The sequence below is a fragment of the Apteryx mantelli genome, chromosome 4, assembly GCF_036417845.1.
Source record: "Apteryx mantelli isolate bAptMan1 chromosome 4, bAptMan1.hap1, whole genome shotgun sequence".
Lineage (NCBI taxonomy): Eukaryota > Metazoa > Chordata > Aves > Apterygiformes > Apterygidae > Apteryx > Apteryx mantelli.
The window spans coordinates 21,266,578-21,410,756 of record NC_089981.1 but is presented as its reverse complement, the minus strand read 5'-3'; the positions used below and the strand labels follow the sequence as shown (position 1 = coordinate 21,410,756).

At 43.5% G+C, this 144,179-nt stretch overlaps 2 protein-coding genes across 7 annotated transcripts; both read right to left on the bottom strand.

The window, feature by feature from the left end:
• Positions 1 to 19,176: 19,176 nt before the first annotated feature.
• CHKA (choline kinase alpha) lies at positions 19,177 to 43,191 on the bottom strand. 2 transcript variants are annotated; one of them, XM_067295942.1, is made up of 12 exons: positions 42,756 to 43,190; positions 37,722 to 37,833; positions 30,561 to 30,614; positions 26,181 to 26,294; positions 25,475 to 25,608; positions 25,078 to 25,182; positions 24,653 to 24,711; positions 23,362 to 23,449; positions 22,321 to 22,429; positions 21,732 to 21,838; positions 21,356 to 21,437; positions 19,177 to 20,608 (listed from the first exon to the last, which is right to left on the bottom strand). In XM_067295942.1, the coding sequence occupies exons 1-12, from the start codon at positions 43,094 to 43,096 to the stop codon at positions 20,549 to 20,551; spliced, it is 1,365 nt and encodes a 454-aa protein (XP_067152043.1). In that variant the 5' UTR covers positions 43,097 to 43,190; the 3' UTR covers positions 19,177 to 20,548. The 2 variants fall into 2 exon arrangements, with proteins under 2 accessions (XP_067152043.1, XP_067152045.1); XM_067295944.1 differs by lacking the exon at positions 26,181 to 26,294 and having other exon boundaries at positions 42,756 to 43,191.
• A 36,911-nt stretch (positions 43,192 to 80,102) lies between these two features.
• Positions 80,103 to 110,520, bottom strand: KMT5B (lysine methyltransferase 5B). 5 transcript variants are annotated; one of them, XM_067295938.1, is made up of 10 exons: positions 109,451 to 110,520; positions 101,497 to 101,742; positions 100,544 to 100,691; positions 90,181 to 90,346; positions 88,765 to 88,874; positions 87,152 to 87,318; positions 86,428 to 86,447; positions 86,123 to 86,259; positions 83,294 to 83,490; positions 80,103 to 82,788 (listed from the first exon to the last, which is right to left on the bottom strand). In XM_067295938.1, exons 2-10 carry the CDS (start codon positions 101,654 to 101,656, stop codon positions 81,320 to 81,322), a joined length of 2,574 nt encoding a protein of 857 aa, XP_067152039.1. In that variant the 5' UTR covers positions 101,657 to 101,742; positions 109,451 to 110,520; the 3' UTR covers positions 80,103 to 81,319. The 5 variants fall into 5 exon arrangements, with proteins under 5 accessions (XP_067152039.1, XP_067152040.1, XP_067152041.1 ...); XM_067295939.1 differs by having other exon boundaries at positions 101,497 to 101,739; XM_067295940.1 differs by lacking the exons at positions 100,544 to 100,691; positions 101,497 to 101,742; positions 109,451 to 110,520 and adding an exon at positions 100,345 to 100,534.
• Positions 110,521 to 144,179: the final 33,659 nt, after the last annotated feature.

Below are 144,179 nucleotides of genomic sequence, written 5' to 3'. Positions count from 1 at the left end.
GGGAAACGGCCTGAGCTTAACCGGTTTTGTGAACTGAATGACAACGGAGTTTCTCGCCCCGGCGCAGATTCCCGTTGCGTTGGCAGCTCCTCCGAGGGTAGCTTGCGCTTTGCCCGCAGGCGCCGTACGCCGCTGGGCACGAGGATCTCACCGCGCTCGCGCTGTTTTCTGAGCGACTCAGCAGCCTTCATGCATTTTGAGTTTCTCTCATTTGCAGTCCAAAGAAGCCTGAAAATGTTTCTGGGAACATTTTCTCCAAGCAATCTGACACTTTTTTTTTTTTTAAGTTAAGTCAGATTGACAGCTGGAAAATACACTTAAGCCCGCATTAAAAGGTATTGATAAGGAGAGCCCTGGAACAAATTCAACTGGTGTAGACTGCGGCATGGCTCACATGCACACGGGTTTGCCCCGCACAAACAGCTGAGAGACAGCGGCCGGGACTTGGGCACATCCCGTCCCGGGCTGCCGGAGCAGGAAGGGGAGGAGATGATCCCCTCCAGCCCCCGAGGGGGAAGATTTGGGGAGCAGTCAGCCAGAACAACGGATCCCTGCTGCTCAGAGACCGACTAGCCAGCGGGACCTACTCCAGAGGATTCACTTAACAGAGGATCTGAAACTAGAATTAGTATTTGCTTGTAAATACAAAAATTAAAAAAAAGATGACTTCTAGCTGGTGAAGCAGAGATAAATGACATCAGACATGTGGGGGAGCCGATGAAGCAAAAGATCGATCCCTTGGAGGAAGGTGGGATTATGAATATTCAGCCTCCTAAAGACAGTCTGCAGAAGTTTGCTGCCTTCCCTAATATTTTGGGGGGTTTATGTTTGTGCTGCCAGACATCAGTACAGCAAGCGGTCCAGAGCCTGGGAGGCAGAGAGCCTTCAAGGAAACAGAGCAATGTCGTTTCTTCTGGACTTCCCCGGCCAACATATCTGGCCTAGGAAGCCCTCTTTGGAAAGGAAGAGCTTGGTCTCTAACTCCATTCTGGCCTTCCCAGCTCCCGTTTTGACAATGTTGCTCCAAGATCAGTGCTAAAGGCACCCTCTAATTTCCCGCAGGCTGCCAATGAAGCCAGTAGAGGATGGCTTCAGCTCCCTACCGGTCAGGGCCAGACCCTCATGCAGTAGTGAAGAAATGAAATACGGACTTTACTTTCAGAAGTGCTCGATATCTCAGAGAGAGGAGTGAAGACACTTTACAATATTTTATAAAATCAGAGCATCTGTCCTATTGTCACAACTCTCAGTTTTAGAAATAAGGGGAGAGGCTTCATCCATTCCTCCTAACCAGGCACGAAGTGGGGAAACATGCTTCCCAGAAGACGCCACTGAAACAGCTCTGGATATTGTTTTCCTGAAGCACTCAGATGATGGATAGCTTCAAAAGCCCTCCAACGCCTAAGCAGTTTCTACAGCACAAAACAAAATAAAACACAACTGACCAACTGCCAAATTCAGACCGTGCAGTAGCCTGCACAAATCATCACCGATTGTAAAGCATCCTTTGGTAAAATACATTTTTTCTTCCAGAAGAAACACTTTGAGCTTATCCTCGCATGATTGAAAGCCTCCGCTCAAGAGCCAAGTGTTTTAGAACTGCCCAAGATCCAGCTCTGAGACCTCAGCTCAGCCTAAAGCCCGTCTGCGAAGCGTTTCCAGCTCCCCCATTGCTCAAGCGGTGTGATGCCTGGGATTCTGGCTGAACTTGTTTCCAGTTAAAATGCCAGCCCCAGCTACATCACAGTCAGTGTCATGCTCCCAGCTATATAAAGACCTTTGCTTGCAGTTACAGTTTTAGAAATAACTCCACCTCTGGTGCCCCAGACTGTTTGTTGCCCAATTCAGATTACAGGTAATACTTTTACCTTGTTTACTTAAGATTAGGCTCTCTTTTATCTGAGTCTCCAGGCTGTTTAAAGGGGAAATGCTACATGTGTTTTTTAAGGCTGCCCGCACAGGGACGCAGCAGCGCTCAGGGCTGACATTTCAGAGGGACAGAGTGACCGATCCTTCCTGACTGATCCGGTCTGTTCCAGAGCCTGGAGCTGTACAAACTTGTTCTTAATGGGTGTATTTGAAGCCAGTGCATCTATTTTCCTCTCTAAGGAATGTAAAAGGTTTTGAGAGTGCACCTTCAGCAAGCAGTCTGCAAATGCGCTATTCTCCCTCATGGGAAGTGAACCAATTCCCTTCCAAAGCGAGGGAGAGACTTGTAGATTTGGGTCAAAAAACCATGCTAACGGGGGCCTATGGGTGTCCTTCCATGGGTGTCCTTGACATCTGATTTTAAACATGTGTTAATGAGCAAGCCTATGCCTCCAAGCAGGGTCAGGGCTCCCAGGAGAAGTCTTAATCATTAACCATAAAATATGCAATTTCCCAGCAATTTAGAAAGCCTAGGTTTAGATCTAGATAACATGAAAGGCTATCAGGATACGCACACAAATCCCAGACAGGGCCAGAGGAGAGCGTGGCGAGAGACAGCAAAGGGCCCTGGGAAACCTGCCGGTTTGAAAAGGGAACGAGGGCTGAAACGGAGGGGCAGCTTCAGCTGCAGAGGCGAAGGGAGAAAACGCACGTGGCAGAGCCGATCCCTGAGAGGGCCTCTTATCCGTACCAGGTTACCGGCCGAAAACGCAGAGGCTTCCCCGGCCTCCACAAGGCAGCCTTGTCTGCGTGCGCAGGGCCGACACAGAGCGCTCTGTTACAGAGCGGCGGGAACACAAGCCCGTTTGTACTGGCAGGCAAATCAAACGTTACCAAGCCTTGGGAAGGCCCAAGATCGGGGTCTCCCCTGCGGAGACACCCCCCTTGCTTTCTAGCCCTCTCAAGGACAAGGTACTGGCAGCCGGGAGCGCTCACAGCCCATCGGGTACTTCTTTCATCACCTGGAGGTGTCGTTCCCCAGTCTGGCCCATCTCCGGGCCTGCTGCAAGAGAACAGGACCGTGCTCAGACCATATTCATCCCTCAGGGGCTTGGTTTTGTCTCTTTACTACCTGAAAAAAAAAGGTTTCTCACAACAGATTCTTCCTACTATCCAAATTATTTTAACCAAAAGCATCAAGAGATTGCTGAGCAAGTCTCGAGTTCGCGTGGTTTTCAGATCTGCCCTCCCTCACTGCATACAGGAGGGAGTCTTCAGGTCCTTCAGGGTACCACAACACGGAGCATTTAAAATGAGGAACCGGGCTCACAAAATTACAGGAAGTTTTTAATCAAGAAAACCCCAAGCTAACTTATTTCTGGTTTTACGTATTCAAAACTTTCAGACGGCCCTGTGCCCATGCAGACTGAAACATTTTGTTAAGCAAATGAAACTGAGATTCCCAGGTGACTCTGGAAGGCAGGGCTTTATTTGATTTTCTTAAACTATGGGAAGACTGAGGGCAAAGGAGCCAGTAAGAGCCGGAAACACAGCAGTTACGCAGTTGGTTTTCACTGCCAGGGCACTGACCTGGGGGCTGATTCTCTCCTATTTTCAGCCCAGCATCCGTCACAGCTGCCCCACAAACATCCTGCCCTCCGGTCACTCGCACCACGGGCAGTCTGTCAGCCACAGAATATTTATTTTCAAATAGCGAAGCCAAGATCAGTCACTGAGGAGAGCATCCAGGGCCCAGGTGACCTGGAACAAGAGATCGTGTGTGCGCGTGTGTGCACACGTGCAAGCAGGGTGCATCGAGCAGGACACACAAACAAACCGGTGGCCCTGACCGAAAGCTCCCAGGGCCTCCAAAGGCAGGAGAGCAAAACTGGCACCGAACAGAGGCAAAGGCAGCGGCCATTACTAGGCAAACAGGAGCTGAATGATGACCTTTTTTCGGTTACTAGGGCAAAACCACTCTGTCTTTTCCGATCTGTTTGCGGCGCTTGTGTGCTCCTTTGGGTGCACCTTCCAAAGTGCACCATTCTAATAACTTTCTCCTAGAAATAGGAGGCAGCGTTGAACAGCAGCTCACAGAGACAAACCAGTGCCTGCAGCCTACCTAGAAACCTTGCTGTAATAAACCAGCAAGTGTCTCACCCAGCAACCACGAGGAGTGTCCAAACCAGTCAGTCACGGCACAAGCCAATAGCCAGTTTTGCTTCCCATGTTATGAACATACACGATGACAGTCTAAGGTCTCCATCTTTACCGTAGTACCTTGCTAGCATAAGTGGACGACAGCAAGACAAATGCATATCGTGTCATGTGCCTCTTACCCCTACGAGCACCCTTTTTTCATTTAGTGTTTTTCCAAAGCTAAAGGATCAGATTTGAGAAGGGCTGTCACAGAAAAATTAAAACTGAAGAGGAAAAAAACAGCAAAGTAAACAGTTGCAAAAATAAATGGTTGCGCCAGCAGGCAGGTGAGGCCAGAAAGCACGTGGAAAAGACAGATACATTAATCAAACAGGCAGCAATTCATTCTTCTCATGTGCATTAGTGGGAGGTAAAGGTTAAGCTGAGACAAGCTGTAATTTAGCCAGGGCATGGGGCGAGAGCACTACAGAAATAGCTTTTCCCCTTTTCGGTGACATCCTGTTCTTCCGCGATGGGGTTAGAAATCCTACACAAAGGGCAGCTGGCCTTCAAGTAAGCCGTCTGCTCCCGTGGGTCTGCCCTTAATTCTTTAGGAAGAGCACACGGAAAGCCACTGAATTTGCTCCCAGCCATCGGAGAGAAGCTGGGAGCCGTATGGCTGAGGTTAAGCGCAAAGGTGCCCCTGGGGCAGGAACGGGTTAAGCAGAATCAGAAGGAGCAAAGCTGTGTTGCAATTTCTGGGACAAAAAAAAGTGCAAATAAGCCATTGACCCACTGCCCTCCAGCTACACTGGGGGATAAACCAAGCAGTCGCACTGAGCTTCCCCAGAGCCTGAGCCCAGCTCTCGCAGGCCAGGTTCTGGTGAGCGCCAGGAAAGCTGTTAAAATACCTCCCTTCAGCTGTATCGCCTACCGCTGCTTCAGCTGGAAGCACAGCAGGCTTGGCAGGACCAGCTCCAGGGTCAGGCTCCAGCGAGTCGCTGGAGACAGGCTCTCAAAGCCCGCGCTTCCTCCATCGCCCGCCCAACGCCTTGGCAACTTTACACGCATATCTTGGCACGTCAGCAACACGTTATCCTTCTGGAAAGGTCAGCAAGCTTGCACCTCGGTTTTGCCAGGGATGATACGGTGATGAAATGCTAGCAGCTCTCCAAAATAAAGCTAGCTCTGCGTGTGCACTTAAAACTCACATCACCCGATTTACACTGTTCTGCCACTGACTGTGCACAGATACACTCGAGTTAAGGTTACTCTAAGAACAAAATAATCAGCGTGAACGGCGAGTAATTACCTTACGTATTTGGTCAAATCCATGCCAAGATTTCCAGTGCGTTGCGGAGTTCGGAGATGACTTGTAACTGGCACGGGAAGAGCGCAGGGTCCTAAGGGCAGGGCGAACCCGCTCGTCGCGCACCTGGTGCCGCAGGTAACGTTGCTCGAATCCGCGGGCTGTGCAAACACAAAGCTGGGTATTGCAAGCGGCTGTGAGCCCAAATGAAAAAAAATATACGGCCGGAGACGTAAACTCAAGAGTTGAACTCTGCAAGCTGAAGTCTCTCCAAAGTTCAAAGACAAAAAAGGTGCATTACCAGCAAGTCTGAGATCAGAAATATAAACCCTTTGCAACTCTAAGGGTGAGAGGAGATGGGTTGTTTTTTTTTTTAGTTCCTCTGGATCCTGTATTCCCACCTCCAGCGGCAAGTGAAAGGGAGACGCCTGCCCCGGGCGCTTGAAGGCAGCGAGGACGCCGGGGCCCTCTCCTCAGGGCAGCCTTGTCCGGGCGATCCCTGCTTGAGGTCCCTGCTGCAGTATCAGGCTGAAATGGCCCCTTTCAGCGCCCGCTCTTGTACCCTGGGTTCACAGCGCCGAGGCCCCTGAGGCCCTTGCAACCAGGAGCAACGTTCCCGCTCTGCCAAGAAGGAAATCCAGTTTTCTGGTCCTTCTGTAGGGGAAGAGGCTGAAAGTTCAAGCTGTGGCACCGCAGAGCAAAGACTTGCCCTTATTAGAAAGGGAAAAGAAACCCACAGCAACAAAACACAGGTGGCATTACAAACACATGCCCCAGAAATCATCTTCTGAGAGGAAGCGACAGCCGTGCTGTGGCCCTTTTGAGAGGCGTCATGGCGGCAAGAAATGGAGAGTTCCTGACAAGAGCAGAGCGCTGGGGACGCACCCAAGGAGGACAGCCGATTCCCGAAACCATCCTCCGCCGCCGTCCGAACCTGCAAAGGGGAGAAGCCTGATCCGCCCAGCAGGGTCCTTCCCGGGGGCTTCGTTCCTGTCACAGAGCTGTGGCTTCGCACTGACAAAATGGCGGCCACCCCCCCCCCCCACCCGAGGAAGGGAGGCCATCTTGGCAGTTGGGGCAGGGAGGCCATTTTGGCAGCTGGCGCAGGAAGGACGCCTCAGCACCTCTCCCCTTTGCCTTCACTCACCAGTGTGAGGAAAGGCCTTTTGGGCCCCTCCACGGCAGCAGCGGGGCCGGAGATGAGGGAACCACGCCACAGCGTCAGCACAGCGAGCAGAAGAATGAGATGGCGGCGGCGTGCTTCACTCCCTGCCACACAGCTCAGGTACAAACCAGTTACTGGACATGGTTTATGCTCAGAAAAATGACTTGTGCAAGAGGCATTTGTTTAACTGCTGCTTACAGTGCTCCAATTCTGTCTCCCCCCCCCCCCCTTGCTCCTTTTGGGTCATCTCAGCTTTCTTGGGAAATAAGAACCCAAACTGTGACACTAACAGTGGTTGAATGTATAAGTAAGTTGAAGCATGTGGTCACCCAAACTGCTGCTTAGCTCCAACTATTGATATTTGTTATTTTTTCTTCCTTTGATTAAACTGAACAGTAGAAAGGGCTGTGGCCGTGTGATCCACCTGCTCATCAAGAAACTCCATTAACTATCAGTAAACCTGTACATTTATAGATACACAAACACCTATGTATATAAATATTCCATACATTTTATAAAAAACCCTGCATATTTATAAACCTGTTAAAAAAATCAAAATTATCTGTGAAAGAGAAGCAAATGAAGATTTTACGGAAAGCTTTCATTTCACTTCAGGCTGTTCACCCTTCCAAACTGGAATGAAAAACAAACCCTCAAAGTGGATTTCGAAAACTTGGAGGTTGCATCTTGGGTTTTCATCCAAAACATAATCGAATGTGAATAAATTGCTCAGGTTATTTTATTCCTAAAGAGCAACCAGTATTTTTCCAAACAACACTACTAAGGGATTTATGAAATTACCATTTTCCTTTGCAGCTGTAGCCTTCTAATTAGACTTTCATTCTAAGGTGAGTTTTTAAACCATTCAGGCCTTAGACATCACACACAATCCTCTATAATCTCTTCCTGAGGAAATTATTGTATTATTTAATACTATTCCTGTTTGGTAATTATACCAGGCTAGCTTGCTTCCTTCTTTCCATGCGTTGTTCTCTATTTATATTTGCAACAGCATCATATGGCCAAGGTCTCTGCTGATTCCCGGTTCCCACAGTTCAAGGTGATTCAGTGAGATGCAGCTATTTAAATTAGAGAAGAACATGGGCTCAGGGGAATTATTCAGCACATAAGATTTTGGCTTTTAACACAGAAGTTGCAATGCCCTTTCCTTCAGTAAAAGTGGTGGAGACGAATAGTACGTGGTAGCTTCCTCACAAGAGCAGGTCCTAGGAGGAAGTGCAGTGGCAGGGAGAAAAACCCCCAGGCAGAGGAAACTCCGAGTTTCCAGATGGCAAACATCAGAGCAGACACCATTTCAAGATTATTCCAGATAGTGCTTTTTTTTACCCATCCTGGCTAGAGGTAGGAGTGTCTCTTTCTCCAGAGCAGGACCCAGGCAGCCAGTCACATTTTGTCCTTCTTCCAGGCCGTAGCTCTTGGCTCGGCTGTTTTCCAGACGCAGTGGGAATTAGGAGGTGGAAGCCACTGCTTCTCACCAATACGCTCTCAGGATGCTGATGTGCCTAAGCTCTGCTGTGTGCCATCTTAAACAGGAGCTGCCAGCTCTCACTTTACTGCACCTCAGAAATTATAGGCTTTGGAAATTAGGAAGGATGGCTGATTCCCAAGTCATGTTTTACTTTTGTAAGAAGGGAACAGTGAAAATAAAAGTAACATTTCTCTAACACAGGCAGCAGAGACACCACTTATAAGACTTTCTGAGAGGATATTTAGTCCAGTGCACAGCATGCTGGGCTGAAACTCAACTGCTGTGCACGGTTCCTGGCTCTGTCACAGGCTGCCTGTGACCTGCAGCAAGTCACAGCACCTCTGTTTACCCTTTTTTTCAGTACCATTCTTCACATGCATGGAATTAGGCAAGTACTTCAGTGCTACACCTGTCTGGGACTCAAACTGACACCTGGCCACAAAGCTTTCTCCTAAGGCACTGTTCAAAGAGGGAAATGCATTCAGAGTTTATTGGCTGATCCCTATTTGCTGAAACTGGTGGATACAAATCATATATATTCCTTTGTTTGCACATTATAATGCAATCACACTTAATGCTGAGTTAGTAGGAGCACTGTGTACTTTGAAAATCAAAGTCATAAAAAGCCAGTTTCACCTTAGGAAAAAACAAGTAGCCTGTTTGCTAGAGATCAGCTTTGTTGCCTGAGTACTGAATACAGTAGCTCCTTTTTGCTGTCTGCCAGGGCCCTGTAAGTGCATGCTGTATTTTATTTCAGTCCAGAACCATTATGGCTTTTGATTCATCTCCAGTGAAATGGCTCCATTTGCTGCTTCGCCTGGACCCAGGCTGCTATAAGAGACAACCCAGGCTGCAAGCTGAGGGAAGCTTGCGCAAGGCTGCCTCAACGATCTTTCAGGGAGGATTTGAATCCTTAAAAGCCTTATTGTCTTTGTAAGGCACAGCAAAGAGTGCCTCTTCCCCCTACCTGCTTTCCTCTAAGCCACAGGAACAATACAGGGCTGTGCTGTGCTGCCTGGCTGCGGCTGTCAGCTTCCAGCACCAGCTGTATCGCACTGCTATAGCCAAATTGCGGTTGAGAAACAGCAGCAGGTAAGTTGACTTTTAGCTGCTGGACTTGTGGTTTTACCAATCCTGAAAAGCTGTGAGCACTTTCTGGGGATCCTGTCTGTAGAGAAGACAAACTGGTATCTTGAGGCATCAGCACATTCAGGCAATGTGATTTAACACTGCATCGCTCATCAGCTGAATCTCAGTAACCCCGCAGCATTGCAGTTGTAAAGCGGAACACATCAGCTCAGAGGTGCTGGCACTTAGGCTAAAGGCAGTCAATTTTCTTCATTCTGGGAATTTATTTGCTCTCTCTCCTTCATTCTGTGCCCCGATAACTAGATTCCTGGATGGTGTTAAGGAAGCATTGCAGGAAGCATCTAGCCGCTATCTTTATTTATAGCCATATTCCAGAATTACTGTTGTACTTATAGCTTTCCTCCATTGAGTAATTTTCAGATTACACTCTATTTACAAGTCTTTAATTCCCAGTTTTACAGACTCTTCCAGAACTAAGCTGGGTTCTTTCCATCCCATGATCATCTGTAATAAGGGGTCTGCAGGATAAATTAGGTCCCTGAACAACACTTCTGCAAGCTCCAGTGCCCTTCAGGGGTTTCCACAGCCACAATCAGCTAGAACATAATTACATCCATCTTAAGGAGTGAAACCCAGCTCCTTCCACTTAAGCTGTAGTGCTAGCTCAGCCAAGTTAACAGGAGGAAAACAGCAGAAATCCTTACTGGTGTTAGTAGATCTGATTCCGGGACACACACACAAAGATGGGGAGTGGATCTGCAAAGTGCTGTTTCTAGATAATTGCTTTTCAAAATGCTGCTCACACCTCAGAGCAGTTTCGAAGAGGACTGCCACACAGCCATGTTCGATTTTTGCTGTTACCACCTTCAGTACTGGGTAACAGATTTGCCAAGGTAGCTTCTGCCCATTAAGTGAGGAAGCCTGGCAGGGGAAAACTAAAATAATTCAAGTAACTTGTAAAAACATTGCCATGGGGGGAAGAAGCTGAGAGTACCAAACAGCTCAGGGTGGGTGGTGGAAAGACCCCCAAGCGCTGCACTGCACTGACAGAAAGGGCTGCTCCCGCTTTCTGCCACTGTCGTTCCTTGCAGATGTGCTCCCTGGCTGTCACGCTGTCATGCTATGAAGGTTCGATAGCAACGACTGAGACAGTAATATAATAATAATAAAAAAGATGTTTATTTCCTCACACAAGTTCTTGGATTAGTAACATCCATTAAAATAATGCGATTACTAATTTAGGAAGGATAACACAAAACCATCAGTTACTAATTTAGAAAGGATAACCTGAAACCGTCGATTACTGCGTTATTAATTGGAAGGACTGCTTATCCCTACTTGAAAGCTTTCTTGTTCACTCTCCTAGTGAGAGGGCTCTCAACCTCGAGGAGTTACCTTAACCCAGCGTCCCAGGAAAAGGGGAGGGGGGGGAATACTCACGGTCCAGCCGGAGAGGATGATCAGGTCACGTTCCCGTCCCTGCTCAAACTCTCCTAGCTCCCAAGTCTCTTTTTATACGGCTGGGGCTCTGGGCAAACACTGCTTTTGCTGACTTTTGCGAGTTTCACAATCACAGGACTGTCTGTTTGTCTGCTTGGGGGGGGGGACCCTGCTAGCGAAGCAAGACCACAACACCTCCGTATTGTTTCTTCCCTCCCCGGGGGTCCGTGCAGATTCCAGGTGGCAGACTTCACTTCTCCAGTCTTGTTAATCATTCCGCAGCCTTGCGCATATCAGTCCTTGCGCATATCGGTTGGTAGACTTCTTTAGTCCTGTTAAGTCCTCTGTTCAGCAGCTTTGTGCACGTCAGCTCTTGTGCTATCAGTTCTTCTGCGTATCAACTGACAAACTTCAGTCCTGTTAACTCTTCACTCGCCCGTCAGTCCACCCCGTGACCAGAGTCACAGCCGTACACCCCCCCCTTTTTTGCCCCTCAAGGACAATCATGGGTTTGATCTTGTTGCAAAGGCAAGTAGCCTGTTTTTAAAGCATTTACCTTAGCAAAGATTGTGTGTAATATTAAAGCTTTCAAGCAGACAAAAGCAATACATATAATGATTATCATGAGTACAATTATTATGACAGTTTGTAAGCCCGACGCGAGCCAAGCTGATACAGACAGTCCGAAATTTTGGAACAATTTTTGCAGCCAATTAAACCCGTTATCATTATGCTGTTTAATGTCCAAAGCTAGGTGTTTAAGGTTTGTGATCTCCCCTTCAATCAGGGTCGAATGGTCACTCAGATTGAAGCAGCACATGCCTTTGAATTCTTCACATCCATGGTTGTGTCGTAAAAGAAGATAGTCAACTGCTGCTCTGTTTTCTAATACACCGGCATGCAAGGCTTGCACATCTCTAAGCATTGCTGATAGGGCAGCAGAAGTGGTGTTGATAGTTTTAGCTAAAGAACATGCACTCTTTTTTATAGCTTGATAGTTCATAGCAACTCCCACCCCAGGTGTAAGGAATGCTGCAGCTGAGATTTGTGATGCTGAGAATAAGATTACTTCTGAATTACATTCAGGGTTGAGGGATGAGGCCTCCCTCCTCTTTCGTGTTTGATTCCCAGCTATTTCCTCAATCTCTTGTTTGCTTGGCATATAGATGCTCAAGCGACCTATGGTACAGGGGCCACCAGTAGCATTGGCTGGAATGTAGGAGTAAGCTTTTACCCCGCATAGCCAAAACATTCCTGTAGGGAGCACAATATGTGCATAGTTAAAGGTTACATTGGTTGTTTGATTACATTTAAGAGGAGGCCCATCTTCCGTAAAATTGTGGCACGGTCGGGTTTTGCTGGTACAATTTACCATCATAGCACACTCAACTGCAGGAAACATTCCTTTCACCTTAATTTCTATCATTGCTTTGTTATACTGTGTTGTGGCAGAACCCCATCGAGACATCTGATTAAACGTATTAGTTACTTTGAAATTTGCTAGTATTGCCTTGTTTTGCACTGTCTCTAGGGGTATAGGGAACCCAATATTGCATGTGGTGTAAATTTGGGCCGCCGAAGTTCCTCCTTCTAGACAAAAGTGAGTGGTATTTAGTATTTCTCTAGCTAACTTTTCCCAAATATTGACATTGCTGCCCCATGGGTTTGAGATCAATGTTGTCACCAGGGCTGTCTGGAGTAGGAACACAAGTCTCCACATGGTATCCTGTAAGAGAACACATTTAGGTTTTCCTCGAGGCAGGGTGCCTCGGAATAAGTGGTTAATAATCAGGAATTATCCACCGAGAACTGATTCGATGAGTTTTTTCTGTGGCATCAAGTGCTTCCCATGCAAGGGGTCCTCGGGGTTTAGACAATGTTAACGGGACTACTCCAATTTGTGGTAGTTTTACCATCACAGGCTGTCCTGGTTTACCACGTGCAGGATCAATGTCAGGGTTATCCTTAACGATGCCCGTATCGATAGGGCAAAAGGCCAGGGTTCTGGGACTACCGAATGTTCCCCATCGATTATTAAGTAGACGCACAGCATGGTTAATGCGTAGGTCCCAACTCGCTTTTTCTACTTGAGCATATCTTTTAAGTAAGCCATTGGCCCTTTCCACCATCCCGTTTGCTTGGGGATAGTAGGGGGTGTGGAATGTCCAACTAATCCCTTCTTGTGTCGCCCAGTCCTGTACTACATGGGCTGTAAAGCGAGTCCCATTATCGCTTTGTATTTCCTTTGGTACCGGTAATACACTGAACCATTCTTGTAATACCTTATGGCCTCTGCTTATTTCTAAGGCAACTGCTTTGTATTGCCACCCCGTGGCTATCCTATGTGAAGAGGCATCGGTGAACCATACCCCATTTAGGTCAGACTTTTCAGTGAGCGGTTCGGCTACTGCAATGGGAGATCTTGGGTAGCTTGGTACTGTTTCTGGTACAAGGCTAGTTAGGGGTAATTGGTATTTGGTTATCTTTACTGGTCCCTCCTCTATTTCCAGGCTATCTTGGACTCCTGATAGATACGCATACCATTTACGAACTGTTTGTCTCTGGGCTATACCTTCAGGGGGTGGTGTTTGTATCCCTGGGGCAGCCGAGTGAAGGTATATTGAATGCCTTCCCAGGTGAAAGCAAATTTGTCTTTATCTTCTTTTATTAGCAGGACCATGAAGAACATATCTTTTACATCTAGTGTGGCCATCCAGGGGTGGGCTGCAGTCCTAAGCTGACTCACCAGTTCCGCTATATTGGGGACCGCAGCCGTGAGGGGAGCGGTATTAGCATTCAATCGGTGATAATCTACTGTTAATCGCCATTCCCCATTTGGTTTTTTGACAGGCCACACCGGAGAGTTATAGGGGGAGTGGGTGCGTTCTATAATCCCTTGCTCTTCTAGGTCTCTAATGACTTTGCTTATCCCGGATCGTGCAGCAGATGCTAAAGGGTACTGTTTAACATTAGTTATCTTACTAGGCGGCAGCACGGGGGAGGTTTGCAAAAGCTTGATGTTAGCTGTTCCAAAGCTCCACCGGGTACCGTTTGGGAGTATCCAGTTTCTTCCTCGTAAAACATCAAACCCTAAAATGTTGTCATTTCCCTTTGGGTTTATTACTACCTCAAATCTGGTAAGACGTTTGTCTCCCAGGAGCCAGGCACAAAGTTTTGCCAAAGGACAAGATTCAGCAATTCCTGTAACTCCCTTTATAAAAATTGATCGTCTAGATGGTTTGATATTTAACCTATTGGCTGTCTGTTTGTCCAAAACACTTATCTGTGCACCAGTATCAATTAAAAAAGAAACTTTGTGTTTTCTAGGTCCTACCGGAATCACAATCCGGGGTTCTAAACTTTCAGGCCGCTGCGCTATTGATAGTACTCGGGTCGGTTGGCCTGATTTTCGACCAGCGCTACCTAGTTTTTTAGATCATGCAACTCTTCTCGTAACTCCGAGAAAGGGTTACTAGGTTTAGATTCTTGTTTACTATCTTGTGAGCCAGGTGGGGTGGATGGCAGAGTCACCCCTTTCGCTTGTTCCAGCTTGCTCACTATCTGTTCTATGTCCTCTGTTTTCTGGTTATGTAGCATGGATCGTGGAACACCTAATGCCAGGGCATGTCGCCACAATCTATTTCGTTTCTCCCTGTCTTCTTGTTTAGTTCCCATTTCCTTGTTGTGCCGCCTGGGGGGGGAATGTCCTCTCCTCGGGGCATATGAGGCAGTAGCCTGTCTAATGCGCTTTTCCCGTGGTTTGGTATCCATCCCCATCTCTTGCGCAGTTCGATGCACTTCTAACAAGGTATCCGCCCATGTCGGTATTGGCATGGGGGGGGCATTGAGGTTATTATGATTGTGTGCCTCTGCAGCTACAATGCGATCTCGTATTGCTTGTAGCTTCAGCTTTAACACTGTAGGCAATCCCCGTATTAAAGGTGTTAGGCTGTTTGGGCTTACCGGGGCTTGCATGGGGACGTCATAGGCTCCCCTTTCATATATCTGCTGTACGCAAGCTGCCTTTTGTATGGCTTCTGTAAGCTCACTGTGGGTATTTATACCTATTCTCAAAGGTTCTCCTCTGTTCCTCGGGTCCTGTCCCCCTGCCCAGTAGGCTACTCGGGAGGTGAGGGAGCGATTCCCAACTCTACCCGTCAGGAAAACTCCTGGTCCCCAATATCCTGATGCCTCCTCTTCACTTAGTATTATGCGATCACCTCCTGTTAAGGATACCCGCCACAAATACTCAGTTTCTGTTTCTGTAGGTTGCCTGCAGTATTTCTCTTGCAGTTTTCCCATCTCGTCTCCTGAGTAAGGGGTAGTTCTAACTGTGGTTCTAGCATTACCCCCATGGGGTCCTGTTGCGGTTTCGGTTTTTACAACTGGCCGCACATCCAGAGGTGAGGGTTCTGGAGGGTACAAATCACCATCGTCCTCTGAACTACTGCTGTTTCCCCATATATCTCCGTCCCATTCGTCCGGGTCCTCCACCAACATTTTTCTAATCTGAGCTGCTGTGGGGGGCTTCCTTGCTGTTGAAAGGACGAGTTCTAACTTGTTTTGTAATTTCTGATTTCGCTCTTTCTCTAATTTCAATTTTCTTTCAAGATCTACACACTCCTGCACCTTTTCTTGTAACTGTTCCTTAGTTTTTTGATGGGTCCGATTGGCTTGTTGGGCTGCCAGTAAACAGGCCCCTAAGATGGCACATATACCACCTTTTCCTTTCCCATCTCTTTGGTTACCTCTGACTTCCTCTATCCTACACACAACAGAGGCTTCATTTTCCCAATTATCATTTGCCCAGTCAATCCCAGGGCTTGAGGGTCCGCTTCCGTGCCTTCTCAATAACTCACGCAGTGACATAGTTCAAAAATATTTCTATCCGGTTACCCCAGCTTATGTATCCACTAAGTCTGTATCCTATCCTATCCTTATCCTATCCTGCCGACTACGCCAAAAACTGTCACGCTGTCATGCTATGAAGGTTCGATAGCAACGACTGAGACAGTAATATAATAATAATAAAAAAGATGTTTATTTCCTCACACAAGTTCTTGGATTAGTAACATCCATTAAAATAATGCGATTACTAATTTAGGAAGGATAACACAAAACCATCAGTTACTAATTTAGAAAGGATAACCTGAAACCGTCGATTACTGCGTTATTAATTGGAAGGACTGCTTATCCCTACTTGAAAGCTTTCTTGTTCACTCTCCTAGTGAGAGGGCTCTCAACCTCGAGGAGTTACCTTAACCCAGCGTCCCAGGAAAAGGGGAGGGGGGGGAATACTCACGGTCCAGCCGGAGAGGATGATCAGGTCACGTTCCCGTCCCTGCTCAAACTCTCCTAGCTCCCAAGTCTCTTTTTATACGGCTGGGGCTCTGGGCAAACACTGCTTTTGCTGACTTTTGCGAGTTTCACAATCACAGGACTGTCTGTTTGTCTGCTTGGGGGGGGGGACCCTGCTAGCGAAGCAAGACCACAACACCTCCGTATTGTTTCTTCCCTCCCCGGGGGTCCGTGCAGATTCCAGGTGGCAGACTTCACTTCTCCAGTCTTGTTAATCATTCCGCAGCCTTGCGCATATCAGTCCTTGCGCATATCGGTTGGTAGACTTCTTTAGTCCTGTTAAGTCCTCTGTTCAGCAGCTTTGTGCACGTCAGCTCTTGTGCTATCAGTTCTTCTGCGTATCAACTGACAAACTTCAGTCCTGTTAACTCTTCACTCGCCCGTCACTGGCACACCCTCCACCTAGATGATGAGCGCCAAGGGTGTATGGGGAGGGAAGAGTCTTTGCCCAGCTCCTGCAAGGGCAATGCCTGCACACATGCACCCTACCTGTCCTTCAGCTGTGGGTCAAGAGTGCATAGCAGATGAGCTGCCAGGCTCTTTTTTTTTTTTAATCTTGCATTGGATCCATATAGAATTAGTCTACCCAAGCAGATAAAAGCATGTGCATCTGGCTCATCTATCCATTGCCATAACCGTTTCACACAAAGGGAAGTGTTTGATGCTCAGTCTCTTGCACTGGAATCACATCTGAGAAAATACCCGCAGCTATAAAGTCAACTACCCCCCATTCTTTCCTTCTGAAACACTTCTCAAAATGGCTAATTAGGCAAGCCAATACATTTCATAGTAAGGATTACTGAGCTACAAGGACCTTCAGACAAAACTGTTGGCTTCTCACTTGGCATGAGCAAGATCTGAGGAAGGCCACAGCAGATTTGTTTTCTTTGTGACCTCGCATAGGCCACAGAAGACAAGAACAAAGTCTGTTACAGCACTAGAAACCACCGCCAAAAGCTTTTAACTTCCCTTTGTATACACATACGGCTAGATGAGAAGCTTACAGGCGCACACGTTTCTGAATGACAACTTACATATCTTGTCATAGCACTCAACTGGAATTGTATTAGCCTTTAGCATATATTTATGATATCAATATTGCAAGTCTACCCATGCAATACCAAATAAGTAGACCATTAAGACAGACATCATACCCATGATACTAATTTGGATGCTGTATCCTAACCTGCACCTCCAGGACTAGCTGCATCTCTGCTTTTTCTTGCTGGGCCTCTCCCTGAGGCTGAGGTGTTGCTACCTCACAGCATGTCCCCTCTAGCAGGGCAGGGCTGGCAATAACCCCCCACCAATTATCAGAGCAGAGCAATCCCAAGGGCATAACAGTCATTCTGTTTAATGGCATCATCACTACTAAAGATCCTAAGCGGCAGCACTCATTAATTCACACAATAACATTTTTCTAAAAGTTTGCATCCTGTTCACACCAGAAAAAAACATAAAAAAATTCACTTTTAGAGAGACAGAAGACATTGGATCTGATATGGTGCTAAGACTATGCAGACTGAATTTTGCAGGCTTAAATCCTTAAAAAAAAGTCACTCTACAGCTCATTAAATCTTCAAGTGTGAGCATTCAGATTTCATCTTACAGAAGTGACTGTAGAAGCTATGGGGTAGACCCTGCACTATGCTGTTTATCCACTGGACCACCTGCAAATGGCAGCTAAGATTCCTGGATCTTAACCATCTGGCTAGACAAGTGATAATCTCCTTTAAAAGTAGCCTGTAAGTTTCTGTACCCTTACACAAGAATTCTCATTTTCACCGGTTAAGAGCAGGTCCTTTCACCACAGTAGTCAGTGTCCACATCACCTTGCTAGGCCAGACACAAAGACAAATTCATGAAGTGGAAGTATAAAACCCATTAGTGATCAAGAAAAAGCTCAAGTACAAATTGCATTTGCAAGTCAACTGAAAGGAGAATTAATCAGCAGTCTAAAACTGCCTTTATTAAAAGCAAATCAGATTAACCACAGCTATTTTTAAGTTTAAGAAACAACCACATTTATACAAAATCCTATGGCTGTAGCTTCACAAGACAATATCCGTATTACAGAAGTGCCGATACATTTAACTGCTTGGTCAGCTTGAAAGTTAACTTCAATCATCATTACTACAAGATTGCCACAGGTTCAGTGACTATGAGTAAGACGACTATGCTGCAGTTCCTGATCATCTAGAGTAAATAAGTTTTCAAAGAAAATTTAAACAACTTGCCCTTGATAGGCTATCTACAAAAAAATTGCACTTGGAAGAACAGACTCTGCATTGGTCTCTGTTCATTTGACTTACCTGTGTCCCCAAGAGCCACTATGCCACCACAGAGCCCTTTTGAGAATCCCACCCTCTTCAAAAATTTACCTTAAAAAAAAAAAAAAAAAAAAAAGGCAGGAGTTGGAGCTGTTTTGAGGAACGGAAGCATGTTTTGCTTCTGTTAGGAGCCTTTTTTATGCAGAAAGTGACAGTAATACTTGAGCACAACTATACTTCTGGGAGTTTCCTGAAGCAGTCTTGCCAGAGAGACCTTAGTAGCTAAGTTTCCTCTGAGAATGCAGTTAGCGTACAACAGCCATCCCAACTATAAGAAAGGGCTTCACCTCTGATGCAAGTGTTACAGTTAGCACTACAGGGACTGAGCCCCCTTCCCTTTTTGCTTCCAAGAACCAAGAAATACAATGGATAAGAGCCAGACAGTCTCCATGGGATTCCTGAGAATTTAGGCTTACCATTGGAATATAAAACAAGAGGCTTCCTACAAAATCAGGACTACTATTACACATTGCAGTCCTCTAACTACACAAACAGCATCATCTTAAATGCTTTCACCCCTTCCATTCCGCCATTCCCATTGGGTTTACTGCATACAATAGTACCTGTTCAATGAAGCCTTCAGTAGCCTAGATACATCACCTGGATATTTAGATGGCAAATGCTTTATGTGATGTGCCAGTAAAACTCAGTATATACTGGTAGCCTTTACCTTTGCTTTTAGGGTAGTTAACAGGATGTAGATACAGTCAAGTGCTTAAACCTAAACCCTTGTTAGCACTAAAACACTTCAGTCTATCTTTCATCGCTTGCTTTAACTGCCTTTTTGCATCATGCTTTCTATTAGCATTCAGTTATACAATAAATGCTAAAGATACATTTAAATAGAAGGGATGTCCCATGGCACAGAGCCTAAGTTGAATTCAGGCTGCCTTTGAAGGTAAGAAAAAGTATTTCCAGCACAGATTAAGGCCAGAAACAGCATCAGTTTTATCCTTCAGTTACAATGAAGACTTAAGAATATCAACTATAATGTTTAAGTGCTTTATATTTATTATAAAGTATTAAGAATTGAGTGTATGCAAAATGATTCTCTAGACTAGAGAATAAAATGACAGCTTTTACAAGTTATGCTATACAGTACATGAAATGCTGCACGTTAACTGATTGAAACAGTATTTGCTATACAAGTGAAAAGGGGTAGACTTAAAAGTTTATTATTTATAATACAGTGTGTTAGAAAGCACAAACAAAACATTCAAAATAAACAAGTTCCCAAAAATCTAAAGAAATCTTTAGATGACATGTACACAGATTATACTCAAGTTTCAATATACATGTTATTGTTCCCCACAAGACACTCCACTTTACTGGATTGCTGGAACATGAAGGTGGGAGGTACGAGGAAAGCACCCCCCAAGCCACTTAAGCATTAGTTGGACAGAACAGCAATTTCCTGAAGTGTTCTCCGCAGTCTTTGGCTCTACTATTCCTTACAGCCATATACTGTGGCAACACAAGTCAAGAAGAGAGATGGGCTCCAATTACAAGTATTGTCAATGCCAATCCAGTTATGGGGGGAGCAGCTAGAGCAATTCAAGGCACTCTTCCTAGTGCTGCCAGCCCACAGATCCCCCTGTGCAGGACACAGCATAGTAAGAGTCAGTCAGGCCGGGCAATAAAGCATGTTCTCGGTGAAGGATGCGGAATGAACAGTTCAAGACAAACCCCTTCGGGATGTCCAAAGTTCATTCATACTTCACCTTACAGGCACGCCAGCATAAGAGACACATTCATGTATTTGCAGATAACACTTTAAAGCATGCCGCTTCAACGTGTTTAGTTGCTTTACGGTTAAAGTGGTGTTGTAACATATCAGCAGCTTTTTGAAGATAGTGTTCACGGAGCATGTTGAACCTAACCTCACAGTAAGATTTTAAGCCTACTTCACAGTTTAACAGTTGTCTCCCCTACAGTTGCTTTTCTCCTTCTCATTAAGAGGCAGTGTCTACAATGTATCATCTTTTACAACTGTTCTGCTTACAACATTTGCCATTATGTCAAACCCCAGAAAAATGTACTCACAGTAACACTGTTTCCTCTGATGCATGTGGTATTGACACTTAATTGTAAGCTTCTCCCATAATATAAAATACCTTCTAGATTAAAAGGATTTAAAGATATTGCACTGTTGTATTTTACTTTTGCCTCCCAATCTCATTCCAAATATTTATGAAACTGTAAACAAATCATTTTTATACAGTCTTCAGTATTGTACACCTGCCTTCCAAGGAACTGGAAGGCAGTGACACCTTCGTTACAGATACAGTAGCCTAAGCACAGTGAAAGTTCTGTCCAGCTGCCCTCTTCGTACAGTAACCAACAGGCCACTCCTCCTACATTCACACCTTCAGCTTCCTCTTCTGATCAAAGTACGCATCAAATCTGGACAATGCATATTCCTAGAGAAATAAGGAATGTTATGAAGTACTTAAATACATCTGTAACTGTAAATACATCCGAGTGTTTTCTCTTTTGGGATGGGGAAGCATAATAAAGGTATTAATTGTGCTACCTTCCTAATCCATCTTCTTGGTGAGTTAAATTAGCTCTTTATTTGGGAAAGATAATCTCTCCAGAGAGATTTTTGCCTCTACAATTTCCTAAAGTCTTCTATTTCAACACTAGAGCTGCTGCCAGAGTGTTAGAGAAAGACTCTTAACTAAAAGGTCAGGCTTTCACTAAAAAAAGGTAGCTTCCGCAACGTTTCCTGCAGGACATCCAGTGTACCTGAAAGTAATAACTTTGCAGTATACTCTGTCTTGATAAGAGTCTTAATACTTTTGCAGTATCAAGAGTTAAGCTGATCTATTTGAAAAGGTCAACAAGCTGCCTAGAGTAGATGTCTTGCTGCACACTGGATATCAACATGGGATACGTGCACTTTGACTATTCACTTCCCAATTTTGCACTTACTGCATGTGCTAGCTTCCCGCTTGCACAGGACCCAACTGCAAAAGGATCGCTTCAGTGCAAGGCAATCATTCCACCGCAAGGTCTGACACATAAGGCTACTCTTGCCATATAACAAAAGGGGAGAATTTTTGAAATCTTTAGGCAGCTATTTCACTTTTTCCGATAAAGTGCTACAGGTCATTTACGATTGTACGCATTTTTAATTAAATGAAACTATATGTTTAAAAACATACCAGGTAACCAAACTCAATGGATGAGATCTTTGCTTGTATAATAGACCACAGACCCCAGAAGAAGTGCGACGCAAGGGCAAACCTGAAAATTACAAAGCAACATATGACGTTATGGAAGTAATTCCATACAATAATTACATTAGCTTCCCCACATTGTAATATTTTGTTCACTCCATTAGTAGTCTATACAACACATCTAGAGCTTGCAACTGGCAGGCTTCCTTTATCACATAGACATAGCTCAAGACCTCTCTTGGCTGGAATTTCTCTGCTCAGTGAAGTATACTAGGTATCACAATAAAAGTTTCAAGCATACAGCTGTTTTCAGAATATTGTTGGTTCGCACTGCCGTCAAAAGCTGTGGAAGGTAAGTTACCTGTTAACTTCTATCAACACTTCTTCTTCTAGTTTGGACTTCTCTTCATTGCTCAGATTTTGAAAGCCATCTTGGAATGCAGATAGGTAACTGGAGATAAAATGAAGCTAGAAAGCAAATGATGAAAAGAGATTACTTTTGAGCTCAAGACATGCTTGCCTCTTTCAGAACAAGGCACATCTTTTAATAAGTTGTCATTTATTTTATCCAAACATTGACAGTACTGGAGTTAGTTAAAGTTACTGGTGATTCTACTAATTACTTGGAAGCTCAGTTTAAGCCTTTTCTTTAATATTACAGCAACAAATGACATTTTGCTATTGCCAACTAATTTCACAGCTGACCTCATTCCAAAACTATTGGACTGTTTTTTTGATAGATAGCTAGATGGCACAAATTAAGTGTTCTATGCTGAATGGCTGTGATGAAGTTTGTAAGGTTTTTAAAAGCAGAGGTAATCAGGATAAGCAGCATTATGTTCAATTAAGTTATGGAGCAACAGTTTTGGAGCAGAGTAGGTTCAAAATAAAAAGAACAGTTAAAATTTGAAGCTAGTGGATACAGGTATTAACTATTTCTACATGCCTACCTGTTGCTTCTTTGAAGGATACTTAAGAAAACTAGCTTTGAAGAATGGGTACTTCTCATATGTGTAATCATACATCCATTCACAGAAGTGATTTCCAATGTCAAATCCTCTGAAAAAAGATAAAGACTGAATTCCTCAATATTTGTGTACTAGCCATCTGTTCTTATTTAAGCAAGCCTAAAACCATCAGCTTTAATGACACAAGGCAACTTAGAACTTACCGCACCTTCTGCTAGTAGAGGTAGAAAAGCTGTAGCTGGGCTGCCACTTTTCTAAATGCATTATTAAAGCAATTACTAAACTAAAATGAGCAGCCAACAATCAAAACTTCACCAGCTACATAAAAACACTGGACTTTGCTAAGTTTTAAATCAATGCAGGCAGAATACCCAAGTATGCTTTAATGCATCTCTAACCATGTATCAGCACTGTTACAAAGAGGTCACACTGATCAGTTTAATGCATCCCACTTCTAGATTATTGGGATTCAGGCTTCATTTATGTTTCAGCTATGACAATGTTTAATCATCTCAAAGACTCCGCATGTTTAGATCATACTTAAACACAGTTATTAGATGACTGAAGTTAAGAAGAACAGATAGCATTTTTGTTAACCATGTAGTGAGAAACCTAGGATTGCTGTTAATATCTGCGCACATGAGAACTGTTTGAAAGGACTGCTCAAATAAGCGGGGAAGCAAAGATGCCCTACATACATGTATACACATGATCCACCATCCTCATCTCTACTAGAGAAAAATTGATGTGCAAACAGGAAGAGCTGTTTGTGCCTCAACAAGCCCTCCAGCCTGGAGGACCAGGGAGCCCCCAGTGCTTGGCCCTGCTGTCTCAGCTGGGTCTATGCCCACAGCCATCAGGAGCAAAACAGTTTTGATTAGTTACATCCTGTTGCCCAGCACTAATAGAGCGGAACACAACTCATCAGAATAGACAAATAATCAGCAATCCAGCACTTGCTTTCACTGTGGCTTGTAGAAAGCAATATACCTTCCTGTTGAATGGAAGACTAAAATGATTTACCGGTAATTATAGCTGCTGTATTCAAAGTCAATAAGCATCAGCTTTTGTTTTTCTGAATCCTCTCTGCCCTCCAGAAGCAAGACATTACCTAAAAGAGGTTAAGATAATACAACATATTCAATAAAGTCACAGGAAGATTGCAGAAGAGCAATACTGCATTGTAAGAAACATTGTTCAGACATCCTAGTCGCCCCTTACATCCAAGCAGGAAAGCAATAGGAAAAGTGAGGTTGCAGTTGCCTTACACCATCTCACTGGAAGTTATGAGATACACAATGTAAACCTTCTGGAGCTGAAAGCGAGAATGCTTTCACCCCTGCACAGGTTGAAAGGTGAATTTGCTCTCCCAGGTGCCCTACTTTTCCACTGCTTGTGGCTTACAGCTAAATCAGGTGACACTGCCAGCCTTAGCAGCCCTTGCTGAGCTGTTTTTCCACTGCCTGAGATTTGAATTATGCAGCACCTCCTGTACCTGCGCAGCACCACCACTGGTCATACACAACAACGGGAATGACAACCGCTCTTTAACAGCTTGAAAGCCAAGGACTGGCCGCTTTGCTATTTCAATGCGCCGCTCAACAGCGGCTCAGCTCCTCAGCCTGAGCTAACAAGGTCAGGCCCCCGACAACAGGAGAGCCCTGCACATGGTGTATCCTCCCAGCTCAGCTTACCCTCCACACAGTGAAAGGGAGCATAAACAGAGCCAAACTACAACAAACCACCGCTTTGAGCCCTGCCTACTACTTATTTCATTGGAGAACTGGCTCAGAATAAATGCTGTTCCCTCCATGACTTCCAGGGAATGAATACTGAAAAGGGTGAATAAAGCTTCCCTGATGCTTCTTGCTAGTGCAAGTTGAGAACTGCTGAGCCCGACTCCTAGTCTCCATTTTTGCCATTAACTGTACTGTTTCAGTATGGTTTTTTTTTTTTTTTTTCAAGGCTAAAGTCCATCCTATGCTCACATATGTGGCAGAAAGCTAAGGGTATGATCCAATAGGAAACACCCAAGGCTCCCTTCATCAGCTGACCTGCACTAACAGAGCCTGTGTGCATGTTTAGCTTAATCCAGTTATGATACAACACACGCTCTTCATTTGCCGGGAGGGCTGCCGAAGCCAATGCATTTTGCTTCGCAGCTGTTGCACGCTGGGAGCACACAGGCAGTTATTTCAGGTCAGCTGCCAGGGCAGTACCTTGATTATGTGATTGCCTGTCAGAAAGCGAACAAGTGATCAGAAAAGGCTTAAAATTGCTCACTGAGCAAGGCACTGAAATATTAGCAGCTTACCTTCTTGACAGTCATTGTGGCAAAATACAACTGGCGATGAAGTAGCTTCAAGCATAGCTCTAGAAAACAGCAATATAATCTCTAGTAAGTGACAAAAATCGCTACGTTCAGTTCAACTTCCAGGTAAAACATGGATTTTGTTGGAAGAATTTGAAGTGCTATTCAGTTCTAGCAAAACTGTGTTCTCAGTTATGAACACAAGATCAGGACACAGAATTTGGATTTCACTGAGCAGCAAGTCAACTGACTGTATCCATTTGTAGTCAGTATAATGAGATAGGCTCAGGGTGGTTACAGAACCCCCCAAAATCTCCAGTCTAAAGTAAAATGCATACGGGGTATTATACTGTACAGTGTTTTTAAATACACAAATTCATACCGAAACCATGCAAATTGGAAGACAGTGGTAGACAAAACAGACCTACCTTAGATTTTTCATTTCCTGGGGCAGATTGTAACTGAGGAGTTTGTTCAGTTTTCTAGTTCTGGATTCCTTGGAAAATTTAATCCTCAGCACTTGATTTAGGTATCTGTTAAAAACAAAGGCCATCATACAACATTTATGGCCATAAGTACATTAGTCTTTCCATACCAAGATACCAATAACACTAAAATGAAGAAAGCTTAAGCAAGAATGGCAAAAATGCATTTTATTTTTCAAGGCAAATTTCAAGGTCATCAAGTAACTGGAAACAGTTTTTGGGTGCAGTGAAAGCAGACTGTACTCTCAGCCGTTCTCCTGATGAATGATTTGCTTATCAAGGTTACAACAGGTCACCTCTTTCCATACTTCAGAGCAAAGAAAAGTATTGCATAACTTACTTCTCCATTGTTCCAAAAAGCCACTTAGGTTCTTTATTAAATGGCATTTTCATGCCATGAAATCTAGCCATCTTCTCAGCTATTTCAGCAGATATGTCAGGTAAACTGAGTTCTTCAGTACTTAATTTTCTGCTCTGTAACAAAATAGAGTATTCTTAAGAGACAGCTAATTGAGAAATATGAATACTAGCATGAAATAATACTCGAGCAGTAAGTTGTCATGACCTTACAAACCTTTGGTTTTGGAAAAGCTGGCTTCTCTAGCCCAGCTCTACTTATGACTCTTGGTCAATTCTATTCTATATCAAGGCCTGAGGAATTATCATATCCCACACTAAGAATATCCTCAAAGCAGATTGAGTACAAGTGTTCAAGAATATCAAAAGCATTTGCTCTTGTCACTGTTAATGGAAAGTGTTACTCTAGAGCTTCCCATGCTGTGTTTGGTATCTAACAGGCTTTTTATCTTCATTTATTAGTCTGTCCTACAGCTAGAGCTTTTAGAAATCTCCCTGGCATGAGTTTTAATTGGGCTCTCCAACACCCACTGTAACTGTATCAAATTACAGCTAGCAGTTACTACAGGCTGCCAAATATGTCATTCCCACATCCCTGCTTTTCTGGGCAGTCCAGAGACCGTCTCGTCATGATCAATTAAAGCATTCTACTTTGTGAAGCAGTAGCTGTAATCACGAGCAGGACTTACGGGAATGAACTCCTCCAGTCGCCCCTGTGGAAAGATTCCATACAGCTTTGGGCCAAGAGCTCTCTCTGCAAGAATGGCAAACATAACACTTTCCAGAACCATGGCTTCTGCCCCCTACAAAGAAAATTAAAGCATTAACTGGGGCTTGCACAGAAATCATGTTAAGTATCCCCAAGAGCTGAACTGTCTCAAAGTGAGAAAGTTAAGGGTTTAGATTTAAAAAAGACTCAGCCTTTTATTAACCAAACATTCTTGACTACTAACAATTTGTAGTTAGCATGGGAGCAATACAAATATTGAGCTTTGCAGTCTAAAACTGGGGGAGGAAATCTGTATGACTTCCGATATTGTTGCTAGGGCCAGCTGAAAGGAAGACTGCAAAGACAAACAAACAAAAAAACCCCATAACAAGCTACCCTCTCTTCCCTAACCTGTGGAAACTCTGCAGATTTTTTTCTAAAGCAGTTTATCCTAATGAAGTATAGCTCAGACACTACAAATATTCTGCTTAGCTACCTTCACACACTTTGGAACAGGACATTTCAGCTATGCAACTGAACAAAGTGAGTGACTGAACTAATCAGGTTTTTGTTCAGAGGAATTAGGATTTGTTTCAGTTAAGGACATTTTAGATCTTCCCTCTTTTTTGAGGGGGGAGAATAATTAACAGACTATTACCCTTAGGAATAAAAATAAACTCCTGCTAAGAAGGTGTGTCTGAGTAAATGTTCCTCCTTTCCCACCTGCAAACACACCACAAGCTTTAAGAAGTTGTTTTAAAATTTTCTTTACATCAGTGAATTCAGTCCATCCCAATCACTTGGCAGCTAGCCTTTTCTCTTTTAAAAAAACATGAATGATTTGAAATTAACTGCAACAATACAAAACATGTCTCATATACAGTTAAAGTTACTGAAGTGTAGCTTTCCTCATGAGTAAGATCAGCTTTATGTAAACAGAGAAGCAACAGTACAAAGATACTGCTACATCTAGCAAATATGTCAACAGCAATCCAGATGCACTTAAATCCCAGAGATTTACTAAGGGGGTAACTCTGCCCACGTCTGTACAACTCATTTCAAAAGAGCCTGACCCATGACATTTACAAGTGTAAAAAATGAGCATAGAATGAAGAACGAAAGCCGTTCTCAGGTATTTTGGATTCAAAGCCTTTTGCTTTACTCAGTGCAGTCACAGAGAGCAGATAACCCTTCATACAAATTCTACTCCTGAGCCAGCTTTGGGCAGTACCCTTGCTAGATTTTTAAGTTACTGCCCTGCACCTTGCTATTCTGCCATCTCCTTGGCCATGCCCTCATCACCACCAATGATCTGAACTTTTCAAAGCCTAATGCCAACCAGCAAAAAATCAAATTCAAGTTGTTGAATGTCTCTTCCATGATTCACAGATACTAAACTTAGCCTGTTCCACGTACAAAAATCTGGTTACAGCAATTTTGCTGGCTGTGTCCATTCAGAGGTCAATTCCTCATTTTCACATCTGAGTAATAATACAACTCTTGATACTTGGATAACAGCGATAAAGACCATACAAGTACCAAAAAAGGAACAGAATCCTACACAAGAACAAATTATTCCATTATTCTTCATCTCTGAAAATATTCTATTAATTCCTACTGATGTGGTCCATTTTCTTCAGAATAGGAGAAAATTTGTTTTTCCTCATTTAGCCCTTCTAAGTATTCCTTGGACAGACAGCTTGATAACTTTATCCTAAGTTAAAAGAAAAGTCAGAATCCATTAACAAGAATAAGGTTCAGAAAAAATTATGACCATAGTTTTCTCTAGTCCTTTGCTTACAGATGAAAACTTATTAACTCATGCTTTATTAGTAGAGATATTAGAGTAGACACAATCAACATTAAGAACATTAAAGCAGTCCATAACTACAAGCTTGCAAGTTTGTCAACTTCTGTTTCAGCAACATTAACAAGGATAGCTGCATCTCTCCTTGGGAGAGATCTGCCTCAAGTGAAAAGTACAGGCTGTCCAAAAGCAGCAGAACGATAAGAATATTCAAGTTTAAAGAGTCAGACCCAGAGCATTCAGAAGGCAAAAAAGCTTAACACAGAGCACCAAAAGGACCCCCTGTACTGTAACAGATTAGTCCACTTGAGAACAAGCCCAAGGAGAGCTCTGGAATAACACTAACCTTGACATCTCAGATGCCAAAGTTTCTGCTTCACAACAGTATCTGATGAACCTTTATCAAGTCTCCATTTCATACCCCTACTGCTAAGTGTAGGTGGGGAAATAAGGTATTAACGGTTAGGATTTTCTCATGTCATTTATCAAACATGAGTAAAAGCACTGCTATCAACATTGAGTAAAATGTACTTTGTCTCCTCCCAGATCACAGCCACAGAGACACTTAAATCCAGACATTTAACTCTTCAGTTAAAAGTTCATCTACAGTCTGATGACTTTTTTTTTTTTTTTAAAAGGACCATGCACAGCTAATTACATATCTCAGTGCCTTCAAATATTCTGAATATATTTACACTGCCAAGTCAACAGTCTTAGTTTAAGCTCTGAAGCTCTTTTAACTTTAAGCTCTATTTTAGACTAACAGATATAAATGCGAGCACTTGTACTTAATGCAAGCTTTTGGAGAGAATACGACCACTCACTTTTAAATGAATACTTCATCCCAAATGTTGCATTTCAAACTTACTAATTATAAACAGCCTTTACACAACTCTTCTAGTATGCTACTCCAATTCAGGCAAGGACAGATCAAAAGCCTTTAATACTTCAGCTAGAACTGAAGTTTTTGCTCTATTCTTTCTTTAACAAAAAACACTACAAAACACATGAAAGTAATATTTTGAGAAAAATCACCAGCTATAGTGGTCCCTACGTAAGATTTTTATAACCCTCTTTAAAAGGCCTTATGAGCTGACAGAAGACCATCCTGTCTCATCACAGCTGTACAACACCAGGCAGTACTGAATAGCTGCAGTGCTTTTGCCAGTAATCTATTATCTAGAGCATTTCTGGATTGCCCAGAGGTTATCCTTCTCCCCAAAGGATGCTATTAACCCCCCTGACCAAACCTTCCTAGAATTTTTACCCAGACTCAAGAAAGTTATCAAATCCACTGTGACAGGAATTCTTGTGTTCATTGATCCAGAAGTAGAAGCTCCAGCACTATGGGATTCACAGCAGAAAACAATCTACCAGCATTTATCAGAACTTAGAATCACTGTTTTCAGGCAAGAAACCAGGACAGTTCTGAAGTTCAAAGCCTCACTTCCTGTACTGCAAGACTTCTGAGTTGCTGGCACCGGGGTGGGGTTTGTTTGGGTTATGTTTTCTTTCACAGCTTCAGAAATTTTTTTGTTTTTAACTAAAAGATCCAGTAAAAAAGCCACCTCCATTCTTAATCTCTGAACAAAACCTAACAATCAAACCAGAACATTTTTCAGTTCGGTCTCAGTTCAACTGACTGAAGTTGTTCCAGTAAACTTGAAAGTTCAACAAAACTTCAAAAGCAGCAATTCAGCAACCAAAAAAACCAGTTTAAGCTCAGTTCAACTCCGGGGGGACACACTCACAAAAAAACCCACCCACTTGAACTGAGGAGTTTCAGATGGCATGCTCAGAGGGCAGGAAATATGAGGGGGAAAAAGCAGCACTTATCAAACTGGAGTAAAATGTACTTTGTCACCTCTCAGATCATAGCCAAAACTATTACGGAATTGAAAAATGATAGTGTATACAAGGAAAGCATCTGGCTAACATGCTGCAGCAGTACTCCTTACTTAGGAGAAAAATTGCCAGGTTAAAAATCTGAACTATCAAATTTTGTTTGGATGACGTTTTACGTTAAATTACACTAAACTAGACATTATGCTGGGTGAGCAGAAATGGTTCCAAATGCAAGAATTTTAAGATTTGCAGAGCATGGCTGATCCAAGCACTATGCTAATCAAAAACATGTTCAAAAGGAAAGTCTTTCCAGCTCCAAATACTTCATCCTGAAGAATCAAGTGATATAATATAAAATAGGCATTAGATAAAGCAGAGTATGGACCCCCCTTGACTACAGAAAGAAGCCTAGCATCAAGAAAAGCAGTAGTAATATCAGTGTTAGGACTGGTAAGAAACCGTTAGGGCAGCCTTGGCAGGGGAGGGGTTCCTGTTAACTTGGATGCTTAAGTCTTCCCAAGGCGCACACACATACCCATATAGCTATGTTACTCCTATGAACAAATAGACTTCTTTTCCCCATTACTCCTTACGGATTCTAAAAATGCAGCCCAGACACCAGGCTGAGTAACGACTAGTTTAGAACAAGCAGGACCACCACATTTCTATTTGCAAAATTCTGTAAGACAAGCAAATTCAGTTACTTACTTGCAAGTCATTTTCCTTCTGAGATTGTACAGACCCTCCTTTATTACAGGACCTCTATGAATGAGAAAAAGCAAACACAGTGAGAAGATGAAATTTAACATGATTAATTTGCAACCACCAGAACAAGGGGAGTAGAAGTGCCAGCTATAATTAACTAGATGACTCAACATTCTCTTGATCTGTGACAGCTACAACACTAGTATCCATCTGACCTCTGACCACAACACTATTTCACTGATTCCAAAACCTTTCAAAAGGATGTGCCACTGAGTCCAAGCCACTCCTATAAATAGCCCGGAAGCTGGGTTTCAGTTTTTCTTATTGTTTCCTGTTATTTCAAAACAGGATTTCAATTTATTGCAAGTTTAGAGGAACATTTTTCATTATCAGAACATTAAGTCCCTCTGCATGACATCTGGGAAGATACTCTTCCTGCAGCTAAAGCACTTTAGAGATTACAGACTAACTTTAGAAGGACTATTAGTAGAGTTGCATTTTGAAGCTTGCAAAGCACTTGCTTTTCCTATTACCTCATTTTTCCAAAATTCTATAAGCTTTTTGTGAACAGATTTTCATCACGTGTAATATGCTGTCTAGGCCATTTGTACATATACCACTAGCTGCGCAAATCCAAGTTTTCCTTCAAATAAATTACCCACGTAAACTAGAGATGTCTTGTTAAGAACTGCGCTCTACAAGCAAAACTAACCCATCCCAGGCGTAACGTATCGTGCTAGGATTGCTAACGGTCATTATAAAGCGGTTTCAGAGTATTAAGCCACACCCTCAGCAACTGAACCCTCAATGGCACATACTTTTAATAGAGCTACACATTTAAAATTCAAGATGCAATAAAAACCTTGTCCTTTAAAGGGTCTGAAGGTAAGGAGGAGAGAAAGCAAGTATCTGCTTAGTGACAGTTTGTGGCTGCTATTTATGTTGCAATTCCACCGTTGGCTGTTTAAACCAGGCAAGGTTTAGAGGCCCATAAAGGTAGCCTGCATCTCCACCTTCTAAATAAAAGCATTTGATTCATAGAACCACGTGCAGACCTTTCTGTTCCAAAGCTCTAACATGTCCAAAACAAGGGTGGAAGTATGAACTTAACAATACAATTAAGCAACACGAGCTGCCTTAAGTACCATACAACAAACTAATGATTTACACAAGCTATGCAGTTACAGTATTTCAGAAGCTATAGAAGAAGTATAGTTAACATGAATCGATGGTCTTTCAGCAAGTACTTCCCATTCCACTAGGATAGTAAGTTTAAAACAAGACAATATGAGAACTACTATTAGTTTTTATTCCTTTCAAGGAAATTAATAAAGTCAAAATACATCCACTAAGGCTAAATGTGCAACTACACAATAATATTTAAGTCATTTACAGAGGGCTTCTCTGAACAAGCATGTCCTACATCAATACCACTGTTGCATCTTACTGATTTTTCTTGAACAGTCAGAAAGTTACTCACCATCCAGGAGTCTTTCCTGATTAATGGTGCTCTCAGAATGGTTCAGTTCATCAGAAGGTAAGCGGATTAGGCTTTTCCCTAGAACCTGAACTGGCTTCCACTTTCCAAAAGTCATACTGTATAAAGAGGCTAGCCAGTTCTTTGAGTACACCTCAAATCAGCGTTGGAGATATCTTTATGGCATCTACTGTGCCATTAGAAAGAGACAGTTAGGGATGTGTACTGCAGAGTCATCAGAAAAGCAGACTTCTGCAGCATCCCTTCCTCTTTTCTGTTCCCTCAGCACAGAACATCAGTGTCAAGAGGAGAATGAACACAAAGTAATTTGTAAATAACTCGCAAATATGAATGGGAGCTTGGAGAGGATCAGTCTTCACAAGTGGCCATACACTCAGCCTAGAATTAGGTAAGTCTCCAGTAAGTGTGGTCAAGGAGAATATGAAGTAAGCAGGATGCAATTTTAAGTAATAGAAGTTTAAAAGTACACATGTTAAAGTACTGATTTGATTATTTTCTGACAACGCAATCACCTATGAGAACAGTGGTTCAAAATGAAACATCTCATACCATGAGGCAGTTGATATACACATTTAGTTCACAAGCTGTTGTCCAAAAGAATGAAAAACTCAGTATCCTATAGACTGAAGTGAGCTATTGGAGTTTAAGTCCAATTTTGGGAGCTATTTCCTTCAACACCAGCGAATAACTTTTAATTACCCCAATAAGAGAACAATCGAAAACCTCCTGGATGTTCTTATCAGTCCCTCTCTGCATGGAAATATTAACTAGAAAGGACATGTGCTCTACATCTTTGAGCATAAGCTATCGCTTTGTTTTTGTTTGTAGCATTATCGTTTCAGTGCTTTTGTTATTGTGGGAAGGTTTATTTTCAAAGCAGATTAAGAAAACTTACTAAAATTTTAGGCAAGAGGCATCACTGAGGACAGCTAGTATAGCTGATACACTGATCACTTAAAATTCATTTTAAGGCACTGTGTTTCAGGTATGAGATCAAAGTCCTAGAACTGAAAGACCTTCCACATTATCTGATCTGTCACCAAAAGATGACTAGTGTTTACACTAGCCAGATACGGCAGTTTGACAAGGCCCAACCAAGTTACTCATCATTCTCTCCCTAAGGCCCCAAATTTATTTCTCTTGTAGCTGGAAGATGAACTCTATACCACAAAACCCCAAATGAAGCTTGACAGCAGATTTTGTAAAAGGGAAGGAGGAATTTGCAATTTTTTCCAAAGTAACCATTAGCTCTGTCTGTACATTTAAATCCTGCATTATAAGTCTGTTTTCCTGAGTTTAGTCAGTAATTTTCAAATGGATCTGAAACAGAGTACTGCAGTATTTTCAAATCCCAAGGAATTATAACACTACAAGGAACTGCTTGAGAAGTTATGGAAGTAATCCATATGGTCAAATTTTTTCTTAACTCTAGAAGCTGTTGAAAGACGCTGATCTGAACTGCTAGGTATGGGAAAGCCAATAATTATAACTCAGCAAGGATTTTCTTTCTGCTACTGAGAACTTGCCTTAGAGCATTGATCTATGCCAGACCTAAAGGAACTGAGACTAGTTTACTGAAGCCCTAGGATCTAGCATAAAGAAGAATTTCCAGTGCGAGTCCTACAAAAGCCACAAGGACATCTCTAATCCTCTTCACTTCAAGTTACCATTCTCTTATGAGGGAGCAGAGGAAAGGAAGGGGCAATATTTTGATATTTTATTATTGCTCTAAACATTCAGATGCACAGACAGTAGCTGGTGCTACTTAAGCCTTATTTTTAAACAATGAAATCCAGTACTAAAGAAAATGAAAGCTGTAGAGAATGCTCCAACTTCAGAGATCTCATACTATACCGTGAATCGTGTCTGTCACCTGGAAACCAGAGTGCTCTAGGCACGATCGCATGGGCAAGCCTGCAGCAGAGAACACATGCATATACAACTAAAGTGGTACATTACCCCCAGAACACCCTTAACTCCACCCAACACAAATATATCCCCGTAAGAGGTGCTTGGTTTCTTTCAAGCCGTCTGCCAGTGCCAGGGATTTGTAGTTACTCCATGCTACAAACAAACATGGACACCAACAATCACAGAAGACGTTGATAATTACAGTAACAACAGCAGTCTGCATTTTATTTAGTTACAAAAAATAAAAGGCAGCAAGGCAGGTATGGGAAAAAAAAAAATTTTACCACAGAACTGTGGCAACCATTTATAATTATTTGTGTCTGCTCACATGGAAACTGAGACACCAGAGGGGAATATTAGATATACTGGTTTGTTTTTCCTCATTTATAAGCAAGAATTTGTTTTGGCTGTTGCAAAGTAACAGAGCCCCAAGTGAAGCAGAGTTCAAGGTTCTTTTGACATGTGTAAAAGAATGGGAATCAATCCCCAAGTTACCTTTTGATAGGTGAACTTCAAATAAATTCATCTTTTTTTTGGATAGATGCTAGCATATGTTGAAATCCTATTGGCATTTCTAACATGTGAGAAGTTTTAGTTATTCTGAATTTAAGTAGAAACACTAGTGATCCGAGTATGAAATCCAATCTTAAAGCCCAAAGATTAAATGGCATATTGTTGGAGAAGCTTTTGTTTCAGTGGTTATAACACTGACATAGCCAACAATTAAAGACACTTTGTAATGAGGAAGTTTTACTTTTAATGCTCCCCTTTAAATTTAGTTACCAAACTGGAGCAAAAATGAGAGAAGCAGAGTAAGACATTTCCCTTTTTCCAACGTATGACATATCTGCATTGTGCCTCAAACATTTGAGTTTTAATGTGGTTAGTACTTTAACCTGTCACAAGCACAAATACTTGTCTTAAAAAAAAGTTCTGCTCAAGGATATACTCAAGAGAAGTCCTTGATTTTTAAACGTCCATGCCAGTGAGACCATTCATAATAATGGCCAAGACAGTTCAGTTCCTCTCCCCCCCAACTCCCCCCAAAACATTCATGCACACAAAAAATTGGCTTAAACATATCAGCTATGACAGAGGAAGGCACAAAGCCTTTCCTGCGTGGCAGCTTTAGCCAACTGGCATGGTTTATACTGGATGAGTTTCATGTACTGACATTTGTGTCTTCCAAGATTCATAATAAGCAAACTGGGGTTATTTTCAAACTGCGAGAGTTCCTTTAAAAGGTGGCTCAAAGAAAATCACGGTGCCAGTATTATTCATTCTTAAGTTAATATCTGATATCTATTTTTCCACTTCTGTTCTATTCAAAATTTGAACTTAAACTCGTCAGGTATGTCTGTTTCAATTTGGTGCAGGTCGCTATAGTATTTACAGTAAGGAATACAAGGAGCTGATATCACTTGTTTTGTGCTCCAATTTCAACAGAAAGTAAAATGGACAAGAGTTAAAACATGCTACAAAGGCTCAAACAAACAAGTGGTAACTACTAATACCCAGTGGCAGTTAAAAATAATTGAGAATAAAGTCTCTATTTTAGGATAAGGCCTCAAAATTCAAAAGTTACTTAAGCAGTGTCCCTTAATTTCTATAGGGCTTTAAAGTTAAGTGACATTACGGAAATGGACTAATTTGCTAATCTTTTAACAAAGATTCTGCTTGTGCCACCCAGAAATTCATCAGACTCCTAAGTGAGGTTTTCAAAATACCCCAATAAAAAAAACAGTTTGCTTATGTTTTAACTTGCATTTAAGATATAGGGGCTGGAAGAGACAAATGTTTGTTGACAGAAATTGTGAACCTCAATGCAATCTGAAAGTTTTACCTTGGGACTTTCTCTGCTTACTTAACCTTTAGTGAACTGCACCAACAAGAGCAGTCATTTCACTGCCACTATGGAAATAAAGGAAGTTAGACATCTCAAAAGATCCTTCAACACCAAGAGTAGAAAGGTTAGAAAGTTATGAACACACTTTCAATTTTAAAACCGAATTAGTTCTTTGATTTTAGAGCCCAAAATTTTATTGATTTCTTCAGTGAATAGGGGCACAGAAAAGGCAAGTTAAGAAAAACCCTGAGGGAAGGAGGGCAACTAAATTCTAGTCTACTTTTCCTTAAAAAAAAAAAAAAAAAAAAAAAAAAAAATCAGGAAAAGACTACATTTCGTCACAACACTTGGGCAACAGAATTTCTAACACTACAGAAGTTTTACAGCCCATTTTTCTACTCAAGCCTTCTATGTATTATATCAACATTACAGTAAAGTCATTCATAATTATAAATAATTCTTATCAATCCCTAGGAATCATCTTGAAAACCAGTTGAGTTTCTCATCAACATTTTTTCCACTTTACTTTTGATTTCTCTTAAGCCAAAGGAAAGAGTATTTAAGCTTGAAATAATGAACTTCTACATGGCTGTCTTGTTTAAATGTTCAACTTTCCCAACACACATACAGTGAGGTAGCAAAGTGTTCCATGCTATTTCAAATCAGTGGACTCTTACATATTTCTGGTAAAGTTTGCTACCACGGGAAAGTTAATGTTGCTATTTATATAATAAAAGAACATTTTAAAGCCAGATAAGCAACAGTATCCAATGAAATTTTGAAAGTAAGTTTGGTCAAGGCAGCAGAAGCAGGAAGACTGGGCTGAAATTTCAAGAGCAGTCAATGTCCTGCAGATATTGGATCGGTTATTCAAAGCGACTGAGTACTGGCAAAATATCACAAATTAATGGACAATAAAACCAGACCCTCTAAGTCAAATAGAAACAATTGCCAACATCCAAATGTAATTTTATGAAGCTGTGATTTTTCATAAGGTTAAACACTGTTATGTTATGATGATTCATTGCAATACAGTCAAGGTCCAGCAGTGTAGGGCAAGAGAAGATCTGTTGTATAGTTGTACAGCAATAGCCCGTAAGCTTTGGAAGAGATCACCTTCACAAAATATTCTGAATATTAAAGCTTAGAATTTGAAACAGATTTGCCAACCGCTTCTCTTAAGGTTGGAGAAATTTCAATGCTATTTACATTTTACTGTTTTTTTACTGACCAAATAAAAGGAAAAGTAACATTGGAAGAGTGTTTAACAAACACATTGTTAAGATTCTATGCCAGCTACAAGGCATATCACACACTCGGGAAGACATGTTTTGGAATGAGATGGCTGTATGGTATTGGATGTTTGCACTTCATTTTAATCCAATACTGTAGATAATTTTTTCCAGAAAGTATTACACAAATATCCATGAGGTCTCTAATAAAATGCCTGAGCACTGTATGAAGTAAGTTTAACAAACGCTCCAACACTAATCTCAGAAGGATTCATAAGTGATACCAAGATTAAGATATTAAATGGTTTAATCTTGCATTCTTGCTAGTTATACCAGAGTCCTACATACTGTACAGAAGCAGATTTTAATAACTGTTCTGGAACACACAGTCCAAACTTAACACATAAACAAAACATTACTGATCAAATGGACAGCAAATGAGCCTTCAGCTGATACACGCCAGTCAGGATCTGTGTAGAAAGGAGTGTAAGTTCTAGACAACAACAAACTACAGAAAGAACTATCTTAACCTACAAGTCTACCCCACTACCGCTAAGACACATTCCCAAGTGAATAAAGCAGCACACACTTGCAGTGTGTCACAGATGAAGATCTCCAAACATATTTTGATTAAGCTACAGAAACCCTCCCACTCCCAAAGCACTCTACATACTCACCATCTGCAGGATTGCACCGTATAAGCGCAGGAGAACTTTTCGTGGTTCATCTGCAACTGTCTCAGTGGCATCAGGTAGTGAGCATTGAAACAACATGTTGCTGAGGCCACCTCTACGAAGAGAATGATAATGTTCTTCAGCTAATTTGGAAGAGCACGTTTTCTATATTAAAAATGCACCAATATATATTTCACATTCATTTATTGTGAATGACTAGTCTGCGCTAACATGAGAAACAGCACTTATTATAAGACTACCAATACCTCACAACATAAGGCTTCAACAACAAAAAATATTGAGTTGATAGCTTCATGCTTCTTAGTGATCCAGGTACAGCTCAAGCTATGACTAGATTGAAGTAAGTAAGACAGATTTAGAATTCTGTTAACTTTTGTATTTACAGGACTTCAGATCAAGACAGAACTGGCAGAAAACATTGACTACAGCAAATAATTTCTACTGAGGAAAAAGTGAGAGCAGATGCACCTGAGTAATATTTTTCTACCGCTAGCTCAGCAACAAACATCACACTTGTTTGATATCCCTTAAATGACCAAGGCAGATATCTCTGACCGATGCAAATCTTGAAACTGTTTAGGAGGCAAAGTGGACATACTGGAATTTACTTTCAAATTCGGGAACAAAGGGGGCAGCGTATAAAATTGTTTCAGCTCCGCAGGTGGTGGGAAACAGATAACTAACAAACTTGACAAAGTCCCAACTAGAAAGTGATACTGGAGTCTTGTCAAATATACTTTGTTGCACACATAAGCAGGAAAACAGCAAAACATGCTTCACACCCTTGTGCAGTGAAACTGATCTTACCTAGCAAACATGCCATCTTAGACTCACCACCATAATCTTTCATATTCCATTTTGGACTGGAGCCCCTGTGCTAATGATTAAAAAGACATGAGTAACCTAACAAATTAAGGTAGAGATCCACTTGAAATTAAGAAATGCCTCAGAGCGCCACTGGCTATTAGACATAATAAAATTAAAGCGTACCCCAAGAGTGCTTTCACGGGATACATGTTCTCAAAATATTAAGCTCTACCATATCATATTTATTCCCATTCAGTTCTCATGTTATTCCATTTACTAAGCTCTTCATAAGCTTATTAAAGCTCCCCTTATTTGGCACTGGTACCTTTCATTCACAGTCCTATCAATATTACTGCTAAAAACCTAGAAAGATTTTTTTTTTTCCCCAAGCACTGTAAAAAAAAAAACCACCCAACTGCAAGACTAATTAGATCCATTAAAAGCTCAGTGAATAAGCGAGTGTCAAAGGTACAGGTAAAGCAAGACTGAATTTAGGCATTTCTATTGATTATACACAAGATGATAAAGCCCTAAGTTTGAATTAGGATCAGGTTTCACTGGGATGGCAGCTAGAAGGACTTGCTATTTAACCATAATACATATGCTACGGCATCATTAGTGAAAGTCATACTCACACTATCATTCTTAACTCATTTTGAGAGTAGAATTAAATTTTAAAATTAGAACAGTTTAAAGAAATTGATCGTGTATTTGGTAAGACTAAAATCACCATCAAAAATCTCATCAAGACGGACACAAACTAGGGAGTCTTGTGTTTCAGTTAAGGAATTATACATGTTAGCTTTCCATTTAATTACTGTTTTAATACTGTGTCCTGACAGGAGAAAGAGTGGCAGCATTTTAGTATTCTATAGGTTAACACACTAGATAGATACTAGATTAGAGAAACTAACTTCCTTAATTTCAAGTAGCTCCATTAAGAAAACAGTCCTCTCAACTCTACATTTTCTTTGCATCTTCTACAGTTCTTCTGCATCTTCATTGCTCTTGATACATTCATTATCAAAATTTCCTATTTCCCTCCTGCAGTATAGATTTTTTTCCCCTATTACTTCTCCTTCCTCCACTGTACGAAAAAAAGTACTGAAACCTGCTTCACTTGCAAAGCAGAAATGCAAATCAGCTCTGCTGAAAAACTTGTCCCTCACCATTAAAAATAGACACCTTTCAAAAAGATATAATCCAAACATAGTAGCTAGTAGTAAAGGGATGAGGTAGTATAGATTGAAAAGCTAAGAAATGTATCTGTAGCATGCTACTTTCTCAACTTATTGCAGTAACTCTAGAATTCAAATAGTAGTACCTCTGACATTGTCATTTCCTTCACAAAATATCTAGTCCTTCATAATGCCCAGAGCGCTGAAGTGTAGGTATTTGATATTACCATGTAGTGAGCTTTGATTCCAGGAAGCCGTGACAGATCCAAATAGCTAAAATGTAGTTCTTACTGCTAACCTGACACTCATCTCTGCTTTTTCAAGTAATTTTCTGGGTTTTTCTTACAAACCAATGGGAGAAGTAAAGACTTTCTGGAGGAAAAAGCTACCAAAAATTGGCTGACCTGCATTTATTTACTGGGAGACTCTACACAGAAAATACAGGTTGGCCTATGGATCCAGAGGCAATGATAGAGGAGGAATAACCAAGAAAACATAGCAAAACAGCAGCTGCACAATGAGCTCAAGAAAGCAGCCAGAAGAGAACCAGGTGGCTTGGCAGGCAGCCAAACAGTGATGTTAAGAGACAAGAGATATGAAGTAACTTTGAACCATGAAGGTGAACAGGTAGAAAAAACAGAACAGATGGAAAGGTTATCAAATGAAGAGCAAAAACAGACTATTCAGAGACAATCAGAACATTGGCTAGTTATACCAGCTACTTTTTTTTTTTTTGGTGCTAAACTGTCTTAGTCTGACTTTTTTCCTTTTTTTTTTTTTTTTAAACATATACCTACTTTTCTAAGCCCTTGCTCTAGAGTTTGGTGAAAGCATGGATATGTAAAGAACAGTAGACCTAAGCACATTCAAATTCACTTTATAAAAAAATACCAGACTAGGAGCTAGTGAATCCTGTAAAAATAGTTTTGTTACTTAAACACACGCTCAGTCTGCGTACAGTGCATAAAAGCTCAGAAACCCTTCTCCCTGCCCCCACAAGCAGGAGTACCTCACTTCGGCTAAACTCCATTACACAGGAGTTTCACTAGAGTTTTATGCACTTAAGACTTTAAAAGAGTTATCTCTAATCAACGTAATTCATACAGAAAGCCAATAAAGACATTGATCTCCATAAAGGTCAATATACTCTGCAGCTTGTTAAGGGTCAAAGGAGCATATCTCATCCTTACACAGATAAAGCTATCAGTTAAAAATCAACTACTAAAAATTAAGGGCAAGCCCTTCCAAAGAGTCACTTATTTTCAAAGTTGTCCATAACTTTTCCAAAAGCAGGGCCACAGTAGTTTGACTTGCTTAAGTTTGTGTTCTGATTAGTTGTGAATCTATTTCTTTGCTCTCAAAAAAAAGTCTGGACCTCTTCATTCTATGATATTAAGTATCTAACAGCTGTTTGAACATGATTTGCACTAGTACAGAGAAAACAGCCATGCTGGCAAAGGAGAACCCAGGAGAACACATACTGAACACCTGATTTTTGTGAAATCAGAACCAGTAATTTCATGCTGCGTTCTCCTTTGGAGAAAGCAGTAGAGGTGAAGTTCTTTTGCAAAAAGAACAACTGTCAATCAGTAAGATGCAACACACTTCAGCCTATCCGCTCTTCCTCCCAGCCCAGAAACTATCAAGCCATTTTGAAGTGGTATCTCAAACAGAGGGAAAGTTTCCAAGAAATGCAGAAATAACTGTCCTAAAACCTAAGGCTTTAGGAAATAAGTCTCAAAGTCAGTGGCACACACTGGATGAAAATAAAATTAAGCAAGTCAGATTACAGAAATATTATCAAACTAGCCTACTCAACCTCTATCCCTTTATAAACTTATGATCCCTCTGAACAGCAGTAATTAAAAATAAAGAATAATTTGTGTTGGTTTCCAAGGAGTTAGTCGTTTTTAATTTTTTTTTATACATTTAGAAGTGAGCATGATTGTTTCCAATTATAGTTTTGTATATCACACAGAGCTTTGTCAAAAGTTTATGCCCTCTTTTAACATGACTAACTGGAGGTAGATTTGCATGGATTGCATGCACCAACAAAACGATAGGCATTAGAGAAGCAGACCAAGAGCGACTCGCAGAGAAAGACGATTGCATCCCTTGAAACTGCGTGTGACTCTACATTTGAGTAGGTAGGATGATCGAGCACCAAGACCCTTCACAAGCAGCTTTTAAAAACGAAACCCTGACCTACCACTGGTCTAACTCAAATACAGGAGTGAGACAAAAAGAAGCAATTCTGCAAAGAAGCCAAGGATCCCAAACACATTACATACGGTTTTGAGAGCATCCCCACTTTATGCGTATCTGCTGCCAAAAATCCGTCTCCTGCAAGCTGTCAGCGTGCTGAGTCACAAGCACTTGTTACTATATATGCGAAAAGATGATTCACATCACGGAGACACCCCGGTTATCGGCTAACTTGTGAATTTCGGAACGGCCAAAAAAAAGACACCGCTCTCGAGGGTTTGGCAGGCAGCGTCAAGGCTCCCACCAGCTCCGCCGCTTTCACCGGCGGGACCGGGGCGGTGCGGGGAGGGGACACGGACCCTCCCCCGGCCCGGGGTCGCGGCGCCGCCGTAGCGCTGCGGCACCGGCCGCCTCACGCCGGGTTTGCCGCAGCGAGCCCCGGGCGCAGCCGGCTGCGGGGCGGGGGACGGGGACTGGTGCCGCCGGCCTGGCGCTGCGGCCCCGCAACATCTCCCCCCCTCCGCACCCGTGTGTGTGTGCGTGTGGGGGTGGTGGTGGTGTGTGTGTGTGTGGGGGGGGGGGGGGGTGCTCGCAGCGCCCGGGACCCGAGCGCCCAGGCGGGAGGCGGATGCGCAGTCGCTCCCCACGCGGCGCCGAGCCCGCCCCGCCTCCCCTGCCCCGAAGAGCGAATTCGGGAAGATTTTTTTTTAAGGAAAAAAAAAAAAAAAAAGAAGGCAGACGGAAGAGAGGCCCTACCCCCCCCCCACCTCCAGCCCGAGGAGACGGCTCAGCCGCGCCCCCCCCCCCCCCGCCCCCCGGCGCTGACCTGATGGGGCTGATGCGCAGCTGCTCCTCCCGCAGCCCCCGCCAGGCCCCGGGCAGGAACTCCTTGCACCACAGATACGCCTTGCGCCGCGTGCGGGGGTCCAGCGGCGGCTCCTCCTCGGCCGGCGGCGGCAGCAACGGGGAAGGCGGGGTCACGGCGCCCCCGCCTCTGCCCGCCGCCACCAGCTCTTTCCCCTCGGGCTCGGCGAGGGGGGGCGGCGAGGGGGGCTGCCCGGCGGCGGGGAGGACGCCGCCGCCGCCCCCGCCGGAGCCGGGGCTGCAGCCGAGGAGGAGCCCGAGCGGGGAGGGCTCGGTCTCGCCGTTACAGAACTTGGTCTTCATGGCGCGCGAGGGGCCGGCGGCGGAGGCGGCGGGCGGGCGGCCGTTGCGGCGAAGGGCGGGCGTGGGGGGCGCGCGCGCGACCTGCTCTCTCGCTCCTCGCGCGCGACCCTCCACCGCGAGCGCCAGCTGCGAGTGAGCCGCGCGTCGGCCCCCGGCCCCCCCTTTATAAGCCGCGCGGCACGCGGGCCCGCTCACCTCACGCTCTCCCCCTCTGCGCTGATTGGCTCCCGGCTTTCGGCTCCCCCCCCCTCCCCGGGGGAAGGGCGGAGAGAGGGAGCGAGCGCGCGACTCCGGGCACCCGGAGCGCCTCGTGATTGGTGCGCGGGGGAGCACGAGGCGCCCGCCTGCGCCGTCACAGTCGCTTCTGTGAGGGGAGGGGGGAGGGCGGGCGCGGAGCGAGCCGATTGGCTGCTCCCCCGTTGTCCCGGTGACCGGCGCGCGCAGCCCAGGGGCGCAGCGCAAGGTGACCCCCCGCCCCCCCCTCCCGGCCCCCCAACGGTCGCGGCGCTGCCGCCCGGCCCGGCCCGGCCCGGCCCGTGGGAGCCCCTCGGGCGCCGCTTCCCCTTCGCCCCCCGGAGCTCCAGCTGCGCCGGCTGCTGGGGGCCGGCCCCTCTCCCGCCGCCCGGCCGCTCAAACCGGAGGCGGATTCAGCGGGGGAAGGTTTGTGCCCCCGCCGGCGCAGGCTCTGGGTCTCCTCACGCGCTTGCCCCCGTTGCGTCGTTCGTTATTCGGCGTTTAAGCGAGCTGACATTTACCCAGGGCTAGCCCTGCCAAGGCTTCCTGATGTGCCCGTGTCATCCACTCCCGTGACGTGCCCCCAAAACATCTGAGAAATTCCTGTGCTGTACAAAGTGCACTACAACAACCAAGAATATGTTTATTTAAACTCTATCATGGAAAGTTAGTGAGTTACTTACTCAATTACCATTTCCAAGGGCTGATTCATACCTGTATGGAAAACTGGTCTCTCTTGGCTCAGGAAAAATCATACCTGGAACGGCAAAGTAATCGACAAGAAGGAGAATCAGTTCCACGCACAGCGTTTTCTCAGCCGAGTTCCTCCGTTAATTTTGGTGGCGATGTTCTGCTTCTGTTACCAGAAACGCCAGCGCTGCCTCCGTGCCGGACCGTGGCACGTGAGGGATGTTGGAGCAGTGATGTCACAGCCAGCTGGAAGGAGCTGCAGCTTTCCAGGCCCTCCTGCAGCCCCAAGGGATGGGAAAGTTGCCTAATAGATGGTATCATCTCATCATAAATGAGCAATAAGCACATAAACCACCTTTACTCTTTGAACTACCTTTGCCCTCCCATGATTTTTTTCTTTTTTTAGCCGTTATCTTTCCCTTGCTGGTCTTCTACTGTATATACAAGTACCGTGTGGGTTCTTTTAATAATAGTTGCCGTTACTGCAGAGATCATTATTGAAACTGGGGGTTGTTGGGTTGTGAGGGAGTTCCCGACATGCTTCTTCCCTCCTCTCCCCCTCCCCCCATAAATATTTCACTGCATAGGCTGCTCCCTTTCTCCGTCTGTACATTTCACTTTGGCACTCCAACGCTGGAAAACTCCCAAATAGCCCAAGGATTTTTTGAGAAGTGGCAGGGAAGTTCCAGATCTGGCATCAGAACCGCTTTGTGCTGGCAAATCAGCTTTTAGCACAACTGAAACGAAGTCATGGCTGAGGTATACCAGACCCTAGTTTGGAGGAAGGGTAACGTATGGGTTAGGATGCCAAACTGGAACAGGAGAGACACGGGTTTCCTTTTCTCCTCTTTTATGCCTTAGCTCCCAATCCAACGCCCCAACAAATAGTTAGCACTTCAGCTAGGGTAAATCAGGGTGGTTGCACATGACTTCAGTGAAACTGGGTTCCACTTTTAAGGATCCCTGTTTCTTTTGCAGGTCCCTGCTGAAGAAGCTGAAGACATCACTGAGAGGTAAGTACCAAAAACCAATGCTACAGCTGCAAATCTCATTCTGCAACAAACACTGATGTCTCTTTGTGCAGGACGGAGAACCAGTGACAATACCAGAAAATGCTGGCTTTCAAACTGGTCCTCCCGTTTCTGAGTGCTCGACCTTCACTCTGCTTTGTCCTAGCATTGCTAACAGGAACTGATTTTTTTCTGACTAGAATTAGTTGACAGAATTTTTCTAGAGTGCCATTAGCATGGAAAGAGAAGGCAGAAAAGCCAAAGAAGGAAATGATTTGTTTCTCCTGGGGAAAGAGAATTCTCTCCACTTTTATTAGTTATCTTACCTAATGTCAACCTGTTGATACTGCCCATTTCACTGACATTTGTTCTTACACCAAGGCATGAAGTCTGATTCAAAACCTCAAATAATCTCTTTAAAAGCCTCAGAGGATTTAGAAGGAGATATGAAAATTATGGCTGTGTTTGTTTTATATCCTTTTGATTACAACGCACTCACCCTTTCTTAACGTCAGTCTAACTTGGGCCTCAGTCCTGTAATGATTTCCGTTTTGATAAGCATCCTGGATCCACGTGGAACCCAGCACTCATTTCCTTCAGCCATTTGTTCTGCTGATTACTTCGTTTATTATTTTAACACTTTATTAGTAATTAGTAACTCATTATAATTTACTGTTAACTTTACAAAAAGAGTGTACCTTATTTTACAACTGTTCAGAGTGTTTTACAACAAACATAGTCTATCTTCTGGGGAACCACAGGTGTCTACAGTGCAATAAAGGCAAAGAGCAGAGTGGTAGAGGAACTCACAATAGAAATAAAGTGAATAATAGGGCTTGCATGCTTAGTTTATATAAAGGCATATAGATATGCTACTTGTCAAAATACTTTTTCTTTCTTTCATCCCTCACTAAATTCTTTTTCAATTTTGTTTCGCAAAATTTATTCTTAGTTTCAAAAAAAATTCCCAGGAAATAAACGTTGGTTAAGGGAATTCATTACTGGCTGAGACGGCTTTCATTTTTAAATTGTGGTAACAGTTCTTTCAAATATGTTATCTCTCCACCATGTCCAGAAATGATCTTATGTGTTTCAAGCGTGGTCGGTTTGAAAAGGCAGGAAGCCATGTGACCGCAGCAGCAGGAACTGGGTCGTACTGAAAGCCTAAGCAGCAACGCCAAAGATGAATGGGCTGAAGGCACAGTGCAAAACCCAGTGGATTATGTGGAAAGGATGGTACTGGCTTTACGAAACATGAGCTCTGTCCCACACAAAACAAATAACTTTCTGGTCTTGCCCAAGGCCTCTCCTGGTTAGGCTTAAAGCATGCAGGAGGAGCAATGTATGAGAAATTTACACTGCTGCTCTTCATGCAATATACTTTAAAGGGATTAGCAGAGAGATCTTTTCATCCTGGAGCCAGTAGGATAGTACCTTCCACAAGTTTTAAGCCCACATTCAAATAAAGCAATCAGAAAAAGAAAACTAAACAAACCTGTCATTCCTTGTGCTCAGCACATTTTTTCTGCTCCTGAGGAGAAATCTATTATGCTTCGATAATGCACTTTGTCAAATTCAACAAAACTAAGCCTTCTGCTAGCATCAGAACTTATTGAAACCTAAAAGCCATCAGGAAAAAAAAAAAAAAGAATTAAGTGCTGAATTATTGGCTCAAACACTCAAAGACTGCGTAGTTAAAATACTAGAATCAGACTTGGAAAACATAATTATGTTCTAGCAACTGACCCCTCTTCCCTGTTTCCATTTCTTGTGCACTAGAACCAGCTTGTTGTTAGGTGACAATGCAATATCCTGCCCAACGGATTAGTCGATAACCAGCCGTCTTCTTAAGTAATGGAAAAAGGCAAACACGTCTTCATGTTCCTGATGTCAGGTTTTATACCATAGCAACAAAGCTGCATTAGCACACCTTTTTTTTTTTTTTTTTGGTAGATGGACTCCATATCTATGTTCAATTTTTAATTCCATGTAAGAGACTAATCTACTCTAGCATCTAATAAACTAAATCTATTAAGAGTTCTTCAGCTGCCTGCACCCCCCGGATAACCTAGCTTTAAAGCCCACGAAGGAAGTAATGGCGAAATAACTGGGGTTAGGGCACAGGCAAGACACAGAGTAACTAATTACACTGTAAGCAAGGAACAATCTGAACTAAGATCCCCTCTTCTGGGGTGAACAGAGGCTTAAGAGTTTGTATGACCTCTGCTATCAGTACAGAGAGGCACAAAAGTCCTCATCACAGAAATCTCCTTCCCCTCAGACAGGAACTCGCTTCTTTTTTCTCTGTAATGTATTTTACCCCCAACGCCCTGCTGTGATCATGCCAGTCTTGTATTCCTTCAATGGCTGAACAGAATATTCAGAATACAGAAGAATACAGAACATAACGGTCAGTGAGTCCACTGCTTCCTCTAAACTAATGGAGACCCTTCTTCACTAAGCCTGATGGAGACTTCTACTTTTCACTGGTTATGAATCCAGTCTTAACTGAATATTCAATCAGAAGAGGGCAGATGTCTCTTTCCTCATCTATGACAGTAGAACACAAACCAGCTTTTTTTCCTATTAATTTGTAGCTTTGTACAAAATACTTATTTTCTAATTTTTTGTAATACTTGCATATCTGCCGCAGAGGGAATTGCGGTTGGATTGACGCATGGCTTTATTCACTCCAATTGCATTAGTTTGGTAGAAATTGCTTATTGCTCACAGAAGAGCTAAGTCTAGAATTCTGACTCATAAAGCACTTATTTTTCTTTCACTAGTCTTTCTCACTATTATATTAAGAAGCAGCAGATTTTCCTGGCAAGATCAAATGCCAGCTAAGGCTGGATCTGCCATATGACAGAGGGAGAATGACAGAAGGACGCAGATACCCATTTCAGCTGAAAAGCTTGCAAACATCTTAACGGCAGTTGTTGATAAACATTCTTTACTTATCAGGAGCAGGTTGCTACTGGCTTTGTGAATCCCATTTCTAAAAGTAGGCTGAGGCCAGAGACTTTGATACAGGAGCTGCGCGGTCATTGCAAGGAGGGGATGACGGCACAGCTCTCGCAGGGTAGCGTTTTGCCATGGCAAAATACTCTTGGCCCAGTTCTGCGTTGAAATTGCACTTGGAGCAGGGAGGCCTTTTTCATTTTTTTCAACTCCTGGTCTGGCAAGACCCTCGTTGAATTTAAAACAAATCTTAAGTCTGCTGTTTCTTATTCCCTGTATTGACAGCCAAAAAACGCTACTCTGGAAGCCAGGGATTATGAGGGTTTGAAGTTGCATTAGCCATCTAGGCCAGATGCAACTGCAACAGCAACAGCGAAGCTGCACAGCTGTTCCCCCTTCCTCTTCCTCAGGGCTGAGTACGCTACTGCAAAAGGAAGGGCAACAGGATTGTGGAGGACGACGTTCCCCCAGGTCCTCATCTCCAGCAAAGCCACTCCTCGCCACACCTTTCTGCTTCCAGCCTTTCCCTTCATACCAGGGCCCTGCAGGGACCTGTCCTTCTCCTACGCCAAGAGCATCTCCCCCCAGCTACTTCCACCGACAGCACGGTTATTACCCTCTGAGAGCTCTGGTGGAGTGAGGGAAAGAAACAAGCCACAACTCAAAGCAAATCAGCTAGTTTTCTAAAAAATTACTTTAAGTTACCTTAGGAAAAATGGTGCCGTAGGTGGTGCTGTCTGCTGGAAGCTAAAGAGCTATGCTGGGAGAAGCAGCTGGTCATCTGGGGCAGCTATCCGCTGTGCTTGCTTTCCATGCTGCGTGGAAAAATAAACTGTAAGAAGGCTTTGCAGAATAGAGGAGTGGGCATTTCACCCAAAGCCACCTTTGCTCATCCCTTATCAAGGGAGTTTGCAATGTTTTCCATGCCTTGACCCCAAGGAGAGAGAATTTCAGGACTAAATTTAAGATGATGCATAAAGACAGGGTGTTTCCCTCTGTGCTTGCTTAGTTTCCAGCACAAAGTGCCAGCCAAAATCAGGGTGCACTGTGTAGCCACAACTCTGGACCTGAAGCGCACCTGCCAGAGCACACAGGTAAATGTTTAACAAGGGCTAAGGATGGGGATCTACCTTAGGCACTGGCTTGGCATTTATATGTTTCCTACAAACGTAAGGGAAGCGTTACACAGGAAAGCAGCCCTGCTGAAAGGATAATATGCTCATTCATTTGATATGTTGGTCTGAGATAACCAAAAAGAGCTATAGCTTGTACGGTGCCAGGTACTCCAAGCAGCGTGCTAAGATAACGTTACCTGGCTCAAGTCCCAGGGAATGACTTTTCCTGCAGTCTGACTGACCAAGCCTTTATCATATTAGAAGTTATTTCATTTCATACTCTGTACCAACTGCATCTCCTTGGAGAACCCCGGCTAGCTTTGAGAAACTTCCTCAGGACCTCAAAGAGTTTTGAAAATCTAGTAGGAATTAGTGAAATGTTTCTGCAGTTCCTTTAAAAACTCTAGCTTTGAAACTCTTGGTTGTGCAGGATATTATTGTACAGCACAGCTTCAGAGCTCACTGCAACCCACAGAACAATACACCATCAACTGAGTATCGTGTTTAATATCTCCTGTGAGTTCAGGCACTTCAACATCTGTTTTACTTTTGGACAAGAGTCAAATTCTCCTCCCACTAATCTCTCCCGGCCTCCCCCTGCTCCCCAGCACAGTTCAAGAGTGCAGCTGTGCCGGCTTTGTCGAACAAGGTTCTTGAAGCCATGTCCCCTCCCAGCTGGGGGACTGCGGAGAAATTCCCTCGCAAGGGAGTCCTCACAATCTATGCTCAAAGAAGAAAACAGTTACTATAGTAACCACTTCTCTACCTGCACTGAATCATCTCTCTCTTCCCTTTTAATCTTCTTGGGGTTTATTAGTTCGGGGCTTGGCAGAAGAAACTAGGAAGGCCGGGACTGCAATGTGTGCTGCAGGCAGGAGAAAGCCGCAGCGAGGGACAGGCATCGCAGGCCGTCACACCGGCGCGGCTCCCCTCACCTACAGCCAGAGCCGGTGCAGGCAGACGTCCTGAGTGACAGTTACTACAACAGCAACGCGCTCTTTGCCTGGCGGTGACACTGCTCTCATTTCTTGTCTGAGCCACTCAAGCTAGGCAGGAACAGGCTCCTTTCCTCCCCCTCTTACTTGCAGTGGTGGCCTCTGGCTACCTCGCCTGAGTGCAGACCTGCCTCTGGTCCACCTCTCGTAGCCCCACAGGGATAGATTTCAGCCTGCCAGTGGAAAAGGAAACTGGATATGGTCTCTGTTCTGTGATAGCACCTTCTTACAACCTCTTCCTATGGCTAAAGGTGAACAGAATAATCACTGAAAACTCTCCAAAGGGTCTAAACTGTGCTAAATTGCTTCTTTTCCAATATGTCTATTGTAGCCAGGCCTTGGACTAATAGTTAACCTGCATTACAAATCCCACTGTGGAAATGTATAGCTAGGAGCCAAAGAAACCCGCTGCAGGGAAGAAATGCCAGAGCCAGCTCTGGCTGTTTCAAGTATGCAACACAGGCAAATTGGCTGCACAAGCTGGAGTGTGTTCCCCTAATGACAAGTGGACTAGCACGAGCTGGGTACGACGTGGTGCCCAGGGGGAACAAAAAAGCCACTAAATACCGTGGAGGTAACGGTCACTAATAAAAAGCTGCTTAGCGAAACACGGAGGACAAAGCCAGTAATACACTATAACAAGACGTCAGTCACCGTCACTGCACGTGTTAAATGCTTTGAACCTGTATGCCGCGAAGAACTTGGGAACGTTCACCGGACACTTGCATGGATGGAGCAAGAGCAAAGGCAATTAAAAGCCTTCCTTCTTATGTTCACGCAGTTGCCCTTAACATGATAGTAACTCCTCTACATTTAAATATGATACAATAAAAAGATCTAAGTGCACACCCACATCAATAACTTGCTGTACGCTTGAACAACAGCCAGTAGTAAGATAAAAAATTGCTGACACTTCTAAAACTTTTCAAAATCTATTATTGACAAATCTTAAAATGAGTTGGATTTCTAAGCGACCATTTTTTTCCTCCCCTTTTGCTCATTATGCAACAATTTGCTATTTTATCTATGCATACCAATGGCCTAATACCAAGCTGAAATAACTGATTTGTGATGGAACTTGCAACTCCAGTACTGCTGGTTATTCAAGCATGCTGCCTTTTTTTCCTTTGTTAGGATGCAAAAGGGTGGATTCCAGATATGAATTCCAGACCCTGTAGTTCCAAGTCAGGTGCTGATTGTAGTTAAGTATTTGCAGTGGTGTAGTTTTTATGACATCCTGGCAGAGCTTCAAGCCAAAGAAGGGATTCTAGTCGGTTGTTTCCTTGTGGGCTGTTAAACCTCTATCATGAACAGTGGGCATGTCAGCGGGGCAGTTTTTGAGGGAATATGGTGGCAGAGAGAGAAGTTTCCCAATCTTTTGGGAGCCCGGTCTGCAGTAACAGCAGTGATGGGACTCCGCTGGCAGAGCCAGAGGCGAGGTACATGTTCTAGGCAATCGCTTTGGCAGTACACGTCATTCAGGCACATTTGTTCCTTCCCAGTGATAACAACTAACAGTCCGAGGTTAAAGAAAGGTCATTAAGTTAGAAAATGTGTCCAACTATGCAACAGTGTGATTATTCAGAGAACTGCCTGCCAAAGAAGTGGTCACTGAACTGAAAGCATACACGTGCCGAAGAGCAGACTGGGTAAATACAGGAGGATCAGCAAAGCAAAGAAGTCAAAGCATTTCAGGGAGCTGGGTCTGTTCTTCTTCCTCTCACACACACACAAACACATTGATTTTCAAGTGGTCTAGCCTGAAACCTAGAAAATGACAGGTCTTGTCTGTCTTACACAGACAGTAACACTGAGGAACTCTCAGCCTGTCTGAAGAAGTTTAATTCACCGTTTCCATTTATAGGAGAAACCGCATCCCTCTCAATTTTAGATTTACGAAAAAATCTCTTCCAAAATATCAAATAGCATTTGTAAAGTCAGTCCCTTGCCCTAAAATTTTTGACTAACATGCTCTGCTTATTGTACAGCTCTTAAGATTTTCAATAATCTTATGGTCATATTGGCATAAAATAAGTAGAACAGACTTTTCAGCCCCCGATCTGTGAAACACTCCACATAATTGAGACAAATGGGCTTCGTTCAAAAAGAATCACTGATAATGCTCGGTATGTAAGGTATAAAAGTACCTTTATATCCAACCAAAGTGGCTTTGTGATACACCTAAACTTCAAAACTGGGGACTGCTTTTCACCTCAGAATTAAGCTCATAGTTAATTGTTGCTGGAATCATGTAGTACACTATAGAGTTTTTGACTTTGGTATTTTGTAATTAACTAATTTAATCCTACTTTGTTTCCATTTTGTCCCAAAGGAGTAACACAATTACTCATAACTAGAAAACGGTCACCAAGCAATTAATCCAGGCTAGAATCCCTCTGAAAACAGAACAAGACCCACTGCCGGTTTAACAGGAGCACGTTGCACTCCATTTCAGGTACTTAGTAGACTTATGAATTAAATACAATACAATATCAAGGAGCTCTCCTTTCCTGTCTGATGATAATTTGCACCAACTGAATTTAAAAATCTGGCTTGTTAGGTATTAACCAGTCATCTGGGAATCCAATTGAGTAACAGAGCAGTTGTTGCAACACCAAGACTCCCATATAAATCATGCCTGAGTCTTAAGTAAATATTGGTTCAAATATTGATTCAAATGAGAGATATGACTACAGTTTAAGAGGTTAAAGTTGCCAGCTGAACTACTTCAGAGAGGACTGCTCCCTCTGTATTCATCTGAGATTCACATTAAAGTGTTCACTTCGGTCTGAATTCGCAGGAACGGGAGGGCATTTCACTTCACTCATGATAACGACACTCTCTCCATCAGAACTTATGTTTGATGCTATGAAATCAAAGGTGTCACACCATATACCACTCGCTAAGCAATAAGTTATTTAGTTATTTATGCTGCAGACAGGCATAATTTCTGGGAACAGGGGGGTGAGAGATGATGCATTATTTTTTACTGAGCACAAAAGGCAGGGGGAGAGGGGAACATGTAGGTTATTTTCTGAGACTATAACAACTGTGACCCTAAAAAATCCAGAGGAAGGAAATGGGGTGAAAGGAACAGTTGATTATAAAATGGAAAGGTGCTTTTCACACTTTAGAAAATGGAAGCAGCCTCTCATCAGTCTGAGGAAGCTCAAGGGAAAAGGAGTGCCCCATGTTGTTTGTTTTTACACTAACACAAAGTATTGTGAGCCACATCCATGCTAGCACCTGCTCTTCTGTTGCAATGTAGGTATCTCCTTTGCTTAGCCTTGAATCCCAATTGCTCTTCTGAGTAGGAGTAACGCAAATCTTTCTGGATACGTTTTATGGTTACAGATCCAAACAACAGTGAGTCTCCCAGTGCCCTGGGCATTACTGCCTTACCAAAGTCCTAAGCTAGCAACCTAGAGAAAAGAGCCTGTAGGCTCCATTCCCAACTAGTCCAGATGAGTATATTGTAAGTGATACACACCAGCTGCTCTAAATTTCCAGCTCTTGTTGATATTCACTTTTAAGAGCGGCTCTATAATTGCTATATTCACTAAAAAAAAATTTCAGAAAAGGAAGTTTAGAAAACAGAAATGAAGCTACATTTTGAATTATGATGATAAGCAGATTTTCATCAAAGCAGCTCCAGCTTTTAAATGTAGGAAGCTAGACATACCTTTATCTCCTAGAACAGATTAGCTCATTGCTTTTTTTTATTTTTTAAGATGTGGAAAATAAATTTATGCATCATCTTAGCTTTCAGAGTAACACTGTTTTCTTAATGATATTATTCATAAGAGGAGTGGCTGGAATCAAAGCTTGGAGCATCACACCACCTAAAACTGAGACACTATATAAATCATAAAAGCTTGGAAATAAACACCCCTACCCCCAGAAAAGCTATCTCCTGAGGCGAACTGGCCTTAACTGATATTATTGTGCAAAACCCAACTAGCCACTGAATTCAGAGCAATTAGGCCCCACAAAATATTCTCCAGGCGATGCTTTTACTATTGTATGCTTTTCACAATGTCATAGCACATGCAGCAAATCATTGTTCTTCGAGCCATTGTCCACACAGACTCTACTCACCATGTACATGTCTCATGCATGCACAGCTGAATACTTTGGCCTGCAGCATCTGCTGCAGTTGAGCCTGTTTCTTGGATGCCATCACAGGCTCCCTACAGCCCACGGATCGAAGGACAGAGTGAATTCAGTTATCTCTCAGTTCCTTCTAATTGCCGACAGCCATGAGACAAAACCCCCACTTATATCATTTCTCAGCACATTGTGCAACTTTAAATCCTTTCCTTACATATGTAGTTAGCTAGCACGCTGCTCTGAATTGTGCAAGAAATTCTTTTGTCCACTGGTTGACAGGCTTGTTAGTGTTAAGGACCTTTTTGCTATTACAGTCTAGCTGCTATGACTGAAACAGAGCTGGGTTGGTTCCAAATCGGTCTGCAACCGTCCTTTTTTTGCCCTACAAAAGCTGCCATACCCACCGCAGGCATTCAGTTTGCCAGTTCTCCTCGTAAGGAGCCTGTTTTTCAGGCAGGATTTGGCTAGATGCTGAGATCTGCCCCAGTTTCCTTGCAGGCTCTGACAGGAGGCCTTGCAAATCTACCTGCCCTGAAAGACCATAGGCTGTTTAGCAGCATATGGGACATGTAACATGGCTTCCAGCGAGGGGGACCTCAGCTATGCACCTCACAGTGCGGCATGCCTTACAGCCCTTCTGCAGGTAAGGCACAGGAGGGATTCACTGCCACATCTGCGCAGGAGGATGAGACGGGCCAAGGTTACTTGCTCCTCCACGTTACCCTGCGGTCTGCACCCCAGCTGCCTGGGAAAGCTTGTGCTGCCTTTTGGAGAAAAAGCCCTGCAGCGGCAGCGAACACTGCGCTAGGGAGCTAGAGCTGTGCGGTACCCAGCAGAAGGACAAATACGTCAGGCACATGCTGAACCGACTGATTTAGGAACTAACACCAACGAGTGCTGCTCCGTACCAGGCAGGCACCGTTCTTGCTCAGTGCAATACTGGAGGAGAGCAAGTACTGTGAGCACGGGATGGCTAATTATTGTGTAATTCCCTCTCAGCACTTCTCCCATATGCTGGGATCTGTGAAAGGCAGGAATTTTGTACTGGTGTCACAGCTGTTATAAGCTGTTATAATATTTAAAGTGTTTTCTCCCTGAGGAGGATAGTTTCTGTACAAGGACATATGAGACCTCTAAGCCTTGCACCTTCTGGGCATGCTTGAGATGGAAAAGTACCAAAATTTATCTCTACCTCAGCAATTGGCTCTGCTAAGAGAAATAACTCTAGCTCATCAACCGTGTAATCCAAAAAATCATTGTGACTGCAGACCTTTGCATTAACAGAGAAAAATCCAACTTAATTCTGACTCCAAGCACAATATCCATAAAGGCAGTTTCACTCTGAGGTCTTCAGGGAGTTGTCTCATAAAGATTTCAAACAAGAATAAGCTCTTCCAAGCACATGAGTGGTTAATTTGGCCTCTTACTCCTGTGCAATAGATTTTGCCAGACATTGTTTAGCAAGGGTCTTTGAAACTGGTGTTTCTGCCAAGCAGGCAGCTAGTGGACAAGAATTCTTTTACTTGGGGAACAGATGAAAAGGCATACTTAAGCCTTCATAAGAGTCTTCCTTCTTTCAGTTGTGCCTGCCAAGGCTATGCCTGCCAAGGCTATTGCTAAAGAGGTTTTGATTCAAGGATGGAGAACTTGCTGAGATTGCGGACAGATGGAGGGTGCAGGAACTCAGCAAGATCCTCCCCGTGTAGAGATTTTGAAGCGCGCAGCTATCCTCTTGGCTTGTGGTGTAGCATTTCCCTTCTCCTGGAGGTCCGCTGTCAAGGACCTGATGGACAGAAACGCAGCCACGCGCTTTGTGAACAGAAAAGTGGAGCCAGGCCATCTCCTTCCTGCTGGCAGGCCGTTTGGCTTGGGGCTTTGGGTATCTGCCCGCAGAGGATATGAGCGCCCCTGTACCTGCCTGGCAGTTAGCGTTCCCTGGCACAGCCCCTGCGATCCTGTTACACCCAGGAAGCCGGGAGCAGAGGCCCAGAGGTGATAGCCCCCAGCCTGGGTCGGGCCACTCTGGCGCTTGTGCGTGCCCCGGCTGTCAACGCAGCCCAAGAGGTGCTGCCAATGCTGCCTCCTCCTGCCGCTCAAAATCACTTCTTGTTGCCACATGGCTAAGTGCCACAGAAAGACATGACTCAGTTAAAGTTCAAGCCTAGTTCCTAGCCAAAAAAAAAAAAAAAATTCCTGCTCCCTTCTAACCCTCAAACAGAATGACTTCAAAACAAATAGAGTGATCTCAAAAACAAAAATAGAAGTGCTTTCAATCACCACCTGCCTGCCTAGAAAATCCCATTTCTGTCATTTTCATGTACTGGCAAGACCTCCAGGGGTTTTCCATCAGGCTCCTAAGGTTACATTGTCCAGAAAACTAGCCCTGAACAGGGGGACTTGCTGTCCACAGTGTTTTTCCTCCTCTGTTGAATTCTACAGGGGTCTCTTGCATATATTTTTCTATTCAGAAAACATCTACCTCTGTATAACCTTGAAAGAGTCACAAGCCTAACAACTTTTTTTCTTCTTAATAGATTGTTGATTTACAGTCTTTCTACTCTCTGTATCTTCCTCTCACAGTGCAGAACAATTCAGGTTCCTAGATCTGGTCAGGTTTCTATGAAATTCCTTCGCACAACGGGTGGGATTCACCACAGAGCTGAGTAGCAGTATGTGAGGAGCATCTGAGCTACTGTCCCGAACTCTGTGTACAGTCAACAGTGTCCAGGGCAAGACTTACCTATCTCTGAACTAGATGCTTCAAACAGAAGTGCCAATTTCTTTCCTTTGGCTATAAAACAAACCTGGATAGGGCAGCTTAGGCATATGCACCTTTGTAGATGCCTAGAATAAAGATGAAAACCATCCAGAGTAATTCAGAATTCAGTCTGAATCAACATTTACCTCCTGATTATTTTCCCACTGTTCACTCAAATGAAGGGAAAGCTAAGCCATACATCCTCGCTGTGCTGGGAGCATGTTTTCCCCTCTAGTAGGAGGGCAGGACCTTGCCTTGCCTGTAACCTTCGCAGCAGGGGCTTTCTTAAAGAGCATCTGCACTCCAGAAAGATGCAAAGCGCTTGCATGAAAATCAGTCTGTGCATTTTCCTAGTTGTGGCCCTCAGCTGAGGCTTTGCCATCAGACACACATGGACTGGCTCTGCCAACGCAAGCAGGACTTCTGACACTTGTCTGCAACCGGGACACTAGACTCAGACATTGCAGCCCACATGGAGAACAGACAAAAAGGATTACAGTAGCTGAATTGTCCTCTCTCTTCCTTTCAAACTTTGAGATAGCAACATGTTCATGACGGGGTAACATGAGAGCCCTCTTGAAAAGGCAGAAGATGACTGTCATGCACACACGGAGGAAGAAGGAAGCAGCAGCAGCAAGAGGCAGATACAAGCAGCTATAAAAAAACTTCCATGCTTCAATAAGCAAAAGCAAGAGGGGAGGAAAGGAGGCTGTTGCTTACTTGCTATGGGAGGGCAGAAAACCTTCAGGCTGCTCTGCAGAGGCCAGGAGGCCTGTACTTAGACTGTGGCCAAACTTAGATCGCCCATATTGTCTGGGGAAGGTCTCTGTCCCCTTGTCTACCTAGGAAAGATCTAGAGAAGTATCAGAGTGTCAGCACAAAGATCCAGCACATGTGTTGCAAAGGCAGAAAGGCTGATATTTTCTGTTTTAGCGTGGCTGCTGCTTTTGGCTGAGAACCAGTAAAAATAAAGCTTTGCTATTGTTATAACCACATTTGAGAGATCAGTATGAAGGACAACCCTGCCACAAGGCAGAGAGAGAGTAACACAGTAGAGGAACTAATAGTTCCCTGCTATCCTTTTCTTTTACTGTGCTACTTGCCTTATCTGCATTTGCCTTATCTGCAGACTAACAATAGCTCCATAGCAGCATAGGAAAGTTAAACAAGCCTTAAGTCAAGGGGATGTAGCCATCAACCCTAAGGACTGACTGAAGCTATAAGACCAAGTACTCTTCTAGGGGAAAACCTGCAAAAGGAACAGCTTTTGAGGCATTACTGATCCAAAACTACAGCCATCTGGTCCATCATGCTCCACCTACATAAAGCTCCCTCCAGGTCCAGATTGTAGGCTAGCAAAGTCAGAGACCTGGAACTTTTTGCCTTTAAATCAGAATGTAGCCCACACCAAGAGCAGATAATGTTCTAACAGTGGATTTCATCCACGTGAAAACAAAAATAGTGACAGCAAGCCAGTCATCAATAGACAGCACTGAACTAATGTGTCCCCAGGGACTATACGGCTGCAGACGGGTTGACTGCGTATGTCAGAGAAGGGAAGCGGTACAGCAGGGAATTTCCTGTTCCCCTCTTCTCTGTGTTCAGAGTCAGGCAGTTTGCACATGATTGTTAAATTCTCTTAAAACACTTCTAAAGGAAAGAGAAACGGAGGTTTGGGCAGGTAGTTTCCCTGCTCGAGCTGCATAACTCTGAATAACCCTATTGCACAGCATCATGCTAAGCAGGAGGAGAACAGGATCCCTCTGTATCTAGGAAGGTTTCAAACAACTATTTGTCAAAAGTCCAGTCAAAACACTCTGAATGGAGTACACAGTACTTGTGTGATTCTCCTGCTATGCTACATTAAATTCATTAAAATATTACAGACTTCTGGGTAGGGCTTTGTTTGTGCCAACATGTATTTTTTTTAATTTACCCAGCTTTCCTTTCAGTAAGGCGTGTTCTTCCACACCCACCCTTTGGCCTTGAAAAGGCCAGTCCCTTAACAAACCATGCCACGCTCTGTTTGTTTTAGTAATTCTTACCCAAGGTCTTTATCTTAGAGTCCTGTTTGTGCAGCTTTGGACAAGATTCAGTTCTTGGTGGGGAGGGTGAGTGAGGGGGGTGAGGGTTTCTTAGTGCCTCTAGTATTTAATATACTATCTTACCCAGGGCTATTAAGTAGATGATCTACAGGCTCGTTGGCACTGAGATGGTGTGAATCTCTGTCCCGTATAGTCAGCGTAAGCAGAACTTGAGACAGCTGCTATGGGAAGGGTAAGGACGATGGGGAACTACAGTCTTAGGAGTGTGCACATAGCACCCAGAAAACCTAGTCCTTGGAAGAAAACACTGCGGTGGACAGCCCACCGCAAGTCCTTTCACCTGCTTCTTGGCATGGTAACAACTAAATTAAAATCATATCCATCTTCCCTTGCCGTTGCAGCCGCAAATTTGCAGCTTGCAGTGCTAGTCCACACAGCGAATTTGCTAATCAGAGCGGTAGATGTGAGAACTGGCTAGCGTTAAGGACGCATCCGCGGCCGAATAAGAGCTGCTTGCTGAGGCCGGACTGCTATAGTCGGAGCAGTATTAGCTGCTGCTGTGTGAGCGTCGTGGCGCAGCTGGGAATGCCTGGAATGCGGGAGCCAGCAGGTACTTAACAGATCCCCCCTCGAGGAAACTGTCCGCATTTCTCATTGAAACAGCGCACCCGTAGAGCCGCAGTCCCCCTGCCTATTGCCTCTTGGAGACAACAGCAGCAGCCTCCCTCTAAACCCCTGCAAAGCAAAATGTCTCCAACTTCGGTCTTAACCCCGGCTCCCCTTTCCGAGGCAAAATTGTCATGGGAAATTCAAGTTCCACACATTAGCACATACTGGTGCCTTTCCAAACATGCTCTGGGTCTGCAGACAGCCCTGGAAGCCAGGCTGCTTTCAGAGGATGACCTTCTCCATGGCAGCGAGTGCAGATATCTGCAGTCCATCAGTGTAACAGTTTCCAACAGCCAGAAAAAGGAGCTGCTGATCTGCCTGTGTGATAGGTCAAGTTCCCATAGTTTTTAAAGACGACCATTTCTGCTTTTGTAGTAACCTTCCCTGTTCTGCCCTCATCCTCCTCCACCTCCCCAACACTGAACTACCTCAGAAACATTATGAATAAAATGTTCTGGCAAGTGGCTTTCCAGTTCTTTTGAATTCCCAAGTTTGCAAGGCAGCATTTGGTAGAAGAGGGTTGCCCCTACCATGCTAGCCTCCAGCCCTGCATTCACCACCAATGCTAGCAGGAATATAGCAGTGACTTTAACTCCAGGGCCTCGGACTATTCTGGGAAGGAGGGAGTTAGAGTAAAGAGCCCTCCTTCCTATCTTATCCTACAGCTGTATATTTTCTCAGAAAACATTTCCCTATGAGATTCCCAAACTGTTCTAAGTGTGAATCGCTTTTGTCCATCAAATTAATTCTTATCACTTCTGGACAGATCAAATAACTGGCATAAAATGTCTTTTGCTCACTTATAATTGGTTAAGAAACTTCATTTCTGGAAGGAATCTATTGCAGGAAGACTAAATCACTGTAGCGGCACTAAAAGGAACATGAACTGTGGATGCTTCAATTTGGCAGGGGGAGGAAGAGAGGAGGAAGCAGGGCTACTTGCTAGCTCAGTGGTGTAAACCTCTGGAAACACACCCATCAATAAACTCCCCTTTCTTGTCTCCAAGTTCACTTGTGTCACTTCCAGACATTTCTCATTTCCGAAGCTCAGAAACCAGTTACAACAGGGACTATGACTCTGTGCAGAACCCACCAGGCATCTAACTGCCCTCCTCAAGACAAGATAAAACCAACCAAACCAGACACTTGCAAGACCTGGAGGAAGTTTTATACCCACCCTCCATACCCAAGAGTTTTGTGTTAGGAATGCACTGCCAGGCACAAATGAACCAAATGAAAGAATAGCTATTCCAAAATACATTATAGTCACCATATGCAACTACAGGTCTCCTATAAGAGCTGTAGATAGGTATCTTGTATTCACATGGGATAATCAGAACTTTCTGAAAGGAGAATGAAAATTCAATGTTTCTTGCACAGCAGCAAGCACAGCTAATTGTCTTGCTGGCTAGAATATACTAGTTCAACACATAAATATGAAGGGAAGGGAGAAATTCACTTAACGCAAGTCTTCTACGAATTAGGAATATATTATAAGCTAGTCATCTCTGAGTTGAGCACAGAGAAGCAAATACTTCCTCTGAGGTTCAACCCATTTACCGTCACCACCAATCAGTCTATGGCACTGCCAGAGGGCAACCCAGTGTACGACAGCTGTACAGAGCACAGAATAACCATTTAGATAGGACGCTTACAGTCCAGCATGGTGAAACCCATCCTAAGACAAGCTACTCCTGTGCACCCAAGCTGCAGGACTGCGGTGTCCCAGGCAGGCCGCCTTGGCCAGCCTTCTCAAAGGCTGTGTATGCAGAAGTAGACTATGAAGAGCATGTGCTGCACAGGCAGACTACAGTTGTGCTGTAGCTATTCCTCTGGGACCCAGCGGCACAAATGGATCCTGAGCAAATGGGGAAATCCACCTTTTTCTACCCAGTTTTGTGATGGAAAAAAGACACCTCCAAAGAAACTGAATTATAGCAGCATCTCTAAACGAAAAGAGTTTGCTGCTTTTGGAGAGCTGTTCCTTGAAGAAATAGCACAAGGAGAAGGGGAACAACCAGGACAAGGGATGTGCAGCTCCAGCACTTCATATTCAGGAAACATCCACTTCTGCAATCAGTTTTTCATGATGCAAAGAGAAGAGCTGCGAGAAAAAGAGAAGGAAACAAATGAGATGAAAAACAAAAGCAGGATGAAAGGCAGATGATCTGTCTGACGAGAGTTGTTTAACAGTGATTACACACTGCTACTCTACATCCTTTGGCTCTCCTCTACTCTCCTATAATAATTCAATTGCTTTTCCATTTTCTTCTCTCCCAGTCTTCTGTTCTTAACTCAGCTGTTACTGTTGTTCTTCCACAGTCTCAGGTGAGATCTGTGATCCCCTCACTCAGAATACACACAGCTTGCTGCTTGCTATCAGCACACCCCTTAGGCGCTTATTGATCTCTGTGTGGCTTAAAGCAGACAGACAGTCCTCCCCTTCCGTATTTTGTATCCTCTTTGGAGAGCACTTGGTTCCATCCTCTTTATCTCCGGCCCCATGCCCTGCCCTATTTTCCCAAGTGTCCCAGGGATCTTGGGTTCGGTACTGGAGAATCAGCTCACCCTTCAGCACAACAACTTAGCATAATAAAAGGAGAATCCTAAGCATCCCATGCTGATTCCTATCTAAATCTCAGTCACGCGCTTACTATTTTACATGCAGCCAATGCTGTGGAATATTAAAGATCCCCTTAAGTGACTCCTGGGTGTCTTTATTATCCTTGAATGAGTTTATTATTTAACAGATAAGGCCAATGTTATTCTTTCACGCTCACAACTTGTGCAAAACCTTGACCATTCATAGCCAAGTTCTCTCAGAGCCTGTGGTGATCAGTAACTCCTGGGCATCAGCTCTTCAGCCCTGCAGCACCAGGAGCTCCCTCCATCCCTGGATCTCTCCAGAGCAGAATGCAATAGGCCTTTGAACAGCAAAAGGCCTGAGCCAGCAATTATTCAAATTAACAGAAGCTCTTCTATTGAAGTCCAAGGTCTTAAGTAGCCCCCAAAGCCCAAAAGGTATAAAAGGATGGGGTACTTGTTCATTATCTTGGGGAAAAGCTCTTTCCCCCCTTCTAATAAGACAAAAGCATTCAGTGCCAAGACAAGCACCTTGTCTAGAGTGTCAGGTTTTTAAGTCTTCTTTTAAGCACCCCCCTCTTACGCAAAGTAAAGGAAGATGAAAGCAGGAGCAACTGTCAAGGCTGTTAAACCAGAGGGACCGTCTGTTTTGAGTGCTAAGAGGCCTTCACTGAGCTCACTCTGCTCCAACCAAGCCTCAAGACCTTGCTTTTGAGAAGCATCTGGCCAAAGGCAGCCCAAAAGTTGCAGATCCTGGATTGGCCTTGTGCCAGCTGCCATACAGACCAGAGGAAGCTGAGGGCTGCTGCCATCACCCACATGGGACACATCCCACAGAGAAGCGCTGCCGGCCAGAAGCAGCTGGAAAGATCTCCAGCTTGTTCTGGCATTATCCAAACTGCCCCCAAGCTCCTTGGATGTAGGGACTGACTGACTGTGCTAAAGAAGATGGTTTCAGATAAGGAGTGGCCAGCACCAGAGCCCAGGCACAAGAGAATCTGTCCTTAGCACTTCCCTGGATCACAGCGGGGTTTTGGGCCTTTCCTGGATTGCCAAAGGTTCCTATTTATAAAGCAGGGCCACTCCTCCACATGCACTGGAATGAACTTGGAAAGAATCCTAAAAAAACTTGAAAAAGGTAAGAAATAAACAGCCACCCGAGTCACTTCTAGGGCCCAAGAGAGAACTAATTCAGTGCAAATTAGGGCAGCTTTGAGGCTTTACTAACTCCACAGAGTGCAGTAAAACCCACCCTACAGACTCCTGTGAGCCTACTGTGTGGTACAGAGCTGGCAGGACACCGGTTTCAGTTCCTCAGTGGGTCTGATTTGCCATTTCCCAGAATTTCGAAGCAGATGAGAAATGTCACCTGCTCAGACTAGCTGCCCTACTTGCATGGACAGTGACCTAGGCTGCAGGGGAGGGGTAAATTTGGCATGCCTTGGCTTGTACAGAGAGGAATTTTCTTTAAATCACTATTGCTCTACCAGCTGTAAAAACTCAGCAATTCTATTTTTGCACAACACTTCTCCAAACAAAAACACTATATTGGCATGTGTAATTAAAATCCACACCCTGGGGAACTACAAAATTGATCATTCCTTCTGAAGAAGTGGCTTTCAGAGGAAAAGTCACCAACTTCAGAGAAAAGGCAAAGTTTTCACAAAATTGATGAAGAAAGAAAACAGAAAAAGCCTTTATTCTTGGCTTTCTGCTTTCCACTAAATGGTGTGTGTGTGTTTATCTGCCTCATTGCATGAGAAAATGGTTGCACAGCTGCTTGGAAATCTCAGTGCAAGGTCCCTCCCTCCTCAGTACAGTTTAGTCTCGTTAATCTTTCCAAGGTCTCCTCTTTCCTCTGCCAGGCCCTATTGCACTTCCGTCTCCTGGGCCATCACTGCCTGTTTTTCTTTCCTGTCAAGGTCACTCTTATCTTTGTTCTTGTCCCTTTCTTTCCATCTCTCCCCTTCTCCTGTTGCCATCTTTAATGCAAGTGCCATTTAGCCTTTCTGTTGTCTCACTCTCTAAGTCGCTCTGTCTTGATCCATTTCTGGAGCCCCTGAAGGAGAGGAGATTGTTAGAAGCTGCAGGAACCAAAGCCCTCAAACTTGGCTATAGGGCCAATGTTTCTGCTCTACCTCATAAGCAGAAATCATTGCGAACAGACTTGTTGCTGTTCTGCTCCATGTGAAGGAGTTGTGTGCTGACAGAGTGTTGCAGTTCATAGCAAAAGGGCTTGTGCATACCACATACGCTACCAAATGCAAAACTGAGCAGAAAGGGTCTGGAGGGAGGCTGTGCTGGGCTTGAACCACAGCAAGTGGTCTTTCTGACCAAGAATAAGGCATCCGGCCCTGTGGCCTATCCCTGATTAACGGTCAAGAAACCTTCTTTTTCCTGTATTTTGCAGCTAGAATGGTAGCATGCCCTTTTGCAAACACCAAAACGCACAAGTGACGCTCACTCACTGGTGGGGGTCTGGCCGTTGCTACTTCTCAAGGAGGTATTCAGCGCTATTCCTGCAGGCTGAGCTTAGCAGGATAAAGCACTGCCCCACGCCACACTCGGGCTGCACCATTTGCTCTCAGAGTGCAGGCGACACGGAGTCCTCTTTCCGCCCCAGATGTGGCGCGACAGCACAGAATTTACGGAACCCAAGGGAAGGATTTGCTGAGGTGTAAAGTGCTGGCCTGGGTCAGGGACACGAAGGTCAGGGACAGATCTGCTACCAGCTTATGTGGCAGCAGTTATATCAGCTGATACTATTGAAAAATGCCACCCTTGGGCTCTGTGGACTTGGGCTGCTTTCTCTGTCCTGTGGTGTAATTGAAAACGTCTTTCATCCACAGCCCTGTACAGAGGATGGGCAGTAGAGAATAGCTATCCAGACAAACATGCTTTTCTTCCTAACAGCACTTTGAGATCCGTCTTCCTCAACCTTTAACCAGACTCCTCTACAAGGGGACAGAAACACAGCCCTTTAAATTGAAATTTCTTCTCTACACAGATTTCTTCCCAAGTAGAAGTCAGAGAACCTGTTAGTCATCAGAACCAATCTACCACCTCATTCAAAACTTGAGCTAAACTTAGTTTCTTGCAATAGTTTATCCTATTTGGTAGTATCATAGTTTTTCCTCCTTTTTTTAATAAGTCCCCAGACTCAACTCTTCCTGATTTCATAAAAGCAAAAAGTGATGAAATCCTGGGAGACATTCTGTGCCCGACTGTCACATTTTAAGCATTGCTGTTGAGCTGTCAGATACAGTCAAACTCAGACAGCCCAGTGTCAGCAGGTGGAAAGGCCATCTGTAAGGAACTTACAAACCCGGGACACATGGTGGAAGTGGCACAACATACTAAACAAACATCAAAGGAGGAAAGAGCTACGAAGGCACTAAAAAGAAGTCTGAAGTGACTTGTTAGTGTCCACAAACAAAAGCTGTAGTGCACCCAGCCTATTCCTAGGAAACAGGGATTCCTTGCCCAGAGATGTTTTCTGAACAAAGTCCTGGAGGTGGCAAGCTCTGCCAGAGCATTGGCCCTAGGATGGTATCAGCCAACAGGTCTCTGGTGAGATGGCAAAACGGATTCCTCTGAGCTGAAGTAACACGCGCTGTTATCTTAGAGCGCTTTACAAAGCTGCAGTCGAGGAGGACGGAGGACTCATCTCAAAGTTCAAGTCATACTCGTTTCAGTGGACATGTAATTCAGCAGCTCTTCAGTGATTCTTAAGACAGTGGAGGTCCAGAGTCTAAGGTCAGGCCCTCATAAATGGGAATTTACTCATGCTCAGCTGACTCTGATGTTGCCCTTTGAGTGAACACATCAACAACATGAGTTAAACTGCCTCACCCACTTCCCTAGCTCCCTCCTTTTCTGACCCCATTTTGTCAATGCAAACTGGAAGCACAGATGACAACTCAGACCTGCTAGCATGAACTTTGGCTGCAGTGTGAACTGTTTACTCTGGCCACTGGGTAGTATTATCCACCAGGCTCCAAAATCAACATGAACTACATGATCTGATGGGCTAAGATAACATTCACTAACAACAGACAGAGCAACACTTAAAGAAGAAAACCATCATACTCCAGGTACTGCCTTGTGAATTGCAACACTGTTCAGGCATGACACACTCTACCCAAGGAAAGGACACACAGCTTTATAACTGAAATCACACTTCATTCATGCATGAATGAAAAGGGGACAAGTCCCTGCTTCAGCAGAGCACTTGAGCATGAGCCTAGAGACTGTTACCTCTGAACACTTGCTGCACTGGGGTGCACAACACAAAACACAAGCTATTGCAAGCACTTGTTCATGCCAGCTTATACTAACCTAAAAGGAACTACGCACTGAAATGTTTACCCCTCTCTTTGGCTATGTCTCTGCCAGAGCAGTTTCCTAGGGCTGCTGACAGTGCCGATACCTTTGCACTGTCCTTCTGATCCTGTGCTTCAGAATTTTGCCCATTGCTCCCAGGAAAACTTCCCAGAGCGGTTCAGCTTACAGCAACACTAAAAATCACAGTGCATGTCAGTAGATGCCTTTGTATCACACATACAGGGACAGAATACAGCAGAGATTTAATTGTCGCAACTACACACTTAAATGAGTCTTCACCAGTGACAGGCTAACTCCAAGCAGACAGTTACAGATCCCTCTCCAGTGAGAACCATTTCTTCCCCTAACAGCTGCATAACTCCAAGTCTTTGCTGCAAAATGCACTCAAGTTTGGCCCTTATCTTGAGCGTCATCCACACACAAAACCTCTTAAATCTTTCCATTGGTGCATCAAGATATAGAGTAACATGGAAGTTATTGGTGGCAATCGCTGCTGAGACAGTCTCTCTGCCACTCCAGTTTCCCAGGACTGCTCTTAGCGGTAATACCTTTGCATTGCCCTCCTCATCTCGGCCTTGAGAATCTGCCCATTACTCCTTGGAAAATTTCCCAGAGCAGTTCAGCTTACTGCAGCACTAAGAATCACAGCATGTGTCAGTAAATGTTTTTGTATCAGAGGTACTGAGACACAATGTAGCAGAGGCTTAATTATCCCAAGGTTGGCTCTGTTATATCCCCTCTTGGTCGTTATTAAAGAAGGCAAGAAACCACAAGCCCTTCCCTGCACAGTAACCAGGGTACCGTCTTTTGGAACTTCTGCTGATACAATAAGAGACACCATAAAGACAGGAACTTTGGCAACAGTGGCTTTGAACTCCACAACCCCTAATTTTCCTCTGGTTTTCTATGCTTGTACCACTGGAAATACAACAGACTGCTAGGGAAACAGCCAACTTCCAGAGAGTTATTTAAGAGCTAGCAAGCATCTGGAAGTTACTCTTGCTAGGATCCAAAGGAGATTTTCACCAAAGCAGCCCAAAATTCCTGAGTCAACTGATATCCTGTTTTGTCTGATCACTGTCACCATAGTGACTGCAGGAGCTGCGGCTGAGCTATTACTCTCTGACTCACAGATCAGGGATGAACAGGAAACAGTGCTGGGAAGGAAGCGACTTGAATGTGGGGAATAGCAGAGCAGGGATGCAGAGGTGGGCCGTGGGTCTGGGGGTTGGAAGCAGTCTTGGGGTGCTGTGGGGTGGGAAAGGCAGTTTAAGGCTGGAAGAGGCGAAATGCAGCTTGTGTATACGCTTCGCAGAATACAAACCTCAGCGGGCTGACACAGACCAAGGTACTGAAGGGTTATGAGAGAAGTCATAAGGTGAAGGAGGGCGAGTTGAAGACGAGGATGATGAAGGTGGGCTGGTGAGCAAAGGAAGCGGGCCTTCACAACAAGGTAGTAAACGCATTTTAGCTGGAGTTGGAACAAGCTGATTCATTCCCTGGATATCATTCCTGTGGCCTGCTCCCTCTCCTGGGGAAAACTGGCAAAATAGCAACCCAAACCATTTCTCCAGGCAAACAAAGCACTTGCAGAGCCCCACACAGATGCTCCCTCCACTTTCAGAGTCAGAGGGGAAAGGGTGCAAGGCCCCAGCGCTGCCTGTCCGGGCTCCCGGCTCTGTCCTGGCCAGAGGAGTCCAGGGCAGCGAAGCAGGCTGTAACCCCTGGTCTCCAGCCTGCGCAGATGCCAGCAAAGCTGCCTTCTGCCTGCTGCAGTACCGCTGCCCACCACCACCCAGAGCATCCTCCAGTCTCAACTAGTGGGGTTACCCACAAAAAATATTGGCGCAATAGCCAGGAAACAGCAGTGCTTACAAGAGTTCTTCAGAGTGGATGCTGGGGTGGAAATGCCTCTTTTCTGGAAAATGGACAGAGATCATCAGTTCCAGGCATGAGTGCTAGTAGGGACGGACATTTCTAGCCACAGACATAAATTTCAGAGTTTGTGGGTGAGGAGAAAGAAGCATGGTCTTGAAACGTACTCTCACAGTGAGGAATATTCACCTCTTATCTACTTTCTTCTCCTTTAGGATTCCAAGTCCAGTTAAAATTTTAGTGATGAAGATAGCTTAGAAGATCTTGCAATAAAACCAGAATCAGCTGTCCCAAAATGGCATGTTACAACAGCCAGTAAATATCCACGTGATGCAGCCCTTGTCTGACGGGGAAAGAGGGAGAGCTGAGAGACTGCTGAGCTTCACAGTTCGTGAACATATACCGAACCAGGTGATTGATGTTAGTGTAAGACTAAAGATCCTTTAAGCCTCTTCCTTCTAAATCCTTGCCCAGTTGATGATCTCTGCTGTAGAAAATTTATGATTTAAACTACATACAATTAAAGATGACAGAACAATTCATTTCATTTTACAGATGGCAAAAGGGGGACAGGTTTGCCTGCAAGCAGGAAGCAGTGGCAAAGCAGGGAAAAGAACTCAGACTTTCCAAATCCCTGGAGTTTGACCAAAATCATCCACCTTGTCCAGTTGCCTGGGCCATGCCAGCTTTCTGGAAGCTTTCACCCTGGTGAAGCAAGGCAGGGAAAAAAGCCTTGCTTGACTCTTAGTGGTCTTACTGCAAGAGTCATCAAATGATACCACATTGGGCAACTGGACAATCAGGAAAGGTCACGAGACAAGCAGCCTTCCCCTGTTGGCTCTACAGCTGCTTTCCAAAGCCAAGACTCCTCCTCCTTACACCCTTTTGCACTCGAGTGCAGCAGCACCCATGCCTGGGAAGCTGTGCCACAACAGGACACCCTGTCTTCTCATCTGCGGGGCCACCAGGAGAACCACATTGGACCTGCAAGAAGTGATTGGCCTAAGTGCGTTCAATTGACTGCAACGGCAGCTGCTTGACAACGTAAAAGGGGTTAAAGTCTTACTTTTACAGATCATGCTAGTTATATAGTGAGTAATCAAGAGGGAGGATTGTAAGCGTTTAGGGAAAAAAAAAGGCTTTTCCAAAAGGTAAAAAGGAACGAGAGAAACTGTCCTATGGCTTCTATAAGCTAAGAGAGGAATGAGGTCCTCTCCTAATTATTTTACTATCCTAACTATTGGAGTTATCCCTACCTAATTCGATACTCATAATAGGTATGTAAAACTTGGCATAACAAGGAAAAGTCCTTGTTCTGAGGAGCTTATAGTTTGATTAGACAGATGACAGGAAGCATCATCTCCATTTTAAAGACAGAACAGGGATCAGACGCCAGACTTCAGATTCCCTGGTGACGTGTAAGGCAAGTCTAATGAAGGACACAGAGGAACAGGAGTGAGCAATAAATATAAGGTGGAAAAGTTCAAGCCTATAAAAAATAGTATCTATCGCAGCCTTCCCTGACCAAAGAAAGCAAGTGCTCCGATTCCCATGCATGGAAACAAACTGCTATGGCTGATTGCGACAAAACCGCCCTTTCCCATGCGACTGCCATCCTTACAGCTGGGGCTGCAGTGTGGGACGCTAGCCAGCGCCTCAGCCTCTGCAGCACGCAGCCCTGTGCTTTGGCACAGACCCATCTCTATCGGAGATCTCCTATGCAAACCGGGCGGCTGAGGTGTGCGTTACGTTCCCTTCTGCCTCCCTTGGCCTGGGCTCTGTTACTTCTGGCAGAGGCACTTACCACAGTCAGCTCTGACAGAGCTCAGCTCTCGGGGCCCTTTTCCTACAGAGAGCTACGACTATTTCTTCACTGAATAAACACATCTACATATGCTTTAGCTTTGGCACAGCCTCCTACCTCCTCACCTTTTTGTACCTCAAGGGCACAAAAAGAACTTTTAATAGCCAAGCTAGATTTCTTGCATCTCTGACAACCGTCATGCCACTAGACTACCCAGCCAGAGTGAGGTAATGTTTGAAGCTGCAGAGAAGGTGATGCACGAGTATCAAGTCTTTTCTCTGGGGTATAAGCAGTATTTGGGAGACCAGCACTATTTGAGCCTGCCACTTCTCTGCTAAGCACCCTGAAGAAAGCCACTTCGCATCTCTGTGCCCTGGTGCCTCCATTGGTGAGATCGAGACAGTGACTTTGACCCCTTCATAAGTCATTGTGATAAATAAGTAGTAGATAATTACTACACTGCTCTTGGTAATTCTTGATCCAAAACAGACATGGGCAGAAGAAACAGTCCCGAGTCTAAATTCATGGTTTCTGTGAGAGTAGGAAGCCTTGAAAGCTGAAAGAGCTGCAGAAGAGGCAAAGAGAAAGAGCCACACAGCCTGGACAGAAGACAGGCCAGGCAACGTTTGGCTACATCTTTGCTATTCCACCATAGTTTGCATTAAGATTTCTCAGAAACGGGGGCATCTACTAGGTCAGTCTAGATCATCAATACCTTGCAGTGTGTGGGGAGAATATCAAGCAAGCCAAACATGAGAGTCTTGCAGAAGGAGAGGTTAACTACAACACCAGGATCCTGCTGCTGCTGACACTGCACGGCAAGGAGGCACAGCCTCTGAGCAAGTAAAGTACAGCATAGCAGCAGCAGAGGCAGCAGCCAACTTGTTCTCGCTTGATTTCAAGACCTGTCAGTCCAGCCAACAACCCTTCCCCCCCCAAGAATGCATAGGGCATTCCTAAGGCAAGTGTTAATGCTGGATGTTGACCAAGAAAGGATTCCTACAGACCCAGTGGAGGAGAGGAGGATGTGTTATCGCTGCTTCTTTACACTGTTCTCCCCACTAGCCCCATTCCCCACGTACCTCCTCTTGCCTGAGGACTTTGACACAATGGCAAGCAGCTACCAGCAGGACACGAGGTGAAGCAGCTCACAGAGCCTGCCCGCTCTTGGCAGGAGTTATTCTGGCTAATGGAAGCAGCAGAAATCCGGAGAGAGGCATGGATAAGGCTGGAAAGCGCTGAAGGGGGAACCTCCTCCTGCTGGAATGCAAAAGGATTAAAGCTAGCAAGAGCACAGCTGCATTCAGCATCAAGTTATCCCCTGATCCCCCCTGCCCAGCATTGCTCCACACCTTGGAACCATTCCCTCCCTCCAGATCACTGCTGGCCTCCTGATTTCCTTCCCCCAGGTATCATTCAGATACACTCTAGGGACATCACAGAGTAAGAAAAGCAATAAATGGACTGACGGCTTGTAACGAATGCATAATAGCTTCTAAAAGGGACTCAGTCCGCAGGGCCGAGAAATCCCTCTCTTGGTATGTGAGTGCCACCTTGTGCTGGGAGAGGTAACAGTAAACCTTTGCTGCCTTACTAACCTCCACATTCGAGCCTGCTTTGCAACAGGTAAGCCTCTTGCTAAGTAATACCGGTGCGGAGGGTGAACCAGCCACAATTACGAAGCAATTTAACAAATAACAAATGCTGCCACGGCAGCTAGCAAACCAATGTGAAAGAAGCCAGCTGCCTTGCAAAAAAAAGTGTAGGGTTTGGGTTTCTTATTTGTTTCCTTAATGTCCACTTTGAGGATTCTAGTCTAGAGCCGGGAAAGCTCTCTCAGGCCAAATTTTATGGGAAATCTCACGTAGGTAGAGAAGATGAACTTCTGAAAAATGCCTAGCTGTCTACATTGATTTTAAAGGGAGCTTTAGCATAGCCAGCTTCGTGGAAACGTTTTTGTTTGTTTAAAAATGTAGAGGTGCTACTCCATGGAAATACATTTAAAAGTCAGCTTAGACTTTTGCACTATTAGTGATCAATGTGATTTTAATCTTTTTTATAACTTGGAATTGCATTTGCAAGCTGGCTGTAGACTCAAAGACAGTACTGTTCTGGGATTTCTTCGCTTATGGGTTTCTTCATCAACTTGAGTTATCCTTTTCATGTGGAAAAGCAGCTCCTGGAAAATATTTCTATGGCAAGGTATGAATTCCTTGCAAACAACTTAGAAAGGAATGGGGTGCGAGTATCCTGTTTGTGAACACTGCTCACAAACAGAAGCCAGTTACCTGAATTTTGAAGTTAAGACCACAGGTAGGTACTCTAAAGGATTAAAGCGTCTCAAGGACGGTACTGTTTCCTCTCTGAGCAAAAGTGGTAAAATGAGGAAATTCAGAATTACAACCTGCGTTTAAAAGAAATCCAAGAGTGCTACAGAAATGCAATTAAAGCACACTTTTAATCCTCTTTTAACCCTCTTCGACTGCAGTGGTAGGCTGGCTATACGGATCATTTTCCCCGTCACCGATTAACCGCCCCGTCCGTGCGTGGGCAGGGGGAGCGCGTCTCAGCTTTTGGACACAACGTAACACCGTGTCCTGGATGCGCAGGAGAGAGCGCGTGGCAACTTCACCACGATGCGGGTCTCGGTTTGCCCGAGGGCAGCAAAAGGTAGCGGCCCTTAAGGCGATGCTTAGGACCGGCAGCGCACATCAGCCCAAGGACAAGGAACAGCTATCTGCTCAGGGCAGCCTTCACAGCTCTTGCTGGCCACCAGTGCTGGAGCCGTAGACCCAAGCCGAAAGGCATCCAGAGCTTGCAAAAAGACTTACCGCCTCCCTTCGCAGCAGCGCCCTTTCTAGGGCAAGCAGCGGCACCTCGCACGCAGGCCAGCCGCGCGAGTGACGTGTGCCATTGGAAGAGCCTCTAAAGACGAGAGCTGAAGATAGAGTAAACCAGCAGATTCCCAGGCAGAAATGGCAAGGCGGCAGCAGGAGGGCTGTGTGACCCAAATAGCGCTCAGCGGGGAAGTATTCCATTTCACCGGATGCTCGAGAAGCACCGACATGGCACCCGCGGGCTCTGCCTGACAGAGCTGTGGGAAGGGATACGTACCTACAAACTAATTACTGGTTAGCCCAGTAGCAGCATCTGTAATATTTGCTTACAACACTTTTACTCACAGCATAACTACTGCCCAAGTGAACCCAGGAGAAGTACATGCAGGCAGGCCTGCGACAGCGATGCGCTTTCCCCCTTTTTTAACCTGCGTGTCCTCACTGGCCTACAGCAAACACCTTCCCTCCCTCCCTCCCCACCGGACACTCCTTGTAGCTCTTCCTGCCCAGCTTTTCTCCTTCCTCTGCAAGCCACTGAAAATCCTGCGTGCCCCGTCCGTCCTGACCCACGCTGCACAAGGAAAGCTTCACTGGGTCAGACCGAAAAGGTCCGTCTATCCCAGTATGCAATCTCTGACAGCGACCAGTAAGAGAAGATTGATTTGCAGGCAACAACTTTAACCTGGGTACGCTCTTCACGAGAGCAATACTGCCACTACTTCCCTATAACTGAACCAAGCTCAGTGTGTAAACTCAGTCCCTGTGAAGTGGCTATACCTAAACATCCTGTATTTTCATCAAGCAGAGCCTTACCAATACTAGCATCAGTGTCTCACAGCTATAATTACGGCCTTAGAATGATTTTTATATTACAAACATAGGAAATATTCATGTTTGGGGTATGTGTATATACACACACACACACACACACATATATATATTTATTTATTTTTTACTAAAAGCAATAATCCTCAAAGATTTTTTTGTATAAAAAGGAAGATGAGTAAGCCACTACATTTCAGTCTTTCTTAAAACTTTTAAAAGGTTCAGGACAGCTGAACTCCTTAGCCTTTCTTTAATCATTCTCCCACATCTTACCTGCTATTTTTCTGTTATCTGGAATTCACACCTGATGCTATCTGTATCTCCGAAAATAACTGCAATATATAACGCATTTAGCTAGTTTCACCAGAAATTACATTTATTACTCTATGCTATATATTAAAAATAGATACATCAAGAGCTTTGAATTTTTTTTGCCAAGAATCCAATAAACTTAAGATGACTTTCATCCTACTGTACAACATATTCCCCAGGTTGGAAACCTTCCCCATTAATTAGCTGGATACTGAATAATCTCTGCTACTAAATAATTGCCTCAGAATTGTCCGAGTTGCATTCTATAGAATAGGTCTTATTCTATACGTAGACCATATTTATGTAGTTAATAGTAAGAGCAGCAGGAATTTTTTGTGTGTCAAAATTAGTTTTTAAGTTTGTTTTTACAACACTGCAGTCTTCTCAAGCTCAGTGTAAAGGTTTACTGTCCTCTCTCAGCTGCCTGTTAAAACAATGTTTTACCTCTTAAAAAACCCTCTTCTTCCTCCCCAGTAAAAGAATACAAAAACATTTCTTCTTTTCAAACTGTTTTTAAATGAAAGTCAGCACGCAGAAAAGGCATAGGACTTTTATAGAACTTTAACAAGAACTCAGCAACTACGAACAGACACATGACTAAGAAATGAAGAAAATAAATTGAATTTTCAGGGGAGATTAATGTGACTTCAGAACTTAAGTGCTGTCCCATTTTTAAATGGGGTAGTTTGACTTCTGGATTTCACTGCAGATCTAAAGACTTTGGACTCTAAATTACTTTTGAGAACCACATTTAGGCTTTTAAGCAACTTAAATGCTTTTGAAAATTTTCTTCTTGACATGATACACAAAAGCAATTGCAATCCCCATTTTTACAGTCAATACTAGAGGCATGTGCAATATTTTCCTTTCTAAGGATGTATACTGTGAGGTGAGGTCAAACCCAAGGTTGGATCTCAAAGCTTGCTATTTCTTCCAAATTTGGAAATTGTTGTTAGCCATTCAAGAATGGGCAATATTGAATCCCTGAGTTATTATCTGGCATTACGGGAAGGTGGTGGTGCAGGCATGGCATACCCTGGACCACTGGGATTGGATAGGCCGTGGCTAATCTTTGGAGATGAAGCATTTTGGGTACACCTTGTTCTTGAGCTCCAGAAGAGGACTCAAGATCTCTGGATTGGGAAAGGAGATATTTTTCTGCTTCAGCATCCAAAACTATCCAAGAGATTTTGGTAACCCCAACTGTGAGTTATCCAGCAGTCCTGTCCCAACGCTGCATACACATCATTTATTTATGCAGTTATGAATAAAATCCCATTCTACCCAATGTATTCCTGTTATTGCCATTTTCTATCTTAGATCTATTGTTTACAACCAATTCTGTTGTAAAATGTTGCAGCCAAACATAGTAATTGGGGCAGAAAAGACTGTAAGCTTAATTACAGAACAGGATCGACTTCTGATGCACATCATAAGGCATCAGTGGAAAAATCCATGTTTTGTTGGACCCAGTGACAGCTCTGTACTTGACTGGACTTCACCATCAATACCATGAATCTTTGCTTGTTTTAAGTCAAGCCAATTCCTGAGCAACACTGTTGAACTAGCCCCATACCTGTTTCAATACTGACGTACCTGTACCTACAACCAGCAGTCCTCCAACATCATCATTCAAGCTACTGTCTCTGTGGTAGGAACTATTCTGATCGCGTTCACATAAGGACGGATCCAGGTAAAACTACAGTTAAAATCAAATGCAGCTGCCTAGTTCAGGGAAGAAGTCCTGGATTTCCTTTGCCTGTGGGAAGAAGGAATAATATTGAAACAGCCTTGCAATAATAAAAATATTTTATGGGATTAGTACAAACAAGCTATATAACTCAAACATGACTAGAACAGAAGTTCCCTCGGCGGGCAAATAAAGAAGGTACAACAGGCAATGAAGAGCTATTAAATATCTAGCATTATTCTCATTAAATGATGCTAAACAAAGAGAACCGACTAGAACCTTGCTAACTTCCAACTGAACGTAAGAAAAGAACATAAGGAAACAGAAAGAAATGCAAGAACAGACATAAGAACAAACGTAACAGAAAGAATGTAAGATGTACATTCTAAAGATGTACATCTAAAGATGTAAGAAAACACTTCCACAGTGAGGGTAGCTGAACACTGGAGCAGGTTGCCCAGAGAAGTTGTGGAGTCTCCATCCTTGGAGATGCTCAAATCCCAACTCAACACAGTCCTGGGCAACCTGCTCTAGCTGACCCTGGTCGAGCAGGAGGGTGGACTAGATGATCTCCAGACGTCCCTGCCAACCTCAACCACTCTGTGATTCTGTGAGCTTAAGAAATAGGGAGCTCAGTAAGGAGCAAGAGAGATTATACAAAGCTAAATGCCACAGGTTTTCTTTATGACCCAGCCCAAACCAGGCAGAAGGCTTACCAGGGAAGGGGATTTAGGAAAGTGCATAATACTAGCAGATAAAACACACACGTAAGTGACTTCACTTTTCATTTTCAGTCACTCTTACTCTGCATGCCTCCCAAACTTTCCTCCTTTCGTCCTAAAAAGGGCAGTCAACCATACGCAGATGGGAAACAAAGAAATTCTGTTTTAAAGTTTATTTTAAGAGCATGCACTGGCAGTACTAGGCAAAACCGACAGAAAGAAACCAGGAAAAAGCAGCCCAAAGCAGACCCAAATACATACTTTTGGGAGTATCTTGGATGCATTCAACACACAGTGGCAAGCAGTATAACTGAATAAAACCAATGCATTGCAGAGAGCTGAATAACACTCCGATTGACTGAAAGCTACACGCAAACTAATACCTGAGCATTCAAAGTACATACAGAAACAACACCTAAGCACCAAGAAATACACTGAAAGGAAGGAGGGAAAAAAAAGAAGTATTTACAACCAAGCCAGTAACAGCACATTCATATGAATCTTGCAGAGAATTCACAGCAATTTTATTTTATTGGATACAATTTTTTCAAGTCCAATACCCATTACTGGCACAGTATAGCTAGACTTAGAGAAGAGGCAGAAATAAAGCATGCTTGATTAGCTCAGAGAGGGATTCGTTTTGGACACTTTATAGCAACATCTGACAATCACAAGCTTCTGCTGTTTGCAAAAGCGTTGGCTCTTTTTGGCACAAGCAGTTTTCCAGACTAGGGAAACCCTGAACTCCTGAAGCAAGGAGGACTTGATTCTTATTTAGCCATTTCCAGGCAAATCACTCTTTCCTCTCAAACACAGACTAGCCTTCCCTAGCACTCCAAAAAGCCACGGGCAAGGGCAGCCTGCCCTGCGCAAGGCAGGCAGAACTAAACTGAGCAACTGTCTTTTCTGTCCCTCGGGGAGCTGCACGAATACTATCCAACAGGATCAAACCACCTGCAATGTATTTCACAGTGTTTTTACTGCACAGTAAGACTAGGCAAGCGTCCTCTTAAGTAGACAGCTCAGGAGTGTCCCCTCTCCCATAAACTCACTGTGCTATACACTTTTTTTAAGGCCATTTACAATTCCAAATGGTGCTTGCTTTTGCCTTGCAAAGCATCAGCACCTTTGCTCCCTTCCCCACAAACTCTTTATCGAAGGTGCAAACCAGCTAAGTTACACGTGCAAAGTTACACCCATTACCACAAACGCTCAAAAGCTCTTGCTAAACCTCTCAACTATGCGGCACGTTGGTGTGCACAGCGTGTGCCAGGATGCTCACAGATCAGCAGCCAACCTGCCCCTCTCCAAGGCGTCGGTAACAATTTCTCCTTCGCCTCGCAACTGCTTTACACGTAACACAAACCAAGCTGTTTAGCTGACAAAGCCTGTCCGTAACACACCTCCTCCAGTTCTTCAGCCTGCTAAAGATGTGCTGTGTGGTTGCTCTAAACCCACTCAGCTGTTGCCTCTTTTCTTACCGGTACCTAGGGAAATAGTGCCACAAAGGCTAGACAGAGCCCTGAGAGTCAAACTGCTATAACATTACAGTGCTTTGTCACCTGGACAGGAGAGCAAGAAACAGCCCTGCTTGCAACCTGCCAAGTTCCCATATATGTGCCACAAACACTGCTCATCTTCCCCAGCTACTAATGTTAGGGAAACACTGTGATCTGCCAATGAACAAATGAAGAAAAAAAATAAATAAATCTGTATTTTCTGTGGCTGGGAAAGGACAGAAAATACTGGGGTTGTGCTACACCCTCCTACCTCATCAACTTGGGGAATGCATTTAAATTCAATTAATTTACTATTCCCAAGGCGATTTGTAATGCCAAAATCTGTGCGGCAGGACATGTCCGATTGACCTGCCTACCGAGATGACTGACTGCGTTAGTTTTGAATTCTCCAAAACAACACGCTTGCTTGTTGAACAAGAGCAATCTAGAGTTCCTGAGGTCTGAGGAGCTATTCGTACTTGTTTTGTACCAAACAAAAAGCCAGCTCATTTAGGGGGAGGGCTGCAGGAACATCAACTCCAAGACAAGCTCCCACCTCTGAGGGCAGCAGTCTCTTGTGACTTTCTCACACCTGTTTCATGATCCACTTTCATCGCTTGATACTTATTTAGCAAGCTCTAAACCTGCCACTGAGCATACTTGGTCAATAAATACCAGCAACAGCCAGCAACGTCTACTTGCTGCATCAACCCCCTTTTTTCAATTGCCCAGACGAATTATGAATTTGCAAACCAGTGGCCCACTCCACAAACACCAAGATTGCCACGGCCCCGTTCAGCACGAGTCCGCAAGCAGGGTAGGCTGCAGAGACTCAAAACTGTGGCATGAAGAACTGATTATGGGATGAAAGAGGGGAATTGGAGCCACCCAGTTAAAACACAAGCGAGTTTTTACTGAAATAGTTGTACTAGTGCTGTTTGTCATAACTGTTTGCTGGTAAGCTTCCTAGCATGAAGTAAACTCTTAACGAGCCAGCTATTTTTGCTGTAACCCGATCATTAATAACCCACTTTTACATGATACAGTAAACCTAAAAATCCCGCAAGACAAGCCACTGTGGCTGACTCGGTGTTCAAGAACGGCAGCATACTTACCAAAGCATTTGTGTTCAGTCTTCCATGAACTAAAAAACCCAAGTCTGACAGAAGAGGCTTGGCATATATTGGCCTACCCGTTTTTTAATACTCCTCTGTGCATGAGATACCTTTAACAAAGGATGGACATTATAAAACCAAGTTACAAGCATTAGGTTTAATTCTACACTTCATTCTCCACTACGAGAAGGGAAACGAGAGGCAAGCAGAAGATGCTACCATCTGATTTGCGGTCAACCAAGTTACTGAAATGTATTTTGAAGGAATTATTTGAAAAATCCTTCATTCCTTTGAGGGTCAGAGATGGCTTAACCATTGTGATCAGCTCCCGCGCAACTGCTTTCAAACCTGGGTAAGAGAGTCATCCTGCAACTCAAGGGCTTGCTCTACTGGGCAGAGCGCGTTGGACTTGACATGAAAATACTGTGCTGCTGAATATTTGAAGGGGATTAAACTGATCCAGCAGTGCTTGTTTTCTGATATGACTTTTGTTTCCACACCCCTAAATACAAAAACCTCTCAACCTTGAACAGGTAAATACCATACATCAAAGTGCCATACAATTACGACAATCATTTTAGTCAAAGACAGTTTAGACCTGTTTCAGAGAAATAGCTTATCTATTAGTCAGTTATGATTTATACATATGAGCAAGTTCATTTCTCCCCAGAAGAAATAAATTTTCCTGACATTCTTTTATTAAAAACAAAAGAGCCGAAGATTGCCCTGAAGCTGTTGTTATAAAGTAGACTCTGAAGTATCGAGTGAACTACATAAGAGCAAAAGAACTCCAACTGATGCAGAGTTTAAAACTAGGTTTACAATTTCCTATTTTATTGGCATGAATGTATTTCTAAACTTAAAAACCCTTCTGGCAAGTTATCTCAATTTCTTATGACAAAATTTCTCACAACACACAAATATTTACAACATATACATATTTTTTCAGTCTTTTACAACTGGTTCTTAAAAGACAAACATTTTTATAGGTTACCACAGAACAAAAGCTGTGACTTAGTTGTTTTTTTTTTTAATTTCATAAAACTATCATAAGTTAAAGTGAATAGATTTTCTTTAAATTCCTTGTAGCATTTTACAAGTGCAACAGAAAAATATGAAGAACCAATTTAGGATAGCTGCAGTTCATTGGATAAATGTCGCCCGTTGTAATCACATTGTTTCACAGCAAATTCTTGAAAAAATAAGCACCAATCATTCTTGCAAAGAACAATTTTATCTAAAAGTATTGAAAAGTGTTAAATACAAGGTGTTTAATTTACATAACAAGCAATAAATACACCATATCCAAACTTTTATTCTGCATACTGCTACCCTTGTACATATAATGTACTAAAAAGTCAGCAAATTGTCAACACCTTTTAATTTTTTTTTTCTTTTTTTAAAGAAATCAATTTGACTTCCAACCAACGGTTTGCTACTATAACAAAGGCCACAAACAGTACGTCTGGGACAGCATACAGTGTTAAAACTGACAAACTCCAAGGGGGAAAAACATCTAGCAAATAAATCGAAAAGCTGTAGATCATTGCTGGTGATATTAACATATACTAGAAAACCTTAATATGCTGCTACTATGATTTTTTTTTTTTGTTTTTTATTGTTTAGTCAAATATTGTAAGGGCAAACTAATGCTCTTACGGATCAAAAATAATTGTGTAGCCACACTGTATTCTCATTGTCCTGCATGGAAAGATTTGATGCAATTTCATAACTTTGCTTGAGCCTTTATTTTACAACAGAGCATTACCTCTTACTCTAACTCAGAATTGCACATAAGAAGGCTATTAAAAAGTACAATAAAAATCTGCACAAATCAGACTTAAGAAGAGTCGGTATGCTGTACACTTTCTACAATATTATGTTGATAGGTGAATAAACAATAAAGAAGTGCTGCCACTAAGTTTTTCAGAAAGTTCTTCAGTTGAGGAATAATCAAATGGAATTTTTGTTGTTTTTTTTTGTTTGTTTTTTTTAAAAATGACATCCTGGTCAGTTTAAGACCTATAAGCTTATGCATTGAGCCTTAAAGACTGATCTTCTCTCCTCCTGGAAGAAATATCAATATCTATTGAATCCTTGCCAACAATGAGCCTTAATCTCTTTGCTGGAGGAAGAGGAATAAAGTCATCAAATTCATCATCATAGTCATCCTCCTCTTCATCATCCTCTTCTGATGAAGATTCATCTGCTGTTTCCTCTTCATAGTGACCATAATCATCTACTTCCATTCTCGACTCCAAAAGGGAGAGAGTTTCACTACAACACATACCATTTTCATGAAGGTCCTCAGGGTACGTCCCTTTGTTTTCTTCCTCTCGTTTTAGCTGTATCTTTAATTTTGTTGAACTATTGCCTGATCCTGAGTTAAACCCATTATTTAGCTTTGCTACATATAAATTATTATCTTTTTCATGGTCTTTACTTAATTTGATGCTTATTTTTGAAGAATTCATTCCATCATTTTCTTGGTCGTTTGCCTTGCTACTGCTATCATGGCGTCTACGAAGAGTCAGTTTAGGGATCCCAGAGCTATTTTCAAGAATTAATTGTGCATCATACCTCGTGATTCGTCTTTTCTTTTTACTTTTTGCAGTTCTAAAGCTGTCCTTTGCTTTAAAATTGTCAGATGTCACAACAGAGCAGCCACCAGATCCAGGGATACAGTCTTTATAGCTAACAGGTGTGTCCACTACATTATTCCTTTCTCCGTGCTCTGAATGAGAGCTGATCAAATCTGGTACTTCATCTTTAACAGGTGTATTGTGCGTAAGATCAGTTTCTTCTATTTTTGCGGATGGTTTCACAAGTTTTCCTTGTCGGGATTTCTTTTTTGACATGCCTGCATCATTTTTCTGGCACCTCCCCTCCCCTTTATGCAATGTTCCATGAGCCAGGTCGCTTTCATTTATCGCATGAGACTGCTGCTCTAAAACGTCCGATCGCGTTCTGGTCAAATTATTTTTATAGCTATCCAACATATTTGGTTCAAGCTTTATGTCAGAGGTCTCCTTCAAATTCATCCTTGTTCTCATCGACCTCCTTGTTATGTATGTGCAGGGTGGTATATCACCATGCTCATGAGCACCTTTCACAGAATTCAGTTTATACTCTCTGGCTGCATGCCTTGTTAAGCATCCGCTAGAGACTGCAACTTTGACTGGTCCCTCCAATTCTTTATCCTTTTTAATGGGCAAGTTTTTATACAGAACTACTTTAGGCTCTTTGAGAACTAGATTTCCCATCTCGAGCTTTCTAGAAGCATTCTTTTGCTCTGGCCTTTTGCACTGATTTCTCAACTTGATCTTTGAAAGTAAAGGCTTTGCAGGCTTTTTCAGTCTCTTTGGTACCCTGGAATTATTTATATGAGTTAGTTTAGATGAGGTAGAATTTGATGATGCTGGAATTCTTGATATAGACTGTCTCGTTAATGTTCTACTCTTGCCGTTCTTTTTTACGCCAATTGAAGATTTTCTGTTAGCTGTGAAAGAAAAAAAAAAATTGTGTTATGACACTGATTTAACCTGAGGTTCCCCCCCAAATATGTTCTTAACCGAAACGTGCGGGACACTAGATGGTATTCAGAAGTAGAAAGATTGCTCAACTTGCAGCTCAGACCTAAATGGAATTGTCAAACAAACCCAAACTACATCTAAATTCCAGGTGTACTTCCCCTCTTCTCCCCCCCGCCCCCATTATCAATGGATATCTTACTACTGGCATGTTTAGAAACATGACACTATGAGCAGTGCTTGATATAAACGCACAAAAAAGAAAATATCACCTTGTGTTCTTGCCATACTTCAGGAAAACTGGTCATTTGCTATATAAACTACCTTCAGATTCCCGAATACATTACTGATCTCAAAAACCAGAAGTATTTGAGATGCATCTCAATACTAAAGAGAGCAAGTCCACCACAGCAGAAGGTTTTCATGTTTTTAGGAGACCTTTAATCCCGCACTCCACGTTTTCTCCTTGCTTACTTGCATTAGCTTTTTCCTGAGTGGTATCTGCATCAGTGTTAGAGCTGACGGATTGGCTGTCTGAATTTTTGCTGCTGTCACCCAACTTTTTAAGTCTGTTCAATCGTTTATCTGTTTCTCTCAGTCCATATTTACTATTAATCACAGGAGTAGGTGCTGGCAATCCCACTCTTGATTTAAAAGCACCAGTTCCACGTCTACAAAAAAGAAAAACACCATATATTAATAACTACCAATATAAATTTAGAACCTCGTTTCATATACAATCCCAGGTATATTTAGATAAACAATGCCAATAACTACTGAATTTATTAGCATTTTGTGGGCTGCTTCAGTTAGATATCTCCACAGGCATGTCATTTCAGTAAGATGTGCAGAAAAACCTCCCATTTATTTCTAGAGAAATGCAAAAGAGTTTCCCCCCCGTTTGCTTTTTGTTTATTTCAGGATCATTTCACAATCAAATTACACAGGTGAAAATGAAATACAGTAGTTCAAAATACTATTTGATATTAACTTGGGTAACAACTTAAAAGGATTATTTTTCTCTAATCACATCCACTTAGTAAAAAAAGTGCCAGCTCCAGTTATAACGCTTGTTACTGCACCAGCAAGAGTTATAAAGTACATAAAATAGAATGAAATCATCACCTAGGTCTGTCTTCCTCTGGACCTGAAAGACTCCATTTGTGCATTTATCATGAAACTTAAGCGGCTGAGCAAGCTTGCAACTCCCCTCACACTCCAAAAGTAATCATGCAAACGGATGGCGATAAGAATTCTTGCAGAGTTCTCCCACTTCAGCCACCACTGCAAGGATCCCTTCGGCCCCCTTAATCATTCCATAGGTTTGCACTTTACAGAATTAAAATTAAAACTTGTTTGGACTGTTGCACTGGAAGAAAACCTCCAGAACTTACTCACAAGTGCACCAGAAAGAGACCAGAGAGGATCTCGAGCTCTGCAGGGTTAAACATTATTATGCAGGCGCAGTAATTTTTCTCAAATTAACTGATGTTTGATACAGAACATTCTTTCAGTATTATTTTGAGTTCTGCAAATTACAGGCAGCTAAAATAAGATACTAGACTGAACTCAGCACAAACAACAGCCACTTGAGACCAGACACGAACAGTGCCATAGATAGCCAGAACTGTCTTCTGATACGTCTGTCTTATTTGGTGCCCAGTTATCCCAGTTAGCCAGCATGAACAACACGCTCACCTAGCAGCATATACGCACATATGCAAAGATACGCATGTTTTACAGGTAAGGAATTTTGGAGGTTGGGGGGGGGGGGGAAGGAGGAAGGTATGTACAGAGCTACCCTTCTGTCCACTCTCCCCCGCCCCAACATAACCAACGGACTCTCAGAAGTCTACCATTTTAACATTACAAATTCATCCTCCTTACACCATAGTCATAATTGTGTCACTTAAAAAAATAATCGTGGTGGTATACAAGTCCAGTGGCTTGTCTATATATTTCATTTCTCATACTACAGGCATCTATTAAGGTGGCTCATGCATTCTGCTAAGGACATGTTTTCCCTTGCTCAGCCCCCTTAAGTTCAAACCTCTCCTATTTGACTGTTGTAGCACAGCCTGCAGGTTCTGCAAGTTGGAACTACGCAAGCGCTAAGCTGTGTGACGATGATACAAGTTAAGTACATGGAAATATAAAGGTAGGAAAACATTCTGACACACGAAATTGGTCTGTCCCGAGAGAGGAAGCATGCTGCCATTACATTAAAAGCCACAATGAAAAACTGGAGCAAAAAACCCCCTATCAATCCAGACATCACTGCCAATAAGCAGCAAGAAACAAATGGCTCTGTTTGCCCAAACGTTTATTCAATACTTAACAGCTCCCAGAAGTGAAGTACATTTTTACTAGTAGCTATCTAGATAAAGTCTGAGACTATATTTTTTTTCACTTTGACCTACAAGACATATGAGCTTGGAGGTCCATACCAAAAGATTTTCCCTTGAATTGCTGGAATTGTTTAGTGACCAGACTAGCTAATAAAAATGAAGGTAGGATTACTGAACTACTTATATGTGGGTGCATTAAGCTATTTCTAAATATGATTAATACTTTGTCCTTTGTACCTTTCTTCCTTCTATAGTTAGCTCAGAGTTGTCATAGGTTCTCTGCAGCTCCTTCTGCTAAAACAGAGAGTTAGGTGATTCACAAATGATGCTGAACCTCTGTTTATGCTTACAGTAACAGAAGTTTCAACAGGTCAGAAAAGGATTAGGAAATTCTTCCAAATGGTATTACGAAGAAGCTAGGTTGGGATGACATAGGTGAAAAACAAAGAAACAAGTTTCCTGTTATCGTGCAATGGACAGATATAAGCAGCTACTGTCCAAAACCAGCAGATTTTCACAAACATATAAACTCTCAAGTTCTAATCACATATGGTAAAAACTACTTTGCCTGTTCCCATCAGAACAACACTGAAAACATGAATGAAATTTGCTTTTACTGGTGGAAATAAGAGCAGTAGCTGGGAGTTAGTTGATAACTGTCTGATAACTGTCTGTAACTGCTGTCTAGTCTTTTCTTTCCAATTCCACTTTATGTAATACAAATATGCGCAAGAATCTTTGTTGTTCTCACTTTGGGTTGCTTATAGGACAGAGAAGAAGAAAAAAAAAGTGTGTGACCATTCAGTAACAACTTAAAAAGTCATTAAACTGAATAATCAGAAAGTAATTATAACGTTTCAGAAAGTTTGACTGCTCATAATCAAGTACCTTCAGCTTCACAAAATATCATGAATATGCCCAATTCCACCTGAAACTTATTTACATCAGTGTATACCTTTCACAGGTGTAACATTCGCAGTATTCGTTATTCTCTCCGAAAAAGCCATCTCCATAATAACAAGAGATTTCTTCTCCAGGTTCAATATCTCTTAGAGCTTTCACACATGCTGTATCTCTGCCAGTTGATACAAACTGGGGAAGGAGAAGAAAAGAAGGGGGATAGAAAAAGAAAGGCTAATCATTAAGGTTGAACAGCATTTGAATTAGAAAACAAAACAGTTGGGGAGGAAAAGGTGCAGGGATAGGGGGGAAAAAATTAGGTGGGTTGCTTTATTTATTTATTTTTAGTTTTCTGCTTACCTTACAGTTAGGTCTGCAATCTGAAAAAGGTCCAAAAGATAAAGTCAATTAACTGTTGATAAGACCTGAAACATGAATAGTTGTAGATATCTAAAGTAAGGATTCACTCTGACTTCATTAACTCTAGAATCTCAACTAAATATTGGGAGTTTTGTTAGTATTGTATAAAGCTGTTTATCAGAAGATGCCCATTTTGATATAGTTTGGTTTCTGGGCTCTTCTTTGCTATTACAAATGTTCAGTTTCCCTTTTCTTTAAGGCAACAAGATTTATCTGAAATCCTACCTGCTCTTCCTTGAGCTTAAAAATGCAACAGCATCTGAGAAGCTTCTGTGTAAAAGGTGAAAGGAGGTACGAAGAGCTCATCTAAGCAACACAATACTATAGACTAAGTTCCCTAATTAGCTACAGCAGGAATTCAGGGTAGGCTGCAACATGTTCCACTAATTCAGCTGCCAGTTCCAAAGCCTCTGAAGGAAGAGGGTGTCACTTCCCAGAGCCCGCGGTGAGCTTCCCAGTACACAGCCCATTAGTTCTGGTTCGGGAAACTCCCGACAGGATTATGCCCTACACTAATCCAGTATGCCAAATTATGTCAACTACATTCGGCAGACAAAAGTCAGCCAGGTTCTCTTCACTACTGTGTGGTGTATCTTACATGGAATAATCCTTCTGAAGAGAACTGCTTGTGTCATTTAACACTCTCCGTGTACTTGTTACTCACCATGATTGATAAATGCAGCAGGACCAAGCCACAGTTGAGCACAGTTTTTCCGTGTGGAATACATGACGCTGAAGTCGTTCTCCCCATGTCTCAGCAGCATGTTTTCTTCCATTTCTGATAGTTCAGCAATACAGCCCACAAGTAATTCTATTTTATCATTCCGTTTCCTTTAGGGTAAAGAGAGTAGTAAAAGTAAGAAAACATATGTCAAAAATTCGAAAGTATACCATGGAATATCTTCACAAAAGAAAAGTTGTCAGTAACAGGAAGTGTTTCCTAGTGCATTTCTAAACCCCTGGAAAAACTGTGTTTTAATTCACAGCGACGTGTCAGATTAGTGGCACTGAATGCTCTGCCTAGGCACACATGGACAACTTCCCTATTCTTGTGAGGGCACTGTTTCTACTGGCAAGCGGCTTCTAGGGAGGCCATTCTCAAACTGCGGTCAGATTATGCTCACAAGGATCAACGTGGAGATTCCAAATATACTTAAAGGACACAAAACAGAAGCCAAGCCTTTTAAGTGCAAAACTCCTTTTCAGAGAATGCTGAGCATTCTCCTAGTTTTGTGCCTGACAGGTTTTCGGATATTGACAGGGCTTTGAAGCAGGCTTCCTGCTTCTCTCTCAGACGGTCACTCAAAATTTTGAGGGTTAATGAGCAGGAAAAAGGACTTCGTTTTTCAACACACCTAACACAAAGCTCCCTCCCCAAAGAGGGAAAGGAGAGGATTCAAACAACAACAACAACAAAAAATCCAAAGGAAATATTGATTATACTGTTCCGTGATTGCCAAATTTCCAGCACCAGTTGTGAGGAGCTAGAAGCTGGCCTCAACCTTCTTAAAGCTTCCTCCCCCACGCGCTGAGGCCAGAGCCCCGCAGTAACAGCACAGCTCGTTTTGAACGCTGCCAGCCTGATGCCTGGCCGCTCGCTCCCCGCCTATGCACAAAAGCGTATTACCCTCTCCGAGGCGCTGTTGTGACTGTGTACGGCCACAAAGCAAAACAAGCAACAGAAACGATGCTGGGGGAGAAGGGAGGAAGGGGGGATTTTGTTTTAAAGCCTGGATTAATTCAGGGATCTGCTGGCACTGCCTCTGACATGCACATCACGAAACTCAGACCTGACAAAATGAGATGGGGAAATGCATGGAGTTCTGATTCTGTGTGTCCAGGAGAGACTTATCTTGCACAAGCAAAATGTAAGTGTAACACCCCTCAGTTTCACAATGGTGAAAGACTCATTTTCCCCACAATTATTTGTTATATAATAAATCCAGTATGACCGGAATCTTGACATGGATGTGTTTCTCGCAGGAGTCTAACAACTAATATTTTGAGGAAATTAATTATCTGGCAGAAAACAAGATGACTCAAAATTGTTTACAGAAAACTGCATGGCTAAGTTCAAATATATAATTTGTCATTTTCCAGATACCTGTATTGTTTAAAAAGCAAAAACAAACTTGCTCTAGAGGTAGAGATATGAAACTTACCTTTACATTTTACTAGTTGAAGTTTTAATTTTATGTTGCACTATAATATACTTTTTTTAGCACACATCTTTCAAAATAATTGGCAGAAATAGCAATGGTAAATTATGCCACTTACCATTCTTTTGTTGCAACAATTTTGGCTCCATTTTGCTCAGAAGAATACCGGTTACAAGGCAGTATCTCAAACCCACTGTCAGTTGCAAACATTCGTAAATAAATAAATACCTGCAATGAAAGAAAACAGCATTGTTCTGTTAAAAGCAAAACAAAACCAGTCAGGAATGCTCTATATAAAGATAACGAAAGTCAATTAATTTGAAAAAAAAAAGAAACCCTCCCCACACATGAAATTGATATTGTAAAAAAGTGGTGTTTGCTGAAATGCACATCCCAAATTTCCTGAGACACTTGGATTAAAAGTTTTAATTATATGCGTTATGTTAAAGTCTTATTTCTTCAAAGTGACTAGCAAGAATGTTTGCATGGATCACCTGAATATCTGAAGATTAAAAAAAACCCCCCAAAACTAAAGATGCCTTGAATGGCAGAGCAGACCAATGAAAAAGAATAATTTCTTGTTAAAGTCACTGAATATTTGTGTTCAAGAATTCTGCTCAGATCTGCAAGAAACGCTGAGACCTAAACTGCATAACAATTTTGCAGAGTCCAATTTTATTCTCTCCAGTTCTCAGTGAGATACCACTGTCCGTGAGCAGACCAGGTCCTCAATTCAGGGACTGCTCAATCAGTTCTCTTCAAGCTGCTCCTTTTGGCGGCTTTAGTCAAAGTGAGCCCAAACTACTCAAACGCTTTGGGAAAGCAGAATTTGCTGTCTAGTTTCTTCTAGACTGCTACTTCTGTTGCGCTTTAGAGCAGGAAAAGGCCAAATTCCTTTCGGTTGTGTCTAAAAACAACTAAAAAAGTTACATTCATTCCTGAAGAGAACTCTTGCTTTGAAGCAAAAAAAGCTGAGATTTCCTTGCAACTTTTGAGTGTCAACATCCTTTACTCTGCACAAAATGGGTTTGGGAGTGTGGCAAGTAGAGGAAAAGGAAACAGCATTCCCACATAAGGCCCCTGTACCAATAACCACCCCTGTATTTTAAGGCGGTGAGGTTTCTCGCTTTTCCGTTGTCTTTCTCTGGCCCCTAATTTCTTTTACAATAGTTGTAGATGAAAGGAAAAATCTGTCAAAGAATGAAATAAATCCTCAAAACTCTTTTTTCCCAGAAGTAGGGCCTCTCTCTTCTGCTTATAACTTAGGCCAACAGCAGGAGAGCACGTTTTCCTCTCCATATGTGCTATTAAATCAAAGGTAATGGAAAGTTAGCGTTTTCTTCCCCTCTTTTTGAGCTATCTGGCTTTGAAAAACCAAAAGAAAGTTCCTGTTAAAAAGCAATCAAACAAGTAAGGTATAACAGAGCAGTGGATTACTTTCCTTTACTACTGCTGCATTCCTAAGAAACTTGTTAAAACATTTTCTTAGCCTTTCAACCATCTGAAAAAGCACATTAATTACAAATACACCTACATGTTCCTTGAACAACCTTTCCTGCATTTTGTTCTTGTTAAGAAAATAGTGCCGGGCCCAGTCACCTGACGTCAAGGACTTGAAGGCTTTTTCTAAGTGCTCATCTTTCTTAAAACGTTCAATCACCTCTTTTAGTTCTTCTTGCCTTCCTTTTATAGGTCGAAATCTGAAATAAAGAATAAAGCTATTCCAGTCCACTGTTATTCATTCTCAAATCTTCCTCACAGTACAGAGTTCTTTTGCTAACCATATAAACATTTAACTCCTAGCATAAACCGACCATTACATAGTCAAATCACAGAGCCTCATTTCCAGGGCTCCAGAGGTAAAGCCAAGCATCCTACTTGGAACTTTAAAACTCTCCACTCTCTTGAGAGGCAAAATTTATTTACAAAACAAGTCTCCGATGAGATTAAGCAGTGAAGAATAATATTCTGCTGTTTTTAACACCTATCATTTGGAAAGAGGCAGCTAAAAAGAACAAATATGACAAAAGCTTTGTCGTCCTTACTTTCCTAATCAATTTACTACCAGTAAGAGTACTGCAGATGCAAAAAAATTCAGCAAATGAATCCAATGCCGTAAGCTTCCCCACACCCTGATATCAAAGGATCTAGACACGGTTCTGTGTTTTCTTGTTGCTGGGGTGTTTTCTTTTGGGGCAGGGGGGGAAGGTTCTTTCTAAATTTCAGGTCCCAACAGCCTCACATGCTACGCTAACCATTTTTAAATACAGAGAACCTACAACAGTTAGGCAGTGCAACTGAAAAGGCCCAATAAGAAGAAAAACCTCAAATAGGGGGGAAAAAAAGCCAAGTGCTTTGATGATTGTTTACAAATCAACTGTTGCCTTAGCAAAACCATATTATATTGACAAATCCACTACAAGGATTTACATGTAGACTGCAAACTTAATACCTGCATTCATATAAAACATGCCTCTCAAAGACTACACGGGAAGCGTCTATAAGCAGTCGCACACAGCACAGTATTACATCGGTGCAGAAGTCATGATCCACAAGCCAGTGCGACTGTAACAATCTTTCAAAAAAACTGGCTTAAAGGAAACCTAGTTAGCTAAAATTCAGGGGTAGACAAGAATCTGAAAGTAAAATCCTCTGTGTCAGAAGTCCAGCTTCCCCCAAAGCTTGATATTTAAGACAAAGTATCCTTCACCTCTTCAACAGAAGCACTTAGTAACAAAAACCAGTGCCCTACATGACTGCAAGGACCAGGAGGCCCATTTCTAAGATACAAAGCCATCAAGAAAAAGCAAAATTTGGTTAGAGATTATGCCAAATCCCTATATATTGCCTCTCACTGAACACATACCCATGTGTATTTTCAGGGGGAGGTGGAAAAGGATAAGGAAAAAGGGGGATATTTCCTTTTTTGAGCATACCCAAGGGGACTCTTTCCAAAGATAAAGATTTTCTAGGGTCATTAGAAACATTTTTTGCAGCTTTTTTTTTTTTTTTTTAAGCCACACAGCTCACACTTACTTGCTTACACTGCATAATGGTAAAAGTGTTAAGCAAGTTAACACCTCTTGAATGAATCCACAAGACACATTACTTGTTTCTTTAAGTGTGTACCAGCTTCATTATCTTCACTGGAGACTGATCCTATTTCCTATTACTTACCAGCTAAAGTATTTGATATCTGTATTTAACGACAGACGTAAACAAAGAGAAATAAATTCCTGAAGTTAATCTAAGGAAACCTTATCATCTTACTCACTGATATTCTGTTTTTTAAAATTACTGTATCACTTGGCTTATCTTCATTTTAACATGTTAAATGTTGCCAGTGACTTACTTTGAGAAGACCAAGAAAGATGCGCTAATTATATGCAACTTGTCTGAAGGAACAAAAGACACTAAGTGTTGTATATTCCAATTTTATTTTACCTCGTAAAATAGGAAGAGTTTAATCATTTAATAACTAACAAGGAAGAAAATCCGACTTCCTTCACTAGGAGAAAAATTCCCTATGCACGCCCTTGATGCAATGAAGAAAGGCCTCATGAGAGCAGCACCACCTCCACAGCAATGCAGCTTAGCAGCGTTCCATGGTACTGCTTTTACACAGAACTATCTCCCAGGCTTGTGCCATTTGAACAACTTCCCTGTAATATAATGACTTAGCCTTTCTTCAGGTCTCTTGAATACCACAAATATTATCAGCAAAACCCTGACAGCTTTCACAGCAGAAGATATGGTGAGTAGCTCCGAGAAGGCATTAGATGAACTTTCTGCTGGCTGGGATAACATCCAACAAGACAGTAAGTTTTTTTTTGGTCAAGAAATAGATGATGCACTTCTAAAACATACCCACTGAAAACTGCAGGAAGTATCATGCCAAGAAGTTTCAAATTAGTTCTTCATTAAAGGACATTTCTATCCCATCTCCGCTAACTGTCTTTAACAAGCTGCTCAGGCCTCATCATGGAAGAAAAATCCCTGCAGACTACGGATGACACTAGCATTATTATTTCTGTTTTGTAACACAGGGAAGTCTCCCTCAACTGTCAGTCACGTAGAAGAAGGAGAAACCTCCTCGTCCTCCTAAAAACAAAAAGGAGACCTTTCCCAGATTTGATAGTTCTAACTCTCAGAGCTTCATCAGACACTAAAAGTATTCACAATGATATAGCCTAAACTGAAGCTGACTAGTTTCAGGATAGGACTTGCTCTCATTTTCAGTTTAAATCAGAAACAACCTTACCTATGAGGAATCAGTTGCATTTATATTGCCAGAACTACAAAGCATATCAACATGCAAAAATGGAACAGGCCAACGCTTTGTGTATGCATTTAATCTTAAACATTATGGCAGTAAATTCTGTGGGTTTTCCTCCTAATAACCTGTCTTCAGCTATTTCTATTCTTGCCAGGCTAAATGAATGATTGCCATCTCCTTCCAATGTGCGGAAATCCACTGCCTTTTTTTTTTTTTTTTTTAAGCTAAAAAATAGCTGGTTAGATAACCATCACATTCAGTATTACATTAGCATCTGAGACGGGCACCGTATGTGCTGATAAGACACAATTATGCCTGCTTTATCAACATTATCAACAAGAAGCTTGGCCAATGCCAGCAAAAGAAACCAGTATCTTAACTCAAACTTCAGAAAAAAGCGAGGCAGACATTAAGGCTAAACAGCGGCTCTCGATGAGTCTATGAAGAAAGAATCAACACCCTACATCATCTAGCAAATTAAAAACACATCTGATAGCTCAAAAGTGACTCTCAAATTTCAAGTGTTCCACCACATACTGTTCTCAGAGGCTGCCTAGAAATTTATTTCTCTCTCAGGTAGCTCAGAACAAGACACCTACTCTTTAAAGAGCCACCCATGTACCTCCATGGATTCCATTCAGCAGATGTCTCTACAGGTTCTCATTTCATGCATCCCACACTGCCAGCAGAATTCCTTTAAATGTCTAGCAGCAACTCATGTAACACTATTCTTTACAAATACAAATAGCCAGCATGTGCCCAAGTCTTGGAAAGATCACAAAGAAGGCTGGAAACAGGGAGGGGGTGAAGGGACAGTAAAAAACTCTCAAACATTAAATGATCAGATGAGTGTTAGGCAGTATACAAGCACTTGAAACTTAAAACACCAACTAGGTCTTTAAAAGAACATGCATTTGAGGCAACCTCTCTGGTGCATCTCTATCAAAATGGTTTACTGAGCTTTTTTATGTGGTGACAAGACAGAGGTGACACCAAAAGATATACAGGAGTCCAGTCAAGCAACGTTAAGTGTCCACAAATACTACTGGAAGGATATCAGAACCCAACAACATGATGTCGAGCATCTAGCTTCAAGGGTTCCCAACTCGATGAAATGCAAGGACACTTTGCACAGTGAGCCCGAGTTGTTCAAAGCTCAACAGCGCGCAAACTGCACCCGATTCCAATGATGTATATGGGAGCATATAAATGTATGCTCCAATGACGTATGCATCCAATGATGTATATGGGAGCATATAAATGTATGCTCCAATGACATATGCATCCAATGATGTATATGGGAGCATATAAAGCTTATGAACTAATCCAGACTACTACAACCCAGACTCCTCATCAAAGCATCAGTATTTTCAGAGGTGTCTTTCCATGCAGACTATAAAAGGTATTTGCTGATTTGAGACAGGAAAGAAGCCGGTATGCCAAGAAACCCTAGAAGCTGACTCTTCCTTAAGGATTTGAGAGTCTGTTGTATTTTAGTTTCGACACTTCACTCCTTCCAGGAGTATTATGAAAAGCTTATTTATTAGTCTTTCCCAGTACTACCTACCAGAAAGCCAACCAGTCATCAGAAATATCCTTAGGTACTACACTTTTGATGTTACAGCATTTCCTCATTGGCATATGACGTTAGAAATCTATATAGTATCTGCTAAGTGGCTACATAACTGTTTTTCAACAACACCATAAAGAGAACCTGAAAAGAAACCACAGCTAAACATACATGAAAGTTGAGCCAAAGAAACTGGCTTTTAACGCCAGTAAAATAAGGGACTAGTACAAAGAAGAAAAACAGAGAGATAGGAAAGAGCAAAAGAAAACCAACGAGCAAAACAAGCCAGCCAACCCAGTCTCTAAACAGAGAAGCAGTAAAGTCAGAATTATGTTTATCCAAACTTTTGGTTTGCTCCCATAAACAGTGCCTTTATTAGATTCCCTCATGGAAACCAAACAAGATTCTCCGGCATTTGAATCTGCTCGTACGCACAGACCCCTTGAGCCATCCTACAAACAACTTAGGGAGCCAAGCCTCACAGAACATGGTGTCTGCTGCAAAACAGTCTGTTGTCAAAAATAAGCTAAGAGTGAAAAACTCAGCCACCACAGTATCTTTTAAGAAAGATTAATATCCCTTCTTCCTGACAAGCTGCAAAATAGAAACTTTTCAAACGTCCCTGCAAAATATTTATTGTTCCCTAGTCAACAAGATCCAAAAAAGTTAAGGCCATTGCAATTTCAGAATCAGCTAGAAGATGGTCTTATCCCACTTAAGGGCCAAACTGAGGGGGTCTCAATAAGCACGACTTTGGAGAATGGCTTGGGGAAGCAAAGCTCTTTCTCTCTCTCAGGTTTCTCTTACCTCGGGAATACTTAATCTTGAAACTCCAAGGTATAAAGCCAAAGGTCAGTGAGATGCTTGCCTATAAAGGAAGTTAAAGGAGAGGTTCTGGTAAGTTCAGGAGCACAGTACCTCGCTCAGTCACTGACAGCAGTGAGTTTGAACAAAAAGGATAAACTGACCCTGCAAGAGATCCAGTATGGAACTCCCCATAGCGCATGTATCTGACAAACAGCGCTAATGCACAATAGAGACTTATACTGCCAAACCTATGCCTTAAATTCTGACTGGAGAACATTAGAAAGAGTGAATTTAATCAAAACACAGCATCCCAGTGGCCTTTGAACAGCAGGCACTTTGTTCAGAAGATATTTTATTTTAGTGGCTGTGGAAAGACAGCATGTTACTGTTTACTAACGTCAGAGACCCAGCACAAAAGCTAACCCTGCGAGGCCGTTAAGCATTCAAGACAGCACAATATAACAAGAGTTGAAAAAACCAACCATTTATAACCAACATGGAAACAATTTCTTTAGTTAACACAAATTTTGGCTGTGTATCTTTTTTGCAACTTGTAATATGAGTACCTTTATTAAAAGCTAGTTAAACAAAATGAAATTTTTGAAGGGCAAAATTTAAAACTACATTTCTAATGAAGAAAATAATCCACCTCTATTTAAATTTCTTGAACTGAAACTACACACACCAGTGTGGTCAAAGCTCAAACACGGCCTAAATAGAAGTAAAGAAAATTCCAATAGCCACACAATTTCATTCTCCTTAACGCTATTAGCAAGTAAATCTTTTGTGTTTGTTTGATTTAATAAATACTGAGAAAAACTTGCCCTCACTCCTACTCTGCCGTTCCACACAGTAAACTTAATTTAGCAGTTAGCATGACCATGGTGTGCAAGCCACTCCATCTTTTGGAGATGAAACACTACGTTCTGCTAACGGTGCAACTACAGAAACTGTACAAGAGTAATATTTTTTGTATCCCAAAACATTCAGCAGCAGCAGAACAGTTAATTCCAACACAGCCATTGTGTATTTGGGAAGGAGAAGAGAGGAGGAGAAGCAGAAGCAAACTAGAGGACTTAACTGAATGAAATTATTGTGTCAAAACAAGAATAAAAAAATTAGAGAAGGTAGATTTTAGACCAAAGTGATCAAACAAAATCATTTTTGACAATAAGAACACAGACATTTAGGTCTGAAGAAGGTAAAAGTTTCAGTATGAAACAGTGGGTTGCTAAGTAGAAGGGCTGTGTACCTCTCGCACAGCGCCTCCATAGCACCACATCACCGAAAGTTAGCTACATGGCCACCTAACCTCACTTAGCAGGAGCCAAATGACTTTTTCTACCTCCAAATCCCATTTATTCAAGATGAGTTCTGAGTCCTTTAACTATTCCTATCCTGAAACGAGCCGAGGAGCAGATCGGAGATCCAGCACAGACCCGTGAACGCAACCGATCTGGAACGCAGCATTTGCTGCTTTGCCCCCGTCTTTATCGCTACACAGAGGCCCTAAGGGACACAGGGTGACGTACCCTGTCAAGATCAGGAATGACTGGTGCTTTACCCTTTAAATCCAGCACTTGCTCTTGGCACCATGTTGAGAGAAAGCAGCTTCCAACATCTAGGCTACATCCCCAAACACTTCGGCATGTTTGCTCTGGAAACCTATACTTAAAGCCTGTTCGTTTAGTCTCGCGTTATCAGACAGAACCTCCCCCACCACCTGATGGTTCGCAGCATCCCTGAAAGCAGCAATATGGAGCTAGGAAACACACATCTAGATTCTCCTAAACCAGATAAAAACTTGTGGCACTTCCTAAATTACTTGGAAACTTGGGAGACATAGGAACTGCTCTCAGTACTCCCCAGCACGATGCTGGAGCTTTAGGGAGCCAGGAAACAACAGCAAGTGACAGGTAACAGTCCAGTAGTTTTATGATCGAGAGTCTGGCTTAAGATTTAAATTACAACACCTTTGAATGGGATACAATACAACGTGCACTAGCCATTAAGGCATGCAACTTCAAAACTCTCTTCAGCCTAGGGAAATGCACCTGAAAATAAGAGATTGTAAGATGAGCAAGAACGCCCTTGGCCATTTACAAGTGTAAATTTTAATCCCTGGTAATACACGAGCTTCAATCCAGGAAATAGTTTGCAAAATAACGGGTTTTGTTTTTACAAACAGGACAGACGCACGACTAAGTAAATCTTACAACCAGGATAGCTTTTGTCACAAAAAACTGTCTCATGTAACAGGATTTGAACAAGAAGTGACAAAAACCTCTTAGAATAGCTGTATTTGACAACATAGTCCAAAAACCCCATATGTTAGGACGTGCTAACTGCTATCCTACTATTTTGGTAAGATAAGAGCCGAGCTACCAATTTGGGGGAAGAATGACCAGATGGCCTGTGAAGAGGACCAGAAGCTCTGAGATCAGTCTGCTTTCTCTTAGAAATCCAAGATGAAAAAAAACAAAAAGTTACTTTTGGATAAAACCACAGAAGAAGTTTCCAGACCTACATTTTATGCAGTCCATCAAATCCCTGGTGACAAGAAAGGATTTCAGAGAACACTGGACAAAGTCACTGGGAGATCCGATTGAAATCTTTTGAGAACTAGCTTTCAACTCTCTCAGACTTTACTGACTTGAGAGCTTACAGAACTCATACACCAATTCCTCTGACAGAGGACTTCAGGAAGTGTGGGATTTTCTTTATATGGCTTCTGGAAAAAAGGAAAATGCAACCAAGTTCTTGTCACCACTCTACCATGAGATCACAAATTCAGTATAAAGAAGATGGAAAACAGTGAAAAAGAAAGAAAAGAAAGGAAAGAAGCTCCAACAATAATATAGATATTTTGCTAATTTTAACAGCTATATTCTGGGCAAAACACGAGGTCTTTACAAACTCTTCAACTAATGAATGAGACAGTACAGGAAGCATTCACATAGAAGACATACATACAAAAATACAGACTTGGCTTCCCGAGGTACGGTAAAGTGCAACTTCAGTAAGTCATCATCAACTTATGCTAGCCTACGAGTTGCAAGAATACAAACCTCACGTGCATTTCCAGTGGCTGAACAGAATGCTTGGCACACAGTAATTTCCACAGTATGTCTTCAAACAAATCAGAAAAAGGGAACAGGAAGTATTTGCTTGCTACCATAAATAGATGTTTTGTTTTAAGCTCACCTTAACAGACAAACTAGCGTTTATATGGCTTTACCACACTGAAGCAAAAGACGCCCAAACACAAGCTGTAAATCTTAATTTCTCCTCTGGGAATATGTTTGGGTACAAGCATCTTATGTTTTTGAGCTAGTCTAGTCTTTTCGTATTTGCTTCCCCCCACCCCTTCCCTCAGTGTCATATGGCAGCAATAAATCTCAGGACTTCTAAAAAAGACTGCATCTTACTAGATAGAAGGAAGATGATCCAAGCTACGCAGCTATGATAATAAGCAGATGTCATCATTGTACCAAAAAGATAAACAAGAGCTATGCTGATGCCTTTATTTTAATTCATTGCAACAACAGAAGCTCTCTCAATAGGACATTAAGAAAGAGTCAAGAAGATGTGTTTCTGATAGAATTTTTAAGCCTCACCTAAGTATTTCCCATAGTGCTCCAAGATTAATAACTATTGTCCTTGAAGACTGCCTGTAACTGTTCTCCAAGTCTGAGAAAGGAAGAAACACATGATGATAGCCTTTGTGTAGTCTTTCGTTTCAAATCAGTAATTAAAAAAGTATTTTACTGTTGAAAACATATCAGCAGAAAACATAACATTTATGAAAGCAGCTTCTCCAACTATTCAATATTTAATACATAATTTCCTTAGCAAAAAGCAAAAGAACTAGCTACATATGCACTTCTGTACACTACCATTCATGCAAAAAACAAAACAAAACAAAAACCAAAAAACCAAAAAAGCTGTTGAGCATATATAATTAGCTCAATTAACTCCTGGAAATACAAAGTCACTATGGTAACTGAACTGTAAGAGCACCTATCTAGACACTGTTTTGGGCACAACGTGCTACTGTAACCAATAGCATGGAGAGAACAGGAAGAATGCAAGCATTCCTCTTACCGATGGATGCTGCACTCTGGGGAAAAAGAAAAATCTCTTTTAGCAAGTCTTTACAGTCATAAAGACCACACTGATGCAGTTCCATGTGCAACTCATGCTGTCAGCTTGTACCAGCCACCATTTGTGTTACACGACAACACCAATTAATTTAGCAGTCATTTTGGAAGCAATCAGCTTGTTCCATACATACAAGATCTACTTAACTGACCCTCTGGTAACGTGACTGTGCTGCACAGGTAAGCTGCTCTTCTTTACAGATAGCCATGGCAACAGGTTTAAGGGGTAGGCAGGCTGTTTCCCATCATGCGCTGCCTGGAAACCCTAGCTCAGATCAAGGTCTCCCACTTATTTGTACAGTAACTAGCACGCAGTTCCTGTCCTTAGGACCTTACCATTTATATATAGCTTCTCCATTAAGCATAGCAATAGAGATCTTGTTCACAAACAAGAGCTTAACAGGGATCTACAGAATATACTTATGATCAGTGGCATGTCTGTAAAACAGGAAGAAGCATGCAACAACTAAACCACAAGTCCACACTGAGTTTAGGACAGAAGTATTCAGACAGGTGTGTAGCAGTGCTAAAGTATGCGCAGTTTTGGCAAGCAGGTTCCCAGTGTGCACATTAATTTATCTATACACCCAGACATGTCTGAGTAGCATTCCTTCAGCGTGGGTCCACATGAACTTGAGATCAAGCGGCACCAAGCCTGAAGTGCCTCGAGGTTAAGCCCTTCTTGTGAGGTGATAAGAGTAAAAAAAAGGTCAGGCATGTGAAAGAAACAGGAAACTCCCTAAACACTTAACTTCTTTGAAGTATTATTTCAAATAGCTAATGGTTTAAATCTTACTAATAGTTAACTGTTTAAGTTAGGACACAACAGTATCTATTAACATCCTATTCTACAGCAGGATTTGACATGAAGGCTGATAGAAATACCTATGATAGCGATACAAATGCATGCTGTTACGGAGCTCGGAGTTCCAGTTGCAAATTCAGCACCATTTTAAAGGCTGAAGCTACTCACAAATTGCCATTTTTTTCAGACTTTTGTAAACATGCAGGCAATTCCATAGTTGTCCTCTGATTACATCAATAAGATGATCAATTCTTTTCTAGAAGAATAAAGACAAGTTACCTAGTATTCATTTTGTGTGTCTGAAAACCTAAATAGGGATCAAGAACCAAACTAGTTGCTAGGTCATCGTTTTCACACAGCTCCTTGGCAGACATTCCCGAGGAAGGCACGTAACGACTTTGGCCCTCAAATCCTGAAGCACCGCTACCTGCAAATAGAAGAGCATAAATCAGATCTCACTTAGGGCATACCATAAAGCTAAGCTGTATTTCTTGCCACGGAGGGCAGGGAATGGAACACTTAAGGAGGAGGATCAATTTTTCACTCGTGCATTTGTTGGTTAATTTGATAGCCAATGGAGAAAGTATTTTAAAAAAGTTTTATGGGTGCCTCTAATTAATTGTGTTCCCTCCCCATACAAACAAAACCTTCCACAGTACACAGTTCAGTCATGCTTGCCCCTGAAATTTCAGACCTATAAACATGATAAAGCCATGAAAATACAGAACCCGATTTTCCAAAATCTGAATAAAAGATTTACTCTGAATTTTAGTCCTTCGTCCCCAATCAATATTGAAAATAAAAATCCACGTTCCTTAAAAGCAGCTTCATAGCTGCTATTGATATAGGTGACTTCATTCAAAATGAGGTTTACATCTACACAAACATTCAGCTGGGCTAGCAATTCAAATCTTATCTGGAATCTATTTCCTATCACACTAGTTCTCAGCTAGTGCGAACGATGTATTTTGCATGTGACCGGTACAAAATAAATTTACATCCAATGATTTTCACTTCACTTTTGAACTGAACTGAAGAGATCCATATGCCTAAGTGAGTTATTACAACTTACATAAACATAATTAATCTGATGATAGCTACGTGCTGAGAACGTCTCTTAATTCATGAATTAAGGCAAGATAAAAGCCTGGCTTTCCAATTTAAAAATTCCTCCTTTAAACATTGGTAAGATGAATCACATACAACATTAAGCCACATAAATAAGTGCATACATCTGCTTGATCTTCTCTCAACTCCATTTTTGCCAGTCTTCGGATTCTCCTTTCCCGCGTGCTGCAATTTGGTCTGATTCTGTGGGTGGTCATTAGACGACTTGCTTCCACTTCTCCTGCCATTCACCACCATGTTCTTGGATTCTCCCAGCCACTTCATTCCCACAGAAAACCTGACCCAGTTGCATTTAGTCACTTTTCAGAAGGCTTGGAGAAGTGGATGAATATTTTCAGTTCCAATTCCTGCTGGAAATAAAACATGAAAAATAATTAGCACTAACCGGGAAACCTATTTTCAAAGCATAGCTTTTAAGGAGAAGGATTAGAACATGACTGTCGTTTGCATTAGAAACAACAAGAAGTTGTTCATTAGCACTAGCACAGGGAGCTGTTGCAGACACAAACACGTGGGGAAAACTATTGTTCTGTAACTTGCTGCCACATCTGGAAGCAAAGACAGAATTATAAAGCTGATAAGTTGTTCAGGCCAGAAAACCTCAGACTCAGGAACTGAGCAGGCATGTGTGTGCGCATGTGTGTCTGTGTGCATACATATACATGTGTGTGTGCACGTCCATGTCTGTATATACATATATATGCAGGCACATATATGTTCGTTCAGTGCTAATGAACAAATATATATATACATGCACACAGCTTTATGTGGGACACCAAAACCAGATTATTTTCAAGTAAGATTATATTTACAAATAAACAAAATCTATAACCTGTTTTGAATCTACAGCCAAGGGGCATTATGCAAACATCCTCTAAAAAGTAACAATAAGCACAATGAAATATTAAAGAACTCAGTAAAGATGTTAAATCTGCTGGTTAATATTAATTAATTAATATTAATTCAGAGTTCAGAAAACCTCAGTCATGATCTACGAGGTCCCAGGCTACTCTTGCAGCTAGTATTTAAAAAAAAAAAAGTTACATCTGGCTCAACGGTCCAGTACTCAGGTCACAAATAGAGCACAAAATCTACACTATGAAAGGGGCCAGCACACCCTTGTTTTTGCCTGCAGTCCAAATATCTTTCGCATAAATAATTATCATACAAGAAAGCTAACAATGTTTTCGAACAGTGGTCTCACTCTGTGCCACTTGCAGAAACACCCCCCCGATCTACACAATTATTTTACAATTGCATTTATGCATTAATAATTCATTTACTTGCTTTTAGTTCATCCTCCTCCTGACAGCTCTCTCAGAGAAATAAATTGCATTTTTGTTTTCTGTTTTTTTTCCCTCCGAGGCGTTAATGCTTTGTCCACAGCAAGCTTTCTATATTCAGCGTACAGTGTTATCAGGCCACAAGCATTTCAGTCAGGCAGAAGAGATTCAAACTAACCAGATGTTTTGAAAAAATATCAGTGTAGGATATATATTTCATAACTTCTGTAGAAATTCCGGGTTTAATCAGTTAAGACTAGCATAACACTGAAATTCTGTTAAATACCTATGTCATCAAGCTACTTAAAGTCAAAGAAATATTTATGGCTAGATAATTAGTAACTAAAAGTTCCTTAGAAAGATTCAGAATTGAGGTATAAAAGACAAATAGCACGGAGAAGCAACTTCATGGACTTATTGACTCAAAAAAACCTCCAAAACACACCTTACTAAAACTATCTAACCAGAAATCTGTAAGTTTTAGAACCTTTTGCAGATGGTCACACCACAGAAAGACAAGAAGAGTATTCGCAGAGCGCAACAGCAGTATATTGAGAAAAAGTGGCTAAACTACTGCCTCGATATAGGGAAAGAGAGCTGAGAGGATTTCAGCGGACAAGGAATTCTCTTGCTGCCAGTGACTGAAAGAACTGGTTTTGACCTCAAGATAAAAAACAAACAAACAAAAACACACAAAACAAAACCAAAATACCCCCCAAACCCTCAACAAAAAGCAGGTTTAAGTGCCTATTTTGCTGGCCCTCCCAGCTTTGTCGCAGTATAGGCCAGAGCCGAAACTGAACAACTTGTTGCCAAGCAGAACGCAGAATTTGCTCTGTCTGCTGGCAAAATACAAAGTTACCAGTTACAACATTCAGAAAACAAAACCAAGTCATCTTAAAATTTGCTAGGGAAAAACCCCTCTATTCACTGCATTTAGCCATACCCAGAACCAGGCAATTTCACACAGTCCCTCCAAAAAGCTGTTGGAAATCTCATGGCCAGATCTGTACTAAGCAACAGTAAAGAAAGGCTTTTACTTTTTTTCTTTAGGAAAAGAAAAAGTCTCCCACCAAAACTTCTGGCAGAGGACAGCTACCCCATGAAAATCTGCACTGAATGTTGCATAGACACTTGGTGAAAAACTCGCTCTGTTAAGCTTGACTCTTTCTGCTTCTCAATCAATTTATTTTACAGCTCTATATGCTCCAATATAAATCCTGTTTGCGCATTTTTGCAATAGCGATAAAACAAAGCATTAAAAACATAAACCCACGTTAAAGACTTCAGCCAAATCCAATCTTGGTGTCTTTATAAGCCAGGACTGAACTACACCTAACGCCCTGTTGGAGTATAACAGCGCTGTGCTGCCAGCGTTGAAGAGCAGCGCAGGTAAATGAAGCCTATCGTGAAGCCCCCCTGGGGTCGGTGAACGCCAGCACGCAGCTGCCTGGAGGGAAGATGCTCACACGGCAGCCTTCCAGCGCTTCTAACGCGCACGACAGCCACGCTTCGGCTGCGGAGAGGACAGCGATGGACCTCTCACGCCTACGTCCGAATCGCAGGAGGGCGAGCAGTATTTATACCGAGACACTCCTGCATAACAAATATTGCAAGGACAAGGAAATCACTTCTGACGGCAAAGCTAAGGAGGAATGTAAGGCCATATAAGAACACTCAGACCATACTCAATTTTAGGGAAATGCAACATTTAGCTTTTGCTGCAAGATGTACTGACACAGATGACTACAGATGCCCTTGCCAATTCCCCACAGTAAAACCAAAAAGCAACTCACCTGGTGAAGCCTAGAAAAAATTCTGGTGAAAAACTCATTATTCCTCTGACCCTAGCAGTGTGAGATATAAACACTGAGCACGTTTGCAGAAGCAAGAAAACTTTTGTCTCCATCTACTGTTAGCTTTTATTTTCTAATACTGGCCAAATAGTAATACGTGTCCGGAGAACTTCCGGACTGCAAGCGTGTTTCTAGCAGCTGCTCTTCCTGCTCTCCCAACACCCAAACCCTGCCTTCGAGAGACAGCACCAAGAGCCAGAACCAACAGACATGAGCCTTTTCACAGCGAGTACCTCCCTTCCTCCCATCACCCTCATCACCATCAGCCCATCATCACCATCAGCCCATCTTTATCACATCTTCGGAGGCAAATCTGCTACCCCTCCCTCAACACCAACTACCTTCTACTTCGAACTCGCAACGACAAGTCCTTCAGGAATGGAGGGAGCAGAGTAAGAGGATGAACATCATCATCTTCCTATTCAAGAACAAAAAAAGTCCTACCTGGAACATACTCATACCTCCAATTCCCGTTAAAGGCCTTTTCCACTACAAAACGCTACGCAGCGCACGGCACACTTAGGACTTGAGGCTTACCTATCCTGTTAAGTTTACCAGCACAGTTAAAGCTTCCAAGGGACCTTTTTTCTTTCAATGCAAGTGTCCACGCTTTGGTTTTAACCCTTTATTATTATCCTGCCGTAGCTCTACGGGCCCATTTCCTCAAGCTGCAAAAAAACAGATCAATCATATTCTGCTCCTCTCATCTAGTAATTTAGTGTTTCACTGCAACAGCGCTCTTAAGATGAAAACTCAATTACTTTTGTCAGGTTCTAAATCTATCAAACCTATTAACGTGCTTTCCGAACGCTATTTTTATTTCAATAACCTTAAGAAGCACCAATCAAGAACTGAAGTGGAAATCGATAAACAGCTCAAAACGGATACTCATGAAGCCAGGTATATTCAAAAGTGCTTACCGGACTGAGTAAAGACTACAGTTCGTATTTATAACACATATGAAAAGCCTACATCCCCTTACACTGGAAAATGCAGCAAAGCTGTATGAATTTGAGGAAAGAGATTCTGTGGCCATAAAAATGGATCTCAAAAGCTGCCTGAGCCTCCCAAGTTATGTGCTCGCATCTGCGATATCAACTCAGTAAAGCCTTGCTGTGAGGGAAAAAAAGTTGCACAAAATCAAATAAACGAAACCCTGAAACGTACAAACTCACAAATACCAGAGACCGCAAGAAATCCAAGTATCATTTACTTCAGTCCACCGTAACACAGCTTTCGTATGTAAATATTTATTAAAGGCCAGAGATCAGCTTCTAAACAGAAGCAGTGCATTTTGCTCACCACGCTCCAGGAAACCGGCAAAGACACTGGGATCGCAAGGTCTCCTAGCAGACAGGCTCATCCTCCCCTTCCTCCTGGTCTCCAGCACATGGGCTGTCAAGGGACATCCTTCTAAACTGTGGGGTCTTCATTTTTTAAACTCAAGTCACCTAAAGCAGCAATTCTTGGGGTTATCTTCTCGAACTATAGCTGCAGAAAGTCTGCCTCAACAAAACGGTAGCCTAGGCCAGATGCAGGATGCTAACAAAATGTTTCACATAGGACTGGTTGATCGCATCCTCTGCTTTCCGGACAAACCAATGGTACCAAGAGGAAAGATAAATGTCTCATTACTGGCAACTGTAAAATAACAACTGACCTTTGAATCTCGGAAACAGAGTAAGAGCATGCAACCAGTTTTTCTATGGGATCACCAGGCTGTAGAGGATTTCACAACCACCACAGCCGAACAATTAAAAAAAAAAATCCACTAATAAAAAAAAATTTTCAGGTTTCTGAGAATACAAGGAAAAGACTCCTAGTGAAATCAAAGCAGAATGAAAACTTGCACAGCTCTCAGGAGTTTCTCAGAACTGCCTCAAACCCTATTTCAGTCACTATTTTTGACAGCTCAGACAACTACACTAAACCGGACGAGGCACAGAAGGCTTCTGGCTCACAAAGGGTGCAAAGCTGAGGCACAGCGTCACTTCCAACAGAAATGCAATGATTTACTCTGCGAACTACTATTAATGACAGTAAAACAACGCAAAACTAGCCTTAGCACAAAGGTCTTTACACCCACAAAAAGGAAAAGATCTGGGAGTCCATAACCCCTGCAGCCAAAGCTGTATCCTATAGCCACTTGATTTTAAGCTCCCTCTCGATTTTGTCCGCATGACTGTTTCAGCACATTAAGCCCCAAGAAACATTCACTTTTTCTGCAGCGTTACGTTCCAGTCAGTCAGTTCTCTGAACCACCCGAGCGCAGAAGCAGACCTGGATTAACAAAGGCACAGGGGAAGGTGCAAGGCTGTGGCAAAACTGCCTCAGGTCAGCTCACACTGCTGCAGAACTGCAGCCCTGGGGGGCGGTTTCGTGACAGCAGGCGCCGATCCAAACCTGGGGCTGCCACAGCTCCAGCCCCTCCGCAAGAGCTCAGCCCGCACATTCCCACCTTCCCTCTTGCGCCTGTTCTTTCGCAGCCACGTGATTTTCGCATACCAATTTGGAAACTAATCCGGTTGCGATACCGGCACAAAAGCCATAGTGTAGCGGGATGAATGAGGGGCACAGAGGGAAGGAACACGCGGAAGTGCTGAAGCAGCTCCTGCCCCTTCTGCTCCTGCCCCTATCTCCTCCACCGTGGTGTCCTCTCAGGGCGAAGCAAAACCAACGGCCGAGCCAAGCTAACAGCAAAGCACCCCGAGAAGGCTCTGCAGTCTCCCTCGCATCACCGCGACAACTCCAGCGTTAGAGACCTTTCTCAGAGACAACCTAATGGCACGTTGCTTCTGGGAGAACCTCCTGCCCCCCCTTGCCCATTCACACTAACATTTCTGCCAGTTCTGGTGCTCACTAGACCCCCTCCATGAGCCAACTTAACTGATTAACCCAACAGGAAGCAAAAAAAGGCAGATAATTTTCTGCCGGCTTAATGAGCTGAACAGGTTCAGCAAAGGATGCACCGGGCACTAGAGCTCGGGAGGCGCAGTAGCGGGGCAGCAGCAGCAGGACCACTGAAAGGGAGGGAAAAGCAGCTGCAGCAGTTCAGTGCTGTAACTCGCACGGCTTCACCCTGGAGGTCCTTGGTCCGGCAGGCCTTGCGAGCGAGCGGACGGACGGACGGGCACGGCCAGCGCTGCAGCTCGATGGCCCCTTCGGCAGCACCCCGCGGGTGCTCGCGCCCCACGTCCACGGCACACAAGCGCGGAGCGCGGCGACCGAACCGGGGAGGTAACCAGAGAAGAGCTGGCTTACACCCTGCTCGCCGCCGGCTTGCGCTGCTGGTGGCGGGACGGCACCGCAGGACGATACAATACGGGGGGAGACAAGAAGAGGGGCTGGGGAAGCGGTCGGGAGCGCTGAAGCTCATATTGCTCCCGAATGCTTTGTACTGTCAAACCACAGCCTCAGATCCGCAGCTGAGCGCAGAAGTATCAGACCTTCCACTCACGACGTTAACACAGCCGTCCGGGCTGTTAAAGCACAGTGCCGGAGGAAGCGAAAAGCGTACCGGGAACTGTAGTCCTACAACAGGACAATGTTAACAGAGCAAAAGTGACATGCGAGAACCCTATTCGGCGCTGCCACTGAAAATACAAGGGTGTACTTTCCCTCGCAGCCTCCCACATATTCATTTCATATACTAAACAGTTCATTTAAATAAGTCTTATTTTCCAGTTTGTCAACTCAAACCGGGATAAAGCAGAGTTTCGTTTCCGTCTGGCCCTAGTAATAAGAGAGCAGCACAAAGATAAACAAGAAAAATCCCACTTCGCAAGCAATTAAGTTCTAAATGCATTTCTTCATACAGCAAGAAAAAAAACTCCTAAAGAGTTCAAGGCAAAATTTCATTTTGAATCAAAATAAAAGAGGGCTGCCTTATGAAAAAAAAGGACATAACTACACCTGAGTTTTTATGCTGTAATACATTGGATCCATACGGACTAAAGGCTCCCACTATTTCTACGGTTACATTTCCATCTCGTATTTGCCACCGCGAGCTGAACTTCATCCAACACGCAAGTGTTCCAAGTTTTACCCCTAACATCCGTATATCTGCTGGGACCCAGCTGAGCAAAGCAGCACGTACTTTCCCTTGCCTTCGCTCTTTCAGAGAGCGATGGGTTAAGACCTCAAACTTTTAGATAGAGAGAGCCTGGACAAACGGATGCTTTACGCCTTCCGTAAAGGTGTGTATTCCCCGTTGCAAAAAAAGGACAGAAAAAAGAAGGGAAAGGGCGCAGGAGCAGGACGTCGGGCACTTCGGCCCGAGCGGCCCCGCAGCGGCGCAGGCTCCGGCGAGCGGCTCCACAGGAGCCGAGCTGCGGCCGCCGCCTCCTGACCGCCAGCGCCGCGCGGCCCCGGCCTGCGGCACCGCCTTCCCGGCGCCTCTCGCCAGAACCGCGCTACCCTCGCGCCGGGGCGGGGGAACGAAACGAAAGGAAATGAAGAAAGAAGAAAGCCCACCCGCACAGCGCGGCGGAGACGCGAGTGGGAAACGCTCCCGCGAGCGTGGGGCGGAAGGGAGCGGGCCCTGCCGGCGCCGCCGCCTCCCGGCCCCGTGCTGCCCCCTAGGGCTCGGCTCCCGCCGGCTCCGGGCACCGGCACCGAGCACCGGCCCCGGCCCGGCCCTCAGCGCCGCCGCCCGGGCCCCCTCCGTGACCGCGGCCGGACACCGAGCACCGCCCGTCGCACGGCGCCCCCCGCCCCGTCCCCGGTCCCCGCACCCGGGGGGGGGGGAAGGGGGGCAGCCCCCAAATACCGCCCCCCCCCCCGCAGCGCCGGCACCCCCCCCCCCACCACGCGCGCGGGGGCACCGCCGGCTCACGCGTGTGCCCCGTCCCGGGGGCGTCGCGCCGGCCGCGATCCCCTGCCCCCCCCGCCGCCGCCGCCGCCGGGCGGCGGACACTCACCTCCCGGCTGCCCCGCCGCGCTGGGGTCCCCTGCCGCCGCCGGTGCTGCCCCAGTCTCCACCAGGGGGAAAATGAATCATCAAAGAAAAGGGAGATAAAGGGGGGGGAAGGGAGGAAGGTGAGGAGAGGGGGAGAGAGAAGATTGAGCCAGAAAGGGGAGAAGGGGGAGGAAGGAAAAACACGGGAGGGGAAAAAAAAAAAGCGGCGGTAATGATAAAAAATAATTCCAAGTGGGGGGAGGAAAAAAATGGCGGATTAAAATCCAAGATGGCGGCGCCGAGGGGCGAGCGATGCAGGGGGGAGGCGGCGGGGGCGCCGCCTAGAGATCCCTCCGCGGGGACCCGCGAGAAAGAGTCCGCCGGGCTCCCTCGCGGAGACCCCGCGGGGCGGCGGCGAGCTCTGGCCGTCGCCGCCGCCGCTGCCTCCTCCTCTTCCTCCTGCTTCTCTGCGGGGGGCTCTCTCCCGGCCGGGCAGGCGAGCGGCCGCTGCAGCCACCGCACTCCGAAGTTTCTTCTCCTAGCTCCTGCGAAGCCCGCGGCCGTCCGGGGAGAGACACCTCCTGCCTGCGCGCTCCGCCGCGGCGGAGGGACACGGCGGGCCGCGCCGAGCCTTGTGCGCCCGCCGCCGCGGAAGGATACTCCGCTCCAAAGAAAACACAGCCCTACTTCACACCCCTCCCCACCGCCGCCGCGACCTGCGCCTCTCCCCGCCGCCTCAGGCCGCAGCGACAGGCCGCGGCTCAGCGAGCCTCACCGCCGCCGCCCGCGCCTCGCCCGCGGCGGAGGGACCGCGCGGGGGGAGCGGCGCCCATGACGGCCCCCGCCGCGGCGGAGGGATCCCGCCGCCAGAAAACGAGGTCCGGGCCACACCACGGCTCGGCGGCCCTCGGCGGCGCACGCGGAAGAAGTCCCGGTCGGCTCGCGGCGGAGCTCGGCGGGATCCCTCCGCCGCGGGCTGCCCTTTAAATGCGAGGGACTCCCTACCGCGGGGAGGGGAGTGGCGGCGCGGCCCTCCAGCTCTTGCCGGCGGGCGAGCTCGGTTTGGGGGTGGCTCCGGGACAGGAGGGGCTTTGACCGTCCTCCCTTTCCCTGGGGGGGGGGGGGCCGCGGCGCCTTGCCCCGCTCTCCTTGAGGTGGGGGGAAGCTATCGCCTCGGAGAGCGCCGGAGCTCCGGCACCTGCTTCCTCCCGGCGCTTCCTGCCAGAGCTATTTAAAAATGGCCCCCGCCGGGTGGCGGCGGCGGCGGGGGGAGGCACCGCCTTCCCTCGGGGGGAGGCGTGGGGCAGCCGCGGGGAGGGGAAGGGCAGGGCAGGGGGTGCCCCACACCCGCCCCCCCCCCCCGCGCTGAGGGAGGGGGGGCCTTGCCGCACCCCTTCCCCCCCCGCCCCTTCCCCCTGCTTTATTTTCATTTTTTTCTAATTTTTTCCCCTGCCGTTCGTCCCCCAGAGGCTGGGCAGCGGGCCGCGCCTCCTTCCTGCTGCTCTCAAGTAGGTGTCTGAAGGGGGGAAAAATCCCCAACCCCCCCCAAAACCCCCTATGCCTTGTAGGGGCACCCACTTAATACACCGTCACCCCCCCTCCCCAAGGCGCCCCCCGGGAGTTTTCCTCAGAGGCCCCGCGCTCGGGACGCGCCGCAGCCCCCCATCGCCCCTTATTTTTGGGGAGGCGCGGGTGCCCCTGCGAGGGTTTCCTCAGGGGAGCGGCAGCCGCTTCGCCCGCGAACGCCCGTGTCCTGGGCCCCAGTGAAACGCCGCCTAAAAAAGGGGCTACTTGGGGCCTTCCGGTGTTTTTTTAAAAAAATAAAAATAAAAATTATGATGTGGAAAATTCTGAAAATTCTGAGAAGTCTCTTGTGAGCCCAAAGTGGGTTGCCGTTCAGCGCTTAATTAAATACATTTGTGAAAAAGCTTCTTAGCGCGGTAATTGCCGACCCCCCCCTCATGTCTCCAGAAGTTGGGAAATTCGACGGCGAACGTTTCCTGCTCAAAGTTCGGAGGTTTTATTACGTGCTTAATATTTTAAGTTGCCCTTTGTTTCTTGTCATATGATGTTCGTAGGCTGATTATAGTACGACTCATATATGAGGTTTACAGGTTTACTAGAAACTTTTAGATAATTTCAGCTCATTCAGCCTTCCTGGAAAAGGAGAAGATTTGCCACAACTTTCTTCTCTACAGCTACTCACCAGGACTACCAAGTCCTCAGTTTTCTACTGGTGTTATTAATACTGGAAAGCTAAGAGGTTTTAATAAAACAGTATAATTTCATTCAGAATTTAGTATAATTTTGCTTTAATTGCACAAGCAAAAAAATATCTGGAAATGGCGTGTGCCCCAACAAACAAAATTTCTATTTGAATTGATTTTACTACAATTTAGTAGCAATAAATTACTTCTAAAGCTACAATTTGGTGTGCCCAATTGTTAGATCCGTTGAGCACAGACTTTTGCAGTTCATTTATAAACCTCTGAAGGAAAGACTTTAAGCAAGAGCTAGTTATTGATAACATCACAAGCAGAGACACTATGTTAATATTAAAAATGACATTTATACATTGTCTTTTAGATGCACCAGGTTGCTCAGTATACTTATGGAAATCTCTACAGTCATCTCAGAAATATAGATATTGCTAGACTGAAGATGTTGGCTTTGGCCTTACCGGCAACAAGAGTTTTCCCTAATTCCAACAGTGGACGGTGAGTCCTTAATGTGGTTGAAATAGTGCACGTGCAAAAAATTATTTACAGCCCTCCTATGGACTCCGGCAGGTGATCTGCCAACAACGCCCAGGTTAAGTCTGAAAGGATGTTGATTTTTCAGAGTGTGCTCATGTAAAAGTTATTTCCGCTGCTACTGTCGTAACAATTATAACAGTTAAAGAAAATAAAAAGCCTGTTTTCAGTTTGATTGCAATTGGTTTTGTTGTTTCTCCTACTTTACAACACTTCCCTATTGTAGGTCTTTCATATAGTAACACAAAATACTGCCTCTGAAAGTAAGAAAGTTGGGTGGTAAAACCATGATAGCGTGCTTCAGGAATAAGTTTGCTGTGTTACGCTATTTTTAACTGCTCATATTTGACTAGATTTCAGTTTTACCCCCTTTCTTTATAGGACATATCAACAGGTACTGGCTACATTTCTGCAAACCAGCAGATGCATGGAGATTAGCTCCAGCTAAATGTAATTTCAGAAATTTAATTATATTTTGTATTGTACAAAACCTACAAATAGTTTCAGCATTGGTTTCGCTTCCTAAATTACTACTATTATGGTAGGTTTAATCCTCAGCAGGACAGGAATTCTGAAATCTGAAACTTCTACTATTTTTAATTAGTTAACAAAGGATGGCGACGGTGGCACTATTTTCAGAAGGAGTGAAAATTTAATTCCGTCGCATATTACTCAATATACCTGTGGAGATTTTGTGACTTCTGCTGGAGAATTTTTTAAGATACTATGAGACTGAAAGATTATGGGTATATGCCATGCAATGGACAAGTTTATTTCAGCGTGCACTGCAAAGAATTGATAGAACTTATGCCTTTAATTCTCTTAGTATTATTCCTAAATTGTTACAGTGATAAAATTTAAAAGTAACTGCTTTTGCTATTTGTTAACTTTGTAGATGTTTCCCAGTTTGACAACAGCTTTTACGTTTTCAGCATCTCGTGTATGCTACTAATATTGCAAACATATTTGGTTACCCAATTTTCAGTGAAAAATTGTAGTTTCTGAAATATTTATGTGATGAGTGGCTTTGTAAACCATATATTTTAAGAAGCAAAACTTGAGCTTTAGACTTGAGTGATGCATGGAAGCTGCTGTGTTGCAATTACTGGGGCATTGTATAGGTACAAAATTCTGCTTGCGGCTGCAGCTTCAGAATCAGGCCTTCGGTCCTTAGTCTCCCTTTTCAAAACAACAGCTACTGCGACTACACCTTTCCAGTGATATAAAGCCAAATTCAGCTTCAGCTGAAAAAGACAGAGCTCTAGATTAGCAAATGGTGTTGTGTCCCTGTGTGCCAGGGAGGCGTTTGTCCATTTTTGTTTGATTTGCAGATCTGGCCTTAAATACTGTGGTAATGGGTAATTTTGAGGGCTACGAGCATATAATCATAATCGAAAAGTCCATTGCCCACTTGACAGTTTAAACTCAGCTGCATAGACATTTTTTTCTTGCTTGCTTTTGTTCTGCAGTACTTCTGCATAGCCCCAGTCTAAGCATTTTTTGAAAAGGACGTCTGGGAGTGTTTATGAGCCTAGCTGTCATATACATTGGGGCACTTTAGTAGGCCTGCCAGGCTATAAGGCCCCTTCGTGCAGGGAAAGTTAAAAAGCACCGCACCAAGAATCTGGGAGCAGAGCTCGCTGAATACTAAGTAATTCCCGGCGATACTGCTCCGAGCCAGCGCTGAACTCCCTGTTAGTCAGCTGTGCCCCAGTCTGTCTCCCGTCGGTAGTTCGACCCCACCTTCTCCGTTACACCAAAGCTCTCGGTTCGGCTGCCCAGAAGCGCTCCGATATCACCTGCCGTATGTGCCATACACTGAAATCTCTAAGTATGTCGAAGCGTTGATGATGACCTTCTCTTTTAAAAAAAGCACCGTATGTTTATTAGCGCTATAACTCTTGCTGGAATTTTAAATGGGGTGTGCCGTAACCCAAATCCATACACTCAATTCTGCTACTTTTAACAGAGCAGCGATACCACCAAGTGAAGCAGAAACATGAGGAACAAGAAAGAAATACAAGGAAGGAGCTGAAGTAAATCAGCAGGTGAAATGAACTCGATCTTGCAGTTATGGTAATATTTTATCTTCTGTTTACAGCAAGCAGATGTTCTATAGCCATTATTTTTACTGTTTGCAAGAAATGATGTTATGCAAAGGGATAACAGGTTTCAAATGGTGAGTTACACAGCAAACAGGGGCAGAGCATTTTTACGTTGGCATGGGCACACGAAGAATTTGTTTCCTCGTACGCTGAGCAAGTAGCTATCTTCCTGTGACATCTCCGAGAAAATCAATCCCTTCTACTCACATCAGTGCAGGAGGGTGGCCTTAGGCGCTAATGTGAGCCTGTGCCCCACTGAACGCGCTGGGAGATGTGCCATTGCAGTCAGTGTAATCACCTCTGACTGATGTCACGAGTCAGTTTTCACTGGCAATTACATCCCCAAAGTTAAACAGCACGAATGAATGTAAAAACGAATAAAATAAAAGTCATTTGCTATCAGAAATCTTATTAATTTATCAAAAATGTACATATTCTCAGTAACAGATGGTCAATAATAGATGATAGATGGCCTCCTCTGTGTAAATTAATGGCTGTAATTCACTTGAGGGGTTCTGCTGATGTCGTAAGCTGCCAGAGTGCAGCTTGAGTGATTTATTAACAGCTGCAGAAATCCTGGAGTGAATTACATCCTTGTATTTGCTTAGGGTCTGCAGATTGTTACTTACAAAATATGGAGGTTTGTGTTTCCTCCTTATTATAGGGGTCTTTTATGTGGCTGGGGCAAGGTGCTGAAACGGCTGGTGTGAAAGCCGAGCTCCGAGTCTGTGGTGAAGGTGGTAGCATTCAGACTTTCTCTGCTAATGTGTATCAACACCAAGCCTTTCTTTTTACAATAAGCTAATCAATATCTGCAAACGTTTACATAAGTCCTGGCCTTCTTTTTTCCTCCTTTCCCTCCATCAAATACAAACAATGTCAGTATCTCCTGATCCGGAAACCTCTTAACGCTGAGGCGCTCGACATTGTAGTCACTGCCTCTGTGCGGATCGAGCTGTGTCCACAACAAAAAGATAGCACAGTGGTGGGTCCTAAATACTGCTACCCCTAGTGATACCTGAGCATTTGGGGAAAAGGCTACTGCTCAAGAAGGCTAAAATAAGAGCCTGGAAACCAAAATCCTTTGTGCAAAGGGAAGAGGCTGTTCCATGTCCTATCACCCTCCCTGGTCAGAGAGAAAATCCTTCCCTTTCTCCATAAAACTCCTGAATGGTGAAAGGGAGAATCTCCTCTTCGGCTGGCCTCAAAAGATGCTGATCGTACATGTTAGCCCACCTTAACATCTGAGGCTCGTTCTTAGGGGATCCCTTCGAGTTCTCGCTGAAATGATCAATACTTCCCAATCAGATTTAACTTGCCCTTCTGAAATGTGAACACATGCAAGCAAATCAAATAATACTCATTTCCCTTCCTTTTTTGCCCTCCCTCAAAGTAGGAGGTGATGAGAATGTTATCAATTCGTGTTTCTCAAACGAGGAATACGTTTCCAACAAGTACTGTAAGTTGCAGAGGGAGTGGAAAAGGGAAATGAGAGTGAATGATCAAGAGTTGCATGACAGGAAGGAACAGGCAGAATTCATTTGCAAATAACTTTGTGCAGTGCTTGTATTAAAAATGTAGAATTTCTCTGCCGAATTTCACTGGGTGTTTGGATGCCAGCTAGATTCCTGTGAAATACCTTTTCGGCTTTCTCTCTTCTCCGAAATTAGTTTTGTTTGTTGGTAGTTGGATCTCACTGGCCTTTGGGAGAGGGCTGCAGCTCCTGTCCTGGGCAAGAAATACTGCTTTACTCCTGCTTTTCTTCACCAACACACGTCTGTAGGAGTGATCTGTCTTTATCAAAGAGGTACAAATAGAAGGAAGGGGATATTTGTATAGAAAACAAAAGTTAGGATTTGAAGAAAAACAGGCTCCAGAAATTGTTCACTGCCTTGAGGCAAAGCCCTTTGAAGTCATTACAAGTTTACTAATTTCAGCAAGCTTGTTACTGCTGTTACAGCGTCATGGAGAAGCCCAGTTGCATCTGAATCCCACCATATGAGGTGTCACCCAAACGTACAGAAAGGTATCTCCAAGACATAGGAAAAGTTTAGCCTTTCTGTTTTGTTTTTGCTTTTGCTTTCTGGAATGAAATCCTGTCTTTTGGCTGTTTTTAAAACAGCTTATGGACTCGTACTAGGATATATCCACAAGCCTGGATCTACTTGCTCACGTTTTCGCTCTTCAGGAACTATATGTAAAGCAGGCGACCAGTTGGACCACAGTCTTTCCATGATTTGCAGCTTCCGAGTCACTTCTGAAACAGGCTCCTTAATTTCCTCTCAGATTGGATCTGAATACGCTTCTTCCCTTTTCCTTTTTAAACTGAAGAAAGGTGGGTGGAGGGGTTTTTGTTTGTTTCTACATGTCTACTTGTTAACTTTGGACACAGTTTACATGAAAGATGTTGTACAAAAAGAAAAAAGAAAAAAAAAGAAAGAAAAAGAAAAAAAGAGCCTGTTGAGATAATTCTTAGGCTGTCTTTTTTTATGCTGTCTTTTTTATGCTTTGTGGGGGAGGGGCTGTGTTTGTCTTCCCCAAACTCCATTGTGATTCAAAAATTCATTATATTGGCAGGGATTTTTCGCTTTCTTTTGTCACACCAGCAAGGAAAGCTGCCTGTTCTGTACCGGTTCTGCGCTTCAGCACCTTTCTCTTGTCTCCTTTTCGTAGCCTGGCTTTTCCACGCCTTACGGACTGGCAAATCAGTGCAAGGTTGTGCGGTCCCAAGAAGTAATGATGTCCACTATTTCTCCCCATTCCTGTATTATTTCTGAAAGCTGTGGGACGATTTGTTCCATAAACAACAGCAAGCAGCCTAGAGCTCCCTGTCCCCCAGTTCCTCCACACTGCAAAACGCAGGTAGTTGTTACATCTGGTCTAATCCTGAACAGCTACCGAAAGAAACAATGTACTCTTTATTATTTACAGATCCGTGGTGAGCAGCAGTGTACCAGTGTGATGCTTAGTCTCAAGCAGTAGAATTACAACAAACGCATTTTTTGACCTTGCAAGGTTTTTTACTTTGTTACTGTAAAGTTTTTTAACAAACGTACAGGATTCTGGAAATGTTCTGATGGGCACAGATCAAATTCCAATAAAGTAGGCTGGTCAAGGCTTTATTTGTCCTTATATATTACCTATATTAGCTATCTCACACCTGGAAAAATAGTGTGTTTCTAAAAGGATCCAAAGGGCAAGTGTCAGGCTGTTTACTTCACATTTTTGTTTGCAGATTTTCATGCTCTGAGACTGTTCTGTTCATTATCTGATTATAGAAACTAGCAGTAATTTCTGGTCACTGCTTTTGGTTACACTGGAGAGAGAAGTGGGTATTTATCCTTCTTTCTCCCTCTGCCACCAAAATCGGGTGGGCCTTTGGCTTTCTACTGATGGGGGATGGTTCCCAGGCGCACTTTGAATTCAGGGGATGCTCACTCCTGTTAGTCACCATTAGTGCTAAACCGCTTCCTCATGACGAGCGTCGGATCCACATACGAACTGCGTATCCCTTCTGATGTAGGCTACGCAGGCACTTTGCCAAGAGTAAATCCCATGAGAAGGGCATTAAATCAAGCATGATATTCTCTTTTCCCTATGGATACTTCAAGCCCTCAGCTCCAGCTGTTGCTGCCAGAGAAGCTGCTTTACCCAGGAATGGTGCTGAGTGTGTGTGCGTGTGTGTGTGTGTGTGTGTGCGCGCGCATGTGTAATTTTAACTTCATGTTACAGGGCTACTGTATGAGTTTTTCTTCTCCTTGCAAAAAGATTAGGAATTAGAACAATGGGGCGTTTCTGCCAAGTGACAAAAAATAAGTTGAGTGCATCTCTGCAGTACTGCCATCAGGCAAAACAGTTTGCTGTGTTCATGAATTGCTAAGAAAGGTTGTCTTCCACCACTTAATGACACATTTTGGAAGAATGCAACAGGTTAATTTTTTTGATGGGCGGGGAGGAGAGAAGGAGGAAAAGGATGGGGAATTAAACAAATTCTCTGCTTGGCTCTTCATTCATTTGGTATTGTGAAGTTTAGAATAAAAAGTATAAGCTGAAGCAAGTTTGGCCTAGATGACGTATCAACACCTGCAACTAAGGAAAATGGCTTAGGATTTCATGTGTAGCTATAGAACCTCTTTTTTTCCTGCATCTCTGTCAAGATACAGTCTAGCATTTTACTGAGGTAGCTTTGAGAGCAGGTTGGAAAGAAGCTGGAAAATATTCTCCCTTTAAAAGCCAGCCAATTTTTGTTAGGTATTTGGATACAGTACCCACCGTCAGTTGTGTAGTCAAAACCACTTTGGTTTTTTTTGAAGTCGTAAGAAATATCCCAGTCCTGGTAATCCTCCGGCGCTGTAACTCCACAGGTACAAAATAGCTCCTTTGCTGTATCACCCTTACAATTCTGCAGATGGGAGTGTCACACCATTTTACAGAAAATATGGTCCTTGTTTTAGAGCGCTTTCTCAGCTTCAGGTGAGTTTCAGGAAGGTCCAAGGCATATACGTGCTGCAGGGGTGGAATTTTCTGCAACTTTCTCTTCAGTTTCCCAAAGTCACTAGTGATTTAAGGTGCTAAGTTTAGGCTGACTGAGAGAGGTGGTTGTTCCGCTCCTTCTGCAATTAGAGATCCCTGTAGAATGTCACCGAATGGGGACTCTCTGTCTCTGCTTTTGAAAATTTTGGTAATGATGTCCACCTGGCCGTTTTGTTTGTGTAACAGTGGGCTCTGTTAGACCCTCTGGGACAGATAACTACAGGCTTTGGTTACTTGGAGTGGAAAGAAAAATAGATTCTTTGCCTACGTTTATTTTTAAGGCTTTTTAGTCACTTAGTGCACCTGTGATAAGAATGTATATCTCAGTGGAATGGAATTATAGCTTTGATAACATCCCGTGCTTAAATATTATAGAAGTCTCACTGGTTTCCAAAGATCAATGCAATAAATCTGCCCTGGTTATTATTACTTCAGGAGTTGTCATAATTGACCTGCTTCTTTGTAACTCTAAAATACATCAAAATACTTTCTGTCTTCCTGCTTACTCTCTGAGGAGTTTTTCACAGGTCTAGCACAACACAAAACCGAATCTGTTTAGGAAGTGTTACTGCAAATGTCGCTGGAAATGGCCTTTTCATTCTTCTTTTTGCTCTGTCTAGAACTTAGATTTGGAAAAAATATCTGGCTGCTCTCACTGATGTGTACGGAGGTTGCTAGGGTCTCTCTGTCCCAGGTTTTGAACTCGGGGAGCACAGCTAATACTGTTAATGATGGAAGGATGGGATCAGAGGCTCAAAAGGTTGGGATAAAATGTGCTCTAGGTATGTCTACCTGTTCTTCTGACTTTATTTTTCTGTGGAAGACACCTTCCTCTTGGTCAATCTCAAAAGCTGCCTGTTTGCTTTTCTACTTAGCTGTAACAATTTGCTAGCAGTATACAGAGCAAGCATTGCAAAAGCACAAAATCTCTTTGCCGAAAATGGTGCCTACAGAGGTTAGGGAAAGGACTGGAATGGCTGATTCCTCAGTGCAGTTTCTGGTTTTGCATATGAAACATTTCACTCATCTGCTGGCTCCCTGTGTTAGTTCATTGTCTTTCTGATCCTCTTTTTTATTCCTATCAATGGGTTAATGAAATCTGCCGCAGAGGTTTGCTGTGTGACTTAAGAGTGTTTAAAAAGTGCATTGCAGTGAAGTGAAAGGTCCTCTTGAAATTTAACCTGTTCACATTCTTGCCCTCTCCCTGTATTCAGAGGAAGAATGAACTTTCATCTATTTTCCTAGAGGAGCTGAAAAAATGTTCTTTAGTAGCATTAGAAAACAAATATTGGCGCTCTTGTTCAGAGTATCGAGAAGCAAACGTGTCAAAGCTATAGTCTGGATGTTATTGCTCCCAAATCACAAATACAGGCTGTACCCATTTGTTGTGACTTTCTGATCCTCCTTCTCAGTCTTCTGACAGGAAGTAACCATGGTGGGAGTAGTGATGGTCATAATTCCTGTGAGACCTGCACTGTCTGAGAAGGAAGCTGATTTGGGAATTTCATCTTTGTTGAATCTCTACAGGTTTTGAAGGCCTGGATCAGGTTTTCAGGAAGGCGTAGTTTTACCAGCAGGAGAAAGGAGGTCCCAGTGTGCAGATACAGCTTTAATGAAATATTGACAAAGCAGCAGGCTGTGCTGAATGGCTGAGTGCAAATCTGTCTCGCATGATTCAGGGCTCTGAGTCTGTAGCTGTAGGCCAGCCACTTCAATGCCAAACCCGTTTACTTCTTTGAAGAACTCCAAGATGCCTCTGAGGGCAGGTGGAGAAGAAGAGAGAAGCTTCTTTGGTGATGCATCAGGATACACAAGGAGTTTCCACGTTCTGGGTTAGTGAGAACATGGATGGAGTGATCAGAGTAGCCATTCACACACAGGCCTGCACACAGTAAGCAAATGAACCTTGCTTCTCCTTCCTGTGCTTTGCTGTCCTTCCTTATTCCTGTATATAAAAGCAAAAGAACATATGACAGTAGGGGAAACTTTCCTTGAAACTCCTCAATATTAACAGGAAGCCCCTTCTTCTTTTAAGGAAATTCTGGCTTTTCTCATCTGTGGTTTATTACATAAAGAGGAACTTCATAGTTCTCCTGCTTTTAGAAGCGCATTGTACCATCCTGCTAGAAAGCTGCTCACTCCGAGAGCTGTCTGACCAACGTGAAAGATCATAACGGCCTGACATGCCACTAGCACAGGGTGACTGTGCTCGCTGAGGGAGTCAGAGCCCAGTTTATCAGCATAGCCCTTTTCAAAACAGCTCCTCCCCACCTCCCTGGAAAAAATACGGACGTGCTGGCTGCCAGGCAGCTAATAAATGCTTAGTCCCACAAAAAGGCTACTAGATTCAAATCTCTGAGAAGAGGTGACATGACAAGCGAGTTGACAGGGGAGGGAGCTTAAGGAAGGGGCTTCTAGGCGATTGCAGGACACACACAGCCTCTAAGGGCTTGTGAACTTCAGGGAAAGTCAAAGACAGCGGGAAGGCCCTGATTTCATGGAGGACCCTGAGAGTAAGAGCAGCGGCTTGTCAAATGTGGCTTGTCAAATGCCTAATTAGACTGATAGTCTCTGCTGGGACTCATGTCTCCACAACCGAATCCCAGACTAAAGATCTGGCATTAAGGATTTCCTTGTGTTTCTGTGTGTAGATGGAACAGCGTAAAAACCCCAATCCAAAGGAGTTATTTTATCTGCAGTGTTGTGCTGAATGCAAAGGAATTAGTGTACCTTGACAACAATCCATTAAGGTTTTCATCGGCTTCCTCAAGAAATACAGGGGGGTTGTGCTTCACTTCTGTGCCGAAATTGGGAAGCGTGGAAAATAATCATTCTTTTTTCAGTCCATCTTTGCTTTTGGTAATGTTCTCCACGAGAAAGAAGAAGAGCTGTTATGCAACAATAACCCCTTGAAAATACTGCGTGACAGAAGCCAGAACTTGTTCTTCATTATAGCTCCCTGCTAAGTCTGAGCTTTCTTTTCATCATGGTGGAATCCCCTTTTGACCACCACAGATTTGCTTGACATTTTTTTTCGCAGTAACACCTAGTTTCTTATATACATACACTCTTGGCTTCTGCCTTCCCCTTTTTTTTTTTTGTGCGGAAAGTGCATATACACATAACAGATCAATGATTTCACTTAAAACAAGTAAGTATAAGTGCTTTATTAAAAAAAAAAAAAAAAAAAACAACTCCTTAAGGTGATACTTGTGCTGCAAAAGGAGCTAATGATAAACACCAAAATTCTAGCTCACAAGTTCATAGCTTGCATCAGCTCCTTTGTCAGGCTGCAGTCTGTAGATGATTTCTGGTCTGCCAGACCTGTTACACCCCAGCTAACCTGTTCCCTAGGCTTTTCTCCTCTTCGTCCAGTATCCATCAGGTGTAGCAGGCAGGGCCAGTAGGACAGGGTTGGCCAGTCTCGCACATCCTTGCCCAAAAGAGGCCATTTCATACTGATGCCCTCTCTTTCCAGTCGTTGGCTTGCCAGAGCTGTTTCTAGCCATTTCATGCTCCTCAGGTTGAGCATTGCTGGTAAAGCTGTTGTGGACTGTACAAATCTGTCTTTGAACCAAAGCTGTGTGCGAGGATTTCAGGTGATACCTTCTGCATTCTCATAAAAATGAAGATACTTTTGTTGCTCGTTCTCCAGTTGCTTTGTGTCAGGGATGAAACTTTAGAGGACAAACATTTTTTGACAAGCAGGCCACAGGGGTCTGGTGACAATCTATGCAAGCTCTTAAAAGCCAAATGGTCTGTCCTGATTGGGAAGTCATTGGCCAAGAAGCAATCCATTTATTACTTAAGCGGGACACAAAAAAAGGAAGAACAAAGTTCTCGTAGCTGCACTTTTTTTCCTCAAGTTTGTTCACTGAAGGCAGAAAAAAATGCGTTTCGCTGAAGTGCAAGTGGTATTTGCAGGACTAGCAGAGAAGTGACCCTACTTTTGGTGTATTGTTCAGCCGTGTTTTGTAGCTAGGGTCCAAATGCTATACTACCGAGCTGTTGTCAGACCGTGTTCCAGCCTATGTTCCACCGTGTTATGTCAGGCAATGGTAAGGTCACAGGCCCGCAGCCAGTGATTTGGTCATTCATGGTATCAGATAGATTCTATTTAGCAGACATTTTGCAAAATTCCGGCTGTCTTTGTCTAGTTGTAGATCTGTTTCTTGGTTTGAAAAATTTTGTCATATTTTGTGGCTAAGATGATTTGATTTTTATCTGAACTTTCAACTTCTTCAAAAGCAAAAGCTTCTCTGAAGAGGAATTTTGTTGAGGGAATTTTGACCAGTGATCTATTAATGGAAGGCCTGTGTCTCTGTAAAGTCTTGTGGTGAGACAGTAGGTACACAGGACAGACTGGCAGTGCCTTTTTCGAGGGGAAAGGGAGGGCAGCACAGAGTCAAGCTTGTTTTCAAACAAGGAATTACTAGACCCTCATTTACACTCTTGCCACTTGCAATCTTATTTATTATTCCACTTCTAATCCTCCTATTTTAGGAGAAGCTCATGAAGAAAAGTGATTCATCCCTCACAAATACCTGACACTAGCTGACTCTCTGAAGCCCAGATGGTTTGTGTACCCTGTGCAAAGTAGGATGACTGCATTGATTTTGTGCCTGTCTGTTGTGGACACTGATCCTTTTAGGTAATCTGTCTCTGCTTCTCTTGACCATGGAAGAACTGACATGCTTAGACATCATGGCAGGGACAGACATGTTCTTTGATGGCCTTATTCTTTTCTTTCTGACAAAAGACAGTAGTATGCTTTGCTTACCTGTTTTGACTCCTCCATCTTCCTCTACCATCTTAAAGTGAATTGAGAATTGTAAGTTTTTTTGTCAGTCCTTCCTCAGTGCTGGAGTCATTTCAAGGAAATAGTAAGACCATGCAGGTCACAGTGTCTACGACAAGCTGACGGCAGTCAAAGTCTCCTGTTTCAGTTCAGTTGGTCACTTGTTCAGTATCCTGCTGGGGGCAAGGCTTGGATGCCTATGACGTGGCCACAGCTCAGCTGTCAACAATGAAATTAGGTTAGGAATTTGGAGAAAACAATGGAGACAGATGAGATATACCTCTTCTCACAGGAGTCTGTGCTCATGCCAACTAAAAGGTGTCTTGTCAACTATGTGTTCTTCACAGTTACCTGTGCTCTGCAGTCTCCACTGACTGCTACTTCATGGTCAGATGGAATCTGACGCATGAAGTCCTAAGTGGGTTGATTCCTGGTTACCTGAAGGAAAGAGATTGCGCTGCATGCAATACTGTCTGAGGTATCCAGGCTAATAGACTCTTGAGTCACAAGACTGCCAGGGGCTGCCGGAGAAGAATTTTGGACTTTGCTTGAAACTGAGTGTCTGATGAAATTTGTTTCTCCCCATCAGTTTGGCACAACCCAGACTTACTGACTTTCATTTTTTTTGAAAAAATATTTTGAGACTATACTTGTTCCCCCAAACCGTTAAAAAATGGAGATGCTCGTGTGCATATGTGTTCCTGAAGTTTCCTAATGTTCTGAACAGTGGGGATCTGAGGCATGCTGCATTCTGTGGAAAGCTTGTAATACGTTCAATAATGTGTTCCATAACTGCTTAATCTTCACCAATATTTAATAGGAACATCCTGTTATCCACCACAAGCTGTAAACTCAGAAACCTGAGAACTAAATAGAGACGAAAGGCTTCACAGAATGCCAATATTCGACTTTCTCAATACCCAGTTTTTCCTGCTTACTGCCCCCAATTGTATCTCTTCCATAGCAGAGGGACATGACTGTCTCATTTGCCTTTTGCATTTTTATGAATATGGAATCTTATCAGGATAATTGTAATAAACTTTTAATAAAACCCTCTTTCTGACTTCTTGTAAGCCCCTATGGAAAGTTAAGCCTCTCCTGAAACCCTCTGGCAGTGATTTGGAAGGAAATTTCATGATGATTTTGCTTCAGAGGTTATTAAGAATTTTTTTCTTTGTGAGAGAGAAGGGGAACAGCCGCTAAACTTTAGAAACGAGTCTCCTGCATTGCTGAAGGCCAACTTGAGCTAGCTTCATGAATGAAATATGTTTGAAAGGAGCAAAGTTTCTAAGTAAAGGAAAAGGCAAACTGTAACTGAGAGGTACCATTCAAGGAAGCTCTTGACGCCAACATCAGCAAAGCTTTCAGTTCAACCACTACAGCCCAGGCAGAGCTTCTGTTATAAAATAACTGAGACAGGCAGAAGAACATTACGATTTACCTTCTTTAAGAATACTTAGTATGAACATATACATTTGCAAGTTCTAGGTCTCTGTGACCATTTTCTGGGGATGATTGTGCCAGACATGACATTATCCTAAACATTTTCTAAAACCATGAAAATCCCTAACCACGGAGTATTCACATGGAGGAGCTGCTGAAGTTGTTTTCAGAGGGAGGGATAAGTGTTAGGGCTTTGATCTCACAGCTTTGAGGCCAGATCTTTGCCCTTTTCATCCCTTCTATGCCATTCAGTTAGTGTCTTTTAAAAGCTTTACCCTAGCTTTATATGTTTACCTATAGCCACACATCAAAATCAATACCTTCTCTTTAAAATTCTTTTGATGCGTTACGGTACTGGAGAGAATTTCCAGTGGGAATACTGGGAAATTGGAGATTAGCTCACAAGTAAATACCTGATGTCTGGCCCCAGGAGGCTATTCCAGTTTAACAAGAACAACTTAATCATTTTTGCTTTTATGTATGTCAAAATTGTAACTGAATGAGAAAAGTCCTCCCTGTGATTCGAAGATAACTGACTGGTACCTTTTTCTCTTCAAGTGGCAACTTCTAGACTGGTAACAGGGCTGAGGAAAATCCTAGCTTAATCAGGCTACACAAGACCAAATGCAACCTTCATCTTGGTCCCCTGGGTCTTGCATAGCTTTCACTGCATTGTTCCTCCTGATGCTTAATCTAACCTGCTATGGAAGACAGGCTGCTTTAATTGTGTTTGCTTGCTACACAAATTTGCGTGGCAAACAAAGACTTTGCTATACCTTGTACTAGATATCTTAACAAAACACTTTTTCAGCTAATGGCTTTTTCTCCCCCAACAATTTGGGTCCAGCTGTTCATTTAACAAATAACGGTGTTGCTCTTTTCTTTTAGCACCCTCTAATAAACCAAGAGTAAATTACTGGCTGACCTACTTACTGGGATTGTTTAAATAATCCTCAACATGGCAGTATAATTTGATAGCTTAAAATACAGGGCATACAAGTTGCAAGTTAAAGGAAGAAATATTGAATGTTAATGAAAACACAATTGGGTAACAAAACAGCCTGAGGGATATTATGTTTCATATCTAATGCTCCCCTCCCCCCTTTTTTTTTCATCTGCAGTATTTTGTCCTCCCATCTGGTCGATGAACTAATTCCTGAATCTCTGAATGAACTGGGAAAAATCCTAGCAATCTGCAGCTCAAATAAGAGGTTTAGAAAAAAAGATAGATGTGTTTTCTATCTTTAATAGATAGTATGTTTTAAAGGGAGGGCCAAATGTGTACTTGCATTAGCCCATTTTCTGCTTTGGGTATTTCTTCTGCATCTCTGTGCGAGTCCCAGTGATGGCCCCATTTAAAGACGAATAGTAGTATTTCAGGAGTAGAGGGAAACAACAAGAGACAAAGTTTTCTTTTTTTTTAAAGGCAATGGAAGTGGTTCAAATTAGAGAGCCTGGGAAATCCTCTTCCAGATTTAGTGAGGCACTTCAAGTAAATTCTACCTAATGAGCATTTTGTGCTATAGATTTGTATTACAGTGTAGAATCTAAATTTCTCTAGATCAGGAATGACCCAAGCCTGTATTCATATTTGTTTGGGACAATTTCTTTCCAGTAATGAGCAAAATATGAGAGAAAGATATTTTCCTATCAAAATTCTCTGCTGATTTTTCTTTCCAGCTGTTACCTTCTTTCTATTATACTGATTCAAGCCCCCACATTATGAAACATTAACTTTTCATGCACACTACTGCTTATCTACATAAATGATTATCACATAACTCTAAACTTCACACATAGCTTAGAGTTGTGGTACAAATCTTGACAAGGATGACTCTACTTTTCATTAGGTGGTTCTCTGAGAGACCTTCAAGGCAGTTGTGTTCTTCGTGACTCACTGCTTTTTATAATAGGTTTTGGCCTGATGTTCCTGAACATGGCTGAATTTCTGAGATGCTAAATACATATCCTTGTCATCACTTTGAGTATCTTACTTAATCACAAATCCATGAATAATCAGTTGCTTAAGTACCTCTTAGGATTTGGGCCTAGGTGTGTATATTGCTGAAGATTTCCAGAGAAAGCGTGGTTCCTGATAAACTAAACAAAGCTGGAATTTCAGCTGTGTAGAAGCCTTTGAATCTTGTCCTAAATAGGAACTGTTCATTAAACAGTTAGAGTTGTTCTCTACCTGGATTTGTTGGAGTCCTGGTCTAACAAGAGTGAGTGCCAGTCATCCTAAAAATAATTGATGTCTGGTCCAACAAGCGTCACTCTGCTCAAGGAAGGACACTGTGGAGTGAGAAAGACCTTAGGCAGATAATTGAGAGAACACATGCTAGTAACTTGTCTAAAATGTCTCAAATCTGCATTAGCAACTTTCAATAGAAAACTGAGAGTGTCTCTGGATTAAGTTGAAATGCTTGGTCGCTTCAGTGGCTGTGGAACAAGACCCAAACTTATCTACTGACAGGCCTGTGAACTCTCAGCATCTGATTCTAACTGTGAGTCACATTTACATTCAAACAAGACAGTAAGAAAGAAGAACTAGATAAAGAAGAACTTGGCTATACTATAGAGGCTTGATAACTATCCGGTAATTGAAAAATGCAAAGAGAAAAGTTGCGGATCGAGGTTCATTCACAAATTGTCTTTACAGAAGATTTGGAATACAGCTTCTCTTGCTTAATTTTAGGACCTATGGACTGCTATCACGTTGCGTAGGAGACCACTGAATTATCTCACAAATTAAGTGATGAAAGCATTGTTATGAGCCATATAAGACTGGACTGATAAAGCACTAGAAAATGTTAAAGAAGCAATTGGGTATTGGCCCCAAATGGGGAAGGATTAAGTGGATTCAGCAGTCTTTAATTTCTGTGGTGGAGATTAGGAGAGAAGAGCAGTGGAGGAACACATAAGAACCGTGCAGTGCAACTCAGCAGCACTTCTCCATCTTCTCCCTTAGGATCACAAGTGTTTTGCTGGCATTACTGACATAGGCTTCCTGTCACACCTTGCTCCTTGTTCAGAGAGAGAGAAGCTAGAAACTAGAACACAGAGATGCTAAATAAAGTGCCAAAACTATGGAAAAAACATCAGAGGGAAGATTAAAATCCAAAGCTCCTATGATTTAACAAACACGTCTTGCCTACTCTTTCCAATCAATTCGTATTGGAATAATGATCACAACATCTTCTTGGCTGGATGTCCTTACAGTAGACACTAAGAAGTCTGTGAAGGTTTTTTTTTTTCTCTTCCTCCTCTTAGAGTTTTTGTTTTCACTGAAGTCTCCACAGAGATACTTGAACTAACTGTAAACTAGAAGGTGTAAATTAGCCTGCATGAATCCTTATGCTGCTGGGGTTAGAGGGCTTTCAGAATATGAGCTGGTTAGTTTAATACTCCACGCTATGATGACGTTTACAGCCCCAAAGTCTTCAGTCTCCGTTTTGCTGTAAGTGAGGATTTTCCTTTGGTGTGGCCAGTGTGAGCTGGGTTCTTCCCAGCTTTTCTGTGTTGCATGGAGAATGTGTATTACTGATTTTAGCACTACTCATTATCAAGTTCTGCAAAGAGACAGCAGAAGTCTTTCACTGCATGCCTTTCTCAAGCAGCAGGGTGTCTGTAAAAGAATGGACATGCTAGGTGAGAAGTGTTTCTTCAATCTGGGAAGGACAGTTGAAGAAGAGGAGGAGGAGGAGAGGCTTTTCTCAGCAGTAGCAGAAACAAAGTTTCTCACAGCATTTGCATGGTCTACTGAGACAGGTTCCTTCTTAATTTCCTTGCCAGAGATCAACAGGTGGAAGATCATGTCTCTCATTGGGAAAAGCTGCTCTGAGATCACTCCCTCCAAGTGGTTTGAAAGGGTGTGGTTATACGTGCATGTCCCAGCAAGCGCAAGCTGCATTTCTGTACTCGATTGGGTGCTAGCTGGGAGCCTTCAGACTAAGGCAATGCCCTACCTGAGAGAAAGCAGGCAGTGAAGAGAGTGATTTAGAGCTACTTCAGGTTTGTGGACAAGATAAATTAATGCACTGAGAAGCAGAGAAGCAATGCAAGGGGAGACAGGGAACAATAAATGCAGCTAAGTAGTCAAGAGACTACAATTCTACATTTAGGCTGGAAACTATTTATAGGATGTCCAATGGGATCACTGTCATGGACTCTAGTGGTGTTTCCCATCATGCAGCACTAGAGTCTATCCAAAATGGGTAGTGTATATGAACCCCAGGATACTTTAAGGGATGTAAACCTGTACCTGGTCCATCTTTTCATTTTTCTTTAGAACATGTGTGCCCTAGGCTTCACGAATAAATTGCGGGAAGAGAATTCTCCGCCACGATACCCTTTTTGTACATGCTAGAAAAGGTAGGCTGTTTTGCCACCCCACAGTGGCGAGTGTACTGCGGTGAAGTGTGTGCCTTGACAAAGAATTAAAACATGCTCTGGCAGAGGATTCCTCCTACGAGATGTGTGTAGCGGCCCATAAAAAAATACATGTATTGTGAAGCAATTTCCTTTGCCACCTGGACCTGGGGGCATAACTGCAGCTGAAGTCAGTGGCAACATTAGGCAGGACGTCTGAATGAGCAACATCTTCCAAGCGAGCAAAGGAATATGGCTGAAGAAAGCTTGAGCCGTGCGAAGGAGAACCTCATTTCTTCCAACAGGTGAAGCCCTAAAATGCTATTGGAACATCCGGAAAGGGAACATGAAGTGACAGTCTCAAAAATTAGGAGGGAGAAAATTTTGTTCTGGCCCACGCTGAAGCAGAAAACAAGCAAATGATTCTTGGTGCTGCTAAACTGCTACGCGATCTCCAGGACTGATGGGAACAAGAGGCTTTGGGGGGACAGTGCAGGAGCAGGCAGGCAGAGCTAAGGTATTTTTCCTCTGTTCTCCCTGTCACTGCTTATGAATACCTCATTCTAAACCCTTGGTTTGAGGAAGCGTGGTGCTTTGTATCTCTGCCATCTTTCCATATTGCTGAATGCAGTATTATGTGGCAGGGAGAACAGAAGCTTCTGTTTTACCTCTGTGGGCCATTCACCAGTCTGTGAGCTCTTTATGTCCCATCTTCTTTGTCTTCCTAAACTAGCGAGTCTGAATCTTTGTGTGTGTAGGCTCCAAAAGCCCTGGAAAATCAGTGCCTGCTACTTTGAGGAGGCAGAACAGAGCGCGGATTTGGTAGCCTCACAGAAGTCCGGCGTGCTGGAAAGGATGGTCTTCAGTGTGTTGTTACGAGGGAGAATTTGTATTTGCTGTGATCTAATCTCTTGTGCTCAACAGTCCAGTGATTTCATTTAACAGTTGGGAGGAAACGAAGAGTGTTTGGTACTTACAGCCATGAGGATATTAACCAAAAGAATGAGGAGGGCAAACCTCAGGGGCTGGAGATGCTGTGTATGGGTTTTGTCCGTTCTTATTTGCAAAAGGACGTGATCAGTTTTAAATCATGTCAGTTTATGATTTTTCCGTCAGAAGGAAATCCTTGCTAGACTGCATAAAGAAATGGTGTATCTGTTTGTACCTTTCAGATGTTTCTCCTCCCTGTTGCCATCTCAAACGAGTAGAGAAATGGTCTGCTGAGAAAATGGAAGCATCTGGACGTCAAGCGCTATCAGATATACAGTGTAACTGAAGTTGGGCACTCTCCGCTTGTTTTCAGTTCTGATGCTATTCATTTGAGACCACGTACTTGGCTGAGCTTGGAAATTTGTTTTCTGTGGGCTGCGCAAGCACCAGGCTCCTGCTCTGCATGGCAAACAACCTTCCCGTCTAAACAAAAGGTTGGAGAGAAGCAGGGAGTGAAGCGACTAGCTCCAGAGAGCTGCAAAGCTGGGAACGTCCGATCCGTAGCCCGGCGTTTCACTGCCTAGGCCACGCTGCCTCCTCGGGCTATCCAGGGAGCAGGGCAGCACCAGCCTGTGCCAGGGTTTGGTGCAGCAGCACGCAGAAGTGCAACAAGTCAGGCAGCGGGCAGGATGCAGCGTGAAAACAGCATTGCTTAATTTGAACTGACAGCGTTTGATGCACCACACCAGAAGCCGTAAGGGCCAGGAGGCATTTCTTTTCAGCCGGTCTGCTGATGTCAACTAGGATAGCAAATGCTCCAGCTAGATTAGAGAGGCGGGATGAAAAGGTCTTGCTGTTTCACAATACCTACTTGCTGATTTTACTTTTTTCCCCTAGCCTTCTCTTCTGTTACGCTGAGGCCTCTTCAAGTTTTCACATGGAAAAAGTGGAAACCTGTGTGAGCCTCATTCTGTATCACTTTTCATACACACAGGGAGGCAGGGCTGGGAGGAAGATGGAGGTTGAATATTTGCACTTTCTCGCTTTCCACTTATTTCAGGAACCAGCATACATGTGTGTACGCCCCACAAGCTGAAACCCAAAGCTGGATGTCACAGTACTCCCGACTCGTACCCTGCTTTAGCTGTGCCTTGTGCAGTCAGATTGTCTACAATGATACGATGCCTGAAATAGCAGGCGAAGTGTTCTGTGGGGACTGTGAAGTAGCAGTGGCAATCCTGTCAAAACAGCGACAGGAATGCATAGTTTGCAGGCCTGACATAAACCCTGTGTCTCACTGGAATCTAAATTTGCAAAGAGTAAAGAATTGCTACCTTTTAAATAAACTGCATTAACAGGCGAAATCTCAGGTGCTAGTTTTCCTCTCTTTTGGACCCCTGCTGCCCCAACTCAAGGAAGTGTGTTCCAAGTTTGCCATTTACGTCTTACATACTCATACTGCTCGTTGAATGAGACACCACCCTGGGTATTAAATCGCCTACTTGCTGATGGGTTTGATGTTGTTGCTGTTTTTTGCTAAGCAAAATACATTATTTTTACTTTCTCTTTGCTTTAGTCTCTTGGAAGTTGTTTCAGCATGTTCAAGTTGGTTTTGGTCTTGTGGCTTGGAGAATCGCTGTGTGTTACTGGTATTACAGTACAGCCTGGGAAAACCTCTGGGTCAGGGCGCCATGCTAGCAGGCGCTGGATGTACACATTAACCGCTCCCCGGCATTGCTCAGCGCTGAAGAGCTTGCTCTTGCAAGGCGCGACACAAAGAACGACAGCAGAGAGTAAGACCGAGAAGCCGCTTGCCCCAGCGGCCCAGACTGCTCTCAGCTCACCCAGCGCCCAGCTCCTGGTCCCAGGCCTGTGCTTAGCTCGTCGGCGGGGAAGGCCACTGGCTGCCGGCGGATTGCATGCGCTCTCCCTGCGAAAGAGCGCAGGTGTGTCTGGGCTTGCAGGTTTGAATCAGCTGCCAGTTACGGTGTGGGAGACGCGTAAGGGCAGTGTTTGGTCCTGGTGATGTAATTCAGCAGCAGAGGGAAACTCCCCATGTCCCCTCCCAAATACCTCCCGAACTCCAACAGAGAGGAGACAGACCTTTTCTTGGCCCGACCTAGCCAAAAAAGCTTGCTGACTCACTTGCAGCCTATGGTTTGTTTGTGAACTAACAAGCTGAGGTGTGGAAATTAGCTGCCTACCAACTGGTGTTCTGTTCCTGTTCTTGATGTCTCGGATGGCTGTTGCTGTTTTTAATCCAGGAAGACTGTCGTAAACGATGAAGAGACAGTTCTTTTGTTTATGCCCTGTTTGCATCAGTATGTGGCTATTGATATGAAAAGCAGCCATTCCCTGAACATCCTGGCTAAACAAAAACCTTTGCAGCAAGTGCTTAGACAGAGCTGGTAACAGGCAGACGTGGCACTGGTGTGAACAGTGGTTTGCAATCTACATAGATATTTCCAAACATGTTTTTTTTTTTTCAGTCTTGGAGCACTCAGGAAAGAGTTAAACACCAGAGTCTCCTGATCCTCTTTTCAGCCCCCAAGGTCATCGTACAATAAGGAAGGATTTCCTGTCCCCTTGGAAGGAAACAAGTTTAAAACCGTGGTAGCTGAGGATGGCCACAAACTGACAGCCAAGTGTTTGGCAGGACTGACTAGCAAGTGTGAGGTGTAGCCAGCACCAGCCAGACAAAGGCAGAGATAATGAAAACGGGAGCAAACCCAAAGAATTAAAGGAACCAAGCAGCGTTTGATAAGAGTTGAAAGGAAAACCCGGCTGCTGTTTCTGGGCAATGGGGTCGCCTTCACTGCTGGAAATCCGCTCTATCGCAGGATACCAGAGCAGGGCCGAGAGGCGAAAATGGACCAGATAGATCTCAGCTCAGTCACAGTGCTCCTGGCCAGATGCAGGAGGAGAAGTGATGTTAATGAACTTTGTTCTTCCCCTCTTGTAGTCATTTGGCAGAATTTTGCAGAGAGCTTTGAAATGGCTGGAAAGAGTTAATCTCTGTGAATTCAGATTGTGCCTCCTCCCCACTATTTTCTGTCTGACTCCCATGTTGTTACTTTACTGTAGTGCTTGGTCTGAGCTGCTGATGGAGTGACTTCCTTACTGCGTGCTGCCCGGTCACAAACACTGGTTTCTCCAAAACCCAGGCGGTTCACCTTTTCTTCCCCCCCCCTTCCTCCCCCCACCCCTTCTTTCACAGAAGGGCTTATTTAACATGTGTGCTCAGGAGCCTGTGAAAGTGTGTCTAACTAGTGACCACGGTTCTTTTTGTTTGACCTTAGGGGGAGGAGGGGACTCCAAAGCAGTCTATTTCTGAAAACGTTATGATCTTCTTCTCATTCTGCCCCTCATCCTCCTTTTTTCCATCTGTCTCCCAAGAGAGGGAGGAACAGTCATAAGGGGAGCAAAAGCAAAGGTGGGACAGAAGTTTTAATAATGCCAATGGGGGCATTACGTGGGGAAGTGGCAGTGCCATCGTATCCAAGGAGGAATAAGGGAGTCAGTGGACATCCCTGTCCCATTGCTCACATAAATGATGTCAAAGAGTTGCAGCCCTGGAGTTGGAGAAAGCCCTCTCCTTGCATGAAATTTTCTGTACAAAGAATTTTGAAAATTAGAGTCTTTTATATATCTGCCACAGCATCTTCTGAGATCTCATTTTGGGGGAGAGCAGGGATAGGAGTTATATTTGGGATGCCTAACATCTTCCCAGGACAGCCCCTTCCTTCTCAATTGCTAAAGAATGTCTCAGGCTTCAAACTTTTTGAGATAAAGTATGTTTAGGTTCAGGCTGACTTCTTTTTACACTTTCAGGCAATGCAACTAATTTGGAGAACTGTTTCAGCTGGGAAAACATAGGTAGCTATGCCAATGTTAACATTTATTAAAAAAAAAAAAAAGTATCAGTACCTTAGGGGTTTGGCACCGGACTCTGAGGTTTGGCAAGGAAATATTCCTGGAGTCAGAGAGGTGTTTTTTGCCATCCCCACAAAAACCCTGCCCAATTTGGCTGAATTACGAGACTCTGAAAGTTACTATTCCTGCATGTGCAGTAGAACTTGTTAGCAGCCCTGCTCTGTCTCTCTGGGAATACTCTTCCCTCGCTGTACTATACTCCCACACCCCAATGAACCCTCTACGTCCTTCTGCAGGCTGGAAATGCGGTCATTCAGTTTTGAACAGCACTAATTTGGTTTTGGAGCTGTGGCATGAGCATTTCCAGAAGAGGACCTACGTTTCCTCCCCGTGCTTTGACTACCTCACCATACTCTCCTTCAGTGCATGAGACCCCTGGCCCCTGGTGATGTCAGGGAGATCTGGCACATGTCACTTGGTGGTCACATGCAGTGTCTGGTGGTGGGGAGGGCAGTGGGAGGCTGCGTGTTAGACTGCAGGAAGGTCTGGAGGGTTTCTCCTGCAGCACTCAGGCTCTCTCAGAGATGGCTTCAGCCCAGGGACCCCCATCATCTACAGGGAGCCTTCTCTTAGGGGAGGAAAGCACCCCCTTTTGTCACTTTGCCTCCCTCTGTGTCCAGGGGAGTTTCCTGGAGTTTCTAGTGGACTTGTTCTGGAGGAGCTAGAGTGGGTGTCAACATCTTGCGGGTGATTGGGGTGTTGCATCTTCTTCAGTGGGTTTCTTCCATGGAACAATTAATCTATACTTTGACTGTTGTCATCAGCACCTGTATGTGATTGTAGGTGTGTAATTTCTCAGCTCCTGGGACTCTTCAAGAAAGGTGGAGCTCTCTCAAAATCAGAGCGAGAACTTACTCAGGAGCCAACACAAACTGCAGCAAGGACTAAGCACCATCACTAAACCTCTCCGCTTCTTAAGAGCAAAGCTTGCTTCTTTTCCCTGACACAAAGAACAGCATGTACAGGAACAAAACAAAAATCTCCTAAGCCACAGAGTTGTACAGAAGCTGTCAACAAGATCTTGTACTTGGCTTACACTCCAGTATTGTAAAGTGTTAAAGGATACTCAGCCCTGAATTAGGAAGGGGGAAAAAAAGCATCCCGGACCCCACAGTCTACCCAGGAACCAGTTTTCCACTAATTTCTTTGATTTCAAATTGTATTTCCTCTTACCTCCTGTTGCTTTGTAGGATGGGACACATGGGGAATGTGGCTGCCTGGAAATGGCCACACAGACGGATCGCAGTGCCTAAAGAAACAAGCTAATCAGAAGCATTCTCTGAATTCCAGTCTCTAAACTCTTAACTTTCCTTGTTGTTTCCTGTCACGGGCCAAGCACTTGCAGTGGAAAAGGTGATTTCTGGATTTTCTCCATCCTTCTGCAGACATCTGCAATCCTGACTGCGTTCTGCAGTCATCTGCAGACAGCTCTGGCGTACATAGCTTTGTTAGAATTGTGCTCTACCAGAGGATCAGAGTTTCAGGAATTAAGACAAGCCCTAAGAACCACCTTGTGCAGAACTTGAGAGGTGTGAGTGGCTGGGGCAGGCCTGCCCGGCACTGCTAAAGCCTCTGCTGTAGCGTAGGAGAAGGACGGAGCAGGAAGGTGCGTAGCATTTGTGGATGGCAGCCTTGGAGCGAGAGCAGAAGTAGCCCTTGGGATGGTTACTTAGGCTCCTTTTTTCTCTGCCAGAGCCTCTTCCTTGCCTTTTCTTGCCTTCCCATTTCCCTCCTGATCCACTGTTTTTCACATTGTGTACAGGTGGCCTGGAGCAGAGTAGTTCTGACATGCATCTGAGTTTAAGGAGCTGTACCTGACCTGCTTCTAAATTATCAGCTTGCTAAGCAGACAGCCGCTTCTTTGACTTCCTGCATCGCAGTGAATTGTCTGTCTTCTTGTGACATTTGTTTATTTTCAGCCCTGTAGCTCTGTAGGCTTTGCTTGATGATGCAATGATCGTCCGCATTGCTAACAGCCTGTTTTTTTCTTTGAAATTCAGGTTTTAAATCTCTGTGGTAAAACCCCAGCCATTGCTTTCTCTGAAGCATTTCCAGATACCATCTGATTTTGCTCTATGTGTATTCCTAAGCCATAGGCACCACCACCATCAGCCATGCCGTGAAGACCGTTCTGCCTTCCCACTATTGTGTCACTGTTCCCATGGGGCTAATATAAAAAGGCAGGATCTCAAACTTAAATCAGAAGGGTTCCTTATTATCACCTAGTCACATCCTTTCAATCTAGCAGAGGGCACAAAGCAGCTTCTGCGAGTCTTGTACTGAGTCTCATGACTTGTGGCTGAACTAAAGGATTGCTTGGATACATATTTCCACCTACCAAGAGAACGCTGCAGAGCAAATTCTGGATCAGAGCAGCACCCTGGAATCATATTTCCTTAGGTACCAAAATACTTAACACTTTAAAGACAGACAAAATCTGTAAGCAACATAACACTTCAATTGCAAAATTGTACGTAGGGTATTGACCCTAATTCTTTCGGATTCTGCCATTAGCTATCTCCTGCCAAGAAACAGGAACGGAAAAGCATGATTCTTTCAAGAAACTGAATGCATTTGGTGAACACTGTAATTCTAACTTCTGCCTAGGCTTTCTTACAACATACAACTTGTTTGCAATGTAGTTCTTTGCAATTTAATTCAGAGATGTGTGCAAAGAATAAATTCTTCCCAAGTACAAGCATGTGCAGTTTCGCTTGGAGTTAGGGTTAAATGCCCTGTCTGCATATAACTGAATTTGACCCAGAGACATAAATCAGCCTCCTGCTTCCCATAGCATCAAAAATGTAATCCCATAGCCGTGTTCCTAGAAGACTCCTAGAAAACACAAGCTCTGCCTAGAGGATCCAAGTTCTAACTAAACCGTGCAGCCAAAGAGCTGTTGGCTGTCCCAGGGAGTGGTGATGTTACTGGAACCTTGTAGAAAGCTTTTTGTCCATATAATTTCATTTTCAATTACCGAATCAATCTAATCTGGAAAATCTCGTGGGCAAATAGCCTCCTCATTGACAAAATCAAAGCTTTAAATAACATCATTTACATTTTTATGGCTAGCAATAAACTCCTCCATTTAATACTGTTTTGTTTCCCCTTGTGAAAACCAGCCATGCTGGCCCCTTGCTCTTCACAAGGAGCTCAACACAGCATAACCCAAAGCTTTAGCCTCCTCCATGGAGGAAAAATAAAATAAACATTTTCCTTTAAAAGGGAGAAGAACAGCATTTCTTTGTTACTGCTCTATGTCATATCGCATCATCTTGCAAAGCGTGATGGATGTGTGACTCACTCCCTTTTTTAGGGCCTTCAGACACTAAATATTCAGCTTATGTTATAGGGCCCTTTGAGAAGAGGTGTTCCTTATTAGAAAGACAGGGAAAAGTTGATAATGTAAACTCCTCTTAGAAACCTGATGACTCATGGGAATGCTAGGGTTTGTACCAAAGCTCATTGAAATTAATGACAAGACTTCCATTGACTTCAGTGAGCTTTGGGTTGAGCCGAGAAGCATGTGCTTTCTTCGGTGCTCATTGAAATGCAGCCCATCTCCACAGAGGCAAGAAATCCTAGAGGACTGGGTGGCCTCTGGAAAGTGAGCTATCAATTGCCAGGCTGTATCCATGTCATAACAGATGCTTATTACTGCCCGCGCTGCTGGAGGACGGAGGGGACCGCGAACCTTCCCAAACGGAGTAACGGCTCCTGCCGGGGCTGGGGGATGCTGGCCAGCCACGCTCGCGAGGTTTACGTTGGACTGTGCCAGCCTTTGAGACAGGGGTGGGACTTCAGCGCAGGTTCAGGGGAGGCAGCACGAACTCTCCCACTGTATAGGTCTTTCTGGGTGATTGCTAATAGGATTACGGTATCGCAGCGGCAGTGATCCTTGCCGAGCTGACAAGGCGTTGGTTTGCCTGGCTGTCTCAGGCAGGCTCAGGTTTCCGCTCAAGCCCTCTGCTTAGCCTGAACAAAAATTTGGACTTGCAGCTGTGGATTGGCTCTGCCCTTTCAGAGCAGTAACAGAAAGAGAGATGAGTCACAGACTCATTTCCCCTAGCCCAGAAGGCTGCCAAAACAGGCTTTCAGCAAACAGGGGACAACCTGAATCATAACATTTGTTGGCCACAGAATCTGCATTTCCACCAGGCAAGTGGGAAGCCAAGGTGAAAAAGGAGGTTGGCATGGCTGGACCCCTTTTTGCTCTCAACTGAGGGGAGTGCAGCACTAACAAGAGCAACCTAGGATGTGCTTTGGACTCCCTTTTACAACAGTAATCTCCACCAATAACACAAAGCTTATAATTACATAGGTGCGTGTTGTTCCCTCTCCTCCCTGCTGAAGTTTTGGTGGTGGTGGTGGTGGTGGTGAAGTCTTCCTTGGTTAATGAATCCTTTACTTTTTTTTGCAGTTTTGTTTTCAAAATTAGATTCATTCTAGAAGGATTACAGCATATTTAATTTTATAACAGCCTCATTGCACTTTTATGATTGGCTGGCTGGGGAAAGGACGTTGGGGACTGGGTGATTTGCACGTGTTGCTGCAGAGCTGTTAAATTTCTTAACAACATTCTTAAACTAAGACCTAATTCAATTTGCACATGGTATCTAAGGCAAAGGCATTTGGGGCAGTTCCTAATATTAAGACTGTAAAGTTTACTGCTGAGCATAGGAACATGGGGGAAGGGAGAGAATGAAAGCAGGGTAGCTGCTGTGTCGTTTTTGTCGGTGTCTTCACTTGGACGTGATCACCACAACACGGTTAATTCTTTGCATTGAGCTATAAATGAAAAGTGTATACCTGACAGCATACTCCCAGTTTAGAAGTAAGGAAACTGAGGCAGAGGGGTTGCACAGCAACTTGTCTTAAGCCACGCAGCAGGTCAGTGCAAAAGCCAAGCTCTCTCCTTCCCCAGTGTGATGCTCTTCTGATACCGAAGTGCAAATGAACTTCGAAAGAGGTCTGTTCGGGTGCGCTCATGGAGCGCAGTGAGATCTAGCGTCCAGAAACACCCTGATACCAGAGCAGCTCCCAGGTCTGATTTGGGCCCATTGTGGATGTCCTGCATGAGGTTCTGACTCGTTTTTGCCTGCCAAGGTTTAAGCCATCGCTAGCCCGGAGTGTCTGTTCATCTGTCTGCTGGACGGGACTGCCCACAGCCCAAAGTACACAAAAACGAACATACATCTGCACTTCGTTCACAGGCAACATTTCAGCTTCCATTGCCAGTGAGGGAGGGGTTGAACTAAGGTATCGGTCTGTGAACTGGAGCACCCAGCAGCTTCTCCCCTTCTGCCAAGCGTGCTGCAAGAAGTGTCGGTGCCACAGAGGGATTAGCAGAAACCTAGGCCCGGGGGTGTCTTATGCTGCCCCAGGAAGAATCTATGAAATCTTCCCGTGTAGCCCATAAAGCTTGTCTCTATAGAAGTGCTGCAGTGATTTAGCTAGTTCAGTTTCAGTGAATACCTACAAATTAGGCTGGTGATACTCTGTTTTGTAGATACAGCTCTGTGTGTTAGAAAGGGAAGATGCTCCTTTATCTTACCTCAGAAGGAAGTTGTTATTATTACGACTTAGCCTGAAGATGAAAGTTGCTGTATAAATGCGAGGGCAGGGCTCACCATCTTTGCGTTTGTATATGTAAGCACACATATGTGTATGTACACATGCAAGGGTTGCATTTGCATCTGATTTGCCGCAGACCAATCTAGAAGCTCTTTGCAAACTGCAAGCACTCCCCCACCCCTCTCTCCTACATGCATTTTTACACACGCTCGTGTACCAGCATTCTTTTGACCCTGAGTGTTACACGATGGTCTGTAAATGGAGAACAAACTGTCAGAGTAGTTGAGACAGCAGGAAGGAGAAGTCATGATCTGGAGTGGAACCGATCACGGTCCCAGAGCTAACCTGCTCCACTGGGAAGAGCGACGTGGGCTCTCTAGTAATCCGACATGGTCCAGCTCAGCTCAGCTAAAAGATTGCCCTCCAGTATTGTTTAACTTTGCGGTATTAGGGTTGAAACCACACCGTGAGGTTCACGGGGAATGGAAACACACACTGAGACCAAAAAATAACCAGTTGCCACAAATCCCCTGTGGCCCCTCGGCAGCTGAGTTTCATATAACTCAGCACCCAAGCTGACCCTCCCGAGGTTACAGGATACTGTCTGACAAGATCACAGCCCGCGGTGGCATGGCTGCGGGCCAGGAATGAGGGAAGGAAGGCTAGTTCTTCAGGTCCGAGTTTTGTTGACGCTGGCTTGTATTTTTCCATGATTGGTGTTTGGATGCTAGTAAGCTGAAGGAGAGGCAGAGCTGGTTTGACAGATCCACACATGTGTTACAATCAAGTTCCTGGAGCAGTGAAAATTTTCAGCTGTGTGGAAGCCTTTTAATGTTGCAAACTGTGTTCAGAATGGCAGCAGTCCTTCCAGAAGCCCTTGGCTGTGCATGTGGATATAGACTTTAAGCAGAAGGCGGGATGGTGCTGGATGAAGGTTTTGTTCATGAGATCCTCTCCCAAACACATATTTTATGCAAAAAAGGTAGAGAAAAGGCCCAAAGCTGAACCCATTTCTTCCTCCCTCTTGCATATAAGGGGACCCTAATCTGTGAATGCATCACTGAGTAAATACAGATTTGTTTCAATAAGATGAACTGGTCAAGGGCAATATTTATATTGCAAAGGCCAGCCCGCATAGTCTGAAAAGGTAGTATTGCAGTCACTTAATAGCAAGTTTCTTACACCATGAATATGTCAGCTTAGAATTTAGTGTTATCAAATATTGCTGAAAAATGCATAAGGTTATATTTGGTTGTGTAGCAATCTGGATCCACACGAAGAGAGCAGAATTAAGGTGACATATATATTATGAACTTTCAAACGTTATTCCATTACTGGAAATCCTGAATGTCACATTAATCTGGATTACTGCATTTTAAATAATCCATTCAGGAGAGAGTAAAAAAAAAAAAAATTAAGTCTTTCAGCCTCAGCTTAGAATTGAGTTTTGGGAGTCAAATTGTGGGTGAATCCAAGCAAAACTTGCAAATTTTTCATGATTTCCACCTGAAGTTACCCTGATCAAGCCTCATCCAAAAGCTTTTGAAAGTTGGCAGGTTCCAGAGAAAGCAGCAAAGCTCTGGGTTTGCAGTGAAACCTGAAACTTAATGAAATGCAGATGTTTGATATAAAAGCTCTGCAGAGATCCAACTGTAGCATATGGGCAGGCTTGCAGAAGAGTTGCTTGCAGTGTGTCTCTTCAGCACTCCAGGCTGCTAAACATCAAGCAAAAGAGCACCGGGACAGTGACTGGTGACAGCCTACATCTGGGGAAGAGCAGGATTTTTTAAAATCTTATTTCATGCATAGATTTCATGCGTAATGAAGGATTTATCTTGAAACCTGTCTTGCTCATCAAGAAAACAGCAGTGCAGAATGTGAAAGATCTGGAAAGAAAGGTAGTATTAAAAGCCGATACTGAGCCTGTGCAATCTTGAGAAACAGGGGACACACTAAAGCCATCTGGAAAAGTGTCAAAGAGCAATTAAAAGCCAGTGGGACAATTAAACTGGAGGAGGAGAGAAGATTGCTCAACAGTGCAGACCCAAAAGAGCAAGATAAGGTCACTATACTCTGGAAAGGTGGCAGGGGATAAGGCAGGGCATTTTGCAGAAGGAGTAAAAGTGCCGGAGGACCATGTATCCTTGGAAAAAATGTTATGTACCAGGAAAGGGCTCAAGGTGACAGCATGGAGCAAAGGGAAAACAGCACAGAGATTTCTCAGAGGCTAAGAAGTCATTTCTATCAATAAGGGACATTAAAATGATTACTGAGCAGGTGGTCACAAAGCACAGCAATAAAAAAGTTCATAAACAGCTGCGCTGGTGAGTCTGACACTAGGAAAGTCCCAGATGAATACACTGATTGGAAAGATCAAATGCAAATACAAGCCCAAGAGAAGAGCGCTGAAAGGATCACTCAGTGCTCGTAGCTATATCAGTTAGGAAAAGGTTAACAGAAAACTGGTCAATGGTAGGAAAATGGAAAGCAGAGAACAATGCCAGTGACGTGGCAATCGGCACAAGTGTTGGAAGAAATATGCAGAAACTGTAATAAATCCAGGCCATTCTATTAAAACATTCACAAAATGCAGGAAAATGTGCACGCTGAGTGAGGAAAGGGATTCCTCATGTGATGAGAAGGAGATGTTCTTAAGCATAATAACACAAAGCAGCAAACTCAAAGGGATCTTCCAGTTAATTGTGGCAAACAGCCCATCTGCAACAGCAGAGGCAGTGGGACACTGGCTGATGAAATAACAGAAACCCAAGGAGAAGTATTGGGTAGGTGTATGTCAAAACGGAATAGTCAAAAGCATCTGCAAAGAACTGCTGTTCAGAAGCATAGTGCCAGAGCTGGGAAAGTACACACGGACATTCAGACAGGGAAAATGTTGGAAGGTTAGAGATGTAGGTCATCTGGCTTGGAGTTAATACATAAGTCCCTCAGGTCGATCAAGAGGCTACTTGCCGTTCCAGAAGGTCAATGCAGACCCACACCTGCGGGTGTTAATAGACTCCCTGGAGTCACAGAAAGCAGGAAGTTCCCAGCAGCACAGGACAGCACATCCAGAGCTTGTGGGGTGTGCTACGGGAAAATTTCCTCAAGTTTTAAAAAAGAAGCTAGAAGGATAGCTGTGCAACATGATGAAGCATAAAAGAAGCAACAGATTGGATTTACTCCTTAAGGATCAGGGAAAGAGCACACGGAGGACTCCATGTGAACTCAAAGGAGCTAAACAAAAACAAATGAAAGGGAATGTTTTCACTTTTCCACAAGAAATAAAATCCGGTGCCAAATTCTTAGGTAAATTGAATGCAATGGCAGGATTTTAACAGATCTTCTTGGACACAAAGTGTTCCAAGACCCACACTTTGAGAGCACCATTTGGCAGATACTGCATTCTGAAATGGCCTTTTTGAGTATATTCAATGAAGTACTTCTCGGGGCAGACTAACAGGCCCGGTGCTATGTCTATCACAGAAGAAAGTCTGTGCTGATGGCATAACTGACTGGGCAGCAGAAACCCCTAACATCAAGAGCAATAGAGGGGAGTACTGGAAATTGTGAGAGCTAATAATCTTCAACCAAACAAGGCTGGGTATCACTTACTTACGAAGGTGAGACTGTTCTCAAAGGGAAATTCACTTGAGGACATACAGACTTGAGCAATACTGAACACACCGCAACCTGGAAAAAAAAATTCAAAAGCTGTTAGTCATGTTTGGTTATGTCAGCAAGTTCATGCACTGATGATGATCATACAGTTCAGTTTCTCCTTCACAAGGTCTCCCAGTGGGTAGGCCACAACATGAAGGAACTGAAAGATTTCAAGTGATGTTCGTATCAGAACATCACTGCTGCAATTTTTTTTAACCCACCGACATCAAACTATCCGTGGAGGCTCTCCAAGTATCAAAAGGCCGACAAAGAAAAGTACAATTACAGTGTCGTGGAACAGATTGTCAGTCACATATGCACAGAACGCTATAATACTTGCAGACAAGATGAGCAAACAAACTGAAAAAGAGACACAAAGTCTGGTGTATGGAGGTACAAGGCTTCGCAACTTTTCTGTATGACCTTGTTTTCAAAACAGAGACAGATTAAACAAAGCAAAACAAACAAAGCAGTGGACTGCAGGACACGAAAAAGGACTTGGAGAAGTATGCCCAAAGATACAGCAGTTCATCCAAAATCAACAAGTCTTTTGCGATCCCTGAGTTGCAACGCAGGTTCTACTTAGTAATGATAAATACTCTTGACAGCATATGCTCCATCTGTCAATACACAGTCTGATGGTCTGGATCAGGC

Coding starts and splice junctions, on each gene's coding strand:
- CHKA (XM_067295942.1), bottom strand. CDS start 43,096: ATGAAGACCAAGTTCTGTAACGGCGAGACCGAGCCCTCCCCGCTCGGG. Junction 24,712..25,077: donor CAGGAAATGAAAAATCTAAG/GTAGGTCTGTTT, acceptor GCTGTTTTCTAG/AGCTATGCTTGAAGCTACTT. Junction 21,839..22,320: donor ATCCTTCAAAGAAGCAACAG/GTAGGCATGTAG, acceptor TTTGCTTTCTAG/CTTCATTTTATCTCCAGTTA.
- KMT5B (XM_067295938.1), bottom strand. CDS start 101,656: ATGAAGTGGCTGGGAGAATCCAAGAACATGGTGGTGAATGGCAGGAGA. Junction 87,319..88,764: donor ATTGTTGCAACAAAAGAATG/GTAAGTGGCATA, acceptor TTTACCCTAAAG/GAAACGGAATGATAAAATAG. Junction 83,491..86,122: donor GAATGTTACACCTGTGAAAG/GTATACACTGAT, acceptor TCTTTTTTGTAG/ACGTGGAACTGGTGCTTTTA.